Below are 144,179 nucleotides of genomic sequence, written 5' to 3'. Positions count from 1 at the left end.
CAATATTTTACTAAGTGGATGGTCTCTACAGAAGATGTAAACAGTACAGCCAAATGGTTCGTTGCATAGTAGGAATATCATAAATAGGTAGTGTCAATATAAATAACATACGGTACAGTATGTACAAGAACAATATCAGTGATAGACGAGGTAGTTATATGCATACAATCAGGGGTAAAGTGGCTGAGCAGCAGGATAAAAAAAAAAAAAAAAAATGTACGTGAGTGTGTTAGGAGAGAGTCATGTGAATAGAGGCACTGCAGATTGTGCTGATGACTGGTCCGTCCAAACCACGCATGAACAAGGGAATCAATATTCAGAGAGACTGTTTCTGTCCTGCCCTTGACTTTGGTGCAGGGCATGTAATGTCCATAGTCTCTTCATTGCAAAACTCCCTGATCTTCTCCAAAAGATCAGTTTGTCTTGCTGTGTCCAGTCCAGGTGGTGCTTGTACAGGCAGACCATCAACGGGCAGAAGGATGCTAAGCAGCTGAAACCTGGTTCCGAAAGTCCGGACGCTCCTTGGCGACAACACCAGGCTCCAGAGCATCAAAGCTGTAAAACAGGGAATAACAACAACAACAAAAAATCAAAAGACACAACAACCCTGCACACCATTAATTCACCTCCCAAGTTTAGATAAGAATAACCTCATACAATGAAAATTGTTTTACCTGAAGTGCTGGTACTGCTTGATCTGTGGCAGCAGCCTGAAGTACGGAGTCAGGTGTTGTTGCCAGCCATAGCTTTCCACCAGCACCGTACCAGCCTCCAGTCCAACCAGCTCTGGGATGTTGACCTGTCACAGTGCTGTCCTTCACAACACCAGCAATCTCAGACAAAGTGTTCACTCTGTTCTTTCTGAAGCGCTTCTTGATGAGGTCGAAGCACCAGCCATGGGCAAACTTGGTGTGGCCTGTGATCAGGAAGGGAAGGTCCAGATTGTGGTGGAGGTTGTGAATACCATTGTACAAACTTGTTCTTGTTTTGGCCACTGTAGTTATCACAATTCAGGTCCACACGTGTTTTCCCAACTCCGTAGTTGAAGAAATGGTGCCTGTAGTTGATGACAGTGCTGCTGCCTTTGCTTGCTTGGGCCAGCTCTCTTTTTAATGACTGGTGGATTAGAGTCAGGTGGGTTCTACTGATTGATGCTGACAGACAAATTCCAGATACAAATATTTTAGCATTATTTTACAATAAATGCAAAAAAAATGGCATTCTGCTTTATCACTGCACACAGTTCATACAGGGAATGTTAGCTACTGTAGCTAACAGTAAGCTTTAACTAGCATTACAATACAGATTTTCTAGCTATGACAAAATTAACTTCTTTGGGGTAGTGGGCAGTATTTTCACGTCCGGATGAAAAGCGTGCCCAGAGTAAACTGCCTGCTACTCAGGCCCAGATCCTAGGATATGCATAGTATATTTGGATAGAAAACACTCTGAAGTTTCTAAAACTGTTTGAATGATATATGCGAGTATAACAGAACTCATATGACAGGCAACAACCTGAGAAAAAAATTAACCAGGAAGTGGGAAATCTGAGGTTTGTAGGTTAACTCTTTGCTTATCCAAGATACAGTGGAAATGGGGTCATGTTGCACTTCCTAATGCTTCCACCAGATGTCACTTTTCGTTCGTACTTTCCGCTGGATCTCTTTGGATTGATTTGTCGTTTGAGCGCCGTACTCAGATTATTGCATGGTTTGCTTTTTCCGTAAAGTTTTTTTTAAAAATCTGACACAGCGGTTGCATCAAGGAGAAGTTGATCTAAAATTCCATGTATAACGTGTATTTTCATCAACATTTATGATGACTATTTCTGGAAATTGATGTGGCTCTCAGCAAAATCACTGGATGTTTTGGAACTACTGAACATAACGCGTCAATGTAAACTCAGATTTTTCGATAATCTTAATCTTTCATGTGCCTTAATATAAAACTTACACGTTCGAGAAGGCATTTCTGCCAAAAAAAATGCATTTTGATAAAATAAAAATGTATGTTCAAAAGGCTCTCCTGTAAAGTCGTGATTTGCGACAGACGCCTAGTTTCCTGAATCAGGTCACAAAGTAACCCGTTTTTCCCCACGTATAAGTCTCTCACCTGAGCCCTACCACTATTCTGCCTGGTCCATTTCTCCCACCAGTACAGCAGGAGCATGAGAGAAGTTTGAATGTTCTCTCTCCATACTCACTCCACATGCGTGGTCTCAGGACTCATGGCGCACTCCTGCTGCCCATACCCAGTCAGCAATTTTACCAGTGTTTGTGAAAGTCCAAATCTTCCAGTGCCAAAATGAAGCATAGTATTTTAGTTGCTACACGATGAGGATGGGATTCGAACCCATGCATGCAGAGCACAATGGATTAGCAGTCCATCGCCTTAACCACTCAGCCACCTCATCCTGTATATTGGAAGTGGCAAATGACCTTAAAAAACTGTAGTTGCTGTATGTAAACCCTAGATTGAAATCAATGAAAGCAATGGCAGGGCCATGTGTCGATCCCATCGAGATATTTAACAAATGTTTTGTCAGGCCGAGTGGTCTCAAGTGCTTGATTAAGTGTGTTGAGGTGTCGGTTCAAATCCAACCATTGAGGTTGCCCTTGGTGAAGCTATTCTTCAATACCTGAATCTTATTAGTCGCACTAGGATTGTGCAGGGACACTATATTCATGTGGGGCCATGTAAGAGAGGAAATAACAAATGTTTTGTAAACAGGTTGGTGTTATAATCCACACATGCAGTTCATCGCCTTCACCACTCAGATACCAAGTCCTGTGCTCTCGCTGTGGCAGTCAGCAATTTTACCAGTGTTTGTGAAAGTCCAAATCTTCCAGTGCCAAAACAAAGCACATAATTTTAATTGTTACACGATGAGGATGGGATTCAAAGCCATGCATGCAGAGCACAATGGATTAGCAGTCCATCGCCTTAACCACTCGGCCACCTCATCCTGTATTTTGGAAGTGGCAAATGATCTTAAAAACCTGTAGTTGCTGTATGTAAACCCTAGATTGAAATCAATGAAAGTTAGGCAGAGCAATGGCAAGGCCATGTATCGATCTCATCGAGATATTTAACAAACGTTTTGTCAGGCCGAGTGGTCTCAAGTGCTTGATTAAGTGTGTTGAGGTGTCGGTTCAAATCCAACCATTGAGGTTGCCCTTGGTGAAGCTATTCTTCAATACCTGAATCTTATTAGTCGCACTAGGATTGTGCAGGGACACTATATTCATGTGGGGCCATGTAAGAGAGGAAATAACAAATGTTTTGTGAAGAGGTTGGTGTTATAATCCACACATAGAGTTCATCGACTTCACCACTCAGATACCAAGTCCTGTGCTCTCGCTGTGGCAGTCAGCAATTTTACCAGTGTTTGTGAAAGTCAAAATCTTCCAGTGCCAATATTCTGCTATTTGCATGTGGCAAATGACCTTAACTGGTGCCTCTAGAGACAAAACCTCTCTCATCGTCACTCAATGCCTAGGCTTACCTCCACTGTACTCACATCCTACCATACCCTTGTCTGTACATTATGCCTTGAATCTATTCTTCCACGCCCAGAAATCTGCTCCTTTTGTTCTCTGTTCTGAACGCACTAGACGACCAGTTTTTATCGCCTTTACCCGTACCATTATGCTACTCCTCCTCTGTTCCTCTGGTGATGTAAAGGTTAAGCCTGCAGCCCCCAGCACCGCTCTCATTCCCCAGGCGTTCTCATTTGTTGACTCCTCTAACCGTAAAAGCCTTGGTTTCATGCATGTTAAAATCCAAAGCCTCTTCCCTAAGTTTGTTTTATTCACTGCTTTAGCACACTCCACCAACCCTGATGTCCTAGCCGTGTCTGAATCCTTGGCCACCAAAAATCCTGAAATTTCCATCCCCATCTACAAAATTTTCTGACAAGATAGAACTGCCAAAGGGGGCGGAGTTGCAATGTACTGCAGAGATAGCCTGCAGAGTTCTATCATACCATCCAGGTCTCTGCCCAAAACATTCGAGCTTCTACTTTTAAAAATCCACCTTTCCAGAAACAAGTCTCTCACCATTGTTGCTCTCACCCCCCTTAGCCCCCAGCTGTGCACTGGACACCATATTTGAATTGATTGCCCCCCATCTATCTTCAGAGTTCGTACTGTTAGGTGACCTAAACTGGGACATGCTTAACACACCGGCCATCCTCCAATCTAAACTAGATGCACTCAATATCACACAAATTATCAAGGGGACCTACCAGGTACAACCCTAAATCCGTAACCATGGGCAACCTCTTAGATATCATCCTGACTGCTTCCGTAATTGGTCCGTGGTCAAACGACCACACCTCATGACTGTCAAACGCTCCCTAAAACACTTCAGCGAGCAGGCCTTTCTAGTCGACCTGGCCCGGGTATCCTGGAAGGATATTAACCCCATCCCGTCAGTAGAGGATGCCTGGTTGCTATTTAAAAGTGCTTTCCTCGCCATCTTAAAGAGGCATGCCCCATTAAAAAAATGTAGAACTAAGAACAGATATAGGTTATTGGATATTGGTTCACCCCAGACTTGACTGCCCTTGATCAGCATAAAAACATCCTGTGGCGTTCTGCATTAGCATCGAATAGCCCCCGCGATATGCAACTTTTCAGGGAGGTCAGGAACCAATATACAGTCAGTTTGAAAAAAATAGCCCTAGCTTTCCTAACAGAAATGTTCATCCTGTAGCAATAATTCCAAAAAGATTTGGGACACTGTAAAGAATTAGAGCACCTCCTTCCAGCTGCCCACTGCCAAGAGGCTAGCAACCACTGTCACCAGCAATAAATCTACGATAATCGATAATTTCAATAAGCATTTTTCTACGGCTGGCCATACTTTCCACCCGGCCAACAGCTCTGCACGCCCTGCAGTAACTTGCCCAAGCACCCCCCGCTTCTCCTTCAGCCAAATCTAAACAGCTGATGTTCTGAAAGAGCTGCAAAATCTGGATCCCTACAAATCAGCTGGACTAGACAATCTGGACCCTCTCTTTCTAAAATGATCTGCCGAAATTGTTGCAACCCCCAATAGTAGCCTGTTCAACGTCTCTTTCGTATCGTCTGAGATCCCCGAAGATTGGAAAGCTGCTGCGGTCAACCCGCTCTTCAAAGGGGGAGACACTCTAGACCCAAACTGTTATACACCTACAGTTGAAGTCAGAAGTTTACATACACCTAGGTTGGAGTCATTAACTTCTTATGGGCAGGTGGGACAGTAACGAAATACATCAAAATAAAGCTTAACTTCTTGTTAATCCAGCTGCTGTGTCAGATTTCAAAAAGGCTTTACGGCGAAAGCACACCATGTGATTATCTGAGGACAGTACGCCGCATACAAAAGCATGAAAACTTATTTCAACCAGGCAGGTGCAAAAAGTCAAAAATAGCAATATAATAAATGCCTTACCTTTGGTGATCTTCTTCTGTTGGCCCTCCAAAAGGTCCCGGATACATCACAAAGGGTTATTTTTGTTTGATAATGTCCTTCTTTATATCCATAAAAACTCAGTTTAGCTGAGAAGAAGTTAACAGATCACCGACTATTTCAAATCCCACCGTACCTTCTCCACTATGCAATCTGGTTTCCGAGCTGGTCATTGGTGCACCTCAGCCACACTCAAGGTCCAAAACGATATCATAACCGCGATCGATAAAAGACAGTACTGTGAAGCCGTCTTCATTGACCTGGCCAAGTCTTTCGACTCTGTCAATCACCAAAACACACCGCAGGACCTTGGTATGCTTCTTACAAAGCCACTCCTTCGTTGCCCGGGCGGTGTGTTTGGGATCATTGTCATGCTGAAAGACCCAGTCACGTTTCATCTTCTATGCCCTTGCTGATGGAAGGAGGTTTTCACTCAAATACTCACAATACATGGCCCCATTCATTCTTTCCTTTACACAGATCAGTCGTCCTGGACCCTTTGCAGAAAAACAGCCCCAAAGCATGATGTTTCCACCCCCATGCTTCACAGTAGGTATGGTGTTCTTTGGATGCAACTCAGCATTCTTTGTACTCCAAACACGACGAGTTGAGTTTTTACCAAAAAGTTAAATTTTGGTTTCATCTGACCATATGACATTCTCCCAATCTTCTTCTGGATCATCCAAATGCTCTCTAGCAAACTTCAGATGGGCCTGGACATGTACTGGCTTAAGCAGGGGGACACGTCTGGCACTGTAGGATTTGAGTCCCTGGCAGCGTAGTGTGTTACTGATGGTAGGCTTTGTTACTTTGGTCCCAGCTCTCTGCAGGTCATTCACTAGGTCCCCCCGTGTGGTTCTGGGATTTTTGCTCACCGTTCTTGTGATCATTTTGACCCCACGGGGTGAGATCTTGCGTGGAGCCCCAGATCCAGGGAGATTATCAGTGGTTTTGTATGTCTTCCATTTCCTAATAATTGCTCCCACAGTTGATTTCTTCAAACCAAGATGCTTACCTATTGCAGATTCAGTCTTCCCAGCCTGGTGCAGGTCTACAATTTTGTTTCTGGTGTCCTTTGACAGCTCTTTGGTCTTGGCCATAGTGGAGTTTGGAGTGTGACTGTTTGAGGTTGTGGAGAGGTGTCTTTTTTACTGATAACAAGTTCAAACAGGTGCCATTAATACAGGTAACGAGTGGAGGACAGAGGAGCCTCTTAAAGAAGAAGTTACAGGTCTGTGAGAGCCAGAAATCTTGCTTCTTTGTAGGTGACCAAATACTTATTTTCCACCATAATTTTTAAATAAATTCATTAAAAAAATCCTATAATGTGATTTTCTGGATTTTTTTTCTCATTTTGTCTGTCATAGTTGAAGTGTACCTATGATGAAAATTACAGGCCTCTCTCATCTTTAAGTGGGAGAATTTGCACAATTGGTGGCTGACTAAATACTTTTTTGCCCCACTGTATATACCGTTACACATGCACTTATCACATAGTATTCCATACATAAATTAAAGGTCATGCAACCTGAGTTGAAACCTGAGTGAGGTGCACATGTACATAAACAGATACATGCGCAATATATTCATGTGTTGGACACTTGATACGGTCACATGATTTTGTTGTGGTATGGCACAAAATAATGTTACGACCACATATCACAATTAATTGTATATATCAATATTTTACTAAGTGGATGGTCTCTACAGAAGGTGTAAACAGTACAGCCAAATGGTTCGTTGCATAGTAGGAATATCATAAATAGGTAGTGTCAATATAAATAACATACGGTACAGTATGTACAAGAACAATATCAGTGATAGACGAGGTAGTTATATGCATACAATCAGGGGTAAAGTGGCTGAGCAGCAGGATAACAAAAAAAAAAAAAACGTACGTGAGTGTGTTAGGAGAGAGTCATGTGAATAGAGGCACTGCAGATCGTGCTGATGACTGGTCCGTCCAAACCACGCATGAACAAGGGAATCAATATTCAGAGAGACTGTTTCTGTCCTGCCCTTGACTTTGGTGCAGGGCATGTAATGTCCATAGTCTCTTCATTGCAAAACTCCCTGATCTTCTCCAAAAGATCAGTTTGTCTTGCTGTGTCCAGTCCAGGTGGTGCTTGTACAGGCAGACCATCAACGGGCAGAAGGATGCTAAGCAGCTGAAACCTGGTTCCGAAAGTCCGGACGCTCCTTGGCGACAACACCAGGCTCCAGAGCATCAAAGCTGTAAAACAGGGAATAACAACAACAACAAAAAATCAAAAGACACAACAACCCTGCACACCATTAATTCACCTCCCAAGTTTAGATAAGAATAACCTCATACAATGAAAATTGTTTTACCTGAAGTGCTGGTACTGCTTGATCTGTGGCAGCAGCCTGAAGTACGGAGTCAGGTGTTGTTGCCAGCCATAGCTTTCCACCAGCACCGTACCAGCCTCCAGTCCAACCAGCTCTGGGATGTTGACCTGTCACAGTGCTGTCCTTCACAACACCAGCAATCTCAGACAAAGTGTTCACTCTGTTCTTTCTGAAGCGCTTCTTGATGAGGTCGAAGCACCAGCCATGGGCAAACTTGGTGTGGCCTGTGATCAGGAAGGGAAGGTCCAGATTGTGGTGGAGGTTGTGAATACCATTGTACAAACTTGTTCTTGTTTTGGCCACTGTAGTTATCACAATTCAGGTCCACACGTGTTTTCCCAACTCCGTAGTTGAAGAAATGGTGCCTGTAGTTGATGACAGTGCTGCTGCCTTTGCTTGCTTGGGCCAGCTCTCTTTTTAATGACTGGTGGATTAGAGTCAGGTGGGTTCTACTGATTGATGCTGACAGACAAATTCCAGATACAAATATTTTAGCATTATTTTACAATAAATGCAAAAAAAATGGCATTCTGCTTTATCACTGCACACAGTTCATACAGGGAATGTTAGCTACTGTAGCTAACAGTAAGCTTTAACTAGCATTACAATACAGATTTTCTAGCTATGACAAAATTAACTTCTTTGGGGTAGTGGGCAGTATTTTCACGTCCGGATGAAAAGCGTGCCCAGAGTAAACTGCCTGCTACTCAGGCCCAGATCCTAGGATATGCATAGTATATTTGGATAGAAAACACTCTGAAGTTTCTAAAACTGTTTGAATGATATATGCGAGTATAACAGAACTCATATGACAGGCAACAACCTGAGAAAAAAATTAACCAGGAAGTGGGAAATCTGAGGTTTGTAGGTTAACTCTTTGCTTATCCAAGATACAGTGGAAATGGGGTCATGTTGCACTTCCTAATGCTTCCACCAGATGTCACTTTTCGTTCGTACTTTCCGCTGGATCTCTTTGGATTGATTTGTCGTTTGAGCGCCGTACTCAGATTATTGCATGGTTTGCTTTTTCCGTAAAGTTTTTTTTAAAAATCTGACACAGCGGTTGCATCAAGGAGAAGTTGATCTAAAATTCCATGTATAACGTGTATTTTCATCAATATTTATGATGACTATTTCTGGAAATTGATGTGGCTCTCAGCAAAATCACTGGATGTTTTGGAACTACTGAACATAACGCGTCAATGTAAACAGATTTTTCGATAATCTTAATCTTTCATGTGCCTTAATATAAAACTTACACGTTCGAGAAGGCATTTCTGCCAAAAAAAATGCATTTTGATAAAATAAAAATGTATGTTCAAAAGGCTCTCCTGTAAAGTCGTGATTTGCGACAGACGCCTAGTTTCCTGAATCAGGTCACAAAGTAACCCGTTTTTCCCCACGTATAAGTCTCTCACCTGAGCCCTACCACTATTCTGCCTGGTCCATTTCTCCCACCAGTACAGCAGGAGCATGAGAGAAGTTTGAATGTTCTCTCTCCATACTCACTCCACATGCGTGGTCTCAGGACTCATGGCGCACTCCTGCTGCCCATACCCAGTCAGCAATTTTACCAGTGTTTGTGAAAGTCCAAATCTTCCAGTGCCAAAATGAAGCATAGTATTTTAGTTGCTACACGATGAGGATGGGATTCGAACCCATGCATGCAGAGCACAATGGATTAGCAGTCCATCGCCTTAACCACTCAGCCACCTCATCCTGTATATTGGAAGTGGCAAATGACCTTAAAAAACTGTAGTTGCTGTATGTAAACCCTAGATTGAAATCAATGAAAGCAATGGCAGGGCCATGTGTCGATCCCATCGAGATATTTAACAAATGTTTTGTCAGGCCGAGTGGTCTCAAGTGCTTGATTAAGTGTGTTGAGGTGTCGGTTCAAATCCAACCATTGAGGTTGCCCTTGGTGAAGCTATTCTTCAATACCTGAATCTTATTAGTCGCACTAGGATTGTGCAGGGACACTATATTCATGTGGGGCCATGTAAGAGAGGAAATAACAAATGTTTTGTAAACAGGTTGGTGTTATAATCCACACATGCAGTTCATCGCCTTCACCACTCAGATACCAAGTCCTGTGCTCTCGCTGTGGCAGTCAGCAATTTTACCAGTGTTTGTGAAAGTCCAAATCTTCCAGTGCCAAAACAAAGCACATAATTTTAATTGTTACACGATGAGGATGGGATTCAAAGCCATGCATGCAGAGCACAATGGATTAGCAGTCCATCGCCTTAACCACTCGGCCACCTCATCCTGTATTTTGGAAGTGGCAAATGATCTTAAAAACCTGTAGTTGCTGTATGTAAACCCTAGATTGAAATCAATGAAAGTTAGGCAGAGCAATGGCAAGGCCATGTATCGATCTCATCGAGATATTTAACAAACGTTTTGTCAGGCCGAGTGGTCTCAAGTGCTTGATTAAGTGTGTTGAGGTGTCGGTTCAAATCCAACCATTGAGGTTGCCCTTGGTGAAGCTATTCTTCAATACCTGAATCTTATTAGTCGCACTAGGATTGTGCAGGGACACTATATTCATGTGGGGCCATGTAAGAGAGGAAATAACAAATGTTTTGTGAAGAGGTTGGTGTTATAATCCACACATAGAGTTCATCGACTTCACCACTCAGATACCAAGTCCTGTGCTCTCGCTGTGGCAGTCAGCAATTTTACCAGTGTTTGTGAAAGTCAAAATCTTCCAGTGCCAATATTCTGCTATTTGCATGTGGCAAATGACCTTAACTGGTGCCTCTAGAGACAAAACCTCTCTCATCGTCACTCAATGCCTAGGCTTACCTCCACTGTACTCACATCCTACCATACCCTTGTCTGTACATTATGCCTTGAATCTATTCTTCCACGCCCAGAAATCTGCTCCTTTTGTTCTCTGTTCTGAACGCACTAGACGACCAGTTTTTATCGCCTTTACCCGTACCATTATGCTACTCCTCCTCTGTTCCTCTGGTGATGTAAAGGTTAAGCCTGCAGCCCCCAGCACCGCTCTCATTCCCCAGGCGTTCTCATTTGTTGACTCCTCTAACCGTAAAAGCCTTGGTTTCATGCATGTTAAAATCCAAAGCCTCTTCCCTAAGTTTGTTTTATTCACTGCTTTAGCACACTCCACCAACCCTGATGTCCTAGCCGTGTCTGAATCCTTGGCCACCAAAAATCCTGAAATTTCCATCCCCATCTACAAAATTTTCTGACAAGATAGAACTGCCAAAGGGGGCGGAGTTGCAATGTACTGCAGAGATAGCCTGCAGAGTTCTATCATACCATCCAGGTCTCTGCCCAAAACATTCGAGCTTCTACTTTTAAAAATCCACCTTTCCAGAAACAAGTCTCTCACCATTGTTGCTCTCACCCCCCTTAGCCCCCAGCTGTGCACTGGACACCATATTTGAATTGATTGCCCCCCATCTATCTTCAGAGTTCGTACTGTTAGGTGACCTAAACTGGGACATGCTTAACACACCGGCCATCCTCCAATCTAAACTAGATGCACTCAATATCACACAAATTATCAAGGGGACCTACCAGGTACAACCCTAAATCCGTAACCATGGGCAACCTCTTAGATATCATCCTGACTGCTTCCGTAATTGGTCCGTGGTCAAACGACCACACCTCATGACTGTCAAACGCTCCCTAAAACACTTCAGCGAGCAGGCCTTTCTAGTCGACCTGGCCCGGGTATCCTGGAAGGATATTAACCCCATCCCGTCAGTAGAGGATGCCTGGTTGCTATTTAAAAGTGCTTTCCTCGCCATCTTAAAGAGGCATGCCCCATTAAAAAAATGTAGAACTAAGAACAGATATAGGTTATTGGATATTGGTTCACCCCAGACTTGACTGCCCTTGATCAGCATAAAAACATCCTGTGGCGTTCTGCATTAGCATCGAATAGCCCCCGCGATATGCAACTTTTCAGGGAGGTCAGGAACCAATATACAGTCAGTTTGAAAAAAATAGCCCTAGCTTTCCTAACAGAAATGTTCATCCTGTAGCAATAATTCCAAAAAGATTTGGGACACTGTAAAGAATTAGAGCACCTCCTTCCAGCTGCCCACTGCCAAGAGGCTAGCAACCACTGTCACCAGCAATAAATCTACGATAATCGATAATTTCAATAAGCATTTTTCTACGGCTGGCCATACTTTCCACCCGGCCAACAGCTCTGCACGCCCTGCAGTAACTTGCCCAAGCACCCCCCGCTTCTCCTTCAGCCAAATCTAAACAGCTGATGTTCTGAAAGAGCTGCAAAATCTGGATCCCTACAAATCAGCTGGACTAGACAATCTGGACCCTCTCTTTCTAAAATGATCTGCCGAAATTGTTGCAACCCCCAATAGTAGCCTGTTCAACGTCTCTTTCGTATCGTCTGAGATCCCCGAAGATTGGAAAGCTGCTGCGGTCAACCCGCTCTTCAAAGGGGGAGACACTCTAGACCCAAACTGTTATACACCTACAGTTGAAGTCAGAAGTTTACATACACCTAGGTTGGAGTCATTAACTTCTTATGGGCAGGTGGGACAGTAACGAAATACATCAAAATAAAGCTTAACTTCTTGTTAATCCAGCTGCTGTGTCAGATTTCAAAAAGGCTTTACGGCGAAAGCACACCATGTGATTATCTGAGGACAGTACGCCGCATACAAAAGCATGAAAACTTATTTCAACCAGGCAGGTGCAAAAAGTCAAAAATAGCAATATAATAAATGCCTTACCTTTGGTGATCTTCTTCTGTTGGCCCTCCAAAAGGTCCCGGATACATCACAAAGGGTTATTTTTGTTTGATAATGTCCTTCTTTATATCCATAAAAACTCAGTTTAGCTGAGAAGAAGTTAACAGATCACCGACTATTTCAAATCCCACCGTACCTTCTCCACTATGCAATCTGGTTTCCGAGCTGGTCATTGGTGCACCTCAGCCACACTCAAGGTCCAAAACGATATCATAACCGCGATCGATAAAAGACAGTACTGTGAAGCCGTCTTCATTGACCTGGCCAAGTCTTTCGACTCTGTCAATCACCAAAACACACCGCAGGACCTTGGTATGCTTCTTACAAAGCCACTCCTTCGTTGCCCGGGCGGTGTGTTTGGGATCATTGTCATGCTGAAAGACCCAGTCACGTTTCATCTTCTATGCCCTTGCTGATGGAAGGAGGTTTTCACTCAAATACTCACAATACATGGCCCCATTCATTCTTTCCTTTACACAGATCAGTCGTCCTGGACCCTTTGCAGAAAAACAGCCCCAAAGCATGATGTTTCCACCCCCATGCTTCACAGTAGGTATGGTGTTCTTTGGATGCAACTCAGCATTCTTTGTACTCCAAACACGACGAGTTGAGTTTTTACCAAAAAGTTATATTTTGGTTTCATCTGACCATATGACATTCTCCCAATCTTCTTCTGGATCATCCAAATGCTCTCTAGCAAACTTCAGATGGGCCTGGACATGTACTGGCTTAAGCAGGGGGACACGTCTGGCACTGTAGGATTTGAGTCCCTGGCAGCGTAGTGTGTTACTGATGGTAGGCTTTGTTACTTTGGTCCCAGCTCTCTGCAGGTCATTCACTAGGTCCCCCCGTGTGGTTCTGGGATTTTTGCTCACCGTTCTTGTGATCATTTTGACCCCACGGGGTGAGATCTTGCGTGGAGCCCCAGATCCAGGGAGATTATCAGTGGTTTTGTATGTCTTCCATTTCCTAATAATTGCTCCCACAGTTGATTTCTTCAAACCAAGATGCTTACCTATTGCAGATTCAGTCTTCCCAGCCTGGTGCAGGTCTACAATTTTGTTTCTGGTGTCCTTTGACAGCTCTTTGGTCTTGGCCATAGTGGAGTTTGGAGTGTGACTGTTTGAGGTTGTGGAGAGGTGTCTTTTTTACTGATAACAAGTTCAAACAGGTGCCATTAATACAGGTAACGAGTGGAGGACAGAGGAGCCTCTTAAAGAAGAAGTTACAGGTCTGTGAGAGCCAGAAATCTTGCTTCTTTGTAGGTGACCAAATGCTTATTTTCCACCATAATTTTTAAATAAATTCATTAAAAAAATCCTACAATGTGATTTTCTGGATTTTTTTTCTAATTTTGTCTGTCATAGTTGAAGTGTACCTATGATGAAAATTACAGGCCTCTCTCATCTTTAAGTGGGAGAATTTGCACAATTGGTGGCTGACTAAATACTTTTTTGCCCCACTGTATATACCGTTACACATGCACTTATCACATAGTATTCCATACATAAATTAAAGGTCATGCAACCTGAGTTGAAACCTGAGTGAGGTGCACATGTACATAAACAGATACATGCGCAATATATTCATGTGTTGGACACTTGATACGGTCACATGATTTTGTTGTGGTATGGCACAAAATAATGTTACGACCACATATCACAATTAATTGTATATATCAATATTTTACTAAGTGGATGGTCTCTACAGAAGGTGTAAACAGTACAGCCAAATGGTTCGTTGCATAGTAGGAATATCATAAATAGGTAGTGTCAATATAAATAACATACGGTACAGTATGTACAAGAACAATATCAGTGATAGACGAGGTAGTTATATGCATACAATCAGGGGTAAAGTGGCTGAGCAGCAGGATAAAAAATAAAAAAAAACGTACGTGAGTGTGTTAGGAGAGAGTCATGTGAATAGAGGCACTGCAGATCGTGCTGATGACTGGTCCGTCCAAACCACGCATGAACAAGGGAATCAATATTCAGAGAGACTGTTTCTGTCCTGCCCTTGACTTTGGTGCAGGGCATGTAATGTCCATAGTCTCTTCATTGCAAAACTCCCTGATCTTCTCCAAAAGATCAGTTTGTCTTGCTGTGTCCAGTCCAGGTGGTGCTTGTACAGGCAGACCATCAACGGGCAGAAGGATGCTAAGCAGCTGAAACCTGGTTCCGAAAGTCCGGACGCTCCTTGGCGACAACACCAGGCTCCAGAGCATCAAAGCTGTAAAACAGGGAATAACAACAACAACAAAAAATCAAAAGACACAACAACCCTGCACACCATTAATTCACCTCCCAAGTTTAGATAAGAATAACCTCATACAATGAAAATTGTTTTACCTGAAGTGCTGGTACTGCTTGATCTGTGGCAGCAGCCTGAAGTACGGAGTCAGGTGTTGTTGCCAGCCATAGCTTTCCACCAGCACCGTACCAGCCTCCAGTCCAACCAGCTCTGGGATGTTGACCTGTCACAGTGCTGTCCTTCACAACACCAGCAATCTCAGACAAAGTGTTCACTCTGTTCTTTCTGAAGCGCTTCTTGATGAGGTCGAAGCACCAGCCATGGGCAAACTTGGTGTGGCCTGTGATCAGGAAGGGAAGGTCCAGATTGTGGTGGAGGTTGTGAATACCATTGTACAAACTTGTTCTTGTTTTGGTCACTGCAGTTATCACAATTCAGGTCCACACGTGTTTTCCCAACTCCGTAGTTGAAGAAATGGTGCCTGTAGTTGATGACAGTGCTGCTGCCTTTGCTTGCTTGGGCCAGCTCTCTTTTTAATGACTGGTGGATTAGAGTCAGGTGGGTTCTACTGATTGATGCTGACAGACAAATTCCAGATACAAATATTTTAGCATTATTTTACAATAAATGCAAAAAAAATGGCATTCTGCTTTATCACTGCACACAGTTCATACAGGGAATGTTAGCTACTGTAGCTAACAGTAAGCTTTAACTAGCATTACAATACAGATTTTCTAGCTATGACAAAATTAACTTCTTTGGGGTAGTGGGCAGTATTTTCATGTCCGGATGAAAAGCGTGCCCAGAGTAAACTGCCTGCTACTCAGGCCCAGATCCTAGGATATGCATAGTATATTTGGATAGAAAACACTCTGAAGTTTCTAAAACTGTTTGAATGATATATGCGAGTATAACAGAACTCATATGACAGGCAACAACCTGAGAAAAAAATTAACCAGGAAGTGGGAAATCTGAGGTTTGTAGGTTAACTCTTTGCTTATCCAAGATACAGTGGAAATGGGGTCATGTTGCACTTCCTAATGCTTCCACCAGATGTCACTTTTCGTTCGTACTTTCCGCTGGATCTCTTTGGATTGATTTGTCGTTTGAGCGCCGTACTCAGATTATTGCATGGTTTGCTTTTTCCGTAAAGTTTTTTTTAAAAATCTGACACAGCGGTTGCATCAAGGAGAAGTTGATCTAAAATTCCATGTATAACGTGTATTTTCATCAACATTTATGATGACTATTTCTGGAAATTGATGTGGCTCTCAGCAAAATCACTGGATGTTTTGGAACTACTGAACATAACGCGTCAATGTAAACTCAGATTTTTCGATAATCTTAATCTTTCATGTGCCTTAATATAAAATTTACACGTTCGAGAAGGCATTTCTGCCAAAAAAAATGCATTTTGATAAAATAAAAATGTATGTTCAAAAGGCTCTCCTGTAAAGTCGTGATTTGCGACAGACGCCTAGTTTCCTGAATCAGGTCACAAAGTAACCCGTTTTTCCCCACGTATAAGTCTCTCACCTGAGCCCTACCACTATTCTGCCTGGTCCATTTCTCCCACCAGTACAGCAGGAGCATGAGAGAAGTTTGAATGTTCTCTCTCCATACTCACTCCACATGGGTGGTCTCAGGACTCATGGCGCACTCCTGCTGCCCATACCCAGGTTACAGATAGGAGTGTTGAAAGTCACTTTTGCATTGAACGACTTGGTTCTTTCTTCAGCCGGTTAGGGAGGGGTTTAGGTTCACACTGTTCGGTTCAATTATCTCTTTCATTCATTAAGATACCATCTGATGGCCCTCCCGAGTGGCACAGTGGTCTAAGCTGTTCCACTAGAGATTCTAGGTTTGAGTCCAGGCTCTGTCGCAACCGGCCGCGACTGGGAGGCAGCGCACAATTGGCCCAGCATCGTCTGGGTTAGGCCAGCAGGGATATCCTTGTCTCATCATGCACTAGCGACTCTTGGGGTGGGCCAGGCGCAGTGCACACTGACACGTTTGCCAGGTGTACGGTGTTTCTTCCGACACATTGGTGCCGCTGGCTTCCGGGTTGGATGGGCATTGTGTCAAGAAGCAGTGCGGCTTGGTTGGGTTGTGTTTCGGAGGACGCATGGCTCTCGACCTTCGCCTCTCCCGAGTCCGTACGGGAGTTGTAGCGATGAGACAAGACTAACTACTACCAATAGAATACCACGAAATTGGGAAGAAAAAAGGGCTGACAAATACAACAAAAATAGATACCGTGTCACATTTGCCATAACTTGAGTGAGAACAGAGCAAAACAATCAGTTTAAGACACTTTGAATCTGGAAATCCAGACCATCCATTATGATAAATTATATTCTCAATACCAATATCTCTAAGACAAATGTCAGAGTATAACATGCGGTTACTGTTGAAACCATTTTCAAAATTTAATCATACTCCCTTTTTTTTACTGGCCACCTCTCTGAAGAGTTACCAGATCAGGGCGTTAGTACCCCAACCCAAGGGGGAGTCCCAACAATCCAGCAGACCCAATCTGGTGAAATTTGTATCGAAACAAAGACAAAAATTAAGTCAGCAATACACATGTCACAATCCATTTGGAGTGACTGTCATCCCTTAACATATTTTTCCTTCTATATACACAGACAGAACAAAGTACATTTGTATATTTACCCGAAGACCATGCCCCCTGGTACCTGGTAATTTTCCCTTCCAACACATGATTCAAAAACATGTTACATAAAAAATAAACCAGTTCAAATAACCAATCAATTTAGAATTACAACTCTTGATAACCCCATAAGGAAATAATCTCATAAAGTAATGGAAAAATAGAACAGAAACTGGTGTTTCTCATTCATTATATTATTAAATCCCACCTGTTTCGATCATTTCCTGTGAGATTGGTGAGAACTGATCAGAAAGTCAGGATACTGGGCATTCGACACCATTAAATAGTTCCTTTCCTTGTCCTTCAGAAACCATTTAAAAAACATGTCCATTCTTCTGCATACCCAATTTAAAAACAAATTGAAAAGACCCCACAAAATGAATCCCGCGGTATTAACACCAATAACAAATATTCATACCTGGTGAGTTGTGTGTGCATGCTAGTGTGGTAAACCGTAGGTTAAAACACACATGAACAGGCCTTACTTATCTGGGAACTCTGTTTATGGCCTAATCCAGATACATTTATACTTAACTGCTGAAAACCAGTTTCGGGGAACATTCCAACGATAGATAATGAAACCCCCTCCTCTTCCGGAAAAGAAAGTGTACATTGTTAGCATTCACTTTGCTACATCTTAAATCAGCAATCCAAAAGTATTAATTATAAACCAACCATGATAATGGTAAATCCACTGTCCTTACTCTAATCATTAAATGTTTGTTTTAATCCACCCAATCATTTATGTATCCTTTATTTAGCATCTACTATCCTTATCTCGCAACCGAGTCTAATGTTGCAGTGTCTAACTGTTCACTGGTCTCTTTTCCCCATGATTCTCCATAACCACAATGTTCATGAACTAAACAGTTTAAAACTTAATTTTAGATTTTGTAACCCTAATGCTTTTCTCATGATTCCTATCGCCCACTATAAAAATCTATTTCAGAATAAGACATAAAATGTCTGAGATTAAACCCCTCCCCAAAGTGTTTGCAAGGAGTGTTTGGCCAGATCATTTGACTTTTTTTGCCTCTATAGAATCCATCCCCCTGGCCCCCATTTCACCTAGATTCTTCAACCCAAAATACTTTTTCCTGTAGCAAATTCATCCAGTTTCTCATAAGGAATCCACAATATTTGATCCCAGGCATATATCACTTTTCAATACTACGTCTCCCTTCACATAGAAACTGTATCTTCAATGAACCACTATCGATCTATCCGAGGCCATACACCACTGTGTGAAAGTTCCCTGTCCCGTTACTTTCAGGAATGTATGCTGCTGTTTTGACAAAGATGCAAAGGCTTGCATCTCAGCATACCCCCGAATGCAGCGGGTTCAGTGGTCTCCATTACAGGTCGACACTCATTCTTCCATTGACCGATAGCCCCACATCTAAAACAGGGAGCTAACCCCTTGTGCCTTGGAAAGGGTAGCAAACCAGTGCTCTTGCTGTTTCTTTGTCCTACCGTAGCAATTGAGACCCCTTTAAAGAAACTTGTTGAAATCGGACACTGTGGTGGGATTAACAAGGCTTTACGACAAAAGCATACCATGCAATTATGTTAGGTCAGTCAGTACCTAGTCACAAAAAAAACAGTATTTTTTCCAGCCAAAAGAGAAGATTCACAAAAAGCAGAAAAAATGAATCACTAACCTTTGATGATCTTCAGATGGCACTCATATAACTTCATGTTACACAATACATGCATGTTTTGTTCGATAAAGTTCATATTCATATGCAAAAATCTGTTAACATTGGCTCGTTGTTATGTTTTGCCTCCAAAGCATCCAGTGAAAGTGCAGAGAACCACATCCATTTACAGAAATACTCAAATGTTAATGAAAATACAACATATGCATGGAATTAAAGATATACTTCTCCTTATTAATGCAACCGCTGTGTCAGATTTCAAGAAAGCTTTACGGAAAAAGCACAACATGGAATAATCTGAGTACAGCGCTCAGAGACCAAAACAAGCAATACAGATACCCGTTATGGAGTCAAAGTCAGAAATTGCATTGTAAATATTAACTTACCTTTGATGTTCTTCATCAGAATGCACTCACAGAAATCCCAGTTCCACAATAAATGTTATTTTTGTTTGATGAAGTCCATAATTTGTCCAAATACCTCCTTTTTGTTCAGCATTTAGTACAGTAATCCAAATGCGCAGGCACAAGGTCCAGACAAAGCCAAAAAGTTATATTATAGTTCGTAGAAACATGTCAAACAATGTATATAAATCTTCAATAATGTTTCAACCGGAGAATTCCTTTGTCTTTAGAAATGTAAGGGAACGGAGCTAATTCAAGGGCCATGACTCAATCAGCTCTCATTCTCTCCCACTTCACAGTAGAAGCCTCAAGGTTCTAAAGACTGTTAACATCTAGTGGAAGCCTTAGGAAGTGCAATATGACCCCACAGACACTGTATATTGGATAGGCCAAGACTTGAAAACCTCAGATTTCCCACTTCCGGTTTGGATTTTTGCCTGCCATATGAGTTCTGTTATAATCACAGACATCATTCAAACAGTTTTAGAAACTTCAGTGTTTTCTATCCTACACTAATAATATGTGTAGGATAATAAAATATATATAATATCCTATCCAAATCTACTAATATGCATATCCTAGCATCTGGGTAGCAGGCAGTTTACTCTGGGCACGCGTTTCATCCGGATGTGAAAATACTGCCCCCCTACCCCAAAGAAGTTAAACCAAGTTTATTAATTCCAGAGTGTTGAACAGGCAGACACAAAACACAGATGACGCAATCTCAATCGCACACTGCCCTTTCCCACCTGGACAAAAGAAACACCTATGTGAGAATTATGTTCATTGACTTCAGCTCAGCGTTCAACACCATAGTGCCCACGAAGCTCATCACTAAGATAAGGACCCTGTGACTAAACACCTCCCTCTGCAACAGGATCCTGGGATTCCTGACGGGCCACCCCCAGGTTGTAAGGGTAGGCAACAACATGTCTCCCATGCTGATCCTCAAAACTGGGGCCCCTCAGGGTTGTGTACTTACTGCACGGCCAGGCACGACGCCAACACCATCATTATGTTCGCTGATGACAGTGGTAGGCCTGATCACAGACAACAATGAGACAGCCTATAGGGAGGAGGTCAGAGACCTGGCAGTGTGGTGCCAGGACAACATCCTCTCCCTCAAATGTGAGCAAGACAAAAGGAGCTGATTGTGGACTACAGGAAAAAGCCAGCGGAACAGGCATCCATTAACATCAACAGGGATGTAGTGGAGCGGGTCGAGAGCTTAAAGTTCCTTGGTGTCCACATCACCAACGAACTATCATGTTCCAAACACACCAAGACAGTCATGAAGAGGGCATGACAGAACCCACCTCCTAGGAGACTGAAAAGATTTGGCATGGGTCCCCAGATCCTCAAAATGTTCTATAGCTGAACCATCGAGAGCATCCTGACCAGTTGCATCAACACCTGGTATGGCAACTGCTTGGCATCTGACCATAAGGCGCTACAGAGGGTAGTGCATATGGCTCAGTAAATCACTGAGGCCAAGCTTTCTGCCATCCAGGACCTACATAATAGGCAGTGTCAGAGGAAAGCCCATAAAATTTTCAAAGACTCCAGTCACCCAAGTCAGACAGTTCTCTATGCTACCACATGGCAAGCGGTACAGGAGCGCCAAGACTAGGACGAAAAGGCTCTGACAGCTTCTACCCCAAGCGATAAGACTGCTGAACAATTAATCAAATGGCCACCGGACTAGTTACATTGACCCCCCCCACGTCGCACCTACCGATATTTTACAAATTACCTCAACTAACCCGTACCCCCGTACCCCCGCACACTGACTCGCTACCAGTACCAGTACCTGTTACTGTTATTGTCTTACTTTAGTTTATTTGGTAAATATTTTCTTAACTCTTCTTGAACTGCACTGTTGGTTAAGGGCTTGTAAAGTAAGCTTTTCACTGTAAGGTCTACGCTTGTTGTATTTGGCGCATGTGACATTGAGATTCACACAAGCATTGATATTTAACCCTTTCTCCAATGCCGAGTCTCCTCCCACACATCAGAACAGCCACTGCATCTATTGCTAGACAGAACCTTAGTGATATCTGTCTTCCTCAGAACTCTGCACCACAGTGCTCATTCCTCCCCAACTCACGGCTGTCATAGTCTGGTACCAGTCACGATCTCTTCTCCTCCGAGGATCCCTCCCGGCTAACATATCCTGACAATGTAAACGTTATACATTACCCTCTCCCTCTGTGACATGAATAAGTATATTTCATATTCTCAGAACCCAACAATGACACTTTATGCACTTATGACAAACTATTTATTCCCTGTTATGAACGGGATATCAGATAGCTTTCGATATACGACGGTCCATTATGTTGTGTCCAGGGGTAGACATTAGGGTAGGGCCTGATTTTGTAACTAGGCATGACTTTCACTTAAAACCAAGCCCATCACCAGTCCCATCCCCTTTGGGCCAGGACAAAACAGCTTGGCAGCTGTTTTTTTTATTTTATGTACCAAACAGCTTGGTACATCATACTGTACCTTTCCACTCAGATCTCTCCTCACCTGCTCCCTCCACTAATCATGTGTCCTAAACCTCTTCTCTGCCCCCTCCCAGTCTCCCCCTCTCTCCAGTGAGTGATGAAATGGATTTGAAACCTTGCAAGTTATTAAAGATCAGTCCAGTTGAGCTGTGTTGAACTGCAGTTCCTTACTGCTCGTACCGGATTGGTTGTTCAGCTCCCCACAAACAGACCTCAGTCACTCACTGGCTGCACACCAATTCTATTCTATTTTTTTTCTTCTTAAAACTGCATTGTTGGTTAAGGGCATGTAAGTAAGCATTTCACTGTAAGGTTTTCACCTGTTGTACTCTGCACGTGACAAATAAAATGTGATGTTCATGGTAATCTATTGAGTGTTAAAGTGAGAAAGGCTATTCTCCATTCAAATTAACTTTTAAGTGATGTTAGTTTTGAGAAATGCAACTTTGTTATATGTCACGCTCAAAACTGTAGCCTAGTTTATATTGTAAGAGCATTTGAAAAGAGAACACTAAAAGTTTTGCTCCCCCCAACTTGTAATGCATACTCAGGGAGAAAAAGGTGTAGATTCACACACAGAGCATGGCAGATGTTAATTCAGCCTTCGCAGAAGGCAGAAATTGTGGTCACAGGCAGACAAATTGTCAAACATAGGTAGGCAGTAAAAAAAACAAATACCTCACAACCATACTAACAGAAAGAACTGAACTAAATAGGGAGCTGGAGAGACAGCACATTGTTGGCGGAGGTACTTCGCTATTTCGTGGTTCAGGCGTTCCGTCTGCCCGTTGGGTCTGGGGGTGGTATGCAGAGGAGAGGTTGAGGGCGACCCCCAGTCGGTCACAGAAGGCTCGCCACACCCGGGAGACAAACTGGGGCCCAAGGTCAGAGATGGTGTCCTCTGGAATCCCATACAGCCGGAACACCTGCTGGAATATATACTCCGCCACTTCCATGGCGTTAGGTAGATGAGGAACCAGACAACACATTTTACCAGAGGTTACCAGAGGATTCAGGAAGGTCTGTTAACAGCTAATTTGGACCAGGGTCTGTGGGGGATTGGCAAAAGTTGAAGCTTCCCAGAAGGGAGATGAGGGCTTTTGGTTTGGGCGCAGACTGAACAGGAGAGTACGTAATCCCGTACTTCGAATGCCAGTGAGGACCACCAGAAATCCCGGGCTAGAAGTTCAGTGGTTTGTGTAATGCCCGGATGTCCTGACCCCAAGGACGTGTGATACCATTGCATCAGTTGAGGTCCAACAGCTGCTGGTACACAACTTTTCCCAGCTGGTGTCTCAGGAGGAGCCGGGTCGGTGGTTAGGGCTTCTTGTATGGCAGGGTGAACCTCTCACTGTACCGGTTCCCTAATGCAAGAGGAAGAAAGAATGGGTGTAGGGTCTGTGTTGCTGGTCGGAAGGTCAAACTGGCAGGAGAGAGCATCAGCATTTATGTTATTCTCTCCAGGGATGTAAGTAACATGAAAATGGAAGCGTGTGCAGGTGAGCCCAGCGGACTTGTCTGGAGTTTAACCTCTTGGCCCCTCTGATATATTCCAGATTACGATGATCTGTTAGGACGAGAAAGGGATGTTGTGCGCCCTCCAACCAGTGGCGCCACTCCTTGAGGGCCAGCTTGCTGCGAAGGAGTTCTGTTCCCCACATAATTCGTAATTCCTCTCAGCGGGGATAACTTCCAGGAGAAGGCACAGGGATGTGATTTGGGAGGTGTTCCCACCCACAGAGAGTATGTCGCCTACTTAGGAGGCATCCATCTCCAGGGTGAAAGGAATGGTCAGATCAGGTTGGTGAAGGACAGGAGCTGAGGTGAAGAGGCGTTGCGCTAGCGGAACCCCTCGACAACATTCCGCTGAAGAGGCAGCGAGCGAAATTCAAAAATATTTTTGGGAAGTATGTAACTTCACATTAACAGCAAATGAAAGATAAACATCTTGTTAATCTATCCATGGTGTCCGATTTCAAAAATGATTTACAGCGAAAGCACAACATATGATTGATTATGTTATGTCATAGCCAAGTAAAAAACAAAAACAGCAATTTTTCCAGCCAAAGATAGAGTAACAAAATGCAGAAATAGTTCAAATTAAATCACTAACCTTTGATGATCTTCATAGGACATCATGTTACACAATACATGTATGTTTTGTTCGATAATGTGCATATTTATATCCCAAAATCTCAGTTTACATTGGCGCCTTACGTGCAGTAATGTTTTGATTCCAAAACATCTGGTGATTTTGCAGAAATACTCATAAACATTGATAAAAGATACAAGTGTTATTCACAGAATTAAAAGATAGACTTCTCCTTAATGCAACCGCTGTGTCAGATTTTAAAAAAACTTTGCGGAAAAAGCATAATCTGAGAACGGAGCTCAGATCCCAAAACAGCCAGAGGAATATCCACCATTTTGGAATCAACACCTTAAATGTTCACTTACCTTTGATTAACTTCATCAGAATGCACTCCCAGGAATTCCCAGTTTGACAATAAATGACTGATTTGTTCCATAAAGTTCCATCATTTATGTCCAACTAGCCACTTGTTAGCGTGTTCAGCCCAGTAATCCATCTTCATGAGGCGCAGGCACTTCATCCAGACAAAAACTCAAAAAGTTCCGTTACAGTCCTTTAGAAACATGTATGGAACGATGTATGGAATCAATCTTTAGGATGTTTTTAACATAAAACATCAATAATGTTCCAACCGGAGATTTCCTTTGTCTTCAGAAAAGCACTGGAACGAGAGGCAATTCTGTCGGGAGCGCGCGTCATGAGACCAAGGTTCTCTGCCAGACCACTGACTCAGATCTCATGAGCCCCTGCTTTATAGTAGAATCCTCATTCAAGTTTCTAAAGACGGTTGACATCTAGTGGAAGCCGTAGGAAGTGCAACTTTAGCCATATCTCAATGTGTAGTCGGTAGGCCAAGCTTTGAAAAACTACAAACCTCAGATGTCCCCCTTCCTGGTTGGATTTCTCAGGTTAACCTGCCATATGAGTTCTGTTATACTCAGACGTCATTCAAACAGTTTTAGAAACTTCAGAGTGTTTTCTATCCAAAACTAATAATATGCATATATCAGCATCTGGGACAGAGTAGCAGGCAGTTTACTCTGGGCACCTTATTCATCCAAACTACTCAATACTGCCCCCCTGTCACCAAGAAGTTAATGGGGTTGTGCTCAATGTATTTGCTGCATTGCATCAGAAATCCCTGACATTTCCCAGGTGAACAGTCATATTTTCCAGGCGTGGGTATGAACGAAGGAGGGCTATGGGTTATGATACCTGGCATCAGAGGAGTAGGGATAGGCTGGCAGAGAATTTCCTCCATAAGCTCCTCTTGCTGGGTTAGGCGCATTTCCTCCATAAGCTCCTCTTGCTGGGTTAGGCGCATTTCCTCCATAAGCTCCTCTTGCTGGGTTAGGCGCCACTGTAGCTCCACTGAATCCATTCCATTTTTAGGTGAGAGTGTGTAATGGATACTCATGCAGAAAAAAAAGTGTTGATACACACGCAGAGTGTGGCATATGTTTATTAAGCCTTCGCAGAAGGCAGGAATCGTGGTCGCAGGCAATGGTCAAACACAGGTAGGCAGTCAAAATCAACAACCATACAAACAGAAAGAACTGAACTAAATAGGGAGCTGATGAGACCAGGTGAGAAATGATCACAGGTGAAATCAATGAACAAAAATTAAAGACAGGGCTACGTTCCAGAAAACAAAGAAACAGGGCTAAGTTCAAAGAAAAAGAACACAAGGTTGACTAAGAAAAGAAAAGCAGAACCAACCCACAACTTCCGGCGCCGACAGAGATGGCCGCCTCGCTTCGCGTTCCTAGGAAACTATGCAGTTTTTTGTTTGTTTACGTGTTATTTCTTACATTAGTACACCAGGTCATCTTAGGTTTCATTACATACAGTCGAGAAGAACTACTGAATATAAGATCAGCGTCAACTCACCATCAGTACGACCAAGAATATGTTTTTCGCGACGCGGATCCTGTGTTCTGCCTTACAAACAGGACAACGGAGTGGATTCCATGCAGCGACCCAAAAAAACAACTCAGAAAAAGAGGGAAACGAGGCGGTCTTCTGGTCAGACTCCGGAGACGGGCACACCGTGCACCACTCCCTAGCATTCTTCTTGCCAATGTCCAGTCTCTTGACAACAAGGTTGATGAAATCCGAGCAAGGGTAGCATTCCAGAGGGACATCAGAGACTGTAACGTTCTTTGCTTCACGGAAACGTGGCTCACTGGAGAGACGCTATCCGAGGCGGTGCAGCCAACGGGTTTCTCCACGCATCGCGCAGACAGAAACAAACATCTTTCTGGTAAGAAGAGGGGCGGGGGCGTATGCCTTATGACTAACGTGACATGGTGTGATGGAAGAAACATACAGGAACTCAAATCCTTCTGTTCACCTGATTTAGAATTCCTCACAATCAAATGTAGACCGCATTATCTACCAAGAGAATTCTCTTCGATTATAATCACAGCCGTATATATCCCCCCCCAAGCAGACACATCGATGGCTCTGAATGAACTTTATTTGACTCTTTGCAAACTGGAAACCATTTATCCGGAGGCTGCATTCATTGTAGCTGGGGATTTTAACAAGGCTAATCTGAAAACAAGACTCACTAAATTTTATCAGCATATCGATTGCGCAACCAGGGGTGGAAAGACCTTGGATCATTGTTACTCTAACTTCCGCGACGCATATAAGGCCCTGCCCCGCCCCCCTTTCGGAAAAGCTGACCACGACTCCATTTTGTTGATCCCTGCCTACAGACAGAAACTAAAACAAGAGGCTCCCACGCTGAGGTCTGTCCAACGCTGGTCCGACCAAGCTGACTCCACACTCCAAGACTGCTTCCACCACGTGGACTGGGACATGTTTCGTATTGCGTCAGACAACAACATTGACGAATACGCTGATTCGGTGTGCGAGTTCATTAGAACGTGCGTTGAAGATGTCGTTCCCATAGCAACGATTAAAACATTCCCTAACCAGAAACCGTGGATTGATGGCAGCATTCGCGTGAAACTGAAAGCGCGAACCACTGCTTTTAATCAGGGCAAGGTGTCTGGTAACATGACCGAATACAAACAGTGCAGCTATTCCCTCCGCAAGGCTATCAAACAAGCTAAGCGTCAGTACAGAGACAAAGTAGAATCTCAATTCAACGGCTCAGACACAAGAGGCATGTGGCAGGGTCTACAGTCAATCACGGACTACAGGAAGAAATCCAGCCCAGTCACGGACCAGGATGTCCTGCTCCCAGGCAGACTAAATAACTTTTTTGCCCGCTTTGAGGACAATACAGTGCCACTGACACGGCCTGCAACGAAAACATGCGGTCTCTCCTTCACTGCAGCCGAGGTGAGTAAGACATTTAAACGTGTTAACCCTCGCAAGGCTGCAGGCCCAGACGGCATCCCCAGCCGCGCCCTCAGAGCATGCGCAGACCAGCTGGCCGGTGTGTTTACGGACATATTCAATCAATCCCTATACCAGTCTGCTGTTCCCACATGCTTCAAGAGGGCCACCATTGTTCCTGTTCCCAAGAAAGCTAAGGTAACTGAGCTAAACGACTACCGCCCCGTAGCACTCACTTCCGTCATCATGAAGTGCTTTGAGAGACTAGTCAAGGACCATATCACCTCCACCCTACCTGACACTCTAGACCCACTCCAATTTGCTTACCGCCCAAATAGGTCCACAGACGATGCAATCTCAACCACACTGCACACTGCCCTAACCCATCTGGACAAGAGGAATACCTATGTGAGAATGCTGTTCATTGACTACAGCTCGGCATTCAACACCATAGTACCCTCCAAGCTCGTCATCAAGCTCGAGACCCTGGGTCTCGACCCCGCCCTGTGCAACTGGGTACTGGACTTCCTGACGGGCCGCCCCCAGGTGGTGAGGGTAGGCAACAACATCTCCTCCCCGCTGATCCTCAACACTGGGGCCCCACAAGGGTGCGTTCTGAGCCCTCTCCTGTACTCCCTGTTCACCCACGACTGCGTGGCCACGCACGCCTCCAACTCAATCATCAAGTTTGCGGACGACACAACAGTGGTAGGCTTGATTACCAACAACGACGAGACGGCCTACAGGGAGGAGGTGAGGGCCCTCGGAGTGTGGTGTCAGGAAAATAACCTCACACTCAACGTCAACAAAACTAAGGAGATGATTGTGGACTTCAGGAAACAGCAGAGGGAACACCCCCCTATCCACATCGATGGAACAGTAGTGGAGAGGGTAGCAAGTTTTAAGTTCCTCGGCATACACATCACAGACAAACTGAATTGGTCCACTCACACAGACAGCATTGTGAAGAAGGCGCAGGAGCGCCTCTTCAACCTCAGGAGGCTGAAGAAATTCGGCTTGTCACCAAAAGCACTCACAAACTTCTACAGATGCACAATCGAGAGCATCCTGGCGGGCTGTATCACCGCCTGGTACGGCAACTGCTCCGTCCTCAACCGTAAGGCTCTCCAGAGGGTAGTGCCCTCCAGGACACCTACACCACCCGATGTCACAGGAAGGCCATAAAGATCATCAAGGACATCAACCACCCGAGCCACTGCCTGTTCACCCCGCTATCATCCAGAAGGTTCTATCTCAAGGCCATCAGACTGTTAAACAGCCACCACTAACATTGAGTGGCTGCTGCCAACACACTGACACTGACTCAACTCCAGCCACTTTAATAATGGGAATTGATGGGAAATGATGTAAATATATCACTAGCCACTTTAAACAATGCTACCTTATATAATGTTGCTTACCCTACATTATTCATCTCATATGCATACGTATATACTATACTGTACTCTATATCATCGACTGTATCCTTATGTAATACATGTATCACTAGCCACTTTAACTTTGCCACTTTGTTTACATACTCATCTCATATGTATATACTGTACTCGATACCATCTACTGTATCTTGCCTATGCTGCTCTGTACCATCACTCATTCATATATCCTTATGTACATATTCTTTATCCCCTTACACTGTGTACAAGACAGTAGTTTTGGAATTGTTAGTTAGATTACTTGTTGGTTATTACTGCATTGTCGGAACTAGAAGCACAAGCATTTCGCTACACTCACATTAACATCTGCTAACCATGTGTATGTGACAAATAAAATTTGATTTGATTTGATTTGAAGCTCTCGAAGAAAAGTTATTGTGCTGACGTTGCTTCCAGAAGCAGTTTGGGTACTGAGTGTTTCAACCGAGGACAGATGTTTTTACACGCTACGCACTACAGCACTCGGCGGTCCCGTTCTGTGAGCTTGTGTGACCAACCACTTCGCGGTTGAGCCGTTGTTGCTCCGAGACATTTCCACTTCAACTCTAGCAGGGCAGACATTTGACGAACTGACTTGTTAGAAAAGTGGCATCCTATGACGTTGCCACGTTGAAAGTCACTGAGCTATTCAATAAGGCCATTCTAACGCCAATGTTTGTCTATGGAGATTGCATGGATGTGTGCTCGATTTTATATTCTTCTCAGCAACGGGTGTGGCTAAAATAGCCGAATCCACTAATTTGAACGGGCGTCCACATAGTTTTGTAGTATTTATAGTGTGTGTAGCCTTCAGACAGTGTATGTCTGTTTCATTAGATCCTTACACAACTAAAAGCCACACCCTGTGGTTACTGACAGTGTACTGCCGGTCAGTTCACAACTCTGTTTAATGTAATCCTTACTGTGTGTATTTACAGCAGCATCCTGGTTCTTATCCTGAGTGGCTCAGTGGAATAAGACCAAGCCCTCATTGGTCAAAGGCCAGTTTGGAGGGTCAGGGTGATGATGTCATCAAATCAGTGGTAGTGAATGGTATCATCATCATACTCCATTACATTTCCAGGTGTGGGGAATTTGGGTAGAGAGGTGAGGTGACCAGAGTGAGCGAGCAATTCGAGGGCAGAGACAGACAATTATGTTTCCATGATAACACTGTTGACAGTGATAAGAAGGCCATGCATCCCAGAGTCAGTTGGCCTTGTTAGGGCCGTCATGGTGATTCATTATACAATTATAAGTGGGTCTCCTACTCATTCAAGGGTTTTTCTTTATTTGTACTATTTTCTACATTGTAGAATAATAGTGAAGACATCAAAACTATGAAATAACACATATGGATTCATGTAGTAACCAAAAAAAGTGTTAAACATATCAAAATATATTTTATATTTCAGATTCTTCGAAGTAGTTACCCTTTGACTTGATGACACTCCTGGCATTCTCTCAACCAGATTCACCTGGAATGCTTTTCTTGAAGGAGTCTTGAAGGAGTTCCCACATATGCTGAGCACTTGTTGGCTGCTTTTCCTTCACTCTGTGGTCCGACTCATCCCAAACCATCTCAATTTGGTTGAGGTCAGGGGATTGTGGAGGCCAGGTCATCTGATACAGCACTCCATCACTCTCCTTGGTAAAATAGCCCTTACAAAGTTTGGAGGTGTGTTGGGTCATGGTCCTGTTGAAAAACAAATGATAGTCCCACTAAACCCAAACTAGATGGGATGGCGTATAGCTGCAGAATGCTGTGGTAGCCATGCTGGTTAAGTGTGCCTTGAATTCTAAATAAATCACAGACAGTGTCACCAGCAAAGTACCCCCACACCATAACACCATCTCCTCCATGCTTTACAGTAGGAAATACACATGCGGAGATCATCCGTTCACCCACACCGCGTCTCACAAAGACATGGCAGTTGGATCCAAAAAATCTCCAATTTGGACAGATTTCCACCGGTCTAATGTCCATTGCTCATGTTTCTTGGCCCAAGCAAGTTTCTTCTTCTTTTGGTTGTCCTTTAGTAGTTGTTTCTTTGCGGCAATTCAACCACGAAGGCCTGATTCACGTAGTCTCCTCTGAACAGTTGATGTTGAGATGTATCTGTTACTTGAACCCTGTGAAGCATTTATTTGGGCTGTAATTTCTGAGGCTGGTAACTCTAATGAACTTATCCTCTGCAGCAGAGGTAACTCTGGGTCTTACATTCCTGTGGCAGTCCTCATGAGATCCAGTTTAATCCTAGCGCATGATGGTTTTTGCTACTGCACTTGAAGAATCTTTCAAAGTTCTTGAAATTTTCCATATTGACTGACCTTTGTTTCTTAAAGTAATGATGGACTGTCAATTCTCTATGCTTATTTGAGCTGTTCTTGCCATAATATGGACTTGGTCTTTTACCAGATAGGGCTATCTTCTGTATACCACCCCTACCTTGTCACAACACAACCGATTGGCTCAAACGCATTAAGGGAAGAAATTCCACAAATTTACTTTTAACAAGGCACACCTGTTAATTGAAATGCATTCCAGGTGACTACCTCATCCTTCAGGGCCTGAGCTACAGGCAGTTAGGTTAAGGTATGTAATTTTAGGCGAAAATTGAAAAAAGGGGCTAATCCTTAAGAGATTTTTGAATGACTACCTCATCTCTGTACCCCACGCATACAATTATCTGTAAGGTCCCTCAGTCGAGCAGTGATTTTCAAACACAGATTCAACCACAAAGACCAGGGAGAAAAACAGACATTGAATTTCCCTTTGAGCATGGTGAAGTTATTCATTACACTTTGGATGGTGTATCAATACACACAGTCACTACAAAGATAGGAAACCGCTCAGGGATTAACCATGAGGCCAATGGTGACTATAAAACAGTTACAGAGTTTAATGTCTGTGACAGTAGAAAACTGAGGATGGAGCAACCGCATCGTAATTACTCCACAATACTAACCTAATTGACAGAGTGAAAAGAAGGAAGCCTGTACAGAATACATATATTCCAAAACATGCATCCTGTTTGATACAAGGCACTAAAGTAATAACAATAAAAATGTGGCAAAGAAATTCACTTTTTGTGCTGAATTAATACAAAGTATTATGTTTGGCGCAAATCCAGTACAACACATTACTGAGAATCCGAGAGGAAAACGTGGTTCAGTCTGCTTTCCACCAGACACTGGGAGATTAATTCACCTTTTAGCAGGGCCAAATCTACACCGGAGTTGCTTACCAAGAAGTCAGTGAATGTTCCTGAGTGGCCAAGTTACAGTATAATTGTCACGCCCTGACCTTAGAGAGCCTTTTTATGTCTCTAGTTGGTTTGGTCAGGGTGTGATTTGGGTGGGCATTCTATTCTATGTGTTGTATTTCTTTGTGTTTGGCCGAGTGTTGTTCCCAATCAGAGGCAGCTGTCTATCGTTGTCTCTGATTGGGAATCATACTTAGGTAGCCTTTTTCCTCACCTATGTTGTGGGATCTTGTCCTTGTATTGTTGCTGTTGAGCCCTACAAGGCTGCACGTGGCGGTGGTTCTCTTTTTCTTGTTATTAGTAAAGAATATGATTAACCTACCCCACGCTGCATCTTGGTCTAATTCCACCAACGCCGATCGTTACAATGATAGAACAATAGGCAAATATTGTACAATCCAGGTGTGGAAAGGTCTCACTTACCCAGAAAGACTCACAGCCGCAATTGCTGCCAAAGGTGATTCTAACATGTGTTGACTCAGACTTATGTAAATGAGATATTTCTGTATTTCATTTTCAATAAATTTGCGTGGATCTGTTTCTACATCTGGATTGCTTGCTGTCTTGGGTTTTAGGCTGGGTTTCTGTTCAGCACTTTTTTTACATCGGCTGATGTATAAGGGGCTTTCATAAATCAATTTGATTGATTGATAGTGAACCACATCCAGTTCCACTCTCTCTCTCTCGCTCTCTAGTGAACCATGGGAAGTTTCCTAAGCAGGAGGACTCGTATGCGTTCGAGGAGGACAGCAGCAGTGGCAGTCTGTCTCCAGAGCAACACCACAGTGATGAGTCACAGGGGTCCGTATGCCTAAGTGCAGCACCAGCCCTCAATAGCCCTAAACAGGTAATAGTCCTTCTCCTCCTCTTACCTCTTTCCTTACCAGACCCAAATAGGCCTATCGTCCTCTCATTTCCCCTCCATCACTGTTTCCCTCTTCTTCTTGCCGCTTCTTCTCTTCATTATCCTCCTCCCTCTTGATAATGTATCATAACATAAAATATCCTCCATGAGTGCACACACTATGAACAAAAGGTGCACCAAAGCCTCCCCTATTCCTTTACAAACATACCCAAGTTAGTTATATGGTATATGTTAGTTATAGTGGTATATATGGTATACATTTTGAGCTTAACAAACATGAACCCTCTACCTGGATATACAGTCCCAAATGGCACCCTATTCCCTTTATAGTGCACTACTTTTGACCAGGGCTCATTGGGCACTATATGGGGAATAGGGTGCCATTTGAGATGTGTGCGCAGTCATCAGTCAAATGATTTGTTAAGGACATTGAATTGTTGTGATCTTATTGTCTGGATAAGAAACTGTTAAAAATGACAACCATATAGATCCATGCAACACAAAATCATGTAGCCTAATGTGTGATGATGCTACTGCATATTACATATTGTATCTGGTTCAAAAAATAACCACAATAACAAGTTCAAAGTACAAGTAGAATTGTATTAATTTAATTGAAATGTATTCACAGTGCCGATACCATGCCCTCTGCTTAGCTATAAGAATATATGTTGAGGATCAAAAACTTTTTTACATTTATTTAACCTTTATTTTACTACACTGTAAAAAAAGTTTTTGTGTTTAAGTTAAAATAACTTTATTTAATCTATTCAAGTCAATTAAATGTGAAAAATGTGTTGATTTGACAAATCATGCTAAGTTGACTTCAACTCAACAAAAGCTGTAAAAATAAAAATAAATTTGTTCAGTTAGCAAAGAACAATTTGCTCAGTCAACTTTCAAATCAGAACTAATAAGTCAAACTAAAACAAAGATCCTAGTTGTGCTGACGAAAAATGGCAAGTTATAACAACTACAAGTCATTACATTGTCTTAACTTGGGGCGGCAGGGTAGCCTAGTGTTTAAAGCGTTGGACTAGTAACCAAAAGGTTGCAAGTTTGTATCCCTGAGCTAACAAAGTACAAATCTGTTGTTCTGCCCCTGAACAAGGCAGTTAACACACTGTTCCTAGGCCATCATTGAAAAGAAGAATTTGTTCTTAACTGACTTGCCTAGTTAAAGAAAGCTAAAATAAATAAATAAAACTTACAAAATCAATTTGAATCAGCTATTAACTATGTGTTCACTCAACTTTCAAATTAGATCCAATAAGTCAAATGAACTAAATAAAGACACCAGTTGTTTTGACTTTAAATGTCAAGTTGGGATAATTACAATTCTTGACATGAACTTTACTTACAAAATTAAGTTAAATCAGCTAAGACCTGTGTGTTTAACTTTCAAGTCAGAACCAATAAGTCAAATCAACAACACCAACATAACAATTGTGTTTACTAAATATTTCAAGTTATGATAACTACAATGAATTACACTGTCTTAACTTACAAAATCAATTTGAAACCCCTAAGAACAATTTGTTCAGTCAATAAAAAATAAAAAATAAAGTTAAAATAAACTAAAATAAGATCCCAGTTGTGTTGACAAAAAAAGGACATGTTATATTAACTACAAGTCATTACATTGTCTTTGCTGATTCAACTTTTAAAAAATAAATAAATTATGAACTACCGTAATTCCGGACTATAAACCGCTACTTTATTCCCACACTTTGAACCTCGCGGTTTATACAATGACGCGGCTAATTTATGGATTTTTCCCGCTTTCACAAGATTCATGCCGCCAAAAAACTGAGCACCGTTACATAATGTGACGTAAATCGAGCGCGCTCAAACTTCCCATCATTCTGATTACGGTAGTAATTTTGTCACCCTCATCATGGCAAAGACACGGAGAAATGCATATGATGCAGCTTTCAAATTGAAGGCAATAAATCTGGCTGTTGGAAAAGGAAATAGAGCTGCTGCACGGGAGCTTGGCCTTAATGAGTCGATGATAAGACGTTGGAAACAGCAGCGTGAGGAACTGACTCAGTGCAAAAAGACAACAAAAGCTTTCAGAGGGAAGAAAAGCAGATGGCCCAAAGTATTTGCAGCCACTCGACATCAGTGTAAATCGTGCATTTAAGGTGGCGCTCCTTGTTCAGTGGGAGGCTTGGATGACAAGTGGGGAGAAATCCTTCACTAAAACGGGCCGCATGCGAAGAGCAACTTATGGTCAAGTCTGCCAGTGGGGGTCCTGACAGTGTGGAGCATTGTCAAAAAATCCACTATCATCAACGGGTTTCGAAAGGCTGGACTGCAGCGTGTTGAAGCTCAGCGGGGTATTTGCCTCCGGATGAAAGTGAAGAGAGCGACAATGAAAACGATCCAACATCGGATGAAGCAATTCGGAGGCTATTCAACTCCGACACCGAAGGAGATTACTTCAGTGGTTTCAGTGCACAGGAGGAGGAAGATAGTGACCAATGACTTTCTTGGTAGGCTACTGTTTTAATTTTTGTTACAAGCCGTGTTTCGTTAAAGCCTATTTATTTTTGTTACAAGCCGTGTTTCGTTAAAGCCTATTTATTTTTGTTACAAGCCGTGTTTCATTTAAAGGCTGTGTAAAGTTCATTTGTTTCAATGTACCGGTAGGCAAATCTGTACATTAACTAACTTAAAATTAATCTGTGCTTATTTAACTTTTAAGTCAACCAAGAATCAAGAAGTAAAATCAGTGGTCTGTGCAACTGCATCCGGTGCACATGTACTGTTGTGTGGGTTGAACTTCTTAAATTATAGCCCAAATAGTGTACCCATTTTAGTGGAAACCATTTTTTTTGTGTGTGTTTTTGCCTATCCACATTGTGATTGATGAAAAATGCCTTATTTTTAAATCCCAGTTAAAGGGAGCCATGGAAGGCCACAATACAGTTCCTTTTTTCATACGTAAGAATCCCTATTGGGTGCCAACAATTGTTCCAGTTGTCATTTTGTGGATGGTTTGTTTTTAAATCAAATTTGATTGGTGCAACTTTGCTGGAGTGACTTCCCCCATATTCCTTGCAGCCAATAATTTTTTTTTTTTGTCTCCGAGGGCAAAAGTCACATGTAATATCTAATTTTCTAATTTCTGACACCACTGCAGCAAATGTTAAAGAATATGGAGCCACATAGCCACACACTGTGCCAATTGTATAGGTTATGGGTTCATATTGTGTTAGCTGAGAGTTACAGGTTTTTACTGGATGAAGGTCTACACGTGTAAGGCCAAGCTGCTTGCTTAGTAAGTAGGCCTATTGCTTATTCCTGTCAGACTAACAGTTAGTTGCTCTGGATAAGTGTGTTGATTGATAGGGGATATTGATCAAACTTCATTTTCAGTGGTAATTTATAGGCAGCAGCGCATTTCAGGAAGCGGATTGATCAAGACCACGCTTTGGCAACTCTTATACTGCATTCAACATCTTTCCAAGCAGGAGTGAGTAGCTTGGCAAAATGTGTTTAGAAAAATAATGACAACTTTTCAGCACAAGAATAGCAAGGACATTAGCCACTGTGTTACATGCTAGCTAGCTGGTTAGCACCACACACACACCATGTTAAAATGGTAATTTGGTTAAATTAAGAAAGAAAATCTGATGTTTGGCAAATAGTATTTTACTATATCAGTTAAAATCAGATTACTTGTGCAATTCTGCTATGTGTACTGTAGTATAATTGCAGCTAAGCTTGCTGTTATTGTGCTGTTAAATAGCACCTCTCTAGCTAGCAGCACACATGGCGCCAACTGACTAACTAACTAACTTGTCATTTGTTTGATAACCTGCATAACAGTAGCTAGCTACAAAAGCCAACTGTTGCAACTGTAGCTATGCTTATAGTTATAATTACTATTAGATTGGGTGGTAATGCCCTGTTATCAGTTTATTTTACTATTGTGGTTATATTCGGTGACTTGCTCGTCAAAAATCAAAAAGTCAAGCTAGTCAAAAATCAGATATCAAACATCAAACAATAGCATGGTTGTGCTGCCATCCTGTTAGAAGGTGACAGATTATTTTATTACAATGGTTAAGGTGGATTTTCATTGTGTTCCATGGTGTTATTTGCCCCCTAGTGGAGCTTTCTGATACTTAGAAAGACTGTACGCAAATAAGAAGTAGAGAATTAGTTCTGCACGCATAGAAGCAGCTAAAAACAACGCTACGGTTCAGGTCTTTTAGTGTAGTTATTTCTTGTCACTCTTCAGCCTCGGAAAATATTTGTTTGTAAGTTCGATTCAAGCATTTAGCTAGTGATGATAATCTTGTTATTGATAGAGTTGCTTACATATCTATGCTGGTTGGTTGCATTTACTCACACAAATTGCAATGCCTTTCATGTATGCCGTTAGCTGTATTACTCATTACTCATTGATCATGCGTCATGCAAACTAATTGTAAAATATACAATACTGTAGTTTTGTTACTGCTTTCTAGTGTAACATGCTTTGTTATTCTACAGAGATGGATGTACATTATTAGAGTAATGAAAGGAGTTAGCCAATTACCATATAAGTAACAATTAGCTATATGGTTTGGCATCATGCCAGATGCATGGTACCTTAGCACGTGCTTTGTATTTATGCAACTTCAAATGTATAATGTACAGCTATAGTATGTCGGTGTGAATTGAATACTAAAGTATATTCTTTTCTGTATTTTGCAGTTTCACAACAAACTTTTTGAACATATTCATTCAAGAAAAGTCGCGCCTTGAGAGTTTTATTGTAGACTTAGTTTTTAGCTATCTGTCTAGTTTTGCATGGGAAAGCAATTCAAGGGCAGAATAATGGCATTAGTTCACTCTAATAGCTACTATAAATTGGACAGTGCAGTAAGATTTTAAGATTTTAAGCTTTCTGCCAGTATCAGATATGTCTATGTCCTGGAAAATGTTCTTGTTACTTACAACCTCATGCTAATCGCAATAGCCTACATTAGTTAAATCGTTCCATGGAAGGGACACCGATCCCAAAGAAGATTTATAGTTTTTTTTAACAAGTGTTTGAGTTTATTGGCTATTGGCTATTGGCTAATTGGCTATTTTGCTTGATGGCCTTTAGTGCCCAGGCTAATTGTTTTGGTGCACTGGCAGATTAGTCACCCCCTTAAGACATAGTGGCCTTGTCCCTAAAATTAATTTCCTGGTATGTTATGCTCTTCAAACAGGTTGCTCTGGAATTCATGAGACTGGTATCTGTGGACCTCCAGAAGATATTTTATGAAGGCCTGGACAGTCATCTTTCCAAGCTCCTTGAATTCTACCGGGCCAAGAGCGATGGAGGGATGGAGCTAAAACACCTTATGAAAAGTATTGACAAAGACATAGGTTCCATTATATTCACATGAAAGTATTTTGTACATTTATTACCTACGTTTTGCTGTATTGATAATTGCTACTTTTTTAAATACACATCGATATTGGGGGTGAGACCTTAATATTGACAACTACATTAACAATGTTGTAAAACAGTCAATTAGGCTTTTGATGTTAGAGTTCCAATCAAAGGAAGAGAGAGGCTGTGCTCCGAGGATTGCCATACTTCCTGTGAGAAGACCCTACCAATTTTTTTAAAGATGTGAGGCATACAACCCTACAACATAACCTTAAGCTTTCTCCCAGGAGTGAAATTTCCTATGAATCATGATGCACTGTAACGTTCAATGGGGTCAAGTATAATGTCTTTCACCATCTGAAGTGATTGTAGCACACAGGCCAAATCAAATGTGAACCAACTACAGTATATAAGGGCATCTCTTTTAGCAATGTTTTAGATGTTTTACTTTTACTCCCTTGCTAGACATTCAATTGAGAATAGTGATTTAGCATGCTTTTTGTCCAGAAGAAACTAAGTCTTTATCTTGGACAACTTCATCTTGGACTGCAAAGCAAAAATCAGGACCATACATTAAACACAATACTAGGTTTGGGCGATAATACCTAACTACCATGTAAACTACTATTGATAGCTGTTGTCGACGGCTGTGAAATGCGCAGGTTTTTGGATATTTTAATGTATCACACATCCCTGGTGTATGGCAGCACACAATACTGCTGTGCCCTTAGTGATATGTCAAATTACCCCTTAGACAATTAACAGAATTAAAGTGGCACTGTGAGGAATTCCAAATTCTATACCAAAGCTGTAGAAATATTTATTATTGATGGGACAATTAATCCCTACACCATGCAGTGCTGATTTTGCCATTTGAATAGGAATTGCAATCAGTTTTGCTTCAACATTGTTTGTCAGTGGGCTCGCTCCGGTCCGTCTTCAATATAAACTTAGCATTTTAGGCTATACTTTTGTGTAACAAACTAATTGCTTATTGTAGGGAATCATTGTCCTATTTTTAACATTTCTAGAGATATAGTTTTTGCAGCTTTTGTAAGCTGGTCATTTAAAAAGAAAGTAGAGGTAGAATTCTACACAGTGCACCTTTAATATAATGAATGTTGCAGATTGCCAAAACAGCACTGAATGATAGATGATGCTTCACATGGTTTTCCCCCTTAGGATAGCCTAGTGGTTAGAGTGTTGGAATAGTAGCCGGAAGGTTGCAAGTTCAAACCCCTGAGCTGACAAGGTACAAACCTGTCATTTTGCCCCTGAACAGGCAGTTAACCCACTGTTCCTAGGCCGTCATTAAAAATAAGAATTTGTTCTTAACTGATTTGCCTAGTTAAATAAAGGTTACATTTTTAAAAAGTCAGTGTTGGATGAACATAGGCCTTTGCGGCGCTATAGCAGACAATCAATAATTTTTAGCAAATAGGAAAATAACAGACATGTTTTACCTCAACTAAGAACACATTATTTCTAGACCTGGGAGCAATCATGGTTAACTGACGTGCTTGAGGACCATGCTTGTTTACTGGCGCAACGCTCTTGACCACTAGGCTACCTGCCACCCCACTTGCCTGCATCAATATGCAACAGTACATTTGCAGACATTTTCACAGAAAAAAAATTTATTGTAGGATGTTTTGTAGGGCAATGCCTTTATTCTTGGCCTCTTTTTGTTCTGTTTTTCAGAAGACAACTGATTCTGAGGAAGTCACCCATGTAGTGAAAATATACTTGTCGTTGTGGTTGGAGCTGCAGCAGATGACCCAATGCCAGCTGACAATGTGGACGTTGCCCTTGTGATAGAAGAGCAGGTGATCATACATGAGCTTCACAATGTCCCAAATGCCTTTGCCACTTTGATTGGACTTCTTTATTTTCTGAACATGGGTTACCCAAAAATGTTTGAGGTAGTTCAGAAAATATTCTTGAAGATTTTGGTGCAGAAAACTACAGCAGAAGTGCATGGGCTGAAGAACCGTCTTCGTTAATTCAACTAATTGGTGTGTTTTTGTTTTGCTCGCAGTAGTTGAGTTAATTCTGAGGACAATGATGCAGTTATTTGCCTAAATCTTCCAAATCTCAATTTTGGGAAGACTTAAGTTACCCTATTTTTACGTGTGAACTTCAGTCTACAAACTACAACTGTCTTTTGTTAGAGACCATTGAATTTGCTATCATCTCTTCCCATTGACTACAGTGCATTCTGAAAATGTTTACAGCATGTTAGAATTTCTTTTCACACTCAACATCCACTTGTCTTAGAAACCATTGTGAAGGCTGTCTTTGCTCAGTGTTTGAATTTTTAATTACCGTGCCATAAAACCATTTTTTAATGGTGCCATTTACAAATGTGTATGGGTTTATTGGACAGTGGAATAAATACAACTTTGACAAAACATTTTATCTTAATAAAATTAAATAAAAATCTTCCCTGATATTGTTTAAAATACCAATTAGTGACAGCAGAATTTGGCTGCCCGTTTAAATGCACCCAAAGACATTAATCTAAAAATATGCATTGTTAGATTTTTTTTTAATGACAATAAAAATGCATTCTAGGGAACGATACATTGTTGAAAATGTATTTGTTAATACATAGTGTAATAAATGTTCTGAAATACACAAAATGACTATTTTGTCATTACAAGCTAGATATAATTAATTGATTTCAATGTAAGTTGTTGAATCGATCAATGTCCTCTTGATAGTAAAACAGTCATTGTAAATATAAAGTCATTTTAAAATGGAGATAAGCTTTACTAAATCTGAACTTTGATCAACTGTACATACGGGGTTATATTAAGTTTACAATTTGTATTAGTCAGTCATTTTGTTGAGTTAAAACAGTGGTTCTCAACCTGCAGCCTATGGCAATCTTGTCTGTTATGTCATTAATAGTATAGTTATTTATTTGTGTGTGGCCTGCTTGACTTGCTCGTAGCCACAGTCTAGCGCCACCAGCCAAACAGGTTGAGAACTATGTGTTACAATAACTCAATATGACGTAGGCTTGACTCTTTTTTTAAATGTGACATTAAATCAGATAACTCACACTTTAATGTTGTTTCAACTTGTTATTTCCAGTCATCTAGTTGCGTGGCCTTTTTCAAGCTCAGAGCACTTAACATGTCACATTGTCCTTGCATAGACCATTTGGTTATGTAAACTTTAAATGTAGTTTCGATAACTATTACTAGTTACAGTAACTTAATTGAAAGTTTACTCAACAAAAAACAGTTGGTTATACTGACATGATGATGTGGACTTAGGTGTTTTTAATTTGTCAACAAATGTTGCTTTATGTTGCTATGATAACACAACATTTATTGTTGACGTAATAAATGTTTAAATTGACTCGAATTAGAATAGTAAGTTACACTGAAATGAAGCAGTGTACTTAGCTGTCTTATTTGGCAACAATAATGTAGCTTTAGTTATTAGAATTACACATTTATTGTTAACATAAAAGGTTTAAGTTGATTCAAATAATAATATTAAATTAACAATTTACAAACATCAAATTAACAGTCTATTGTTAGTCAAAATAAATGTAATCAAAGCTAGGATACCGTGAAATGTGAAGTACTCTGAGCTTGAAAAAGGCCACTGGAAATAATAAGTTGAAACAAAAAATATTTTTTTTACAGTTAGGTAAGTCAGTTAAGAACAAATGATTATTTACAATGACAGCCTACCCCAGGCCAAACCCTCCACTAACCCAGACGAAGCTGGGCCAATTGTGCGCCTCCATATGGGACTCCCGATCACAGCCGGTTGTGACAAAGCCCGGGATTGAACCACTGCGACCCTCGGTCCCCATTCCTACTTATATGCTATATTTCAAGATATGTATACATACACATTCCTGCACAATGCTTGCTTTGAAGATGTAGTCTCGTTTTAAGGATATCCTTGTCTGGAACTGGGACAGACTCGATTCAAAGGAGTGCACTACTGTGTTGAAGCACCATTCAACCCTATTCCGCTTCACCAGATTTACAATTACATGTAATGAACACTAGGGGGCAATGGAACTGTATTGTAATGTATGGCCCAGTCCAGGAACCACCAAGACCCTAGTTCGCTAGCCCCTTGCCCTGACAACCTAGGCACTTTTAACAGCAGACTTAGCCTATCAGAGGGCAAGGTAGAGCTGCAACCATATTGTACATGGTATCTTATTTCTAAACTGTCCTAAATTAAGGAGAAAATACTGTAGCTGGTGTACTTGTTCATTGTCAATTCAACATTATGTGTGTGTGCTTAATCTCCCTTTCCCATTCGCTTTGTCTCTCTCTGTCTATGTCTGACTTTCTGTTTGCCTGTCAGTCCACATTTACAGTACCAGTCAAAAGTTTGGACACACCTACTCCTTCAAGGGTTTTTCTTATTTTTTTACTATTTTCTACATTGTAGAATAATAGTGAAGAAATCAAAACTATGAAATAACATCTATGGAATCAAGCAGTATGCTGTGGTAGACATGTTGGTTAAGTGTACCTTGAATTAAGTATCACCAGCAAAGTACCCGCACAGCATCACACCTCCTCTTCCATGCTTTATGGTGGGAACCACACATGAGATCATCCATTCACCTACTCTGCGTTTCACAAAGACATGGCGGTTGGAACCAAAAATGACAAATTTGGACTCATCAGACCAAAGGACAGATTTCTACCCGTCTAATGTCCATTGCTCGTGTTTCTTGAACCAAGCAAGTCTCTTCTTATTGGTGTCCTTTAGTAGTGGTTTCTTTGCAGCAATTTGACCATGAAGGCCTGATTCACAAAGTCTCCTCTGAACAGTTGATGTTGAGATGTATCTGTTACTTGAACTCTGTGAAGCATTTATTTGGGCTGCATTTTCTTAGGCTGGTAACTGTAATGAACTGTAGCAAAGGTAACTCTGGGTCTTCCTTTCCTGTGGCGGTCCTCATGATAGCCAGATTCATCATAGTGCTTGATGGTTTTTGCGACTCCGCTTTAAGAAACTTTCAAAGTTCTTGAAGTGTTCCACATTGACTGACCTTCATGTCTTAAAGTAATGATGGACTGTCATTTTACTTTGCTTATTTGAGCTGTTCTTGCCACAATATGGACTTGGTCTTTCACCAAATAGGGTTATCTTCTGTAGCCCCCACTACCTTGTCACAACACAACTGATTGGCTTAAAAGCATTAAGCAGGAAAGAAATTCCACAAAATAACTTTTAACAAGGCACACCTGTTAATTGAAGTGCATTCCAGGTGACTACCTCATGAAGCTGGTTGAGAGAATGCCAAAGCAAATGAGAATACCAAGGCAACTGGTGGCTACTTTGAAAAATCTCATATTAAATATATTTTTATTTGTTTAACACTTTTTTGGTTACTACATGATTCCATTCACATTTTTGATGTCTTCACTATTATTCTACAATGCAGAAAATAGTAAAATGAAGAAAAACCCTTGAATGAGTAGGTGTGTCCAAACTTTTGACTGGTAATGACTCTCTCTCTCTCTCTCTCTCTCTCTCTCTCTCTCTCTCTCTCTCTCTCTCTTTGGTGCTCATATCAAAATCCTCCCTCCATCCTCCTCCTTCCTCCAGCCTCTCTCTCTTCCCCCCTCTCTCTCTCTCTCTCTCTCTCTCTCTCTCTCTCTTTGGTGCTCATATCAAAATCCTCCCTCCATCCTCCTCCTTCCTCCAGCCTCTCTCTCTCTTCCCCCCTCTCAGGGCTTGGTCCCATGTGTGATGTTGGCCCAGTCAGGGAAAGTGCTGAGCTGGAACATTGCGTCTCCCCAGGTGTTGATGCCCATGTTGATGGTCATGATCCCGATCATGTTCAGCATGAAGCCTGCCTTCACCTGGACAACACAACAACACAAATTCAGGGTATACAGTAAACAAGGTTGTATCTGAATGTGTAATAACAAAATATATGCCTTTTAGCTGACACTTTACTCCAAAGCGATTTACAGTAGTCTGTGCATACATTTCAGTGTATGTGACCCCAGTGGGAATTGAACCTACTATTTTGGTGTTGCAACACTATGTTACCATCTGAGCAGCACAAGACTACTACTGTGGTTGTGTGTCTGTGTCTATCCATTCGTGTGTGTGCACTTATTCACCTGTGTGTGTGCATGTGTTGGGTCTCACCATGTCCATGACTTTGAGATTTCCATAGGAGAAGACGATGGCATTGGGAGGTGTTGCCACAGGCAACATGAATGCCAACGAGGCACAGATGGTGCAGGGCAGCATCACGTACAGAGGATGCAGCCTAATAGCTGTGGCCTGTTGGGAAGTAGAAAGGAACACACCAAGTCAGTCAACACACTTGGACATATGTATGAGAGAGACAGACAGAGAGAGGGAGTGTGTGTGTGTATGCAAATGTGCACGCATGCATACGTGCGTTATTGCGTGTGTGCGTTCGTTCGTGCATGAGTGTGCATGTGTCTGTTTGTGTGTGTGGTTACCATAGAGGCCAGTATGGGCAGGAACAGTGTGGTAGTAGCTGTGTTGCTGGAGCACTCAGTGAAGGTCCCCACCAACAGACAGAGTAGCAGAGAGATACCGAAGGGAGGAATGGACTGTAGAGGAGCTAGACTCTCACCCAGCCATTGAGACAGACCAGATGCCTAGAGAAACAGATGGGGTGGGCGAGATGAGGGGGGTGAGTGGAGGTGAGAGCGAGAGAGACAAGATACAGGGCATTATGAACTAGATGCCTGCACACAAACCTCGCTACCGCTGGCCAAAGCAAAACCTCCTCCCAGCAATAGGATGATATTCCAGGGCATGCGTTCGTGGACCACATGCCAGTTCAACAGAGCAGCTGGGGCCTTTTGCTTCTTCTTACCTGGAGAGTGGGAGGGGAGTAAGAGAAGGAATAAGTGAAATGAACATTAACAATGCACATTAAAGGCCTATCTCTTCATTAGAGAGTGAAACTGAACTTTGTCTCATTGAGTCTTCTTAACTGAACAGAATCTGCAGACAAAGATACAGTTGAAGTCGTTTACATACACCTTAGCCAAATACATTTACATTTAAACTCAGTTTTTCACAATTCCTGACATTTAATCCGAGTAAAAATTCCATGTCTTACGTCAGTTAGGATTACCACTTTTTTTTAAGGATGTGAAAAGTCAGAAAAATAGTGTAGATTGATTTATTTCAGCTTTTATTTATTTGATCACATTCCCAGTGGGGCAGAGGTTTACCAACACTCAATTAGTATTTGGTAGCATTGCCTTTAAATTGTTTAACTTGGCTCAAACGTTTCGGGTAGCCTTCCACAAGCCTCCCACAATAAATTGGGTGAATTTTGGCCCATTCCTCCTGACAGAGCTGGTGTAACTGAGTCAGGTTTGTAGGCCTCCTTGCTCGCACACGCTTTTTAAGTTCTGCCCACATACAGTGCCTTGCGAAAGTATTCGGCCCCCTTGAACTTTGCGACCTTTTGCCACATTTCAGGCTTCAAACATAAAGATATAAAACTGTATTTTTTTTGTGAAGAATCAACAACAAGTGGGACACAATCATGAAGTGGAGCGACATTTATTGGATATTTAAAACTTTTTTAACAAACCAAAAACTGAAAAATCCCAAGGAGCACTGTGCAAGCGATAATATTGAAATGGAAGGAGTATCAGACCACTGCAAATCTACCAAGACCTGGCCGTCCCTCTAAACTTTCAGCTCATACAAGGACAAGACTGATCAGAGATGCAGCCAAGAGGCCCATGATCACTCTGGATGAACTGCAGAGATCTACAGCTGAGGTGGGAGACTGTCCATAGGACAACAATCAGTCGTATATTGCACAAATCTGGCCTTTATGGAAGAGTGGCAAGAAGAAATCCATTTCTTAAAGATATCCATAAAAAGTGTTGTTTAAAGTTTGCCACAAGCCACCTGGGAGACACATCAAACATGTGGAAGAAGGTGCTCTGGTCAGATGAAACCAAAATTGAACTTTTTGGCAACAATGCAAAATGTTATGTTTGGCGTAAAAGCAACACAGCTCATCAACCTGAACACACCATCCCCACTGTCAAACATGGTGGTGGCAGCATCATGGTTTGGGCCTGCCTTTCTTCAGCAGGGACAGGGAAGATGGTTAAAATTGATGGGAAGATGGATGGAGCCAAATACAGGACCATTCTGGAAGAAAACCTGATGGAGTCTGCAAAAGACCTGAGACTGGGACGGAGATTTGTCTTCCAACAAGACAATGATCCAAAACATAAAGCAAAATCTACGATGGAATGGTTCAAAAATAAACATATCCAGGTGTTAGAATGGCCAAGTCAAAGTCCAGACCTGAATCCAATCGAGAATCTGTGGAAAGAACTGAAAACTGCTGTTCACAAATGAACCAGACTTGTGGGGGTTCATCCAGGTCTTGGCTCATAATTGCCCATGATGTCAAGCAAAGAGGCACTGAGTTTGAAGGTAGGCCTTGGAATACATCCACAGGTTCACCTCCAATTGACTGAAATTAGCCTCGGAAGCTTCTAAAGCCATGACATCATTTTCTGGAATTTCCCAATGGCAGTCAACTTAGTGTATGTAAACTGCTGACCCACTGGAATTGTTTTCAGTGAATTATAATTTAAATAATCTGTCTGTAAACAATTGTTGGAAAAACTACTTGTGTCATGCACAAAGTAGATGTCCTAACCAACTTGCCAAAACTATAGTTTGTTAACAAGAAATTTGTGTGGTTGAAAAACGAGTTTAAATGACTCCAACCTAAGTGTATGTAATATTCAGACTTCAACTGTATTTGTTATTGTGTCTCTTTCATTGAACCCCCCCCCCCCCCCCCCCTCACCTTCCTCCCCAGCCTCTCCCTCCTCTTCCTCAGCACTCCCACAGCAGAACGGTCGTGAGGGGATAATGAAGAAGAGCGTGGACATGAAGATGGCAACAGTCCCGTCTGTCACAAACCTGAAGGATACACACAGCGAAAGAGTTTAGAATTCAGTTAGAAGAACAGACATTCACATTTTATTGGTGTGTGTTTGTGTGTGTGTGCATGCATCTGACTGTGTGCCTGCCTGTGCCAGCCTGTGTGCATGAATGTATCTGTATGTGTGCTACTCACGCTCCATCCTTGTTAAACAGTACAGTGGCCCAGCCTGGCATGAAGCCTGGTTCTCTAGTGAACCACATCACCACCAGCAGGACAAAGATGGTCAGCACAGCCCCCTCGGCGAAGGTCATGCTCCCCAGCTTCCTGTACTCCTCCTTCATCACTGCGAACGCCTCCTTGTCTCCCTCGTTCTTCTTCCCGCAGCCAAATGACTTCTTCATGCTGTCAGCGACACACACGGACAAGGAGTGAGACCTCAAAGAATCAACTAATATCAAACTTAATTGAATTAGGAGCTATTAGTTAGAAGTAATGTAGCATGTTCAGCGGCTTCTGTTAAAGTGATGTTTCACTTCTCTTTCGATGTATATGTCCATTAATTTGTTATTTAAAAAAAGTAGAGAATTGCCTCACTACACAGAAATACCAGTGTTTCTGCATCTCGCCGGAAGGGAAGGGCCATCTACATTTCCTGGTTGTAAGCAAACCATAATATGTGGAATTCATGGCGATTTCGGGATGTAGTACCGCACCTGTCGAAGTTGATCCAGTTGAGAATTGGTGTCAACAGATAGCTAACGTTAATTACGGGACCAGCCACTCATTCATAGAACATCAGAGGGTGTCTCAGGGGAGTCGGGATATGCAAACAAACACATTTCCATTTACACCTCACACTTGTGTTTACACACCTCACACTTACAGGACAAATATAAGCACTCACTATTTGACCTTTTGAGATTGCGAAGAACTTTTTATTTTTGTGTCAACAACAACTGTAAAGTTTAGTCATGTTGTGGTGCTCAATACCTGGATGTGCAAACTTCAAGCAAGTGCAGGCTGCTGGGGTAACATTTCATTGGTTACCTGACGGAAATATTCCTTTGAGCCGATAGTGGCTGGCGGCAGTGCTTAATTTAAGCTAAAGCCTGCCGGAACAGGATCCGGCACTTCTCCGTTTTGGATTGTTTCGTTCCGGGAACCCATTTGGCCGGCAGGTACCTCTCATGGCATGAAAAATAATTGTCAAAAATGTGAATAAACGCGGTGAAAGTTCATTCGAGTTGCCTCTGTTAATTGTCCTCATTATTAGGACTATGATTTACTCCTCATATTGTAGCATACAATATGTGTCTCCACACATCTAGGCTATTGATGGATTCAAGACAACGTTGTTTTCATTGATTTCAGATAATCAGTTTGTCAGTGTCAAAGTAGCCTGACTTTTTGATCATTTGTGCTTTCAAGACAACTGGGAACTCTGGAAAAAAATGAGGTCGAATCATGACGTCAGTGATCTTCAGGTCGGAACTTTGGGCATTTAGAAAGAGGCCAGGGTTCCCCACTTGAAATTCTGGAAAACATATTTTCCCAGTCGGAGATAGTTTTTTCCCAATTTCCCAGTTGTTGAACGCACTGAAGTTGGAAGTCGAAGATTTCCCAGCTCTGAGTTCCCAGTTTTGAACGTGACATTAAAAAGATTATGCCTATGTCTCCAATCATGTAAAATGACATAGAATTGCATAAAATACATCTATAAAAGGCAACAAAAAAATCCCATGTGTGCAACTTCTGTAAGTGCCTCTACTCTACTGCTCTATACCACTTCGCAAATGTGATGATATGCATGCAATGCTTTACTATCAAGGTAAAAAATAATTCTCATGTTTTCCGGTCCCCAGGTCACCCCCCCTCTCACGCTCACTTTTTGTTCCATCACCTCCCGATTTACAAATTAAGCACTGGCTGGCGGCAGTGGAGAAATATCCAAGTGTGTATGTTGGTTGCCAGCACTTTCAGCCAGAGGATTTCGAAACAGACCTGAAGTCTTAACTGATGGGGTTGCCAGGTCGTAGAACATTGAAATGTGAAGCTATTCCATCGATTTGCACCTTCACTTCAAAGAGGAAGCATGCCGATCAGCCAACATCAGCGCAGCAGAAAATAAGTCAAGCAGCAGTGATGTAGTTAACTAGCTAGCCAGTGGCGACCCGTCATTCAGAGCAGATGTTCACCTGTTTTGAGCCCCACCTGTAAAACATTCGTTTTTTGCAGTAATTTGTGTCATATCAATTTGCAAGCAATGTAAAAACAAATGTATTGAGTGAATAAAGCCACATGGTCTTTTTCTTGCATTCTTGAGTAAGGCAGCTCCAAAATGCAGGTGTTTCAGCCTAGACCAGTGCTTTCTATGGTGGAGGGGCAGCCAGTGGAAAATACAGAGCGTAGGTGTTGGTAATCTTCTCTAGTTGCGCTGTGATAGGCTCAGTGTTCTGTCATTCATGGGGACACTACGTCACTGCGTAATCTACAGGGAGAGCTAGGCAGTTGAAGCCCCCTTGGGTGCTGCCATAGATTTACATTAGAAGTGCTCATCCAAGAAGGCTCAAGGTCATAGGCCACAGATAAAATGACTTTAAATCACGTTACATGTGCTGTAGTTTTGATTGGACTGATCGTGTCAACATCATACTTTCAAAATCTTAACTAGACAAGCAGTCATCATCATAAATCACCTCAACAATCTACTCGCAAATCCTTTCTAATCCTTATCATATGAAGAGAAATTATAGATAAAAGGCATTGGTGCTCATCGGCCATTGGACCGAAAATTACAAATTCAACAATGAGTGGTTTGGAAGGAATAAGTGGCTAACTGCAAGAGTTGCAAAGCACTCACTATGTTGCTTACCCTGCCTGCTATACGTTTGAATACATTGGCCATGCTGTGACTCCAGCATGACTTCTGCCAATTTCAAAACAACTGGAAATTCAGAACTGGGAAATCTCATACTTCAGTAAGTTCAAGACAACTGGGAACTCTGGGAAAAAAATGAGCTCCGACTGGTGAAAATACATCTTAAATGGTCATCCAAGTCAGAATTCCAAGTCGAGAAAGTCTCTTTCTAGAGCTCTGACCTGAAGATCACTGAAGTCATGTTTCGACCATGTCATGATTCGAGTTCCCAGTTGTCTTGAAAGCATCATAAATCCAGAGAATGTCAGACTTTTATGACAAAGTTTGATGATAAAGGCGCAGCGGTCCTTCCTACCTTCCTGTTCAAGAGGGCACAGCACAACGAAGGTAGTCAAAAAATGTATTGTATGCTGCTGCATCAATTATGTAATATGCCAGGGAGATATGTATACTGTAGATAAGAAAGTAATACTAAGTGTATGTTGTGTAGTAAGCTGTTACTATACCATGTGCTTCACCCTAATAATTTTGTCCCTTTTTCCTCTTCAGCACTTGGTGGTGCACATGTAGCCTATAGCCTGTTTTAGAGAAATGTCATCATCAAACATTGTAAGAGCTTTCTTTGTCTGCTTATATGCCCCCTTTATTTATCCTATGTTTCTGACTTGGTGTACATGGAGAACACTGTAAAAATGGCCCATGTTCTGAATTCTGTCTCTGTACATTTCAAAAGTGCTGAACAAATAGTTATATTGACTAAGTCCATATTGGCTTGGTCATTAATGTCTTAATCAAAATTACGGATAGCCTCTTGTCTACTAATCATTCGCCTTTGCCATAGTTTGTACATCTCAACAGTCTCTTCCCGTTCAATTATTTGTTTCAACAAACAGTTCAGTAATAGACCCATGTAATTCAGTTGACATTGCGAGGGTTGTTTTGTTTGCGCAATGTGCTGTCTGTGAGTCTGTGTATTGTCTATAAAATAGATCTTCATGATTTGTATTTTAGTGTGGGTGACTGACGGGTGTCTGTTGGGGGTAGGTATTGTGAGGGAAGGTCAGTGTGCATGATCTATTGATACGAGGGAGATGGATGCTTATAGTACAGTGCCTTCAGAATTTATTTTCACCCCTTTACTTTTTCCACATTTTGTTGTCTTACGCCCTGAATTTAAAATAGTTTAAATGGAGATTGTGTGTCACTGATTTACACAAAATACCCCATAATGTCAGTGGAATTGTGTTTTAAGAAATGTTTAACAAATTAATAAAAAAATTAAAAGCTGTCTTGAGTCAACCGGTTTGTAATGGCCAACCTGCATGAATGTTGCATGTGTTTTAATAATAGTGTTTAACATGATTTTTACATAACTACCCCCCAGCTCTGTACCCCACACATATAATTATCTGTAAGGTCCCACATTAGAGCAGTGAATTTCAAGCACAGATTCAACCACAAAGAATAGGGAGGCATTCCAATGGTTCTCAAAGAAGGGCACCAATTGGTAGATTGATAAAATAAAAAAAATCAGAAATTGAATATCCCTTTGCGCATGGTGCAGTTATTAATTATACTTTGGATGCTGTCTCAATACACCCGGTCACTACAAAGATACAAGCGGCTTTCCTAACTCAGTTGCCGGAGAGGAAGGAATCCATTCAATTGATTTTAACTTAAAAAAAATAAACATGGAGGTCTTCGCCTTAGCAATCTCACTGCAAAGACCTCCTCCGTTCCTGTCATTATTGTAAGAGATTGTGATATCTCACAACTCAAAATAGAGCTAGTCACTTCCAAGGCAGTCAGTCAGTTAACTAATAACTGATCATAACATTGATGTGATTGGCCTGACTGAAAAATGGTTCAGTGGGGTTCAGTGGGGTTTGTCCAGCATGTCTAAGGACCTACACATTGCCACAGTCATACCCTGGATCTAGGTTTGTCTCGTGGAATACAATTTGTGGATCTAAATGTTTTTCCTGATAATTCCTGGACTATCGGACCTCCATTTTATTACAATTGAAATCTCAAAAAAAATCTGCTAAAACCCCAACAAACTGTTATTAAAATCTGCGAATAAATTATCGGACAACCCAAAGACTCCCTCCACCTACCCAATGACACCGGAGTACAACAATCAGCTAACCACCTACATTTAGGCTTGCATAATACCCTAGATGCAGTCACACTTCAAAAACATTTTTCAAAATAAATGAGCTCTCTGAAATACAGAAAATACCCGACCCTTGAGGCAAGCTTCCAGAAAATTGGAACGGAAATTACGCTCCACTAAACGAAGTCTTCCGACTAGCTTGGAAAGACAGTAAAGTGCAAGATTGAAGAGCCCTCACTGCTGCTCAATCAGTCTACTTATCCAACCTGAGTAAGGAGAATAAAACAATCCAAAACATATTGTTGATACTGTTGCAAAGCTAAATAAGTGAGGATGGCCTTCACTTCAGCAATGATGAATTCATGAACTTCTTAGATTAAAAGATTATGATTATTAGAAAGCAAATTACGGACTCCTATTTAAATCAAGTCAGGTAAGGCAGGTCCTCACCAGACACCAACGGCAACAATGTCGCCTATGGGCACAAATCCACCATCGCTGGACCAGACAGGACTGGCAAAAAGTGCTCTTCACTTCTTCGTTACACCGAGGCTTGTACTCTGGAGCGGGATCGATTTTGAGGTGGAGGATCCGTCACAGCATCATCAGACTGAGCTTGTTGTCATTGCAGGCAATCTCACCTCTATGCGTTACAGGGAAGACATCCTCCTCCCTCATGTGCTGCCCATCCTGCAGGCTCATCCTGACATGACCCTCCAGCATTCCGCCAGCCATACAGCTCGTTCTGTGCGTGATTTCCTGCAAGACATGAATGTCAGTGTTCCGCCATGGCCAGCGAAGAGCCCGGATCTCAATCCCATTGAGCACGTCTGGGACCTGTGAGGGTGAGGGCTACGGCCATTCCCTCCAGAAATGTTCTGGAACTTGCAAGAGCCTTGGTGGAAGAGTTGGGTAACATCTCACAGTAAGAACTGGCTTATCGGGTGCAGTCCATGAGGAGGGGATGCACTCTAGGACTTTATGCAGCTGGTGGCCACACCAGATACTGACTGTTACTTTTGATTTTGATCCCCCCTTTTGTTCAGAGACACATTATTTCATTTATGTTAGCCACATGTCTGTGGAACTGGTTCAGTTCATGTTTCAGTTGTTGAATCTTGTTATGCTCATTCAAATATTTACACGTTCAATTTGCTGAAAATAAACGCAGTTGACAGTGAGAGGACATTTATTTTTTTGCTGAGTTTATATCGGCCTATATTGAATCTTCCTTTCCTGTCAATTTTTTTGGAAAAAGTTGTTTAGCAGCTACTCACTGCCTTCCTGAGGACAAATAATGAATATGAAACACTCAAGGCTGGTTTTAGACCCCATCATAGAGACTGCACAGTCCCCTCTATACAGGTTTCCTGTTAAGGGTAAGGCTGATTTCAAGGTTTTACTGCTAACCTACACAGCAATAAATGAACTGGCTCCTACCTATCTCTCCAATTTGGCCCTGCCTTACATATTTACATGTACTCTCTATGTCACACTAAAGACTCATCTCTTCAGTAGGTCCTGTGATTGAGTGTAGTCTGGCCCAGTGGTGCGAAGGTGAACGGCAAGGCACTGGAGTGACAAACCGTCCTTGCTGTCTCTGCCTGGCAGGCTCCCCTCTCTTCATTGGGATTCTCTGCCTCTGACGCTATTATGGGGGCTGAGCCACTGGTTTACTAGTGCTTTTCTATTCCATCCCTAGGAAGGGCGATGGACTAGAGTGGGTTGAGTCATTGACGTGATCTTCCTGTCCGGTTTTGTGCCCCCTTGGGCTCACACGGTGGAGGAGATATTCATGGGCTACACTCAGCCTTGTCTCCTTGTAGTAAGTTAGTGGTCTATTGATTTCGCTTTAGTGTTGAAGAACAATCTGGCCTTAATGGCCATGTACTCTTATAATCTCCACCCGGCACAGCCAGAAGAGAACTGGCCACCCCTCAGAGCCTTCTTCCTCTCTAGATTTCTTCCTAGGTTCCTTTCTTTTCTAGAGGGGTTTTCCAAGCCACCATGCTTCTACATCTGCATTGCTTTCTGTTTGGGGTTTTAGGCTGTGTTTCTGTATAAGCGCTTTGTGACATTTGCTTATGTAAAAAGGTCTTTATAACTACATTTGATTTGATTTGACATTGAATGTTCCTGAGTGGTCTAGTTACCGTTTTGACTTAAATTGGCTTGAAGATCAATGGCAAAACTTGACCATTGCTGTCTAGCAATGATCAACAACCAACTTGACAGAGCTTGAAGAATTTGTAAAATAATAATGGGCAAATATTTTACAATCCAGGTGTGCAAAGCTCTTAGAGACTTACCCAGAAAGATTCACCGCTGTAATCGCTGACAAAGTGTCACGCCCTGACCTTAGACTCTCTAGGGTAGGGGGCAGCATTCGGAATTTTGGATGAAAAGCATGCCAGAATTAAACGGCCTGCTACTCGGGCCCAGAAGATATGATATGCATATAACTGGTAGATTTGGATAGAAAACACCATCACTAGTTTCCAAAACTGTTATAATAGTGTCTGTGAGTATAACAGAACTGATTTGTCAGGCAAAAACCTGAGAAAAATCTATTCAGGAAGTACTTTTTTTTTGGTTTTGTAGTTTTCTATTCAATGCCATTACATACCTTAAGGGAACATTTTGACATTTGCCAGATGGTTAGTGAGAAAGTCCACAATGCAAATGTACAGTCCCTTACTAGACGTCCGAGAACGTTTCTAAAATTCGCGGACAGCGTCAGGCCGTGCGGCAGGGCCGGATCTTCCAGGAAGTCATTAAACGAACTCTCTCGGACATTCGGTTTCCGTTTTATAAAATAATCAAATTTTGGTCGTTTTTCATCTGTCCCGGTAAATCCCACAAGAGGGTGAATGGAATCATATTGCAAATGTACAAAACATCACCAATCACGACGTGGCCTTATCTCCTAAACGGAAAATATTTCGAAGCCAAAACTTGGTGAGCATAGGTTTGGCATGATGGGTAGTTGGCTCCGAACAAGAGGGCGTCTAGGCCTCAACGTTTTTTGAGTTATGGCCATTTTTCAGGGATAAAAGGTCCAACATGAAAATAGAGCAATAATTTTTCCGCTTCACGTCAAAGTAAAGGAACCTACGGTGTCAATAAAAAAAGAACCAGCCATTTATCTATAGTCATTTAAGAGAAATCGTACAATGTAAAATTGGTGATGTTCAAAAATAGATATATATTTTTTTAAACAGTTACAGATCCAGTTGCAGCGTGTTCATTCAAATCTTTTTAAAGTGTGCTTCGGAGCTCTGCGAGATTTCTGTTATTTTCTGTGATTTTCTGAAATAATAAACACTCACTAAACCCTTCGCAAATAAGTCAGTTCTTAACGTAAAGACTTAAAACTCAATATTCTATAATTGCCTACCCCAAGGAGGATATGTGTTCACTTTCAGCTTCCTGTGTAAACTGGAAGTGCCTTAAAATTGTGTCATAGGTGTTCTTTCGAAGGGTTTCAAAACTTCATATGTGTGATTAGGCAACCCTCATGAACTGTATGTCAGTCATTTCTCCCAACAGATATCAAAGGGCGGCAGGGTAGTCTAGTGGTTAAAGCGTTGGACTAGTAACCGTAAGGTTGCAAGTGCAAACCACCAAGCTGACAAGGTACAAAGCTGTCATTCTGCCCCTGAACATGCAGTTAACCCACTGTTCCTAGGCCTTCATTAAAAATAAGATTATTTTCTTAACTGACTTGCCTAGTAAAATAAAGGTACAAAAAACAAAAATAACTCTTTCACACACACACACACACACATTAAGGATGGAGTGACAAAGTGCAGTGCTTAAAGACACACAGAGCCTGCAATGGCATTTCCATATTCTCAAGGCTGTGCCGAGTTCAACGAGATGCCCCGCTTGACCGTAGCACGCTCTGAGTGCAGCGACCGTGAAAAAAGTAGGCCCAAAATGAAGCCTGGCCATAAATGTAATTTGCTTTTGGGTGACAGTGAGAGAAGGGTTAGGGTGAGAAGCACAATTCGACCTCAGGTACATTCCTGAGGTCCTCCCGATCTGTGCAAACCTAACCTTGATCGTGGCATTAACCCTTAACAGTTAATCAGGGTTTTTTGATCTCACACATTACAATGACATCTCTCCCCATAGGAATACATTGCCTGCTCCTCTAAAGTCAACCTGAAGCCTATGTGGGTTATGAATGCCTTATGAACCTGTCTTCAATGACAATCCATCAAGCCACTATGAGGTCTACCTGTGTTGATTCTAAGCTTCCTGGAGCAACCGGAAGTGGTTAAAATCACCCTAAAAAAATGTTTCCATACCCAAGCAGCAGTTTGTGATAAATAGTGCATTCAACCCTGTGTAAATTGGTCAGTTCTTAACGTAAACACCCCAATCAGGATATGTGTTTACTTATAGCTTCCTGTGCCAATCGGAAGTGCCTTAAATGGTGTCATAGGGGCTGATTCAAAGGGTTAAAAAAGTCAGATATTTTCAAAACATCATATGTGTGATTAGGCAACCCCCATGAACTGTAAAGCAGTCATGTCTCCCATAAAATTTCCAAGAAAAAAATCACACACACAGCTAGGAAAGAAGGACACAGTGTGGTGCGTAGAGACAGATAGTTACCTTTGTTCGAGCTATAAAATAACCATCAGACTTAGAGTTCTGAAACTTTAGAAACATGTTCTAGACCTCAGGTTGATAGTGCGTGGTGAGTTACTTGGCTCTAGAAGGTTCTTGGACTGAGAAAAATCCTCGTACATTTGCAATGACTTCAATTCATTTTGACCATTACGAAAATGACGACATTTACAAAAGTCTCAGAGACGCAAGACTAGGTGCATTGAAACCGGCTCGGCCCATAGAGACGGACCCCAACGTTTCTGTCCGATAGCTCATTCAAGGACCCCGTAGCAAGGCATGGACAAAAGTGGATTTTCAGCACCAATTAAGGTCTTGCTCGGGCACCGAAGGACCTATTGAGCCGAAACTCGGGATTCGGGGTCGCCTCATATAGGCCTACACATAATGTCAGAACTGGACCCGCAGCTAGAACGTAACTATGTGTTTTACGTTTTTATTATGTTTTAAACTGAAGCCGCTGTGAATTATGGGCCTGCTCTGATATATGTAATAGTTGGCTTCTAAATGAGTTGGAAAAAGTGGGTTTGGTGTCAGATGGTATCAGTTTGGTGTCAGAATGACATCTAATTGACTGACGGACACTGACTTGCAAGTTATCCTTGTACATTTGCAATATGTTGAAACGGAGAGGGACCATCACCAAAATGGCATTTTGAAATCAACACTAAAAATGGCATCACCATAGTCTCCAGACTGTGCCGGGTTCAACGAAACACCCGATGGACCATAGCTCGCTCTGAGTGCAGCAACAGTGGAAAAAAAAGCAGGCTCAAAATGAGGCCTGGCCCTAAATTTCAGGGGCTTTTGGGGGACAGCGGTGGAACTGTTAGGTTTAGAAGGGCAATTCAACCACAGAAATGTTTCTAAGGTCCTCCCGATCTGTGCAAGCCTAACCTTGACCATGTGGCATTAACCCTTAACCTGTAGTGACACCCCATCCCGTGAACGGGACCGTTGTCATCATCTGACTCTAATTAGCATAACGCAACGGACATAAATCTTCCTAGAAAATATTCCTATTCATGAAAATCACAAGTGAAATATATTGGAACACAGCTTAGCCTTTTGTTAATCACCCTGTCATCTCAGATTTTCAAAATATGCTTTACAGCCAAAGCTAGACAACCATTTGTGTAAGTTTATCGATAGCCTAGCATAGCATTTTTGGCTGAGAAATCGCCCGGAAATTGCAGTCACGAAAACGGCGAAAAATATTCCAAATTAGCTCTATAATATCAACAGAAACATGGCAAACGTTGTTTATAATCAATCCTCAAGGTGTTTTTCAAATATCTATTCGATAATATATCCATCGGGACAATACATTTTCAGTAGGACCGATTGGAGTAATGGCTACCTCTGTATTTTACGCAAGAATCTCTCTGGGATCTCTCTGGGAGCATCAGGTGACCAATGTAGCCGCCTACGGGTATTCTTCAACATAAATGCGTAAAACTACGGCACAATGCTATAGACACCTTCGGGAATACGGAGAAAGAGTAATCTGGTGGTAGCCCATTCACTGCTCAATAGGGATGTGTTGGAACGCAGCGCTTTCAAAACATGAGGCACTTCCGGATGGGATTTTTCTCAGGCTTTCACCTGCAACATCAGTTCTGTTATACTCACAGACAACATTTTTACAGTTTTGGAAACTGTAGAGTGTTTTCTATCCTAAGCTGTCAAATATATGCATATTCTAGCATCTTGTCCTGACAAAATATCCTATTTACTACGGGAACTTTTTTTTCCAAAAATAAAAGTACTGCCCCCTAGTCACAAAAGGTTTTAAGAGTAGTAATTCTAATTTGATTTTCAATGTTATTTTTTACACATGAATCACGTTGTGAGTCATGTGTCAAAATGGGGGAATTACCAGTCCTTTAAGGTTTTGCATTGAAGTTTACACACCTAAAAGAGACCACTGCAAAATGATCAGTTTCTCTGGTTTTACTATTTATCGGTATGTGTTTGGGTAAAATTAACATTTTTGTTTTATTCTATAAACTACTGACAACATTTCTCTCAAATTCCAAATGAAAATATTGTCATTTAACCTCCTGTCTGGCGCAGGCGTTCTGCTGGCGACCCACCTCGACAACAAACTGTGAAATTGCAGAGCGCCAAATTCAAATTAACATTCATGAAAACACAAGAATCATTCATCAACATAAAGCTTAACTTCTTGATAATCCAGCCGCTGTGTCAGATTTCAAAAAGGCTTTACGGCAAAAGCACACCATGTGACTATCTGAGGACAGCGCCTCGCATACAAAAGCATGAAAACATATTTGAACCAGTCAGGTGCGCAATGAAAGTCAGAAAAAGTGATATAATAAATGCCTTACCTTTGAAGATTTTCTTTTGTTGGCACTCCAAAAGGTACCAACTACATCACAAATGGTCCTTTTGTTCGATAATGTCCTTCTTTATATCCCAAAAACTCAGTTTAGCTGGCGTGCTTCAGTCAATAATCCACCGGTTTCCCTCCTTCAAAATGCATTCAAAATGAATCCCGAACGTTACCAATAAACTTCTCCAAACAAGTCAAACAACGTTTATAATCGAACCTCAGGTACCATAATACGTAAATAAACGATACAATTTAAGACAGAGAATCGTTATTGTCTTTACTGGAGATAAACAACAAAGAACGCATTCTCATCCATGCGCATGAAAACACTACAGCCAAAATGGGAGCCACTTAGAAAAACTACAAATTCTATCAAATTTTTCCAAAAACAAGCCTGAAACTCTTTCTAAAAACTGCTGACAGCTAGTGGAAGCCCTAAGAACTGCAATCTGGGAGGACTTGCCTCATAATAAAGATGACAGCCAATTTAAATTTTTTGGGATGGTTTTTCCTTGGGGTTTCGCTTGCCATGTCAGTTCTGTTATACTCACAGACATTAATAATTTTAGTGAAGTGGGCAACATAGCCAAAACCTTTGTGATTTACAGCACCCTACTAGCGTGGAGGGACTGTAAGAAATACCTGGGCATTTCCTCCCAAATATGTTCTCACTCGCCTATAGTGGGCAACCCAGACTTGCCAAAAGCCCTGAGGGAGGTCAACTTTAATCTTTGGCATACTCTAGGAATCAGGACCTTTTCAGACCTATTTCATCAGAAAACCACTACACTGAAATCCTTTCAAGAGCTCTGCAGTGAATTCAATGTGCCAAGATCCCATTTTTTCAAATATCTTCAAATTAGACATGTAATTTCCTCATTTACCTCTAAGAGGAGGTTTAGAACTCAGTTAAATGAAGTTGAAACCCTTCTTGTCACAGCACAATCCATTAAAGGCAAAATATCTTACATCTATAGACTCCTTTCTGAGAAAGGAAGCTCCTCCTTTACTCCTTTGAAAATACTCTGGGAAAAGGACCTTGGTCTGACTATCAGTGATGAGTTATGGGCGGAGGTTTGCGACAGGGTATACTGCTCCTCTACCAGTGTAAAAATGAAAAAATCCAAATTTTATTATACTCCTTTGAGACTCCATAGAATGAAAACAGATATGCCTCCTAACTGTAAAAGATGTACCTCTGAAAGTGGAACCTATATGCATGTATTTTGGAGCTGTAGGGAGATTGCCAGATTCTGGCAATCTGTACATACTGCTGCACAGAAAATACTAGAGGTACAGTTTGATATGTATTCTTCTATTGTGGGCCTCAAATACCCCTCCTACATTTAAAATGTGGGTTGACCAGATTGTTGACTTTCTTCCTCTTCTTCAAACTGGACAGAGTGAACGGGGTGACTAGGGAAATGCGCAGATACATGTTGTGTAAGGTACTGTAAAACCTAAAAATGAATTATTGGCCCGTCGTCTCAGCGAATGCTTGAAATAGCTGATAAGAACCTTGATAGTGCTGCTGCAAGTGTTATATGTTTTTTTTGTGTGTTTTTATTTTAATTTCGTTTTTGAGTATGTGTGCGTATGTGTGTGTGTATATATGTATGTATATGTGTGTATGTATATATATATATATATATGCACCAAGGAAAATAAATGCTTTTATTTGACTTTATCATTCATTTTAATTGTATTTTTATTTTAACTTAGGAAGAGTTCAGAAACAACAGACATTTTAACCGTTTTAGAAACTTTAGAGTGTGTTCTATCCAAATCTACCAATTATATGCATATCCTAGCTTCTGGGCCTGAGTAACAGTTTACTTTGGGCACGCTTTTCATCTGGACGTCAAAATACTGCCCCCTAGCCCAAAGAGGTTTTAAAGCATTTACTTGCAGACAACTGGTCAAAATAACAAAAACAATGCAGTGTTGTCAGACCTTGAATAATGCAAAGAAAAACGTTTAATATTCATTTTTAAACAACACAATACTAATATTTTAACTTAGGAAGAGTTCAGAAATCAATATTTGGTGGAATAACCCTGATTTACAATCACAGCTTTCATGCATCTTGGCATGCTCTCCACCAGTCTTTCACATTGTTGTTGGGTGCCTTTATGCCACTCCTGGTGCAAAAATTAAAAAGTTCAAGCAACTCTGCTTTGTTTGAAGGCTTGTGACCATCCATCTTCCCCTTGATCACATTCCAGAGGTTTTCAATAGGGTTCAGGTCTAGAGATTGGGCTCGCCATGACAGGGTCTTGATCTGGTGGTCCTCCATCCACACCTTGATTGACCTGGCTGTGTGGTGTGGAGCATTGTCCTGCTGGAAAAAACAATCCTCAGAGTTGGGGAACATTGTCAGAGAAGAAGGAAGCAAGTTTTCTTCCAGGACATCCTTGTACATGGCTTGATTCATGCGTCCTTCACAAAGACAAATTTGCCCCAATTCCAGCCTTGCTGAAGCACCCCCAGACCCCCAAATTTCACAGTGGGTGTGAGACCTGGAGAGGCCTACAAGCCACAGTGTCTCGCACCTACTGTAACATTTGGTGGAGGATAGAGATAGCCTGGAGGAGTAAAACAAAACCCTTATTATTCCTGGCATCTGGGATACAGCACCACGTGCCGTTAACCAGCCGATGAACATGAGGTGGCTTATGATGCCCTCCGATCTGCATTAAAGGGGTGGAACCAGCCATGACTAAAACATTTTTTAACTTGTTATGGCTGAAATCCCGCTACCGGGATCGATATGACAACAGCCAGTGAAAGTGCAGGGCGCCAAATTCAAACAACAGAAATCTCATAATTAAAATTCCTCAAACATACAAATATTTTACACCATTTTAAAGATCAACTTGTTGTTAAACCCACGACAGTGTCCGATTTCAAAAAGGCTTTACACCGAAAGCACACCAAACGATTATGTTAGGTGAGTGCCTAGTTACAAAAAAACACAGCCATTTTCCAGCCAAAGAGAGGAGTTACAAAAAGCACAAATAGAGATAAAATGAATCACTAACCTTTGATGATCTTCATCAGGTGACACTCATAGGACTCCATGTTACACAATACATGTTTTTTTTTCGATAAAGTTCATATTTATATCATATTTATATCCAAAAATCGCAGTTTATATTGGTGCGTTATGTTCAGTAGTTCCAAAACATCCAGTGATTTTGCAGAGAGCCACATCAATTTACAGAAATACTCATAATAAACATTGATAAAAGATACAAGTGTTATACATGGAATTTTAGATCCACTTCTCCTTAATGCAACCGCTGTGTCAGATTTCAAAAACACTTTACGGAAAAAGCACACCATGCAATGCTCTGAGTACAGCGCTCAGACACAAAAACAAGCCATACAGATACCCGCCATGTTGTGGAGTCAACAGAAGTCAGAAATAGCATTATAAATATTCGCTTACCTTTGATGATCTTCATCAGAATGCACTCCCAGGAATCCCAGTTCCACAATAAATGTTTGTGTTGTTCGATAAAGTCCATAATTTTAGTCCAAATACCTTCTTGTTGTTGGCGCATTTAGTTCAGAAATCCAAATTCATGAGGCGCAATCACTAGGTCCCGACGAAAAGTCAAAAAGTTCCGTTACTGTCCATAGAAACATGTCAAACAATGTATAGAATCAATCTTTAGGATGTTTTTAACATAAATCTTCAATAATGTTCGAACAGGAGAATTCCTTTGTCTTTAGAAATGCAATGGAACGCAGCAACCTCTCAGGCGAGCCCGCGTGATCAGCTCATGGCAGACACCTGATTGAAAGAGCTCTCTTTCTCTCCCCCTTCACAGCAGAAGCCTGAAACATAATACTGACATCTAGTCGAAGCCTTAGGAAGTGCAATATTACCCCATAGAGACTGTATATTCGATATGCAATGACTTGCAAAACTACAAACCTTAGACTTCCCACTTCCTGGTTGGATATTTTCTCAGGTTCTTGCCTGCCATATGAGTTCAGACATCATTCAAACAGTTTTAGAAACTTCCGAGTGTCTTTCCAAATCTACTAATAATATGCATATCCTAGCTTTTGGGCCTGAGTAGCAGGCAGTTTACTCTGGGCACCTAATTCATCCAAGCTACTCAATACTGCCCCCCAGCCATAAGAAGTTTTAACTCTGCAATGTCTGTAAGGTTAAGCTCTCGGCAACACACACTTCAGAGTGAGCAGTCGGCCAGATTCATTATTTCAATAATTAATCGAGCTTAAATAAAGATTAATTGTTTGAATAGATGTCCAAGTTTCTCTCAGTACACATGATTTTCCATATTATAGTATACTATTCTTTTCCATATTTTTCAGGAGTTGAAAGCTCTCCCCCCGGAATCAGCAAGGAGGGAGGGGAAGCTACAGCCACATACTGGACGTCGTATGTGGTGATGGATGAAGTGCTGCAGGTGCTGCCACTCCATCACCACACCGGTCATCATCTCCTTCTCTCCCTCCCAGAGTGGTCCAGATGAGGATGTGGGAGAAGGAGGTGATTTCTGTTTTCTCATCAAAGTGTTCAGTAACAATTTATTTTAAGGGGTCCTTATTACAGTGTAAGTATTGTAGTTAATTGTAATAACTCATAGTTAGTTACACTCTAATAACGACATGGTGGTAATTGCAGTTTGTAATTACAGCGGCAAAACAACAAATGCTTGTTAAATGCAAGCATTTTAAAATGGGCAAGTTTACACTAAATTCACCAATTTAGTGTTTAGTTTCTTCTCAGCTGCATCCATTTGTACATTTGAGTCATTTAGCAGACTCTCTTATCCAGAGTGACTTATAGTAGTGAGGTCATACATTTTCTCATACTGGTCCCCCGTGGGACTCAAACCCACAACCCTGCCATTGCAAGCACTGTGCTCAACCAACTAAGCCACACAGGAGCATCCAGTTCATTAATAACTCACAGATCGCTGGGGGTCCAAAAAATCCTAAGGTTGAAGGCACTATAGACTCTGATTACCTACCCGTGAATGTGCACTCTTCAAAATCTCCACTCAATGTTGCTAGCTCTTGCCCCCAAAACGTGTACCATCTGGGTCAACTTTCTTGAGTTTACCAAAACAGATCAGACATAAATCATCCTCACTGGCTGGTGTCAACGATACGGGTGTCATCCCAGATTATAATAAACAATTATTTGTAATATTTAGAAAAAAGGTACAAAATTATTAATATGTTTGTTCCCCATTTCAACAACCTGAACCTCCTTTCTGTACAAGTGAGAGGATAAACCCACAAGTACATATCTTCATAAGGACAATATAATTACTAGGTGTTACACAGGATATAGCTAGTTAAAATGAAGTGTATCTTCAGGGGTACTTACTTGTAACTAGTGTGTACTTATATAGTACATTACCCATCCTGACAGCAAATGTATTTGGAATTAACTAGAAGTAACTAGTTACAATGTTACTGTCACATCTATTCTCCCTCCCTGGCGCTCGAGGGCGACAGTCTGCCCTTCATTAAGCACACCTGTTGTAACGTCTGCTTCCAACTCACACCCTCAAACACGTAGATCCCTTAATTAAACGCAGCTCACTTTCCAGCCCACTTTCCAGCTCACACTCTCAAACACCTAGGTCCCTTGAACGCAGCTCACGCTCCAGATCCCAATCACCTAAATTCTAATCACCTGTTCACACACCTGTATGTCATTATCACACAATATTTAGTTCAGTTCTTTGCACCCCAACACTGTGAGATATTGTTTGTTTTGTGACACATGTCTTTCGGTACTCTGGTTTTCCCTGTGATTTATTCCTCCCATGTATGATCGTTTTTGCCTGCCTCACTAACGATGCCTTTGGCATATTCCCAGTCTTTAGCCTATCGGATTTCCTGTTATCTACCTATTGCCTGATCTCCCGGACTACGTTACTAGACTTTTCCCTGCCTGTACTTTAGCCTGTCGGATTTCCTGTTATCTACCTATTAACTGATCACCCGGACGACGTTACTAGCCTTTTCCCTGCCTATACTGTTGCCCTTTTGGACCCCCTGTGTATAACCTCCTGGACCCAGCTACCTGCCTCCTCCTGTGGTACATTGTGATAAACACCTGCTGCGCCCTGCTCTTGAAACCAGCTCTCTGTCTCCCCCCGTGTTCATTATACCTGTCACCATCATTACGCACAGCAGCGCTCATTGGACTCACCTGGACTCCTACCCTTTGTTGATTACCCCGTCTATAACTGTCTGCTCCCCCGTTTGTTCCCTGTGTCTGCATTAATGTCGTTATGTGTTCATGTCCAGACGCTGTCCTGTCCTGTTTCATGTGTGTTGCCATTAAATGTTCACTCCCTGTACCTTCTTCTCGTCTCTAGCAGCGTTGATTCTTACACTTACTGCTATAGAAAATGGTGAAGGGACATTCAACATTCATTCATTTGCAAGTAAACATGTTTCAATAAAACTAGATTGGTCTGTCAATATAGGAAATAGGTTAAACATGGCTTGTATGCAAGACAACATTTATTTGTGAGTTTACACAGCAGTATGCAGGGACAGTTAGGACCACCTGCTCTTTCCATGACAGACTGACCAGGTGAATCCAGGTGAACGATATGATCCCTTATTGATGTCACTTGTTAAATCCACTTCAATCATTGTAGATGACGGGTTAAAGAAGGATTTGTTAGCCTTAAGACAATTGAGACCTGTATCGTGTATGTGTGCCATTCAGAAGATGAATGGGCAAGACAAAAGATTTAAAGTGACTTTGAACGGGGTATGGTGGTAGGTGCCTGGCGCACGCACTGGTTTGTGTCAACTCCAATGCTGCTGAGTTTTTACGCTCAACAGTTTCCTGTGTGTATCAAGAATGGGCCACCACCCAAAGGACATCCAGCAAACTTGACACAACTGTGGGAAGCGTTGGAGTCAACAATGGGCCAGAATCCTTGTGGAACTGTAACGGATTTCCTCCTCTTCGTCTGAACAGGTGTAGCAAGGATCGGACCAATACGCAGCGTGGTAAGTGTCCATGTTCTAATAGAAAAGACTGAACATGACACAAATACAAAATAACAAAGTGAAACGGAAACGAAACTGTCCAGTGTGGGACAAACACTGACACAGGAAACAATCACCCACAAAATACCCAAAGAATATGGCTGCCTAAATGTGGTTCCCAATCAGAGACAACGATAAACACCTGCCTCTAATTGAGAACCAATCTAGGCTACCATAGACCTACATAAACACCTAGATGGAAACAACCCCATAAATCTACAAAAAACCCTAAAATAGTACCAACACCCTAGATGAGACAAAAACACACGTATCACCATGTCACACCCTGACCTAACCAAAATAATAAAGAAAAGAAAGAATACTAAGGTCAGGGCGTGACAGGAACGCTGTCAACATCTTGGCTGTTCTGAGGGCAAAAGGGGGTGAAACGAAATATTAGGAAAGTAGGCAGCAGTGTGGGGAATCCAGGGCAGAGTAGCAGGATGAGGAGACGACGTGGGACTGGAGATGGGAACCAGAGTCAGAGTATTTGTAGAGGTCTTGATTATGGAACAGGTTGCAGCTGGTGGGGATCTGCTCTGACTCCAGCACACCTGTCTCCACCCACACAATCACACACAGAGACAGAGACAGAGAGAGAGAGAGAGAGAGAGAGAGAGAGAGAGAGAGAGAGAGAGAGAGAGAGAGAGAGAGAGAGAGAGAGAGAGAGAGAGAGCGAGAGAGCACTGGGGGAGTGGCGGCAGGTCAAGGAGCGCCCCTTTACACCACTCCAGCTGACGCTTGGAATTGTGCATGGTGATCCAGACATAAGGAAGTGGATGGCTGCAAACTTTCTACTTTTAAACTCGGACAAAACAGAGATGCTTATTCTAGGTCCCAAGAAACAAAGAGATCTTCTGTTGAATCTGACAATTAATCTTAATGGTTGTACAGTCGTCTCAAATAAAACTGTGAAGGACCTCGGCGTTACTCTGGACCCTGATCTCTCTTTTGAAGAACATATCAAGACCATTTCAAGGACAGCTTTTCTCCATCTACGTAACATTGCCAAAATCAGAAACTTTCTGTCCAAAAATGATGCAGAAAAATTAATCCATGCTTTTGTCACTTCTAGGTTAGACTACTGCAATGCTCTACTTTCCGGCTACCCGGATAAAGCACTAAATAAACTTCAGTTAGTGCTAAATACGGCTGCTAAAATCCTGACTAGAACCAAAAAATGTGATCATATTACTCCAGTGCTAGCCTCCCTACACTGGCTTCCTGTCAAAGCAAGGGCTGATTTCAAGGTTTTACTGCTAACCTACAAAGCATTACATGGGCTTGCTCCTACCTATCTCTCTGATTTGGTCCTGCCGAACATACCTACACGTACGCTACGGTCACAAGACGCAGGCCTCCTAATTGTCCCTAGAATTCCTAAGCAAACAGCTGGAGGCAGGGCTTTCTCCTATAGAGCTCCATTTTTATGGAACGGTCTGCCTACCCATGTCAGAGACGCAGACTCGGTCTCAACCTTTAAGTCTTTACTGAAGACTCATCTCTTCAGTGGGTCATATGATTGAGTGTAGTCTGGCCCAGGAGTGGGAAGGTGAACGGAAAGGCTCTGGAGCAACGAACCGCCCTTGCTGTCTCTGCCTGGCCGGTTCCCCTCTTTCCACTGGGATTCTCTGCCTCTAACCCTATTACAGGGGCTGAGTCACTGGCTTATTGGGGCTCTCTCATACCGTCCCTGGGAGGGGTGCGTGACCTGAGTGGGTTGGGTCACTGATGTGATCATCCTGTCTGGGTTGCCCCCCCCCCCCCCCCCCCCCCTTGGGTTGTGCCGTGGCGGAGATCTTTGTGGGCTATACTCAGCCTTGTCTCAGGATGGTAAGTTGGTGGTTGAAGATATCCCTCTAGTGGTGTGGGGGCTGTGCTTTGGCAAAGTGGGTGGGGTTATATCCTTCCTGTTTGGCCTTGTCCGGGGGTGTCCTCGGATGGGGCCACAGTGTCTCCTGTACCCTCCTGTCTCAGCCTCCAGTATTAATGCCCTAGTAGTTTATGTGTCGGGGGGCTGGGGTCAGTTTGTTACAGTGCCTTGCGAAAGTATTCGGCCCTCTTGAACTTTGCGACCTTTTACCACATTTCAGGCTTCAAACATAAAGATATAAAACTGTATTTTTTTTGTGAAGAATCAACAGCAAGTGGGACACAATCATGAAGTGGAACGACATTTATTGGATGTTTCAAACTTTTTTAACAAATCAAAAACTGAAAAATTGGGCGTGCAAAATTATTCAGCCCCTTTACTTTCAGTGCAGCAAACTCTCTCCAGAAGTTCAGTGAGGATCTCTGAATGATCCAATGTTGACCTAAATGACTAATGATGATAAATACAATCCACCTGTGTGTAATCAAGTCTCCGTATAAATGCACCTGCACTGTGATAGTCTCAGAGGTCCGTTAAAAGCGCAGAGAGCATCATGAAGAACAAGGAACACACCAGGCAGGTCCGAGATACTGTTGTGAAGAAGTTTAAAGCCGGATTTGGATACAAAAAGATTTCCCAAGCTTTAAACATCCCAAGGAGCACTGTGCAAGCGATAATATTGAAATGGAAGGAGTATCAGACCACTGCAAATCTACCAAGACCTGGCCGTCCCTCTAAACTTTCAGCTCATACAAGGAGAAGACTGATCAGAGATGCAGCCAAGAGGCCCATGATCACTCTGGATGAACTGCAGAGATCTACAGCTGAGGTGGGAGACTCTGTCCATAGGACAACAATCAGTCGTATATTGCACAAATCTGGCCTTTATGGAAGAGTGGCAAGAAGAAAGCAATTTCTTAAAGATATCCATAAAAAGTGTTGTTTTAAAGTTTGCCACAAGCCACCTGGGAGACACACCAAACATGTGGAAGAAGGTGCTCTGGTCAGATGAAACCAAAATGGAACTTTTTGGCAACAATGCAAAACGTTATGTTTGGCGTAAAAGCAACACAGCTGAACACACCATCCCCACTGTCAAACATGGTGGTGGCAGCATCATGGTTTGGGCCTGCTTTTCTTCAGCAGGGACAGGGAAGATGGTTAAAATTGATGGGAAGATGGATGGAGCCAAATACAGGACCATTCTGGAAGAAAACCTGATGGAGTCTGCAAAAGACCTGAGACTGGGACGGAGATTTGTCTTCCAACAAGACAATGATCCAAAACATAAAGCAAAATCTACAATGGAATGGTTCAAAAATAAACATATCCAGGTGTTAGAATGGCCAAGTCAAAGTCCAGACCTGAATCCAATCGAGAATCTGTGGAAAGAACTGAAAACTGCTGTTCACAAATGCTCTCCATCCAACCTCACTGAGCTCGAGCTGTTTTGCAAGGAGGAATGGGAAAAAAATTCAGTCTCTCGATGTGCAAAACTGATAGAGACATACCCCAAGCGACTTACAGCTGTAATCGCAGCAAAAGGTGGCGCTACAAAGTATTAACTTAAGGGGGTTGAATAATTTTGCATGCCCAATTTTTCAGTTTTTGATATGTTAAAAAAGTTTGAAATATCCAATAAATGTCGTTCCTCTTCATGATTGTGTCCCACTTGTTGTTGATTCTTCACAAAAAAATACAGTTTTATATCTTTATGTTTGAAGCCTGAAATGTGGCAAAAGGTCGCAAAGTTCAAGGGGGCCGAATACTTTCGCAAGGCACTGTATATCTGGAGTACTTCTCCTGTCCTATTCGGTGTCCTGTGTGAATTTAAGTGTGCTCTCTCTAATTCTCTCTTTCTCTCATTCTCTCTCTCTCTCTCTCTCTAAGGACCTGAGCCCTAGGACCATGCCTCAGGACTACCTGACAAGATGACTCCTTGCAGTCCACAGTCCACCTGGCCGTACTGCTGCTCCAGTTTCAACTGTTCTGCCTTATTATTATTGGACCATGCTGGTCATTTATGAACATTTGAACATCTTGGCCATGTTCTGTTATAATCTCCACCCGGCACAGCCAGAAGAGGACTGGCCACCCCACATAGCCTGGTTCCTCTCTAGGTTTCTTCCTAGGTTTTGGCCTTTCTAGGGAGTTTTTCCTAGCCACCGTGCTTCTACACCTGCATTGCTTGCTGTTTGGGGTTTTAGGCTGGGTTTCTGTACAGCACTTTGAGATATCAGCTGAATACGAAGGGCTATATAAATACATTTGATTTGATTTGATCCTAGGTTTGTGCGACTGCTCGGTCTTTGAAACCCATTTCATGAATTCCCGACGAACAGGGTTTGTGCTGATGTTGTTTCCAGAGGCAGTTTGGAACTCCAGAGGCAGTTGAGATTTTTACACATTACACGTTTCAGCACTCACCGGTCCCATTCCGTGAACTTGTGTGGTCCACCACTTCGCGGCTGAGCCGTTGTTGCTCCTAGACGTTTCCACTTCACAATAACTGTACTTACAGTTGACCGGGGCAGCTCTAGCAGGGCAGACATTTGACAAACTTACTTGTTGGAAAGAAGGCATTCTACAGTATGACGGTTCCACGTTGAAAGTCACTGAGCTCTTCAGTAAGGCAATTCTACTGCCAATGTTGGTCTATGGCGATTGCATGGCTGTGTGCTCGATTTTATACACCCGTCAGCAACGGGTGTGTTTGAAATAGCCAAATCCACAAATTTAAAAGGGTGTCCACATACTTTTGTGTATACAGTGGCTTCGGAAAGTTTTCAGAACCCTTGACTTTTTCAAAATTTTGTTACGCTACGCTACGCTAAAATGGATTAAATAAAAAAAATCCTCATCAATCTACACACAATACTCCATAATGACAAAGCAAAAACAGGCTTTTAGAATTTTTGGCAAATTTATTAAAAAGAAAAACAGAAATACCTTATTTACATTAGTATTCAGACCCTTTGCTATGAGACTCACAATTGAGTTCAGGTGCATCCTGTCTCCAGTGACGCAGCGGTATAAGGCATTGCATCTCAGATTGGGAGTCCCATAGGGCGGCGAACAATTGGCCCAGCGTCGGTCGGGTTTGGCCGGGGTAGGCCGTCATTGCCAATAAAATTTGATCTTAACTGGCTTGCCTGGGAAAAGACATGTTAAATAAAAAATCATCCTTGAGATGTTTCTGCAACTTGATTGGAGTCCACCTGTGGTAAATTAAATTGATTGGACATGATTTGGAAAGGCACACTCCTGTCTATATAAGGTCCCACAGTTGACAGTGCATGTCAGAGAAAAAACCAAGCCATGAGGTCGGAGAAACTATCCAAAGAGCTCCGAGACAGGATTATGTCGAGGCACAGATCTTGGGAAGGGTACCAAAACATTTATTTAGCATTGAAGGTCCTCAAAGACACAGTGGCAGCATGTGGTGGCAGCATCATGCTGTGGGGATGTTTTTCAGCTGCATGGACTGGGAGACGAGTCAGGATCGAGGCAAAGATGAACAGAGCAAAGTACAGAGAGATTCTTGATGAAAACCAGCTCCAGAGCGTTCAGGACCTCAGCCTGGGGCAAAGGTTCACCTTCCAACAGGACAACAGCCCTAAGCACACAGCCAAGACAACACAGGATTGGCTTCTGGACAAGTCTCTCAATGTCCTTGAGTAGCCCACCCAGAGCCTGGACTTGAACCTGATTGAACATCTCTGGATGAAAATAGCTGTGCAGCAACGCTCCCCATCCAACCTGACAGAACTTGAGAGGATTTGTAGAGAAGAATGGGTGAAACTCCCCATATACAGATGTGCCAACCCAATTAAATTTGAGACAGTAATCACTGCCAACGGTGCTTCAACAAAGTACTGAGTAAAGGGTCTGAATGCTTATGTACATGTCATATTTCAGTGTTGATTTTTTATAAATTCACAAAAAGTTCTAATAAATCAGTGTTCGCTTTGTCATTATGATGTAGAGTATGGTGAGCAGATTGATGAGGAAAAAAAATATTTAATCCATTTAAAAATAATTCTGTAACGTAACAAAATGTGGAAAAAGGGTTGTGAATACTTTCCAAATGCATTGTATAGTGTACGTTAGATTCTTCAAGAATCAGTGGACTTAATTTATGTCCACACATTGATGTAGCAACTGCTGATTGGACTTTTAATGTCTACATTTGTTTTTGACATGTTTATTATATTACAGATACCTTCATGCAGGGCTGCCCAACCCTCTTCCTCGAGATCTACTGTCCTGTTGGTTTTCAGTCCAACCCTAATTTAGCATATCTGATTCAGCTAGTTAAGGTCTTGTTGAGCAGCTAATTAGCAGAATCAGGTGTGTTAAATTAGGGTTGAACTGAAAACCCACAGGAAAGTAAATCTTCAGGAAGAGGGTTGGGCAGCCCTGCCTTAATGCATACTTTTAAATGCTATTATGTGAGCTAAACATAACAAAAAAAGGAATACAATTGATAAAACATTTTCCTTCAAGTATTTTTTTTTAAAGTTCTAATGTTTACTGCCCCAACTACAACAAGAAAAACACTTAAATACAGTACAAAACTGTAGAATTCCATTAGTTTTTCTGGGGAGTGCCAATATGGCCAACCGATGGCTTCAAAGCCTCTTATTGGCCAATACATAGCATCAGCATTCCAAGGTTGATACAGTCAGGTCTATAAATATTTGGACATTGACCAAGTTATTATTATTTTAGCTGTCTACCACAGCATATTGGAATAATGAATATGAGCTGAAAGTGCATACTTCAGTTTAGGGATAGGGGGCAGCATTTTCACTTTGGATGAATTGCGAGCCCATAGTGAACTGCCTCCTACTCTGTCCCAGATGCTAATATATGCATATTATTATAACTATTGGAGAGAAAACACCCTGAAGTTTATAAAACTGTTTGAATTATGTCTGTGAGTATAACAGAACTCATAGGGCAGGCAAACTTCCAAACAGGAAGTGGAAATTCTGGGGCTGGTTGATTTTCAACTCATCGCCTATTCACATCCAAATAAGATATGGATCTGTTCGCACTTCCTACGCCTTCCACTAGTTGTCAACAGTCCGTAGAACGTGGAATGAAGCCTCTAGTGTGATGTGTGACCGGATGGCAGCTATTTGAGTCACTGGTCTGGCAGAATGCCAGTTCCTGGTTACGCACAGTACTTATTATATCGCCTTGCGTTCCATTACTCTGTAAACAAAAACGAATGCTCCGGTTGGAACGTTATAGGATATATATGATAATAACATCCTGAAGATTGATTCACTACTTAGTTTGACCAGTTTATTCGACCTGGAATGAAGTTTTCGTCCGAGTTCGCCTGGACCAGCGCCAGCTTTTGGACATGTGAACTAAACGTGCTAGCAAAAGTAGCTAATTGGACACAAGTAATGGACATTATGGAACAAAACAACGATTTATTGCGGAACTAGGATTCCTTGCACTGCATTCTGATGAAATATCATAAAAGGTAGGGGAATATTTATGATGTAATTTCGTATTTCTGTTGACTCTAACATGGCGGAGAAATATATTTACGTCTGAGCGCCGTCTCAGATTATTGCATTGTATGCTTTTTTAAAATGCTCATTTAAAAAATATCTGACACAGCGGTTGCATTAAGAACCAGTGTATCTTTAATTATATGTAAAACATGTATCTTTCGTCAAAGTTTATGATGAGTATTTCTGTTATTTGACGTAGCTGTGTGGCTGTGTGTTTTTGGGGATTTGGTGGTGATCTAACATAAATATATGTTGTGTTTTCGTTGTAAAACACTTTAAAAATCGGACACGATGGGTAGATTAACAAGATGTTTGTCTTTCATTTGCTGTATTGGACTTGTTATTGTGTGAAAGTTAAATATTTCTAAAAAATATTTTTGAATTTCCCGCGCTGCCTTTTCAGCGGAATGTTGGGGGGACCTGTGTCCTAGTGTCCTAATTTGAGGGTATTTACATCCAAATCGGGTGAACGTTGTAGGAATTACAGCACTTTTTATATGTGATCTCCCCCTTTTTAAGGGACCAAAAGTAATTGGACAATTGGCTGCTTAGCTGTTCCATGGCCAGGTTTGTGTTATTCCCTCATTAGTTAATTTACAAGTAAGCAGATGAAAGGTCTAGAGTTGATTTCAAGTGTGACATTTGCATTTGGAATCTGTTGCTGTTAACCCTCAATATGAAGTCCGAAGAGCTGTCACTGCCAGTGAAGCAAGCCATCATTAGGCTGAAAAATCTAAACAAACCCAACAGAGAGATGGCAAAAACATTAGGTTTGGCCAAATCAACTATTTGCTCCATTCTTAAAATGAAAGAACTCACTGATGAGCTCAGGAACACCAAAAAGCCAGGAAGACCACAGAAAACAGCTGTGGTGAAAGACAGGAGAATTCTTTCCCAGATGAAGAAAAAACCTTCACAACAGTTGGCCAGATCAATAACACCCTCCAGGAGGTAGGTATATCTGTGTCAAAGTCAACAATCAAGAGAAGACGTCACCAGAGTAAATGCAGAGGGTTTGCCAGAAGATGTAAACCATTGGTAAGCCTAAAAAAAGGAAGACCAGATTATCATTTGCCAAAAAACATCTAAAAAAGCCTGTACAGTTCTGGAACAGCATCCTATGGACAGATGAGACAAAGATCAACTTGTACCAGAATGATGGGAAGAGAAGAATATGGAGAAGGGAAGGAACTGCTCATGATCCAAAGCACACCACCTCATCTGTGAAGCATGGTGGAGGTAGTGTTATGGCGTGGACATGTATGGCTGCCAATGGAACTGGTTCCCTTGTATTTATTGATGATGTGACTGCTGACAAAAGCAGCAGGATTTATTCTGAGGCGTTTAGGGCTATATTATCTGCTCAGATTCAGCTAAATGCTTCAAAACCTATTGGATAGCGCTTCAGAGTGCAGATGGACAATTACCCAAAGCATACTGCGAAAGCAACCCAATACTTTTTTAAGGCAAAGAAGTGTAATGTTCTACAATGGCCAAGTCAATCACCTGACCTGAATCCAATTGAGCATGCATTTCACTTGCTGAAGGCAAAACGGAAGGCATAGCATCCACCAGGGGAGAAACCAAGCATCTGGTGATGTCTATGGATTCCAGACTTCAGGCAGTCATTGACTGCAAAGGATTTGCAACCAAGTATTCAAACTCACAATTTAATTTATGATTATGTTTATCCAATTACTTTTGAGCCCCTAAAATTGGGCGGCTGTGTTTAAAAATAGTTTTAATTCCTACACGGTTCATATAATAAGTTTGACAAAACCCTTATATTAAAGACGAAAGTCTACACTTCAAGCGCATCTTGATTGTTTCCTTTCAAATCCATTGTAGTGGCGTACAAAGCAGAAATTATGCAAATTGTGTCACTGTCCAAATACTAATGGACCTACCTGTCTACATCATTGGTTTCGCACAGTGATTACGCATGTCAGCCTTGAAGGAAAAAGACGCCACTGCAGTGGATAGTAGACATGTTTTTCTTACTTACTGATCTGAAGTTTTTTTGTACATAATATCACCACCATCATATCCTGTGACCGAAAACAGCTTCATGACATCAGAACAGCAGTCACTAATCTCACTAGTTGACAGCTCTGGATGTTCTGCTTACACAGGACCAGGCCATAATTCCCGGGAATCGAAAGAGGATGCGTCGGCGAAAGAAGCAGGCGAGGCAGCATCCTGCTGATACTATGCCGGTGAGCAAATAGACCATTGTCCTCTGTTCTATTACCGAACGTGCATCAACTGATGGATGAGCTCCGTTCGAGACTATCCTATCAACAGGTCCTGAAAACTGTAAAATTCTATGTTTCTGAGTCGTGGTCGAATGAGGACATCAATAATGTACTGTACATCTTTCTGATTTTTCTATGCATGGTCAAGACTGGACGGCAGACTCGGTTAAGACAAAGTGAGGCAGGGTGTTTCTCTATTTTAACAACAGCTGGTTTTTGCTGGCATAAGTTAGAATACTGAGTTAGAGTACCTCATGATAAGCTGCAGACCACACTATTTACCAAGAGATTTTTTATCTATATTTTTTTGTAGCTGTCTATTTACCACCACAAACCGATGCTTGCACTAAGACAACACTCAACGAGCTGTATAGGACTATAAGCAAAAAATGTACATTCAGAGGCAGTGTTTTGTAATGGCCAGTGATTTTAATGCAGGGTAACTGAGATCCGTTTTATACCAGCATGTCACCTGTGCAACTCGAGATGACAAAACTCTAGATACATTTTACTCTACACACACACAAACACATGCAAGGCCCTCCCTTTGGCAAATCAGACCACACATCTATCCTCCTGGTTACAAGCAAAAACTCAAAAAGGAAGTACTAGTGATGTGCACAATATGGAAGTGGTCTGATGAAGCAGATGCTAAGCTACAGGATTGTTTCGCTAGCACAGAATGGAATATGTTCTGGGATTAATCCGATAACATTCAGGAGTTTACCACATCAGTCATCGGCTTCATTATTAACTGCATCGACGACAGTGACCATACTTATCCTAACCAGAAGCCATTAATTACAGGCAACATCCACATTGAGCTAAAGGCTAGAGCTACCGCCCGCTTTCAAGGAGCAGGACACCAATCCAGATGCTTATAAGAAATCTCGCTACGACCTCCGACAAGCCATCAAACAGGCAAAGCGTCAATACAGGACAAAGATCGAATACTATGGCTCTGATGCTCGACAGATGTGGCAGGGCTTGCAAACTATCACGGAATACAAAGGGAAACACAGTTGTGAGCTGCCCAGCGACACGAGCCTACCTGACCAGCTAAATGCTTTCTATGCTCACTTTGAGGCAAGCAGCACTGAACCATGCATGATAACTGTTCCAGGCGACTGTGTGATCTCGCTCTCTGTATCCGATGTGAGTATCTTTAAACAGGTAAACATTTTCAAGGACGCAGGGCCAGATGGAATACCAGGACGCTTACTCAGAGCGTCTTCACTGACATTACAACCTATCCCTGACCTGGTCTATAATAGTAACTTGTTTCAAGCAGTCCACCATAGTACCTATGCCCAAGAACGCCAAAGTAACCTGCATAAATTACTATCGCCCTGTAGCACTCACATCTATAGCCATGAAATGCTTTGAAAGGCTGGACCCATTCCAATTCGCATACCGCCCTAACAGATCCACAGATAATTCAATCTCTATCGCACTTCACACTACCCTCACCCAACTGGACAAAAATAATACCTGTTTAACTTCTTGGATATAGGGGGAGCTATTTTAATTTTTGGATGAAAAACGTTCCCGTTTTAAACAAAATATTTTGTCACGAAAAGATGCTCGACTATGCATATAATTGACAGCTTTGGAAAGAAAACCCGCTGACGTTTCCAAAACTGCAACGATATTGTCTGTGAGTGCCACAGAACTGAACTGAAAAAACCCAGATAAAAATCCAATCAGGAAGTGCCACATTTTTTGAAACCGCCTCATGGCAATGACTCCTTATATGGCTGTGGAGGAGCTAGGAGTCAGCTTACGTTTTCCACGTTTTCCCCAAGGTGTCTGCAGAATTGTGCCGTATTTGTAGGCATATCATTGGAAGATTGACCATAAGAGACTACATCTACCAGGTGGTCGCTTGGTGTCCTCCGTCGCAATTATTGTGTAATCTCCAGCTGCAGTATTTTTCTGTTTGCTTCTGATGAGAAACCAACTGCCACAAATTATTTATCATCGAATAGATATGTGAAAAACACCTTGAGGATTGATTCTAAACCACGTTTGCCATGTTTCTGTCGATATTATGGAGCTAAATTTGGAAAAAGGTTTGGCGTTGTAGCGACTGCATTTTTTATTTTTTTCTTAGCCAACAAAACGGAGCTATTTCTCCTACACAAATAATATTTTTGGAAAAAATGAACATTTGCTATCTAACTGAGAGTCTCGTTATTGAAAACATCCGAAGTTCTTCAAAGGTAAATTATTTTATTTGAATGCTTTTCTTGTTTTTGTGAAAATGTTGCCTGCTGAATCCTCGGCTTAATGCAATGCTAGGCTATCAATACTCTTACACAAATGCTTGTGTAGCTTTGGTTGAAAAGCATATTTTGAAAATCTGAGATGACAGTGTTGTTAACAAAAGGCTAAGCTTGTGTTTCAATATATTTATTTCATTTCATTTGCGATTTTCATGAATAGGAAACGTTGCGTTGTGGTAATGAGCTTGAGGCTATGATTACGCTCCCGGATACGGGATTGCTCGACGCTAGAGGTTAAGAATGCTGTTCATTGACTAAAGCTCAGCATTCAACACCCTTGTCCCCTCCAAGCCCTTCACCAAACAAAGGGCCCTGGGACTGTAAACCTCTCTCTGCCACTAGATCCTGCACTTCCTGACGGCTGCCCCCAGGCAGTGAGCGTAGGCAACAACATATCTGCCACACTGACCATCAACATGTGGGCCACTCAAGGGTGTGTCCTTAATCCCCTCCTGTACTCCACAACTGCATGGCCGCGCATGACTCCATCCCCATAATCAAGTTTCTGACAACATGTCGGTTTTTAGGAGTGACCAGCGATGATGAGGAGGCAGCCTATAGGGAGGAGGTCAACCTCTCCCTCAAGGTAAGCAAGTTAGAGCGTGGCTGCTCTAACTGTGGTGAGTTTATTATAAAATCTGAAAAAGAGTAATTGTTCTCTACCCAGTGTTTTTCTACATAGAGAGTCATCCATCCACCATCTAAAGAACCCTCAAACGACAGGAGCTGCAGTCCCAGGAAATTAGACACTGGAGACAGAGCACTGAGAGGCTACACCAAAAACTAACACTCAGACGGGCTGGTGCATAGCAAGGAACAGCCGGCGACCTGCCACTAACAACCAACCCAGACATCACCCACCCCTCTGCGCTTCTCTCTCCCTCTTCACATTCAACGAGAGGCATACATTAACACAGTTGTGCGGGGGCTGGTGTGGGCATCTGCGGCCACGGAGGGAGCATCTAAGTCCATAGCGGAGCCAGGAAATGTTTGTTCCCTTGGACTGTTGGCGTGCAGCAGTGAAAACTAATTTGAATATGCTGGGTACTCGCGTTCTATCAAATGTATCATCTGCAACATGTTCGTTGTTGTCACAAGGAAAGGTCCGATGGATACCTTCATTTGTGAAAAATGTATAGAACTTAATGAAGCTAAAGAAAGGACTATTACTCTTCATGAAGAAAAATACAATTAGACCAGGCGCCTTGAACTGAATAAGGATGCTTTGAGACTATCGGTATCTTTAAATGATTCCTATCAAAACACCCAAGAGGATCATAATGGGACCTTCCTGGACTGTGATCTATTTCCACCACTGCAGCCCTCTACTAGCTTGGACCAGAAAATGGTTGCTCATTATTTGACTCCAGGTGAGTGAAAAACAAATGCGTGTCTAAACCAGAAAGAAGGAGAATAATCGTTCTCGACATGCCTGCCTTCTTCCCCCGCATCCGGACTTAAAACTTTCAAATCGCTTTGAGCCCTTGTACCAGCTGTCTTCTGCCGGGGGCTTGGGTGTTCCCTCCATGGCTGTGGATGCCCCTCCAGCTACCTCTTCCTGTCCTAGTCAATCAACAGCCTGGGCACAGCCTGGACCAAGGTGGCCCCCTTTGGCCCCGCAATAAGCCTGTTACCAACCCTTAGTAAACTTTTAGTAAACTGTTATAACACACAAAAATGTGTGTTATAACAGGATCCAAAACTATTTTACAGTAATCAAATTGACAACAGACTTTCAGCAAGCTTATAGGGAAGGACATTCAACAAGCACAGCACTTACACAAATGACTGATGATTGGCTGAGAGAAATTGGTGATATAAGATTGTGGGGGCTGTTTTGTTTGACTTCAGTGCGGCTTTTGACATTATATATCATAGTCCGTTGCCATAAAAATGTATGTGTTATGGCTTTACACCCCCTGCTATATTGTGGATAAAGAGTTACCTGTCTGACACAACACAGAAGGTGTTCTTTAATGGAAGCCTTTCCAACAAAATCCAGGTAGAATCAGGAATTCCCCAGGGCAGCTGTCTAGGCCATTTGATTTTTTCAATCTTTACTAACAACATGCCACTGGCTTTGTGTAAAGCCAGTGTGTCCATGCATGCACATGACTCAACACTATACACGTCAGCTACCACAGTGACTGAAATGACAGCAACTCTTAACCTGTTAGATCTCTAAGGGCGCTATTTCATTTTTGGATAAAAAACGTTCCCGTTTTAAGCGCGATATTTTGTCACGAAAAGATGCTCGACTATGCATATTCTTCGACTATTCTCGACTATTCTCGACTATTCATATTCTTCCAGTTTTGGAAAGAAAACACTCTGAAGTTTCAGAATCTGCAAAGATTTTGTCTGTAAGTGCCCCAGAACTCATTCTACAGGCGAAACCAAGATGATGCATCAACCAGGAAATTAGCAGAATTTCTGAAGCTCTGTTTTCCATTGTCTCCTTATATGGCTGTGATTGCGCAAGGAATGAGCCTACACTTTCTGTCGTTCGCCCAAGGTCTTAGCAGCATTGTGACGTATTTGTAGGCATATCATTGGAAGATTGACCATAAGAGACTACATTTTCCAAGTGTCCGCCTGGTGTCCTGCGTGGAATTCGGTGCGCAATTGCCAGCTGCTTGTACTTTTCCATTTGATATAGGGGAGAAACCATGTGTCCAAGAACGATATATCAATGAAGAGATATGTGAAAAACACCTTGATGATTGATTCTAAACAACGTTTGCCATGTTTTCAGTCGATATTATGGAGTTAATTTGGAAAAAAGTTCGCGTTTTGAGGACTGAATTTTCTGTTTTTTTTGGTAGGCAAATGTGATGTATAAAACGGAGCTATTTCTAATACACAAAGAATCTTTTTGGAAAAACTGAGCATCTGCCATCTAACTGAGAGTATCCTCATTGAAAACATCAGAAGTTCTTCAAAGGTAAATTATTTCATTTGAAGGCTTTTATGTTTTTGTTGAAATGTTGCGTGCTGGATGCTAACGCTAATGCTAACGCTAAATGCTACGCTAGCTAGCTACTTTTACACAAATTATTGTTTTCCTATGGTTGAGAAGCATATTTTGAAAATCTGAGATGACAGTGTTGTTTACAAAAGGCTAAGCTTGCGAGATGGCATATTTATTTCATTTCATTTGCGATTTTCATGAATAGTTAACGTTGCGTTATGGTAATGAGCTTGAGGCTGTAGTCACGATACCGGATCCGGGTTTGGGAGATCAGAGAGGTTAACAAAGAGCTGCAGTTAGTTTCAGAATGGGTGGAAAGGAATAAATGAATCCTAAATACCTCAACTAAATCTTGAAATTAATAATGTTGAAATTGAACAAGTTGAGGAGACTAAACTGCTTGCAGTAACCCTGGAATGTAAACCGTCTTGGTCAAAACAATCTATCTATAATAAAGCGCTTCTCTACATTCTTAAGAGCACTATCAGCAAGGCAGGTCCTACAGGCCCTAGTTTTGTCGCACTTGGACTACTGTTCAGTCTTGTGGTAAGGTGCCATAAAGAGGGACTTTGCAATTGGCTCAGAACAGGGCAGCACGGCTGGCCCTTGGACGTACACAGAGAGCTAACATTAATGATATGCATGTCAATCTCTCCTGGCTCAAAATGTACTTCATCACTACTTGTATTTGTGAGAGGTATTGCCATGTTGAATGCACCGAGCTGTCTGTTTGAACTACTGGCACACAGCTCAGATAACCATGCATACCCACAAGACATGCCACCAGAGGTCTCTTTACAGTCCCCAAGTCCAGAACAGACTATGGGAGGTGCACAGTACTACATAGCCATGACTACATGGAACTCTATTCCACATCAAGTAACTCATGCCAGCAGTAAAATTAGATAAAAAACCAATATAAAGATTCGCCTTATGGAACAACACAAGCATAGAGACATGCACACTATAACATACGCACTATACACACATTTACACATGGATTTTGTCTTATAGATACGTGGTAGTAGAGTAGAGGACTGAGGGCACACACTTAATATGTTGTGAAATCGGTTATGAATGTATTGTAACATTTTTAAAATGTATAACTGCCTTAATTTTGCTGGACCCCCGGAAGAGTAGCTGCTGCCTTTGTAGCAACTAATGGGGATCCATAATACATTCAAATACAAATTACAAAAGGAGCTGATCATGGACTACAGGAACCGTATGAGCGAGCACGGCCACGTGAATGATGCTGTAGTGGAGTATGTCGAGATGTTCAATTTCCTTGATGTCCACAACACTAAGGAATTAACATTTTCCACACACACCCACACAGTTGTGAAGAGGGCACAACAGCACATCTTCCCCCTCAGGAGGCTTAAATATTTGCCATGGGCCCTCAGATCCTCAAAAAGTTACACAGCTGTACCATTGAGAGCATCTTGACTGGCTGCATAACCGATTGGTACGGCAACTGCAAGGCATCCGACCGTAAGGCACTACAGAGGGTTGTGGGTACGGCCCAGTACATCACTGGGGCCGAGCTCCCTGCCATCCAGGACCTCCATACCATGCGGTGTCAGAGGAAGGCCCATATTTTTTTTGGGGGGGGGGGACTTTTTTCAAAGACTCCAGCCATAGATGGCAAGCGGTACCACTGCACAAAGTCTGTAACCAACAGGACCTTGAACAGCTTCTACCCCCAAGCCATAAGACTGCTAAACAAGACTGATAAATAGCTAATCGAAATGGCTAACTGGACTATCTGCATTGACCATTTTTTGCAATAACTCTTTCACTGACTCTGTACACACACACTGGACTCTACCCATTCACTAACACATACTTACACTGACACCCCAACACACACACATACACACACACACACACACACACACACACACACACACACACACACACACACACACACACACACCTTTACACTCCCCGCACGCACTGCTGCTACTGTCTATTTCCATCGAGTTGTCTAGTCACTTTACCCCCTACCTGTATGTACATACATGTAGCTACCTAAATTACCTCGTAATTGCACATCGATCAGTACTGGTACTCTCTGTATATAGCCATGTTATTTTTACTTATTATTAATCTGGTCTGAATATTGTACAGGGATGACATGTGAAGTGAGCCTTGTGAATATCCCCCAGTGAGGACACATGATGTGAGCATTGTGAATGTCACGCGTTCAAAACAACTGGGAACTCGGAACTGGGAAAATGGAAATCTCCAACTTCTGACTTTTTAACATTTTTATTAAACCTTTTTTTTAACTAGGCAAGTCAGTAAATAACAAATTCGGCGTGTTTAAACTACTGGGAACTTGGAAAAAAATGAGTTCTGACTGGGAAAAATCGATTTGAACGGTTCTGAGCTGAAGATCACTGATTTGATCTCCCATTTCTCAGTTGTTCCCAGTTGTTTTGAATGCAGCATTACTTACTTGAAGCCCATGTACATGAACTGCAGCCAGAGCCAGGACAGGATAAGCATGATGATCATGTTGGGAAAGGCAAAGCCAAACCATGACGCAAAGTTGATCACATCGCCATTACCTGGGAAGATCCTATAGGGAGGAGGAGAGGGGGAGAAGGAGGAGAAAGCAGAGGGGAGAAGGGGGAGAAAGGAGAGAGAGGGGAGAGGGGAGAAGGGGGAGTAAGGAGAGAGAGAGGAGAGGGGAGAAGGGGGAGAAAGGAGAGAGAGAGGAGAGAGGAGAGGGGAGAAGGGGGAGAAAGGAGAGAGAGAGGAGAGGGGAGAAGGGGGAGAAAGGAGAGAGAGAGGATAGGGGAGAAGGGGGAGAAAGGAGAGAGAGAGGAGAGGGGAGAAGGGGGAGAAAGGAGAGAGAGGAGAGGGGAGAAGGATAGGGAGGAGATTTAGATATGGCCCGATTTTATCTTCATCAAGACTGTATGAAAATGATGGTCATGTACTCAATGTCATATTTATGGAGTGTGCGAGCATGAATGCATGCACGAACACATGTGGGTATCTGTGTCTGCTATGTTACACCCTTATTCTAAAATGGATTCAATAGCCTTTTTTTTCTCATCAATCTACACACAATAACCACAATGATCACACATTTGCAAAAGTATTCAGAACCTTTACTCAGTACTTTGTTGAAGTCCATTTGGCAGCGATTACAAGCTTGAGACTTCTTGGGTATGACACTACAAGCTTGATACAACTGTATTTGGGGAGTCTCTTCTCTGCAGATCCTCTCAAGCTCTGTCAGGTTGGATGGGGAGTGTCGCTGGACAGCTACTTTTAGATAGATATACGATAGGGTTCAAGTCTGGGCTCTGACTGGGCCTCTCAAGGACATTCAGAGACTTGTCCTGAAGCCACTCCTGCATTGTCTTGGCTGTGTGCTTAGGGTTGTTGACCTGTTGTAAGCCCCAGTCTGAGGTCCTGAGCGCTCTGGAGCAGGATTTCATTAAATGCTGAGCTGTAGTCGATGAACACCATTCTTACGTAGGCATTCCTCTTGTCCAGATGGGTTAGGGCAGTGTGCAGTGTGATTGCGATTACGTCGTCTGTGGACCTGTGGTAAACTGTGGTAAATTCCATTGATTCGAGAGGATTTGGAATGGTACAAACCTGTCTATATTTATGGTCCCACAGCTGACAGTGCATTTCAGAGCAAAAACCAAGTATTGAGGTCAAAGGAATTGTCCGTAGAGCTGAGACAGGACTATGTCTGTCACGCCCTGGTCTTAGTATTTTGTGTTTTCTTTATTAATTTGGTCAGGCCAGAGTGTGACATGGGTTTTGTATGTGGTGTGTTTTGTCTTGGGGTTTTTGTTAGGTATTGGGTTTGTGGCTTAGTATGGGTATCTAGCATAGTCTATGGCTGTCTGGAGTGGTTCTCAATCAGAGGCAGGTGTTTATCGTTGTCTCTGATTGGGAACCATATTTAGGCAGCCATATTCTTTGAGTGTTTCATGGGTGATTGTTCCTGTCTTTGTGTTTGTTGTCACCAGATAGGCTGTTTAGGTTTTCTCACATTTATTGTTTTTGTTAGTTTATTCATGTATAGTTTGCTTCATTAAAAAACATGAATAACCACCATGCTGCGTTTTGGTCCGATCCCTGCTTACACGTCCTCGTCAGAGGAGGAGATAGAAGAAAACCGTTACAGAATCACCCACCACAAAAGGACCAAGCAACGTGGTGAAAGGCTGGAGCAGCGAAAAGAGGAATGGACGTGGGAGGACGTTTTGGACGGCAAGAATATAGACTATACTACTTGGAAGGAAATAGACAGGTGGGCGGTCGACCAAGGGAGAGTGCCGGAGCCCGCCTGGGATTCGCTGGAGCAGCGCGAAGAAGGTTATAGGAGAATGGAGTTGGAGAGACGAGCACGGCGACGCGGACGGAAGGCCGAGAGTCAGTCCCAAAAATGTCTTGGGGGGGTGGCTCACAGGGAGTATGGCTACGCCAGGTAGGAGACCTGCGCAAACTTCCTGTGCTTACCGGGGGGCTAGAGAGACCCATCGAGCCAAGTGCCATGAAGCCGGCTCTACGCATCTGGTCCCCAGTGCGTCTCCTTGGGCCGGCTTACATGGCACCAGCCTTGCGCTCGGTGTCTCCGGTTCGCCTGCATAGCCCAGTGCGGGCTATTCCACCTCGCTGCACTGGCAGGGCGACCGGGAGCATTCAACCAGGTAAGGTTGGGCAGGCTCGGTGCTCAAGAGCTCCAGTGCGCCTGCACGGTCCGGTCTATCCAGTACCACCTCCACGCATCAGCCCTCCGGTGACAGCTCCCCGCACCAGGCTTCCTGTGCGTGTTCTCGGCCCAGTATCACCAGTGCCAGCACCACGCATCAGGCCTACAGTGCGCCGGGCCTGTCCAGCGCTACCAGAGACTTCCTCCTCTCCAGCGCTGCCGGAGTCTCCCGCCTATCTAGCGCTGCCAGAGCCTTCCTCCTCTACAGCGCTGCCGGAGTCTCCCGCCTGTTCAGTGCAGTCAGAGCCTTCCTCCTCTACAGCGCTGCCAGAGTCTCCCCCCTGTTTAGCGCTGCCAGAGCCTTCCGCCTCTACAGCGCTGCCGGAGTCTCCCGCCTATCTAGCGCTGCCAGAGCCTTCCTCCTCTACAGCGCTGCCGGAGTCTCCCGCCTGTTCAGCGCAGTCAGAGCCTTCCTCCTCTACAGCGCTGCCGGAGTCTCCCGCCTGTTCAGCGCTGCCAGTCTGCCAGGAGCAGCCAGAGCTGCCAGTCTGCAAGGAGCTGCCAGTCTGCAAGGAGCTGCCAGTCTGCAAGGAGCTGCCAGTCTGCAAGGAGCCGCCAGAGCTGCCAGTCTGCAGGATGCCGCCAGAGCTGCCAGTCTGCAGGATGCCACCAGAGCTGCCAGTCTGCAAGGAGCCGCCAGAGCTGCCAGTCTGCAAGAAACCGCCAGAGCTGCCTGTCTGGATGGAGCAGCCAGAGCTGCCAGTCAGCATGGAGCAGCCAGAGCCGCCAGTCAGCATGGAGCAGCCAGAGCCGCCAGTCAGCATGGAGCAGTCAGAGCCGCCAGTCAGCGTGGAGCAGCCAGAGCCGCCAGTCAGCGTGGAGCAGCCAGAGCCGCCAGTCAGCGTGGAGCAGCCAGAGCCGCCAGTCAGCGTGGAGCAACCAGAGCCACCAGTCAGCGTGGAGCAGCCAGAGCCGCCAGTCAGCGTGGAGCAGCCAGAGCCGCCAGTCAGCGTGGAGCAGCCAGAGCCGCCAGTCAGCGTGGAGCAGCCAGAGCCGCCAGTCAGCATGGAGCAGCCAGAGCTGCCAGTCAGCCAGGATCTTCCAGATCCGCCAGTCAGCCAGGATCCGCTATTCAGCCAGGATCCGCCATTCAGCCAGGATCTGCCAGAACTGCCAGTCAGCCAGGATCTGCAAGAACTGCCAGCCAGCCAGGATCTGCCAGAGCCAACTACCTGCCTGAGCTTCCTCTCAGTGCTGAGCTTCCTCTCAGTGCTGAGCTTCCTCTCAGTGCTGAGCTTCCTCTCAGTCCCGAGCTAACCCTCAGTCCCGAGCTACCCCTCAGTCCAGTGGGGCCCTTGGTGAGGACTACTAGGCCAAGGTCGGCGGCGAGGGTCGCCTATCTAAGGACGCGAGGAAAATGGACTAAGACTTTGTTAGAGTGGGGTCCACGTCCCGCGCCGGAGCCGCCACCGTGAACAGACGCCCACCCGGACCCTCCCATATGGGTTTAGTTGTGCGGTCGGGAGTCCGCACCTTGGGGGGGGGGGGGGGGGGGGGGGGTTCTGTCAAGCCCTGGTCTTAATATTTTGTAGCCATTTTGTAGCTAGTTTTCTTCATTAAAAAACATGAATAACCACCACGCTGCGTTTTGGTCCGATCCCTGCTACAGAAGAAAACCGTTAGTGTCGAGGCACTGATCTCGGGAAGGGTACCAAAAAATATCTGTAGCATTGAAGGTCCCCAAGAACACAGTGGCCTCCATCATTCTTTTATTTAAAAAATGTACCCAGTACACCCCCACCCCTCTTCGGAGGACACATACCTTGTATGTTTTTTACAGCTTTTCTGCTACATATACACTACCATTAGAAGTTTGGGGTCACTTAGAAATGTCCTTGTTTTTGAAAGAAAAGCTTTATTTTTTGTCCTTTAAAATAACATCAAATTGATCAGAAATACAGTGTAGAAATTGTTAATGTTGTAAATCACTATTGTAGCTGGAAATATTATGGAATATCTACATAGGCGTACAGAGGCCCATTATCAGCAACCATCACTCCTGTGTTCCAATGGCACGTTGTGCTAACTAATCCAAGTTTATAATTTTAAAAGGCTAATTGATCATTAGAAAACCCTTTTGCAATGATGTTAGCACAGCTGAAAACTGTTGTCCTGATTAAAGAAACAATAAAACTGGCCTTCCTTAGACCAGTTGAGTATGTGAGGCATCAGCATTTGTGTGTTTGATTACAAGCTCAAAGCGGCCAGAAACAAGAACTTTCTTCTGAAACTTGTCAGTCTATTCTTGTTCTGAGAAATGAAGGCTATTCCATGCGAGAAATTGCCAAGAAAGTGAAGATCTTGTACAACTCTGTGTACTACTCCCTTCACAGAACAGCGCAAAATGGCTCTAACTAGAATAGAAAGAGGTGTGGGAGGCCCTGGTGCACAACTGAGCAAGAGGACAAGTACATTAGTCTAGTTTGAGAAACAGATGCCTCACAAGTCCTCAACTGGCAGCTTGATATGGGCAGATATGCATTCTCATTAATCTAACTGCACTGTCCAGTATACAGTAGCTATTACAGTGAAATAATACCATGGTTTTGTTTGAGGAAAGTGCACAGTTATGAACTTGAAAATGTATTAATTAACCAATTAGGCACGTTTGGGCATTCTTGATACCACATTTTGAACAGAAATGCAATGGTTCATTGAACAGTCTAAAACTTCGCACCTTTCTCTTCCATTTCAAAGATGATGGGACAAAAAAATGAAATAAATGCATGTTTTTTCTTTGTATTATCTTTTACCATATCTAATGTGTTATATTCTCCTACATTAATTTAATTTAACTTTTCCACAAACTTTAAAGTGTTTCCTTTCAAATGGTATCAATAATATGCATATCCTTGCTTCAGATCCTGAGCTACAGGCAGTTAGATTTGGGAATGTCATTTTTGGCAAAAATTGAAAACAAGAGCATGATACTTAAGAGGTTTTAATTAACACCATAGTACCCTCAAAACTCGTCACCAAGCTCGAGTCCCTGGGTCCTGACCCCGCCATGTGCAACTGGGTCCTGGACTTCCTGACGGGCCGCCCCCAGGTGGTCAGGGTAGGTAACAACATCACCACCCCGCTGATCCTCAACACTGGGACCCCACAAGGGTGCGTTCTCAGCCCTCTCCTGTACTCCCTGTTCACCCATGACGGCGTGGCCATGCATCTCCAGAGGGTAGTGAGGTCTGCACAACACATCACCGGGGGCAAACTACCTACCCTCCAGGACACCTACACCACCCGATGTCACAGGAAGGCCAAAAAGTTCATCAAGGACAACAACCACCCGAACCACTGCCACCCGAGCCACTATCTCAAGGCCATCAGACTGTTAAACTGCCATCACTAACATTGAGTGTCCACTGCGAACATACTGACTCATCTCTAGCCACTTTAATAATGAAAAATGTATGCAACAAATGTATCACTAGCCACTTTAAACAATACCACTTTACGTGTATATAATGTTTACATACCCTACGTTACTCATCTCATATTTATATACTGTACGCTATACCATCTACTGCATCTTGCCTATGCCGTTTGGCCATCGCTCATTCATATATCTTTAGGTACAGATTCTTATTAATTTCTTTACAGTTGTGTGTAAAAGGTAGTTGTTGTGAAATTGTTAGATTACTTGTTAGATATTACTGCATGGTCTAACTAGAAGCACAAACATTTCGCTACACTCACATTAACATCTTCTAGCCATGTGTATGTGACAAATAAAATTGGATTTGATTTGATTTGGGAAGGGTTCTGAATACTTTTTGAATGCACTGTATGTGTGGGCCTGTTTGTGTGTAACTTACTCATCCATCTGTCCCTTGAGGATGAGGTTGGGTGTGGTGCCAGTGAGGGTGGCTGTGCCTCCGATACTGGCAGAGTAGCACACACTCAGACTCATCCCTTTAGTCAAGAGCTGGTACTTCAACTCTCTCTCTTTTCTTCTCCTCTCCAGAGGTGAGTCCGCATCCCTCTCCTCATCCTTGTCTGGAGGGAGGGAAGATGAGGAAGGAGAGGGAGGGAGGGAGAGGAGAGGTGGAGAGAGAATGAGGAATGTGGTTAGCGGGCTAGGGGGGGAAAAGGGCTAGGTTTGAGAGTTAGTCAGGAATAGGGTCACATTAAACGAGACATGTTCCTGTCATTCCCTGTTCTCCATTCATTCACACTCACATAAACTTCTCAGAAGAATCATTAACACTGTATTCAGGGTACTCTTTTCAACTTATTAAAACATACTGAAAACATATTGAAAATGGTTCTAGGAACCATATCAGGCAATAATGGGTTGTTCTTTATAACATCACTTTTAAGTTTTTAAGAAAGAACCATAAAACTCCCCTTAAAAAGATTACATTCAGGAAAGAAAGTACTGTATCTTTACACTTACACATATAATCCTGCTGAATCTTGACGAGGTCCTGTTTAGTGTTGATCTCTTCTTCTTGGGGTGCTTTGGTGTCCAGTTCAAAGGCCTGGTTGTCTTTCCCTTCAACCTGCAGCTCCCGCTCATCCTGCCTGGCCTCTGTGGCACACAGCTGTCCTAGCACAGCCTGGGCGATGGGCACCATCATGGCTGTGGTGGCTGTGTTACTGATCCACATGGAAAGGAAGGCTGTCACACCCATGAACCCCGACATCAACCTGGAGAGAGTGAGATGGGGATGGTGATTGCATTCAAATGTTACTTTTGTATTGCATGTATTATCTATCTGTATTGTTTTTTTTATACCTAAGGTAGGCCTACTTCTAACATTGTTCTTATTGTTTTATGTGATACAGTAGCTAATGTTGCTAACTCTGACTGTATTTTGGAGGACGATAGCTAATGTTGCTAACTCTCACTGCATTTTACAGTACAGTACCTAATATGTCAAAATCTGACTGTATTTTGTAGGACCGTAGTTAATTTTGATAACTCTGACTGTATTTTGCATTACTGTAGCTAATGTTGCCAAATCTGACTGTATTTTGTAGAACTGTAGCTAATATTGCTAACTGACCGTAATTTGTAGAACAGTCGCTAATGTTACTTACTCTGACTGCGTTTTGTATTACCGTAGCCCTTGTTGCTAAATCCGACTGTTTTTTGTAGAATAGTAGCTAATATTGCTAAATCTGACTGTATTTTGTAGAATAGTAGCTAATATTGCTAAATCTGACTGTATTTTGTAGAACAATAGGTAATGTTTCTAACTCTGACTGTACAGTATACTGACTGTAAATGCTACTGTATTACAGTGGCTACTAGCTAACTTAGTATACTTACAGTGCCGGCCATATCCCCACTACCAGTAGTAAGGTAGCTAATGTTTCTAAATCTGACAGTATTTTGCCAGACGGTAGCTAATATTGTTAACTTTGACTGTATTTTGTAGAACAGTCGCTAATGTTGCTAACTCTGACTGTATTTTGTAGCTAATATGGCCAATTCTGATTTACATTTTGTTGTATGTTACCTAATGTGGCTAACTCTGACTGTATTTTTTACGAAGGTAGCTAATATTTCCAACTATGGCTGTATTTTGTAGTACGTAGCTAATGTTGCTGACTCTGACTATTGTTGTATTATGGTAGCTTTTGTTGCTAACTCTTACTGTATTTTGTAGAATGGTAGCTAATATTGCTAACTCTGACTATATTTTGTAACTAATGTTGCTTGCTCTGACAATATTTTGTAGAACGGTAGCTAACTCTGACTGTACAGTATACTGACTGTAAATGCTACTGTATTACAGTGCCTACTAGCTAACTTAGTGTACTTACAGTGCTGGTCGCACCCCCACCACTAGTAGTACTCGGAGGGCGATGCGTTTGTGAAGATTCCAGTTCTCAACAGCGATGGCCACCAACAGACCACCGATGAACAGCATGTTAGAGTCCTTTAGGTACTGGACACACACCTGGAAAAGGTAACATGCACGCACACACAGGCACGCACGCACACACACACACACACACACACACACACACACACACACACACACACACACACACACACACACACATCAGCCCACTGACTAAAGCGTAGACATCAGGTTTCAGTCACTTGTATTGATTTGTTTGTGTAATGTTTGCGTACTGCTCCAGACTCCATGATGCCCATCATAGGGAAGAGGACAACAGGCAGTAGGGCTGTCACAGCCAGGGGCATACACTCTGTACACCAGTACAGTGCCATCAGGATGATAGCATAGCCACACTTAGCCTCCTGTACACAGACACAAATGGAGAAAAAGAGAGAGAGAGTGAGAGGAATAGGGGGGGGGGGGGGGGGGGGGGGGGGTTAGAATACAAACTTGAAACAGAATATGGCCAGTTTCATTACACGTTAAACAACAATAGCAACTGCCTAGCTCTCCATTAGACCAGAAAGGGATAGATTTTCACTTGTGGGTTCTGGAATTGCTAAACTGACTGAATTAGAAAATGTATAGCACTACTACTGTTTCTCTGTATTAAGTCTCTCTCTTAAACATACATGCACATAATCTTAAACACACACACACACACACACACACACACACACACACACAACAGAGAAATAGTAAATAGCTGTAACCTTTGATCATAAAAACGAACATTCATCCATGCGCTTGTCTTTTATGACACACCGGAGGGAAAAATACAAACTCATTATTTAACCTCCCTGGCTGAAAACTTTCCATTGGTTTAGAACACATTGGTTTAGAACAGATAATCTTTTACAACAAACCAGGAGAGAGTTACAGTAGAAAGGAAACCGTGTGAAAGGTAATCATAGTAGTAGCTAGCTAGTTGACCTAAGGTCAGGAATTCAGCTTTGAACAGAGCTTTCCTTTATCCCTTGGTCTACCATGTAGCCTTGGGTTTGGGTTCTCTCTCACACATACACACACACACACACACACACACACACACACACACACACACACACACACACACACACACACACACACACACACGTTACCTTAGTACCATGGTCACCTCAGAGAGTCCAATGACCCAACACATCCATTACAATTTCATCATGTTATTGCTGTCAGCTGTACTCTTGTACAATTCCATTGACTGTGCTATTCAGTTTCAGGTTGTGTCAGTGTGCCACCGACAAAATGTGTATGGGCAGAATGCAATATACTGTATGTATTATGTATGTGGTGGTACAAGATGTGTATGACATGGGCAATGTCCACTGTATGTATTGTGTATTTGTTGAGTGTGAACAGTGCAGATCTGGGTTAAAATACTATTTAGGGTATTTCAATTACTTTCAAATACATTTTGACATAATTTTTCTTGAAAATACAAGTAGTTGAATATGATTGATTGATATGATTTATTTAAGTCTCTGAAAATCTACCGGTGCCCAGCCACATGGGCTTACAAGACACTACGAAACACAATACCATTTTCCTTGTACTGAAAGCCAAATAACATTTGACAAATTATATGCATATACAATAATTATGTACAGCTACCATCTAGCCACATTACACAAATAGTACATTTCTCCTCCTCCTCCTCCTTCTCCAGGCATTGTGAACAAACTGAGCAAACTAAACATAATGCAAGCCTCCTACTGAAGAGTTGATCTAGCTACAGCTATTCATTTGGTCTCGCAATCCAGGGTTTTATCAAGCCCTGCCCTGCTTAACTCTGATATTTGTCACTGACTACTACCAATGTGCTATCCTGAGAATGATTATTGAGAGATCTCTTAATAACTAAATATATTCACTGTTGTTTTTGAAGTCAATCCAACATTTAGGTTTAAAAGAACAAATTAAATGTAACCATACTTCATTAGTCACACAGTGATTTCGGAAAGTATTCAGACCCCTTGACCTTTTTCACAACTTGCGTTACAGACAATTCTAAAATGAATTAAATAAATAAAAAATAATCAGCAATCTACAAACAATACCCCATAATGACAAAGCGAAAACGTGTTTTTTAAAACAGAAATACCTTATTTACATAAGTATTCAGACCCTTTGCTGTGAGACTCGAAATTGAGCACAGGTGCATCCTGTTTCCATTGATCATCCTTGAGATGTTTATACAACTTGATTTGAGTCCACTTGATTGGACAGGATTAGCAAAGGCACACTCCTGTTCATATAAGGTCCCACAGTTGATAGTGCATGTCAGAGCAAACATCAACACATGAGGCCAAAGGAATTGTCTGTAGAGCTCCGAGACAGGATTGTGTCTAGGCACGGATCTGGGGAAGGGTACCAAAAAATATCTGCAGCATAGAAGGTCCCCAAGAACACAGTGGCCTCCAACATTCTTAAATGGAAAACGTTTGGAACCACCAAGACTCTTTCTAGAGCTGGCCACCTGGCCAAACTGAGCAATCATGGGGAGAAGGGCCTTGGTCAGGCAGGTGATCAGGAACCCGATGGTCACTCTGAAAGAGCTCCTGAGTTCCTCTGAGGAGATGAACCTTCCAGAAGGACAACCATCTCTGCAGCACTCCACCAATCAGGCCTTTATGGTAAAGTGGACAGACGGAAGCCAGTCCTCAGTAAAACTACACATGGCAACCCGCTTGGAGTTTGCCAAAAGGCACCTAAAGATTCTCAGATGAAACCAAGATTGCACTCTTTAGCCTGACTGCCAACCTTCACGTCTGGAGGAAACGTGGCACTATCCCTACGGTGAAGCATGGTGGTGACAGCATCATGCTGTGGGGATGTTTTTCACTGGGCAGGGACTGAGAGTCTAGTCAGGATTGAGACTGGGGCGAAGGTTCAGCTTCCAACAGGACTTGAATCCGATCGAACAGCTCTGAATATAGCTGTGCAGCAATGCTCCCCATCCAACCAGATAGAGCTTGAGAGAATCTGCACTGAGGAATGTAAGAAACTCTCCAAATACAGGTGTGCCAAGCCTGTAGCGTCATACCCAAGAAGACTCGATGGTCTAATCGCTGCTAAAGGGTCTGAGTAAAGGGTCTGAATACTTATGCATGAATACTTTCCGAAGGCACTGCATATCATCAATTATATTATTTAAGCCTATATACAGTTCCTTGCGAAAGTATTCGGCCCCCTTGAACCTTGCGACCTTTTGCCACATTTCAGGCTTCAAACATAAAGATATAAAACTGTATTTTTTGTGAAGAATCAACAACAAGTGGGACACAATCATGAAGTGGAACGACATTTATTGGATATTTCAAACTTTTTTAACAAATCAAAAACTGAAAAATTGGGCGTGCAAAATTATTCAGCCCCCTTAAGTTAATACTTTGTAGCGCCACCTTTTGCTGCGATTACAGCTGTAAGTCGCTTGGGGTATGTCTCTATCAGTTTTGCACATCGAGAGACTGACATTTTTTCCCATTCCTCCTTGCAAAACAGCTCGAGCTCAGTGAGGTTGGATGGAGAGCATTTGTGAACAGCAGTTTTCAGTTCTTTCCACAGATTCTCGATTGGATTCAGGTCTGGACTTTGACTTGGCCATTCTAACACCTGGATATGTTTATTTTTGAACCATTCCATTGTAGATTTTGCTTTATGTTTTGGATCATTGTCTTGTTGGAAGACAAATCTCCGTCCCAGTCTCAGGTCTTTTGCAGACTCCATCAGATTTTCTTCCAGAATGGTCCTGTATTTGGCTCCATCCATCTTCCCATCAATTTTAACCATCTTCCCTGTCCCTGCTGAAGAAAAGCAGGCCCAAACCATGATGCTGCCACCACCATGTTTGACAGTGGGGATGGTGTGTTCAGCTGTGTTGCTTTTACGCCAAACATAACGTTTTGCATTGTTGCCAAAAAGTTCAATTTTGGTCTCATCTGACTAGAGCACCTTCTTCCACATGTTTGGTGTGTCTCCCAGGTGGCTTGTGGCAAACTTTAAACCGCACTTTTTATGGATATCTTTAAGAAATGGCTTTCTTCTTGCCACTCTTCCATAAAGGCCAGATTTGTGCAATATACGACTGATTGTTGTCCTATGGACAGAGTCTCCCACCTCAGCTGTAGATCACTGCAGTTCATCCAGAGTGATCATGGGCCTCTTGGCTGCATCTCTGATCAGTCTTGTCCTTGTATGAGCTGAAAGTTTAGAGGGACGGCCAGGTCTTGGTAGATTTGCAGTGGTCTGATACTCCTTCCATTTCAATATTATCGCTTGCACAGTGCTCCTTGGGATGTTTAAAGCTTGGGAAATATTTTTGTATCCAAATCCGGGTTTAAACTTCTTCACAACAGTATCTCGGACCTGCCTGGTGTGTTCCTTGTTCTTCATGATGCTCTCTTTTAACGGACCTCTGAAACTATCACAGTGCAGGTGCATTTATACAGAGACTTGATTACACACAGGTGGATTGTATTTATCATCATTAGTCATTTAGGTCAACATTGGATCATTCAGAGATCCTCACTGAACTTCTGGAGAGAGTTTGCTGCACTGAAAGTAAAGGGGCTGAATAATTTTGCACGCCCAATTTTTCAGTTTTTGATTTGTTAAAAAAGTTTGAAATATCCAATAAATGTCATTCCACTTCATGATTGTGTCCCACTTGTTGTTGATTCTTCACAAAAAAATACAGTTTTATATCTTTATGTTTGAAGCCTGAAATGTGTCAAAAGGTTGCAAAGTTCAAGGGGGCCGAATACTTTCGCAAGGCACCGTATCATTTGAAAAGTCACCAGCTGCTTTTGCTTCAATTCAACCCAGGGTTTAACAAAAAATGCACAATCAACTCAGCAGAAAAAGAAAAATACCTTTTTCAGGACTGTCTTTCAAAGATAATTAGTAAAAATCCAAATAACTTCACAGACCTTCATTGTAAAGGGTTTTTAACACTGTTTCCCATGCTTGTTCAATGAAACATAAACAATTAATGAACATGCACCTGTGGAATGGTTGTTAACAGCTTACAGACGGTAGGCAACTAAGGTCACAGTTATGAAAACTTAGGACACTAACGAGGCCTTTCTACTGACTCTGAAAAACACCAAAAGAAAGATGCCCAGGATCCCTGCTCATCTACGTGAACGTGCCTTGGGCATGCTGCAAGGAGGCATGAGGACAGCAGATGTGGCCATGGCAATAAATTGCAATGTCCGTATTGTGAGATGTCTAAGGCAGCGCTACACGGAGACAGGACAGACAGCTGATCAACCTCGCAGTGGCAGACCATGTATAACAACACCTGCACAGGATCGGTACATCCGAACATCACACCTGCAGGACAGACACAGGATGGCAACAATAACTGCCCGAGTTACACCAGGAACAATCCCTCCATCAGCGCTCAGACTGTCCGCAATAGGCTGAGAGAGGCTGGACTGAAGGCTTGTAGGCCTGTTGTAAGCAGGTCCTCACCAGACATGACCGGCAACAACGTTTCCTATGTGCACAAACCCACCGTCGTTGGACCAGACACGACTGGCAAAAAGTGCACTTCACTGACGAGTCACGGTTTTGTCTCACCAGGGGTGATGGTCGGATTTGTGTTTATCGTCGAAAGAATGAGCTTTACACCGAGGCCTGTACTTTGGAGTGGGATCGATTTGGAGGTGGAGGGTCCGTCATGGTCTGGGGTGTGTCACAGCATCATCGGACTGAGCTGTTGTCATTGCAGGCAATCTCAACACTGTGCGTTACGGGGAAGATATCCTCCTCCCTCATGTGGTACCCTTCCTGTAGGCTCATCCTGACATGACCCTGCAGCATGACAATGCCAACAGTCATACTGCTCGTTCTGTGCATGATTTCAGTGTTCTGTCATGGCCAGCGAAGAGCTCGGATCCCATTGAGCACCTCTGGGACCTGTTGGATCGGAGCGTGAGTGCTAGGGCCATTCCCACCAGAAATGTCCGGGAACTTGCAGGTGCCTTGGTGGAAGAGGGGTAACATCTCACAGCAAGAACTGGAAAATCTGGTGCAGTCCATGAGGAGGAGATGCACTGCAGTTCTTAGTGCATTTGGTGACCACACCAGATACTGACTGTTACTTTTGATTTTGACCCCCCTTTGTTCAGGGACACATTATTCAATTTCTGCTAGTCACATGTCTGTGGAACCTGTTCAGTTTCTGTCTCACTTGTTGAATCTTGTTATGTTTATACAAATATTTACACATGTTTCGTTTGCTGAAAATTAACACAGTTGACCTTTTTTTTTAGATTACATATAGGCCTAGGGTTTCAAGTTTTGGTTGATTTCAAATATATTCTTCAAGTTCATCATTAATATGTTGGACTCTTGTCTCCATCTCAACCAAAAATCTAAGTAAAAAAATAGGACTAAATTAAATCAAACCTTAAATGCACTTTACATGAAGTTTGATGTGATTATTGGTTGAGATGGAGTCGTAAATCCAACATATCAATTCTTAATTTGTAGACAAACTGAAATTGAAGCCAGACTAATGGTATGTGTGGTATGTGTGGTATGTGTGCCCATTGGGAGTGTACATTCTAAGTTGAAGTTTAAACCTAATATCAGCTTCCCATTTTTCCTTGTGGATTAGAAAAAAATTAATCCTTGATTTGGGTTACACCACATGATAACTTGTTCCTGAATATTTATACTGAAAATCAGTTTCACAAAAAATAGATAACAATTCTCTAGTCCACGGATTGTTGTTATGAGTAAGGTCCCAGTCTAACACTTTTTTTGTGATTCTGTGTTCTGGCATATTTATCCGTCTGCGCCATAGACATACCATGTCACCTTTTTGCCTAACCACACATGGTTCCCAACCCATATCTCCACAGATGGCCAGGTTTGGAGTCAGTTCGCGCCCTACAAGAAAGCAGCGGATTTCTCTGTTTTGAACATTGTTACAATTAGTACGCACGTTGGATCCCTATACCCCAGCAGCATAGTCCATCACTGGAAAAACAAAGGGTTTATGCATCTGAGAATAAGCACACAGTAAAAACACAATTTTGTGTATTTAGAAATACACAAGCAAATTATTGGCAAATTATTGCCATGTATTTGCCAATATTAATGTTTAAATACTCCCATGCATTTGAACCCGTGTCTGTTTGGTATTTCAAATATTGTATTTGGAAATAAGTATTTGAAAATAGTTCAAAAGAGTATAGTAAATTATTTTAAAATACTTAAAAATACTTCCAACAGAAGTAGTTCAGGGATTCTTGAAAGTCTGGAAAAAGTATTTTTTATAGGTGAAAAAAGTGTTTTGTTATTTGAGCTTACCTTTAGGGGGAATTTTTTGAAGGTGAAAGATTTGCTTTTGGTATTTTCTACATATTTTCAATATTATTCATATCCATGTCGGCTCCATGCCCAGAAATGCCCATGTCCGGAGTAAAGGATCCCAATTTCAAGCGCTCCCCCAAAAAGTTTTTACTGTTTTAAAAACTGTGATTCCTGAAAAATGTGTCCAGAGATTTGGTCAACTCAGTCAAATTTGTCTACAATCCTAAATTAATCAGGAATGTGGAGGGAGCTACATTATTCATGAGCAGGACCCCTTATTCATGTCCTCATTACATGTAGTGCAACACAACCTCATGGTCTGTAAAGTTATCTTTTTTTTGATTGATTTAAACAAACAATATTGAAATTACCATAAATGGTCAACTCCATCTCCCTGATAGATTAAGATAGGATGTACACTTTTTTGTTTATTTTAATTAGGTTTTAGAGTCATAAAGGCAACGAAGGGAGAGTGTGAGAGAGAGAGAGAGAGAGAGAGAGAGAGAGAGAGAGAGAGAGAGACACACACAGCTGCATGTGAGCTCTCACATTTTTTTATAAGAAGATAGATTTAGAGTTAGGTAAACTTGCATTTTTCGGGTAGGGACATATACAGGATGCTACCCTCCACAGCTTAACCTTTAGTCCCCTTTCAAAACCCCAAACCTAAAACCACATTTTTGGACAAAATTACCTTTATGTAACGATTCTCGTTGGTGGAAGAAGGAGTAGACCAAAGCGCAGTGTAGTACGTGTTCATGATGCCTTTAATAAACTGAACACTAAATACAAAACATAGAATACCCACCGCAACTCACGCCCTGACCAAACCAAAATAGAGACATAAAAAAGGAACTAAGGTCAGCACGTGACACTTTAAGGATTACTACTATCAAGGATTCTTTCTTCCAAGCTAACAAACAGCAGAAACCTGAGGACACCACCCAACCTGTGACAGACGAGATACAACTTCTATTAGCACTGAGGTGTGAAAAGAGAGAGGTGTCGAAGCCTTTGAGCCCAACAAATGGCAGGAGTCTCTCACAGCCTTCCACACCCAAATCCGAAGGCCTTTGAAGCAACCTCCCACTGTTAAAAGACCATTCAGTGGCATTTTCTTCAAGAAATCTGCCTCCAGATATAAAAGCTTCTCCCAAGTGGGTGTGACACCTACTCCCATTACCTGCTGCACTGCTGCTTGGATTCCGCCTGGTGATCTGTTCTCCGTCTGCACTGTTGACTCTGGACTTACAATGGCTAGCCCCAAGTCGTTATTTTTTTTCTTGTGCATTTTCCTATTTTGCTATTTGCCTCATGACTCCTGCATGCTTTGTTGACTATGAACGTGCTTGTTTACCCAACCGTGGGATAGACTATGTTTGTTCCCACACTCGGGACTCTGACTCTATTGGTTACACAGACTTTTGGCCTCCCATCCTATTCTAACCACCTCTCGCCAGCTTGATATTCATGTTACCTGATGAAATTTCTGTACAATATGATCTTGTTGCCATCTAGTGCACATTCAAATGTCATACATCAGCACTGCAGAGCTCTCCCTGTCCTTGATTGTATTACTGCTGATGATATCTAGAAATGTACATGTATACCCTGGCCCATTTACTGTTGCTAGCCCCAATTCTGACCCCAATTGTGCTCTGATATCTGCTTCACTGATTTCTGCTCTCGTAAAAGCCTGGGTTTTCTGCACATTAACACGAGAAGCTTATTACCTAAAATGGATCAATTGAAAGCGTGGGTTCACAGTTACAATCCAGATGTGTTGGTCATTACTGAGACGTGGTTGAGGAACTGTTTTGAATACTGATGTTAACCTTTCTGGTTGTAACCTTTTTTAGCAAGACAGACCTTTCAAAGGTGGTGGAGTGGCAATCTTTATCAAGGATCACCTTCAGTGCTCGGTTGTCTCCACCAACTCTGTCCCCAAACAATTTGATGTGCTGGTTTTAAGCATTACACATTCAAATAGCTCTTTGTTGACTGTTGCTTGTCCTCCATCAGCAACCAGCCTGTACCCTACCTGCCCTAAGCTATCTCCTGGCCCCTTACACTAAGTCTGAATTTGTCCTCCTAAGTGACCTAAACTGGGACATGCTTAAAACACCTGACCAAGTCCTAAAGCAATGGGACTCCCTAAATCTTACTACCAATCCCACAAGGTATGACTCCAAACACCTAGAAACGCTACTCTCCTCAATATTATCCTCACAAATAAACCTGATAGGTATCAGTCTGGTGTTTTCTGTAATGACCTTAGTGATCACTGTGTTACAGCCTGTGTTCGTAATTGCTGCTCAGTGAAACGACCTGTCCTGATTTGTCATACACGCTTGCAAAACAACTTTAATGGGCAAGCGTTCCTTCGTGACCTGGCCTCTGAAAATTGGTATAGAATCAGCTTGATCCCTTGTGTTGAAGACACTTGGACCTTCTTTTTTTATATTTTCAGTGGTACTGTTAACAAACACACCCCCATAAATAAAATGAGAAATAGAAACAGAAACACGCCCAATTTTTCAGTTTTTGATTTGTTAAAAAAGTTTGAAATATCCAATAAATGTCGTTCCACTTCATGATTGTGTCCCACTTGTTGTTGATTCTTCACAAAAAAATACAGTTTTATATCTTTATGTTTGAATCCTGAAATGTGGCAAAAGGTCGCAAAGTTCAAGGGGCCGAATACTTTCGCAAGGCACTGTATATAAAAGCCCCTTGGATATTCTCACAGATATATTATTTACCCTGTTATTAGCAGGACAATACATATCCACATCGATGGGGCAGTAGCGCAGAAGGTGGAAAGTTTTAAGTTCCTCGGCATACACAACACGGACAAACTGAAATGGCCCACCCACACAGACAGCGTGGTGAAGAAGGCGCAGCAGCGCCTCTTCAACCTCAGGAGACTGGAGAAATTTGGCTTGTCACCAAAAGCACACACAAACATTTCAGATGCACAATCGAGAGCACCCTGTCGGGCTATATTACAGCCTGGTATGGCACCTGCTCCGCCCACAACCGTAAGGCTCTCCAGAAGGTAGTGATGTCTGCACAACGCATCAAGGGGACAAACTACCTGCCCTCTAGGACACCTACACCACCCGATGTCACAGAAAGGCCATAAAGATCATCAAGGACAACAACCACCTGAGCCACTGCCTGTTCACCCCGCTATCATCCAGAAGGCGAGGTCAGTACAGGTGCATCAAAGCTGGGACTGAGAGACTGAAAAACAGCTTCTATCTCAAGGCCATCAGACTGTTAAACAGCCACCACTAACATTGAGTTTGTCTGTTATTATAAACTGGCTACCAACATAATTAGAACAATAAACAAGTACTGTTGCATCATACCCATGGTATATTGTCTGATAAAACTGGCTTTCAGCCAATGAGCATCCAGGATAATTTCTTTATACAGCAGTACTGACAATTTCCATGAACAATAAAGCATATCCCATCTTATTGCCTTATTATCCCCCTATCTATTCACATGTAACCGCCTAAGGACATGCTTTGTGTTCAGTAGGCATGAAGTAAGAGAAAACAGTTTGAAACAGATGAGATATGTTACTAAATGGCCTGAACCTGACCAATAATAACACTAATTTGATTTAATTGTTCTGTTTCAAAATCTTTCAACATGTTTTTCAATCTTGTGCATACTGAACATGAGCCTGCGATCACAGTTTTATTTGTTTATGTTTGATTCTCTTCCAGGCAAACTAGCATGGTGAGGAATATTTGGTAGACCCTAGATGTCACACCTTGACCATAGAGAGACTTTTTATTCTCTATTTTGGTTAGGTCGGGGTGTGACTACGGTGAGAAATCTAGGTTGTTTTAATTCTATGTTGGCCTGGTATGGTTCCCAATCAGAGGCAGCTGTTTATCTTTGTCTCTGATTGGGGATCATATTTAGGCAGCCATTTCCCCTCTGTGTTTGTGGGATCTTGTTTCTGTGTAGTTGCCTGTGAGAACTCCATAGCTTCACGTATCGTTTGCTTTTTTTCTATTGTTTTGCGCGTTTCAAGAATAAAAAGATGTGGAACCCATTTCACACTACGCCTCGGTCCAAATGTTATTTTGACGATATATATTTTTATATTTAATGTATATCTACTAGTATCTGCTGTTATCTAATAATGAACCTTGGTATTTTGGAGCCTCGCTCCTCACAGTGTTTTGCACTTGATGACATCAACATGTTCCCTCCTCAGAACTGCTGGCTCATTCTGATTTAGGACCTCTTTCTCTTCATTATGGATACCAATCAACATCCCTCTAACCAGGCAAGCTCCTCTGTGTTTACATCACTAAGGATTTAACATGGTCCACACACAAATGCACCATTGAGAGCATTTAAAACTTCTTATGGCTGGGGGTGCTATTTCACGTTCGGATGAAAAGCGTGCCCAGAGTAAACTGCTTGCTACTCAGGCCCAGAAGCTAAGATATGCATATTAGTAGTAGATTTGGATGGAAAACACTCTGAAGTTTCTAACAGTGCTTGAATGATGTCTGTGAGTATAACAGAACTAATATGGCAGGTGAAAACCTGAGAAAAATCCAACCCGGAAGTAGGAAATCTGTGGCTTGTACTTTTTCAAGTCATTGCCTATCAATATACAGTGTAAAATTTGGTCCAATTGCACTTCCTAAGGCTTCCACTAGATGTCAACAGTCTTTAGAATTGTGTTTCATGCTTCGACTGTGAAGGGGGAGCGAATAAGAGCTGTTTGTATCAGGGGTCTGGCTGAAAGCCATTAGTTTAGTCACATGCGCGAGCTCTGTTTGCACGAGCTCTGTTCCTTCTCATTTCTAAAGACAAAGGAATTGTCCGGTTGAAACATTATTGAAGATTTATGATAAAAACATCCTAAAGATTGAATCTATACGTCGTTTGACATGTTTCTACGAACTGTAATATAACTTTTTTGACTTTTCGTCTGGACTTAGTGCTCGCGCCTTGTGCATTTGATTTACTGGACTAAAAGGAGGTATTTGGACATACATTATGGAGTTTATCGAACAAAACAAACATTTATTGTGGAACTGGGATTCCTGGGAGTGCATTCCGATGAAGATCTTCAAAGGTAAGTGAATATTTATAATGCTGTTTCTGACTTTTGTTGACTCCACAACATGGCGAGTATCTGTTTGATGGCTGAGCGCTGTACTCAGATTATCACATGGTGTGCTTTTGCCATAAAGCTTTTTTGAAGTATATCTTTAATTCTCTGCATAACACTTGTATCTTTCATCAATGTTTATGATGAGTATTTCTGTAAATTGATGTGGCTCTCTGCAAAATCACCATATGTTTTGGAGGCAAAACATTACTGAACATAACACGCCAATGTAAACTGAGATTTTTGGATATAAATATGAACTTTATCGAACAAAACATACATGTATTGTGTAACATGAAGTCCTAGGAGTGATCATCAAAGGTTAGTGATTAATGTTATCTCTATTTCTGCTTTTTGTGACTCCTCTCTTTGGCTGGAAAATGGCTGTGTTTATCTGTGACTAGGCGCTGACCTAACATAATCGCATGGTATGCTTTCGTCGTAAACCCTTTTTTAAATCAGACACTGTGGTGGGATTAACAACAAGTTTATCTTTAAAATGGTGTATAATACTTGTATGTTTGAGAAATGTTAATAATGAGATTTCTGTTGTTTGCCCTGCACTTTCACAATCCCGTTAACGGGATTACATCCGTAAGAAGTTAACCTCTTGAACCTATAGGGGCGCTGTGTCATTATTGGATAAAAAGACGTGCCCGTTTTAAGCGCAATATTTTGTCACGAAAAGATGCTTGACTATGCATGGAATTGACAGCCTTGGAAAGACACAACTCTGACGTCTCCAAAACTGCAAAGATATTATCTGTGCGTGCCCCAGAACTAATGCAACAGGCGAAACCAAGATGATGTTTCATACAGGAAATGCCGCGGATTCTGAAGGCGCTGTGTTCCAATGTCTCCTTATATGGCTGTGAATGCGCCAGGAATGAGCCTGCGCATTCTGTATATTCCCTGAGGTGTCTGCAGCATTGTGACGTGTTTGTAGGCATATCATTGGAAGATTGACCATAAGAGACTACATTTACCTGGTGTCCCGCCCGGTGTCCTGTGTGCGTAATCAGTAAGTCCATGCGCGTTCCATTTCTTCAGAATTGAAAGTAAACTGCCACCTTGAGGATTGATTCTAAACATTGTTTGCCATGTTTCTGTCGATATTATGGAGTTAATTTGGAAAAAAGTTTGCGTTTTAATGATTTTTTTTTTTTTTTTTTTTTTCCTTACCCAAACGTGATGAACAAAACGGAGTGATTAGTGTTATGGGTGTAAGATGGCACAGTGATGCCATCTGTTGGTAAATGTTCATTACTGCAACTCTTGTGTTTTACCGGGGTGCTTGAGATACCCGGATGTGTTGTGATGTACTGAACAAGACTGGTTACTCGCATCAATGCCTCTGTCTCGTCATTTAGCATTCAAACATGGTGTCAGAGTCGGATAACTAACCATGCTTTCCGCAAATTAGAGTCACCTGCTCTGGTTTACAAACAAATGCTTATTTGTGTAAAATTTCACCCGGAATTGGCCTTAAGCTAGAGTGAGTTTGCTAGTTAGCTTCAGTGTTGTTAGCACCGGTTAGACATGGCAGCGAACATTCCCCCTCCCGCCGTTATGAAGCTCAGCGGGGATTGGAGCATGAACTGGGATACGTTTAGAGGTGAATGGGAGGACTACGCGCTAGCAACGGGACTTCTGGAAAAGGAAGATGAGGTAGTGGCTGCCACTTTGAGGACTATAATGGGAACTGAATGCCGACACGTATACAAACACAACCTGAACCTAACAGCAGCACAGCAAGGCAACGCTATAGCTATTCTTGATGCTCTTGAACATTACTTTACGCCAGCAAAGAACGTCATCTACGAGCGTTATGTTTTCGGTCGTTGCAAACAGGAGGACGGGGAGTCCATTGACAGCTTTGTCACTAGGTTAAGGGAAAAGGCAGCTACATGTGACTATGGTGCTTTAAGAGATGAACTGATCAGAGATACGATTGTGCTTGGCATAACGGATGAGGGCACCCGCAGACGTTTGCTGAGAGAACGTGACCTGACGCTGGCCTTGGCAGTGGAGACATGACGTGCAGCAGAGCTTACTGATATACGGATGAGGTCCATGGAGCTAGAAAGGCAACATACGGACAATGTAAATGCTACATTCAGGCAGCCAGTAAAGAAATTCCCCTTTGCCACAGCTAATGCTAATACTACAGCCAACTCTGCAGTAGACAACCTCAATACATGCCGATATTGTGGCATTTCTCATGGACGAGGAAAAGAACACTGCCCAGCCTATGGAAAAATATGCAAATGGTACAGCTAATCACTTCGCAAGGGTCTGCATGAAAAGCAAGAGAAAGGAGGGTAAAGTGCACTCCATGGAAACAAACACAGATGAATGGAACGACAGCACAGAGGATGTACATGCTAGCGAGTGCATAGGGGCAGTGAGGGCAAAAGGACAAAAGTGGTTTGTCACTCTGCTACTTAATAATAAACCACAGCAATGCCAGCTAGATTCAGGGGCCACATGCAACGTTATGAGCCTTAAAGACAAAAGGAGGCTCGCGCCCAGAGACAAACTCACACAGAGTAGCACCAAGCTGAAACTGTATTCAGGCCAGTTCATGACCTCTTTAGGCCTGTTTGTGACAGAGTGTGTTTTACGTGGCCAGAAATACACCCTTGAGTTTGAAATAGTTGAGGCTAGTCAACAGCCATTACTGTCAGGTTCTACATGTGAGCGCCTTGGACTTATTAACTTCACCATCCCAGCTGATCTTAACATTATAGACAAAGTCCAGGCTGGGCCCCTGAGCAAGGAGACACTCCTAAGCAAGTACCATGATGTCTTCAACGCACCGGTCGAGTCAGTTCCTGGGGAAGTCCACTTTGAGTTGGACGCAGAAATCCAGCCTGTCCAGTGTGCACCCCGCAATGTACCAGTGGCCATGAAAGCAGCTACGAAGGCTCAGCTTGACAAATACGAAGCAGATGGCCACATCATATCCTTCACCGAGCCTACGGACTGGATAAGTAATATGGTTATCGTCAAGAAACCAGACAAGCTACGGATATGCATTGATCCTAAACACCTCAACCGGGCTCTGCGACGTTCACATTACATTATACCCACGTTGGAGGATGTTCTTTACAAGCTCCCAAAGGCCAGAGTCTTCACGCTCGTGGATGCCAGAGATGCCTTTCTGCAGTGCAAGCTCGACGAGCCCAGCAGCTACATTACCACCTTTTGGACACCCTGGGGCAGGAAGAGGTGGTTGAAGCTTCCGTTTGGTGTCTCCGTGGCTCCAGAGGTGTATCAGCGGAAACAGCATGAGCTGTTGATGGGACTTAGTGGCGTGGAACCCATAGCAGATGACATTCTCGTAGTGGGCTGTGGGGACAGTGATGAGGAGGCAGAATGTGACCATGACGCCAAGCTGCTGGCCCTGATGGTCAGATGCAGACAGGTCAAGCTAAGGCTAAGCATAAAAAAGCTTCAGTTCAAAGTGCCAGAGGTCCGCTTTCATGGGCACATCTTGTCCTCCACCGGATTGAAGTCGGATCCTGAAAAAGTGAAGGCTGTCTTGGAAATGCCCCACCCATCTGACGTGAAGGGAGTGCAGCGCTTCGTCGGATTCGTCACCTACCTGGCCAAATTCCTACCGCGGCTCTCTGAAGTGTGTGAGCCACTGAGGAGGCTCATGGACAAGGACACCATCTGGCATTGGCTCCCAAAACATGACGCAGCGGTGAGGGAAATAAAACAACTGGTCACCCAGACACCTGTACTGCGATACTACAATGTGTCAAAACCTGTCACGATTCAGAGTGACTCAAGCCAGTATGGACTTGGCTGTTGCCTCATGCAGGAGGGCCAGCCTGTGGCATTCACCTCTAGGACACTCACCCCAACAGAGCAGAACTATGCCCAGATAGAGAAGGAGTGCCTCAGCATTGTGTTTGCATGCCAACGCTTCCACCACTACCTGTACGGGCGCGACAATATTACCGCAGAGACCGATCACAAGCCCCTTATTGCTATATTCAGCAAGCCTTTCCTGAATGCCCCAAAACGACTGCAGAGCATGCTACTGGCCCTACAAAACTACAACCTCAAGGTGGTGTATAAGCCAGGGCCAGAGATGTATGTGAGTGACACGCTCAGCAGGGCTACTGCATCAGGCACTCACACACGCTCCATGCATGAACAACACGCAGTGTGCAGCTTGCAAACAGAGCAAGTGGATGTTGAACACATCAACCAGGCTGACTACCTTAATGTTACGGACCAGCGCTTTATACAAATCAGACAGCACACAGACAGGGACGGGCAACTCCAGGCATTGAGGTCTGTGATTCTGATGGGCTGGCCCGACTGCAGGGAAGAAACTGCTTTAGCCGTCAGAGAATATTGGCCAATCAAAGAGGAGCTCAGTGTTCAAAACGGAGTGATAGTCAAGAGTCAGAGAGTCGTTATTCCCCGGTCTCTGCGCCCTGAGATGTTGGCACGCGTGCACTCAAGTCACATAGGAGGTGAGGCCTGTTACAGACAAGCACGTGACACACTGTATTGGCCAGGAATGCAGAGTGAAATTAAAGACTATGTCAGTAAATGCACAATCTGCAATGAATATGCCATTGAGCAAAAGAGAGAGACGATGATGTCCCACGAGCTACCGATGCGCCCCTGGCAGATAGTAAGTCTAGATCTCTTCCAGCACAGTGGCAAAGACTTTCTGCTGGTAGTCGATCATTACTCAGACTTTTGGGAGATTGACCTCCTCCCCGACCTCTCAGCAGAGACAACGATCAAACGCTGCAAGGCTCAGTTTGCCCGCTATGGCCAGCCAGATAGGGTAATTTCAGACAATGGACCCCAATTCTCCGGAGTTGAGTTCCGAAAATTTGCTGCAGGATGGGAATTCGAGCACGTCACTTCATCACCACGACACCCAAAAGCTAATGGGAAGGCAGAGTCCGCAGTAAAAATCGCAAAGAACCTCTGCAAAAAGGCTCTGCGAGAGGGCAAAGATGCTTGGAAAGCAATCCTGCAGTGGCGCAATACCCCGACAGAAGGCATGGACAGCAGCCCGGCACAGCGCCTCATGGCACGGCGCTTAAAAGCAGCTCTGCCAGTAGCCAGCACTCTCCTGGAGCCATGTGTGGTGACAGACGTGCTGGTGAAGCTACGTCACAGAAGACAGGTCTCCAAGTTCATCTAAGACAAATCAGCAAAAGACTTACCTGAGCTCAGGGTGGGTGAAACGGTGCGAATGAAGCCACTACCAGGGGACCGGACAGGCCTCTGGAGACTCGGATCCTGTGTACAGAAAGTGGCACCACGCTCCTACTTGGTCGAAGTGAATGGATCACTGTACCGTCGTAACAGGGTTGACCTTCGGATTGCTGAGCCAGCACCTACTCAGAACCCTGATGGTCAAAGGGGTCGCATGACAAAAGACAGAACCCCAGCAAGTCACATGGGGCCTGAAGCACTGGGCGAAAAGCCAGGGGATCACAGGTCGGCCGCTCCCTCACCCATCAATTCTCCCCTTAGACATTCAGGTGACACGCCTGTGCGGGAACCCGCAGTCCTCGCAGACAAGCCCCCTGTCTTTTCACGATGCGGGCGTCTGTCCCAGCCACCAAAAATACTTAATCTGTAGGTTTCCCATCAGGGATTGTTGACAGAGATAAAAGTGAAGAGAATATCAAAATGTGTTGTTGTTCTGGAAAAAAAAATAAAAAATACTAAACTGTTCATGTTGGAAATTGTTACTAGGTTTGTTTTGTTAGTGAATTGACACCTCCTGTCCTATTTTATTAAAGGGAAGATGTTATGGGTGTAAGATGGCACAGTGATGCCATCTGTTGGTAAATGTTCATTACTGCAACTCTTGTGTTTTACCGGGGTGCTTGAGATACCCGGATGTGTTGTGATGTACTGAACAAGACTGGTTACTCGCATCAATGCCTCTGTCTCGTCATTTAGCATTCAAACAATTAGTCGACACAAATAATATTTTTTGTAAAAACGGAACATTTGCTATCTAACAGATTCTCCTCATTGAAAACATCTGAAGTTCTTCAAAGGTAAATTATTTTATTTGAATGCTTTTATGTTTTTTTGTGGAAAATGTTGCATGCTGAATGCTAGGCTTAATGCAATGCTAGGCTATCAATACTCTTACACAAATGCTTGTTTAGCTATGGTTCAAAAGCATATTTTGAAAATCTGAGATGACAGTGTTGTTAAGAAAAGGCTAAGCTTGAGAGCAAATAGATTAATTTCATTTCATTAGCCATTTTCATGAATAGTTAACGTTGTGTTATGCTAATGAGCTTGCTGATAGATTTACACAATCCTGGATACAGTGGTTTTTTCGTAGCTAAACGTGACGCAGAAAACGGAGCGATTTGTCCTAAACAAATAATCTTTCAGGAAAAACTAAACATTTACTATCTGAGAGTCTCCTCATTGAAAACATCTGAAGTTCTTCAAAGGTAAATTATTTTATTTGAATGCTTTTCTGTTTTTTTGTGTAAATGTTGCCAGCTGAATGCTAAGGCTAAATGCTACGCTAAATGCTACGTTAGCCATCAATACTGTTACACAAATGTTTGTTTTGCAATGGTTGAGAAGCATATTTTGAAAATCTGAGATGACAGTGTTGTTAACAAAAGGCTAAGCTTGAGAGCTAGCATATTTATTTCATTTCCTTTGCGATTTTCATGAATAGTTAACATTGCGTTATGGTAATGAGCTTGAGTCTGTATTCACGATCCCGGATCCGGGATGGCGAGATCAGAAAGGTTAACTGGCCGCATCACCGCTTGGTACAGCAACTGTTTGGCTTCTGACCACAAGCCGCTACAGAGGGAAGGGCCACTGCCATCCAGGAACTCTATACCAGGCGGTGTCAGAGGAATGCCTAAAAATGGTCAAAGTCTCGAGCCACAAAGTCATACTGCTCTCTCTGCTACCCCATGGCAAGCGGTACTGACGCACCAAGTCTGGAACCAACAGGACCCTGAACAGCTTCTACCCCCAAGCCATAAGACTGATAAATAGTTAACCAAATAGCTTCCTGGACTATCTGCATTGACCCCTTCTGCACTCTTCTGACTCATTACATACCCTACTGCTACCGCTTATTGTCGATCCTGTTGCATAGTCACTTTTCCTCTACCTACAGTGCCCTGCTAAAGTATTCGGCCCCCTTGAACTTTGCGACCTTTTGCCACATTTCAGGCTTCAAACATGAATATATAAAACTGTATTTTTTTGTGAAGAATCAACAACAAGTGGGACACAATCATGAAGTGGAACGACATTTATTGGATATTTCAAACTTTTTTAACAAATCAAAAACTGAAAAATTGGGCGTGCACAATTATTCAGCCCCCTTAAGTTAATACTTTGTAGCGCCACCTTTTGCTGCGATTACAGCTGTAAGTCGCTTGGGGTATGTCTCTATCAGTTTTGCACATCGAGAGACTGAATTTTTTTCCCATTCCTCCTTGCAAAACAGCTCAAGCTCAGTGAGGTTGGATGGAGGGCATTTGTGAACAGCAGTTTTCAGTTCTTTCCACAGATTCTCGATTGGATTCAGGTCTGGACTTTGACTTGGCCATTCTAACACCTGGATATGTTTATTTTTGAACCATTCCATTGTAGATTTTGCTTTATGTTTTGGATCATTGTCTTGTTGGAAGACAAATCTCTGTCCCAGTCTCAGGTCTTTTGCAGACTCCATCAGATTTTCTTCCGAATGGTCCTGTATTTGGCTCCATCCATCTTCCCATCAATTTTAACCATCTTCCCTGTCCCTGCTGAAGAAAAGCAGGCCCAAACCATGATGCTGCCACCACCATGTTCGACAGTGGGGATGGTGTGTTCAGGGTGATGGGCTGTGTTGCTTTTACGCCAAACATAACGTTTTGCATTGTTGCCAAAAAGTTCAATTTTGGTTTCATCTGACCAGAGCACCTTCTTCCACATGTTTGGTGTGTCTCCCAGGTGGCTTGTGGCAAACTTTAAACGACACTTTTTATGGATATCTTTAAGAAATGGCTTTCTTCTTGCCACTCTTCCATAAAGGCCAGATTTGTGCAATATACAACTGATTGTTGTCCTATGGACAGAGTCTCCCACCTCAGCTGTAGATCTCTGCAGTTCATCCAGAGTGATCATGGGCTTCTTGGCTGCATCTCTGATCAGTCTTCTCCTTGTATGAGCTGAAAGTTTAGAGGGACGGCCAGGTCTTGGTAGATTTGTAGTGGTCTGATACTCCTTCCATTTCAATATTATCGCTTGCACAGTGCTCCTTGGGATGTTTAAAGCTTGGGAAATCTTTTTGTATCCAAATCCGGCTTTAAACTTCTTCACAACAGTATCTCGGACCTGCCTGGTGTGTTCCTGGTTCTTCATGATGCTCTCTGCGCTTTTGACGGACCTCTGAGACTATCACAGTGCAGGTGCATTTATACGGAGACTTGATTACACACAGGTAGATTGTATTTTTCATCATTAGTCATTTAGGTCAACATTGGATCATTCAGAGATCCTCACTGAACTTCTGGAGAGAGTTTGCTGCACTGAAAGTAAAGGGGCTGAATAATTTTGCACGCCCAATTTTTCAGTTTTTGATTTGTTAAAAAAGTTTGAAATATCCAATAAATGTCGTTCCACTTCATGATTGTGTCCCACTTGTTGTTGATTCTTCACAAAAAAATACAGTTTTATATCTTTATGTTTGAAGCCTGAAATGTGGCAAAAGGTCGCAAAGTTCAAGGGGGCCGAAAACTTTCGCAAGGCACTGTATATGTACATATCTACCTCGTACCCCTGCACATCAACTCAGTAGTGATAGACTGTGTATATAGCCAAATTATTGTTACTCATTGTGAATTTTCTATTGTTTTTCTGTTTTCTCTCTGCATTGTTGGGAAGGGCCCGTAAGTAAGCATTTCACTGTTAGTCCACACCTGTTGATTACGAGGCATGTGACAAATAACACTTGATTTGAAAATACTTTTTAACAAGGATGTAAATGCTAGCAACACACACACACACACACACACACACACACACACACACACACACACACACACACACACACACACACACACACACACACACACACACACACACACACACACACACACACACTTACTGGTGTGGGGATGAGCAGAGGCAGAGGCAGGAGGAGAAGTGGGGTGAGGAGGATAATGAGGTAGTTCCTATGGCTCCACATCCAGCTACACCCAACCATGGCTCTCCAACAGACAGGTAACCCAGAGACAGAAACACACCTGGACCACAGGTAACCTAGCGTTAACTTACTACTAACCTACAGGTAATACGAAAAACTGTTTGGTCAGGTATACACCTGGGCACCAGATAGCTCAACCTTCAGGGAACCAAAATGTAACCCGGAAAGCAGTGAACAGAAAGGTACATCTGCACTCCTGGCTGAGCTACAGGTCAAATACAGGTAAGCCTCAGGTTAGCTACTGGTAAGGTAGTGGGAAAGGTGTGCTCCAGGCTGACAGCGTAGCAGGAAATGTGCCTATTAAGAGTGTCATTTACTGTTTATATCACAGAGAAAGTATTAAACATTAACTCAACCACAAGGGAGGGTGATCATAGAGAGTGAGGGAGAGAGATAGGAAAAGGAGAAAGAGGGAGGGAAGGGTAAAGGATAGGAGAAGTGAGGGAGGGAGGGAGAAAGAGAGAGTGATCACCAAACTATAGAGGATTGATTTACCAGATAATAAAGTTATTTCAACTTTATCTAAATGTCCAATTCCAATGATTTATCACACACACTAGTATTGGAAGTTACTTGAAACCCCTTTTCATCTCTTGACGTGGTGATAAGCAAGTGGGTTTACTCTGGCGCACACACACACACACACACACACACACACACACACACACACAAACACAAACACAAACACACACACACACACACACACAGTGCCTTTGGAAAGTATTCAGACCCCTTGACTTTTTGCACAATTTGTTAGGTTACAGCCTTATTCTAAAATGGATTAAATATTTTTTATCTTCGGCAATCTACACGCAATAACCTATAATGTCAAAGCAAAAACAGGTTTTTAGACATTTTTGCTGATTTATTAAAAGTAAAAAAAGAAATATCACATTTACAGAAATATTCAGACCTTTTACTCAGTACTTCGTTAAAGCACCTTTGGCAGCGATTACAGCCTCGAGTCTTCTTGGGTGTGACGCTACAAACTTGGTACACCTGTATTTGTGGAGTTTCTCCCAATCTTCTCTACATATCCTCTCAAGCTCTCAATTGCTGACCCTTATTTAAAGCCCTTGGTGAATACCTTTTTCCCTATTCTACTCGAATGCGTGTTTTGGATTGTAGTACTTAAAAAAAAAAAGAGAACAAACAAATGAATGATTTTTAAGCTATTGTCACAGTTAATTAATAATAATAATAAAAAATATATACAATTATTTAACCTTTTTTTTCTTATTTACAATGGCGGCCTACCGTCATGATCCAAATACACACAATGATCCAATTATACATTTCTTGTCTCTGTAGTTGTGTTTGCTGTGGGATCTTAGAACTCTGCTTTTGACATATACAGCACAATATTGTAATACGATCCAATGATGTCAACAGAGTGGTATTCCAACCATTTTATCAGTATTCTGTGGAATGTCCCCCAAACTGGTCTCTTTCACGTAATCAGTTGATTTAATATGTTATAACTGTTTTGTAATACAAAGGCAGACAAATTGGCAGACATATTAGATATTATGACATTTATTTGACCATTATGGTTTGGAAATAATTAAATTGTTACCATTTGAATTTGACCAAAGAAACAACCTTACGATTTGACTTTGGACGATGCAGTGAAAACACAGTGTAAACAGTGTAAATCTATTTGTCTGAGAACACACAGACACTGTGAATTCGTAAGAACTGTAAGAACAGTACGTGCTAATCCACTTATTAAGAAACCAATACTAATGTTCCTGCTTTAAGATCATAAATCCTTACATACTGTAAGAACACTGTGTCCCTTTCTTCTCTCAACAACTTCAATGAAGTTGTAAACTACAGCGCCAAAGCTGTAAAAATATTAAATGCTTACACTCCCACAATTACAGAACGCTTGACCAATTGTGAAAACATAATGAGGAATAATTCTAGCCCCTTTGGCACTAAATACCATATCGTGTAATATTACACTATATATACACAAAAGTATGTGGACAACCCTTCAAATTAGTGGATTTGGCTATTTTAGCCGAATTTTATATACCTTTGATGACAGGTATATAAAATCGAGCACACAGCCATGACATCTCCATAGACAAACACCTGCACTAGAATGGTCTTAAGAAGAGCTCAGTGACTTTCAATGTGGTATCGTCATAGGATGCCACCTTTCCAACAAGTCAGTTTGTCAAATTTCTGCCGTTATTGTGAAATGGAAACATCTATGAGGAACAACGTCTCAGTCGTGAAGATAAAAGATAGAACAGCACACTCCGGGCGGTCTGTGGATATTTGTAAACAACAGCTAGTGCACGAAATCTAAGGAAGTCTATAGTATCTTGTGATAAAATACAGACCACACAATTTACCAAGATAATTTTCAGCTATACTTTTCATGGCTGTTTATTTACCACCACAGATGGATGCTGGCACTAAGACCGCACTCAGTCAGCTGTATAAGCAAATAAGCAATCAGGAAACCGCTCACCTAGGTGCGGCGTTCCTAGTGGCTGGAGACTTTAATGCAGGGAAACTTAAATCAGTTCTAGCTAATTTCTATCAACAGGTTAAATGTGCAACCTGAGGGGAAAGAAATCTAGATCACCTGTATTCCACACACAGAGACACGTAAAAAGCTCTCCCTCGCCCTCCATCTGGTAAATCCAACCACAATTCTATCCTCCTGATTCCTGCTTACAAGCAAAAATTAAAGCAGGACGCACCAGTGACTCGGTCTATAAAAAATTGGTCAGGTATGCATATGCTAAACTATATGACTGTTTTACTATCACAGACTGGAACATGTTCCGGGATTCTTCCGATGGCATTGAGGAGCACACCACATCAGTCACTGGCTTTATCAATAAGTGCCTCGAAGACGTCGTCCCCACAGTGACTGTAAGTACATACCCCAACCGGAAGCCATGGATTTCAGGCAACATTCGCACTGAGCTAAAGGGTAGTGCTGCTGCTTTCAAGTTGCGGGACTCTACCCCAGAAGCTTATAAGAAATCCTGCTATGCCCTTCGACGAACCACCAAACAGACAAAGCGTCAATACAGGGCTAAGATTGAATCGTAATACACCGGCTCCGACGCTCGTCTTATGTGGCAGGGCTTGAAAACTTTTATAGACTCGAAAGGGAAGCACAGCCACGTGCTACCCAGTGACACAAGCCTATCAGACAAACTAAATCACTTCTAAGCTCGGTTCGAAGCAAGCAACACTGAGGCATGCATGAGAGTATCAGCTGTTCCAGGCGACTGTGTGATCACGCTCACCGTAGCTGACATGAGTAAGACCTTTCAACAGGTCAACATTCACAGGGCTGCGGGGCCAGACGGATAAACCAGGACGTGTGCTCTGGGCATGTGCTGATCAACTGGCAGGTGTCTTCACTGACATTTTCAACATGCCCCTGGTTGAGTCTGTAATACCAACATGTTTCAAGCAGACCACCATAGGCTCTGTGCCCAATAACAAGGCAATCTGTCTAAATGACTACAGACCCGTAGCACGGCCATGAAGTTCTTTGAAAGGCTGGTAATGGCTCACATCAACACCATTATCCCAGAAACCCTAGACCCACTACAATTTGCATACCGCCCAAACAGATCCACAGATGATGCAATCTCTATTGCACTCCACACTGCCCTTTCCAACCTGGACAAAAGCAACACCTACATGAGAATACTATTCATTGACTACAGCTCAGTGCTCAACACCATAGTGCCCTTAAAGCCCATCACTAAACTAAGGATCCTGGGACTAAACACCTCCCTCTGCAAATGGATCCTGAACTTCCTCCCCAGGTGGTGAGGGGAGGTAGCAACACATCTGCAATGCTGATCCTCAACACTGGAGCCCCTCAGGGGTGCGTGCTCAGTCCCCTCCTGTACTCCCTGTTCACCCATGACTGCATGGCTATGCATGACTCCAACACCATCATTAAGTTTGCAGACGACACAACAGTGATCACCGACAATGACCAGACAGCCTATAGGGAGGAGGTCAGAGACCTGGCCATGTGGTGCCATGACAACAACCTATCCCTCAACGTAACCAAGACTAAGGAGATGATTGTGGACTACAGTAAAAGGAGGACCAAGCATGCCCCCATTCTCATTGCGGGGCTGTAGGGGAGCAGGTTGAGAGCTTCAAGTTCCTTGGTGTCCACATCACCAACAAACTAGAATGGTCCAAACACACCAAGACAATCGTGAAGAGGGCACGACAAAGTCTATTCCCCCTCAGGAAACTAAAAAGATTTGTCATGGGTTCTCAGATCCTCTAAAGGTTCTACAGCAACAGCACTGGTTGCATCCCTGCATGGTACGGCAATTGCTCGGCCTCCGACCGCAAGGCACTGCAGAGGGTAGTGCGTACGGCCCAGTACATCACTGGGGCTAAGCTGCCTGCCCTCCAGGACCTCTACACCAGGCGGTGTCAGAGGAAGGCCCTAAAAATTGTCAAAGACCCCAGCCACCCCAGTCATAGACTGTACTCTCTCTACTACCGCATGGCAAGCGTTACCGGAGTGCCAAGTCTAGGACTAAAAAGGCTTCTCAGCAGTTTTAACCCCCAAGACATAAGACTCCTGAACAGGTAATCAAATTGCTACCCGGACTATTTCCATTGTGTGCCCCCCAACCCCCCTTTTACGCTGATGATATTCTCTGCTTATCATACAGTGCCTTGCGAAAGTATTCGGCCCCCTTGAACTTTGCGACCTTTTGCCACATTTCAGGCTTCAAACATAAATATATAAAACTGTATTTTTTTGTGAAGAATCAACAACAAGTGGGACACAATCATGAAGTGGAATGACATTTATTGGATATTTCAAACTTTTTTAACAAATCAAAAACTGAAAAATTGGGCGTGCAAAATTATTCAGCCCCCTTAAGTTAATACTTTGTAGCGTCACCTTTTGCTGCGATTACAGCTGTAAGTCGCTTGGGGTATGTCTCTATCAGTTTTGCACATCGAGAGACTGACATTTTTTCCCATTCCTCCTTGCAAAACAGCTCGAGCTCAGTGAGGTTGGATGGAGAGCATTTGTGAACAGCAGTTTTCAGTTCTTTCCACAGATTCTCGATTGGATTCAGGTCTGGACTTTGACTTGGCCATTCTAACACCTGGATATGTTTATTTTTGAACCATTCCATTGTAGATTTTGCTTTATGTTTTGGATCATTGTCTTGTTGGAAGACAAATCTCCGTCCCAGTCTCAGGTCTTTTGCAGACTCCATCAGATTTTCTTCTAGAATGGTCCTGTATTTGGCTCCATCCATCTTCCCATCAATTGTAACCATCTTCCCTGTCCCTGCTGAAGAAAAGCAGGCCCAAACCATGATGCTGCCACCACCATGTTCGACAGTGGGGATGGTGTGTTCAGCTGTGTTGCTTTTACGCCAAACATAACGTTTTGCATTGTTGCCAAAAAGTTCAATTTTGGTTTCATCTGACCAGAGCACCTTCTTCCACATGTTTGGTGTGTCTCCCAGGTGGCTTGTGGCAAACTTTAAACAACACTTTTTATGGATATCTTTAAGAAATGGCTTTCTTCTTGCCACTCTTCCATAAAGGCCAGATTTGTGCAATATACGACTGATTGTTGTCCTATGGACAGAGTCTCCCACCTCAGCTGTAGATCTCTGCAGTTCATCCAGAGTGATCATGGGCCTCTTGGCTGCATCTCTGATCAGTCTTGTCCTTGTATGAGCTGAAAGTTTAGAGGGACGGCCAGGTCTTGGTAGATTTGCAGTGGTCTGATACTCCTTCCATTTCAATATTATCGCTTGCACAGTGCTCCTTGGGATTTTTAATGCTTGGGAAATCTTTTTGTATCCAAATCCGGCTTTAAACTTATTCACAACAGTATCTCGGACCTGCCTGGTGTGTTCCTTGTTCTTCATGATGCTCTGTGTGCTTTTAACGGACCTCTGAGACTATCACAGTGCAGGTGCATTTATACGGAGACTTGATTACACACAGGTGGATTGTATTTTTCATCATTAGTCATTTAGGTCAACATTGGATCATTCAGAGATCCTCACTGAACTTCTGGAGAGAGTTTGCTGCACTGAAAGTAAAGGGGCTGAATAATTTTGCACGCCCAATTTTTCGGTTTTGATTTGTTAAAAAAGTTTGAAATATCCAATAAATGTCGTTCCACTTCATGATTGTGTCCCACTTGTTGTTGATTCTTCACAAAAAAATGCAGTTTTATATCTTTATGTTTGAAGCCTGAAATGTGGCAAAAGGTCGCAAAATTCAAGGGGGCTGAATACTTTCGCAAGGCACTGTATATGCATAGTCACTTTAACTATACATTCATGTACATACTACCTCAAATGGCCCAACCAACCAGTGCCCACACACATTGGCTAACCGGGCTATCTGAATTGTGTCCCGCCACCCGCCACCTGCCACCCGCCAACCCCTATTTTACCCTACTGCTACTCTTTGTTTATCATATATGCATAGTCATTTTAACCATTTATACATGTGCATACTACCTCAATCAGCCCTACTAACCAGTGCCTGTATATAGCCTCGCTACTGTTATAGCCTCGCTACTGTATATAGACTCGCTACTGTTTGAGCCCCATCTGTTTTGCAAAAAAATAAATATATATACAGTATATACAGTACCAGTCAAAAGTTTGGACAGACCTACTTATTGAAGGGTTTTTCTTTATTTTGACTATTTTCTACATTATAAATAATAGTGAAGATATCAACACTATGAAATAACACATATGGAATCATGTAGTAACCAAAAAGTGTTAAATCAAAGGATATTTGACCAAAAGGAGAATGATGGAGTGCTGCATTAGATGACCAGGCCTACACAATCACCCAACCTCAACCCAATTGAGATGGTTTGGGATGAGTTGGACCACAGAGTGAATGAAAAGCAGCCAACAAGTGCTCAGCATATGTGGGAACTCCTTCAAGACTGTTGGAAAAGCATTCCTCATGAAGCTGGTTGAGAGAATACCAAGAGAGAATACCAAGAGTGTGCAAAGCTGTCATCAAGACAAAGGATCGCTACTTCAAAGAATCTCAAATATAAAACTGTGTGTCAATCACTTTTTTTGTTGCTACATGATTCCATATGTGTTATTTCATAGCTTTGATGTGTTCACATTTATTAGAAATAAGTAAAAAAATAAAGAAAACACTTTGAATGAGTAGGTGTGTCCAAACTTTTGACTGGTACTGTGTGTCGGGACTATATCTCATGGAAGGATGAAATAATATGAAAAAAGAAATCCAAATAAAGTTCATGAAAAAATGTCAATCATTATTTGAATTGGTTGGTAACCCATTGTATGAAAATGATAATGCCCTCAAAGACTTTGTCTCGGTGCTAATGGTCCTAACAACACCCATGCCGATATATCCTCCAAACACAGGTTGCGAGTGCATTATCACCTAATTAGAGAGCTTGCTTAAAGCTACTAATAACACATCATTATGCACCATTCTGTCAAAACTCATTACACTTTCATTACACTCATTACACTGATAGACCATGAGTACCATTAATTTTTTCAATTTCCTTTCTTTCTACTCAGAACTCACTTTCTCTATGTTACTTTCACTCGTCTGCATTGTTTCCTTCAACTCAGACTCTTCCACCCTTACCAACACAAAAGCCTTCTAAATCCCCATTAACGACAAAATTTCTTGTCCCCTCTAAAATCTCTATCTTTCTCTTTCCCTCTAACACTAATTTACCAGGTGAACCTTATTGGAAGTCTTACCCTACATTTTAACTGCATATATTTATTACCAATCTCTGTGGGGTATTCATTATTTGCTTCACACTCAACATCTAGAGATTAACATGTAAAGCGCACAAATTTTAAAATGCATCAGCCATAATCTAATGTTCACTCAATTAAAATGAACTGGATGGATTAAACTACTCCTTACTGCTTCACACAACCAATCACTCATAATGCAATTTGTCAGATGACTTAAAGAGCTTCACATTAAAATCAGACAAGAGCATTGTGCTATGTCAGAAAATGTTCACATAAACATGGCTACTGCCTTCCCAGCCTTATCAAACTTATTTAAAAGAGCTTATTATTTTGCTTGAATTCTATCTTCAAATCTGCAGCATGTGCGTAACTGGCTGCAGGGAAGTCAGGCCAGGAGAGCAGAATTGGGTAGCAAACGGAGCAGTTTATTTCGGTGAACAAAACACACAACACTAAACAGCTAAGGGTAGACATACCCCAGCGCAAAGCAGTCAGACGTGCCCATACGAAACAACAAACAATTCCACACACAGACATGGTGGGGGGGAACAGAGGGTTATATACACAAATAATGGGGATTGAAACCAGGTGTGTAGGAAAACAAGATGAAACAAATGGAAAATGAAAGGTAGATCGGCGATGGCTAGACGACCGGTGACGTCGACAGCCGAACGTCGCCCGAACAAGGAGAGGAACCAACTTCGGCGGAAGCAACCCCCATTGACGCTCGGCTCCAGCAGTGCACCGACACCGGCCTCGGGGACAACCCCGAGAGGCGCAGGGCGATCCGGACGGTGAAGGTGGAACTCCCGCAGCATTGAAGGATCCAACACATCCTCCACCGGAAGCCAGCATCTCTCCTCCGGACCGTACCCCTCCCAATCCACGAAGGCCCCTCGCCCGCCGCCTCGAATCCAGTAGGGAGCGATCGGCGTATGCCGGGGTCGCCTCGATGTCCAGAGGAACCTCCCGCACCTCAGACTCCTGGAGCGGACCAGCCATCACTGGCCGGAGGAGAGACACATGGAACGAGGGGTTAATACGGTAATCGGGGGGAGCTGTAACCTGTAACACACCTCATTCAGTCTCCAAAGGACTTTGAACGACCCAGCTTCCAGGAGGGCAGGTGGAGGGGCAGGTTTCGGGTCGAGAGCCAGACCCGGTCCCCTAGTGCTAACACTGGGGCCTCACTGCGGTGACGGTCTGCACTGGCACCTTCAGCACGACGCGCTGAAGGTGAACATGGCCGGCGACCCATGTCTCCGCACGCCGGAACCAGTCATCCACCGCAGGAGCATCGTTCTGATTCGGATGCCAAGGAGCCATAATTCCAGTGTTTAGTTGCTATATTGTAATTACTTTGCCACAATGCCCTATTTATTGCCTTACCTGTCTTATCCTACCTAATTTGTACATGCTGTATATACATTTTTTCTACTGTATTATTGACTGTATGTTTGTTTATTCCATGTGTAACTCTGTGTTGTTGTATGTTTCGAACTGCTTTGCTTTACCTTGGCCAGGTAGCAGTTGTAAACGAGAACTTCTTCTCAACTAGCCTACCTCGTTAAATAAAGGTAAAATAAAATAAAATAAAAAATGATGGTGGCAGCATCGTGCTGTGGGGATCTTTTTCGGCTGCAGGGACTGGTAGACTAGTCAGAATTGAAGGAAAGATGAACAGGGCAAAGTACAGAGAGATCCTTGATGAAAACTTGCTCCAGAGAGTTCAGGACCGCAACGTGGGGCGAATGTTCATCTTCCAACAGGACAACAACACTAAGCACACAGCCAAGACAATGCAGGAGTGGCTTCGGGACAAGTCTCTGAATGTCCTTGAGTGGCCCAGCCAGAGCCTGGACTTGAACCTGATCAAACATCTCTGGAGAGACCTGAAAATAACTGGGCAGTGACGCACCCCATCCAACCTGACAGAGGATGAGGATCTGCAGAGAATAATGGGAGAGTCTCCCCAAATACAGGTGTGCCAAGCTTGTAGCGTCATACCCAAGAAGACTCGGTCCTGTAATCGCTGCCAAAGGTGCTTCAACAAAGTACTGAGTAAATTTGACCCGATTCAGGAAACTAGGCGTATGTTGCAAGTCACGACTTCACAGGAGAGCAGTTTGGCTGACATGTGAAGTTTCATGTGGCTTAATATCAATCCTGTATGCCATTTGTAAATACGAATACAATTGCCAAATTACGAGCCTAGTTGGTTTAGCCAACCGTGCTAGCCGTGATAAGAGATAATAGTGAGATAACACTGAGATAATGAGTGGGATGGACATGCTGAGAGATGAGTTTGGATTGGTCTGCGATATAGCACGTCTGTCTATTGGAGCTGGTCAGTATGTCTAGGTATTTGTGTCGAACACAGATTGTTTTTAAATGTTAGTTAGAGAGGCCAGAGTTATAATAAAGTACATTTTCAAGGTCAAGCTTCTGGCATTTACATGTATCAGCCCAAAGTCGCCGCTGCAGGATTTCACATCAGATGGACTCTCTAATACAGGCATACTATGCTCAATTGGTAACCCCTTTTTTGAAAATATCATAGGTGTCACACCATGATCTGTTTCACATGTCTTTGTGCTTGTCTTCACCCCCCTCCAGGTGTCGCCCATCTTCCTCATTATCCCCAGGGTATTTATACCTGTGTTCTCTGTTTGTTTGTTGCCAGTTAGTCTTGTCTTGTCAGGTCTTACCACCGTGTTTCCCATCTCCCTGCGTTCTCAAGTTCTGTTTCCTAGTTTTCCCAGTTCTGACCATTCTGCCTGTCCTGACCCCGAGCCTGCCTGCCTGTTCTGTACTTTTTTTTGACTCTGCCCTGGATTACGGACCTCTGCCTGCCTTTGACCTGTCTTTTGCCTGCTCCCTGTTTCGGTCAATAAACATCTGTGACTCTAGCTGTCTGCATCTGGGTCTTATCCTAAGTTATGATACTAGGACTAGCTTGAATTTGTATATACAATATTCTCTCAAAATTTACCATTGGGCCTATGCCTCGAGCGAGGACGTGGGTTAAAACAAGCGTCAATGATGGTTACCTGTTGCGGGCCTGCAGTATGATGATAATGCTGATACTTTTTGGTTGGGATTACCTGAGCAGGACTTGGGGTGTTGATAAGTCAAGGTCAGGGTCCAGGCTCTAAAATGAATTCGATGGACCCCATCCTCTCTGCAGAACATCTTCTGTTTCAAAAAGATCAACGTTATCCACAAAAGTAACTCCAACAGAGCTATAGTGCCAGCAACCTACTGATTTTTCGCTACCATGACTCAGTGATTTCACTGGGGCTGAAATAATTGGATGTTTATTGGTGTCATTCAGAGTTCCAATCAGTTCTATAAAATCCCATTTCAGCTGATCCGAGCTAGCCATCCTAATGTCATTAGATCCTACATGGACTACGACAGCGACAGCCCCTGTGTTCTGGAGTAGAACGGTAGGAATCAGCCTATTGATATTCTGTACCCGAGCCTCAGGATAGCACAAGGTTTTTGCCTCAGGAACCAAGATGTTTCTCACCATAGAGCTGCCAATGATAACGGCTAGTGGGATGGCAGAGGAGAAATGTTCGTTTTTGTGCCTGGAGCCGGCCGCAAAACCAAATGTGGCTGATGGAGGACCCGGTGTGTCAGACATCCTCGAGGTCCGGGATTCGTGTCCAAGTCCCCCCCGGAATTTTGAGGATCCAAGTCTGAGGAAGAATCTGAGACAGAATCCCCTGGGAAGGAGTCTAGATAGGGGCCGAGCTTTCCAACGCCAAAAAAGCTCCACTCGCCACATGCAGCTTCCTTCCATTTTGCCTACGGTGGGTGACACACTCCCATGGCCGGGCAGCAGGATTGGTGACAGTATCATCCGCTTATCCACCAGAAGCTACGGAACTCGCTTCTGGTCAGAACTCCGGAACTCCGAGAGCATAGTAAATACACCTCCTGCAGCGCATGGAGCTTGCTTTTTTCTCTGAACGAGAAGGCTTCCATGAGAAGAGACATAGCAACTCAATCTGTGTTGCAGAGATAGCGATTTACAGACACAGTAAAACACATATGTATTTATCCGGACCTATGCAGTCCGTTGGTTAATACACCCGATACAAACCTTTAAATGAAACGAAATACACTCTAGCCTGTTACACTTAACTTTTTGGAGGAGAAAATGCAACAAACAGCACAGTGACATTGCGGAAGTCTGTGACCACAACACCATAATACATTAAGACATCATTCATTCATCTCTAAAACATTGTAAACAATAGACAATTAGCAAGGCCATAGTGAATCATTGAGGAGACATCTCTATCACTTTAAAGTGACAATAGCTGAATTACAGCCATCGGCCTTAGCCCCAGGAATGTCATTTTAGGGCATTAAATGCTGTTTAAGTGCTGTTATATGGCGCCTATCCTCAGAGGGATCAACCTCTGGTTTAATAGGCAGCTAGAATATACAGCCTATCACAGGTATAACTCTTTTGGGATTCATGTAGAACCCTCTGTGGACAGGGTTACGAATGGAACTTTGAAGGGTTCTACCTGGAACCAAAAGGGTTCTTCAAGGGGTTCTCCTATGGGGACAGCCGATCAACCTTTTTATCTAAGAGTGCCGATGGGCAGGGTTTACAGTTTTGGGACTATGTTATTTGTTCCATTTGCCTGCCAAACTCAATCAAGCACAGATTAAGTATTTTAAATTATTTCGAATAGTGTTTGAACCCAGGTCCGTTAGACATTGGTTAATTTTATGTTTTGTTATCATAGGATAAGCTGGCCAGTGTCTGGTAGAATGTAAATGAACTCTGGACTTTAGTGCCTGCCAGATATCGTATATGTGATTTAAGTTTTATATTATAATAATAAATAATACCTGGGATTTATATAGCACATTTCAATGACTGTGTGTGATTTGTCCTGCTCTCTTTTTAAAACACAGGCTTTAGTACAAAAGAGGAAAGAGGACATGTGAACTGTCGTCTATGGAGACACTCACTGTTATATAACACGCATGGGTGGCGCTTGGAGCGCTGGACAGGGCTGGGATAGGGAGAGATTATAAAGATTTATAATATCCACCAGACTAGACTAGACTAGAAAGAGAGAGAGAGAGCAAGAGAGACAGAGGCCATATCGGATGGAGGTGAGAGGTGGATAGAGGTACACAAAGAAAGCTGAATGAATGACTCAGTAGACTAGAGTAACGTATGTGTCTCTCAAAGCTTGTCAATATTATGTCTGATTGTGACTTGTTTATTGCTTTGCAGAGTATTACAACCAGCTGTCGGAGCTAGAAAAGATGGAAAACAACCAAGCAATTTGTTTATTTCATCTGTTTTGGTTATATATGATTTGGCTTTGGTCCTTCTCCTGCATCAGAACCAAGAAATATAATTATAAGATTAGAATTAAGTGACATTTCCATTCAAAGCAAAGATTACAACAAAAGTGTACAACTCATCGAATCAGAATTAGAAGAACAGACAAGTGACCGGCTTATTGTGTGTACCATTTGGAATGTTCAATTCATTTATGCTTATCCTACTGTTACAAAACCAATAACCAGCCTGTAGATATTGTTGCACTTGCTTGTCTACTGGTCATAGGAAACCTTACCTTGGTCTAGGGCCAGCTCTGTCTCTATTGACCTCTTGGTCGTCCAGCCCAAGCACATTATAATTGGTTCAGATAGGGATGAAACATAAATATATACAAAAAGGAAAAATATCATAGGCATGCCCAAAATAAAAGACTCAAAAACAACCAAAAGGCATCATTGCCACCAAACCAACCCTATGTGTAGACTACGGTTACTACATTCCGCGCCCACTGCCAATGAGGCTGCTAGCACTGTCTCTGGCCCACACCAGTACAGAAGGTGGAGGTAATGCACCAACATTGGATGTCCACTACCAAAAAGCCCCAACGAAGAAGGAGGCTGCTAGCTAGCTTGGGGACACCGGAATACATTGTCCTTTGCCCCAGCCTGCCGAGCACTGCTTTCCCATCAGTTCTGTTAATTTACAGAGATGGAAGTAGCTAGCTAGTGAAGCCAACCCAACTCTGGCTTGGAAGTGATTACCCTCACCATAACGTTAAAATAACTGCAGGAAAGCAGAGCTCGGCAGGCGGGGGACGAAAGACACTGTGTGACTGTGTCCTAGCTAGCTTGCAGCCTCAATGGCAGTGGCGGTGTGCAGATAGACCCTTCTCAACCAACCAACAACCTCACGACTCTCCAAGCTGGCACTCTGACTGACAACCACCTTAATTGGCAGCATCTGATGTGCTTATCAAGCCTTGGCTCAGCACCTATACCCAGTGGCTGCCACGTGGGGAATGGAGTGTGGAAGTGTATCCTGGAAAGTGTGTGTATGATCTCACACTAACCATTCCCTTATATCATAACAATACCATAGATAAGCATGTGACCTGACCAGGAAAACCTCTTAAGCCTTTAACTAGGGTGAGGAAAAAGTCCCTGTCCTTTGGAAAACAACTATAACCATGATATGTCTCAGACAGTCACCAAGCACCAGAGTATCTGCTGGCCCACGTCCCCACCTCTCCCTCTACAAGCAGCTCAGATAAGTTGACAAGACTATGACCCTACCTGGTCTGTGAGCTGCCAATCATAGGGCAATGTGGGATGGACCTGATTGGTAGAACATGAAGTCACACTGAAAGAAATCTGATTGTAACAAGAATATACTCTATTCCACATTTTCTCTATGCACTCTATTTCTACCTGCTATATTATTAAAGAGTGCTAAGCAGTCCAGCCAGCAGACAACTCAAGTTTCTTCCCTTTGTCATATACCTGTTCAAGTTGTCCCACACAGAGCACAGAACATCTACAACCTACTACCAGGCACCACACTACCTATATTAAACTCTGGCATTGTTAGCGTATAGGTTCTTAGCATATCTCAATGGATGCCAGAGACGGCATGAACTGGCAGGGACAGTGTAGATTGCGTAATATGTGAGTAATAACAGGCGCAAATCCCTGCTCCTTCACTGAGTGTACTGTACTGTACCAAACGTATAGGTAATGTCCCAAATGGAACCCTATTCCCAACACAGTGGGAATGGGCCCAGGTCAAAAGTAGTGAACTATGTAGGGAATAGCGTGTCATTTGGGACGCATCTACCATTTTATCACTCTGCAACCCAAGGCCGTCGCACCTAACAAAATATGTTCAAATTATTAATAGAACATTATTACAGATATGTGGTTGCCATCCAGAACTCACATAACATCATAAACCCACAGGAACGTCCCTCAGAGAGACAAAGTACACACACGGTGAAAATGTAACAATGGCCTACATTTTTCCTGGTGAGGTAAGTGTTCACGGAAAACTTCAGGCCCTTACATTGATTGAAGTTACTTCCTCATTGACTAATATAAATTGTTCCCAGTAGTCCTGAAGGCCTTGGGTACTGCAATGTTCTGTAATGTCTGAATGGAATGTTTCTCTGGCTCAGAGGGACTCATCTATAGCTAATAGGAGATCTGACGTTTTGCAACTAAAAACTAGAGTTTCTGTTGGACAAACTCTGGTAGGTCCCTCCCGGCTTCGTTCCGTTTGCTTCTGTTTAAGAACCATTTTGCAACGGAATCGGCGTAATGAATACCCCTCCATGTGATCAGAGACCGAGCCATTGACCAGGAAGTCCTTTGTGAAACACACACACACACACCCAGACACACACACATACACAGATGTGTAAGGCTCTAATTGTTAAAAACATTATTGGTAGCACTGGCACTCCCAACTTAAAAACTTAGGAGCACCACTTAAAATGTATTATTGATTGAGTGTCACGTCTGCTCCCGCTCCTCCGGCGTACGACGTTGCCAGAGTACCGGTCCCGGGATTCATCATTACGCACACCTGGCACTTATCATTACGTGCACCTACCTGGACTCCATTACCTTCATCATTTCCTCCCCTTTATATGTCACTCTCCCAGGTTCACTCACCAGTTGATATTGTTCTTGTGTTTCTGCGTTCTGCCTTGTGTCGTGTTCCTCGTTTTGTTTTATTAAAACGTTTCTCCTGCACCTGCTTCCGACTCATCATTACATTGAGATGCAGCCTTTATTGGGCCTATATGAATTCTAGCTACTTTTGAAGCAGATGTTGTGCTCTAGAAACTAACATGTAAAGGCATTTGTTCATTATAAGATAAAATGTTGAAACAAATACCTGTCATTGAAATTACAAAGAATGTTAGGTTTCTACATTGTGTGAAAGCACTGTTTTCTACTGAGATGCATTACATTGAACATTTAACACTGTCTCTAAGAATGTCACATTTGTTTTGTGACAACACGCAAATCCATCATTCATCATTGATCTCCTGGGGCCTCACATATAAACGTGTGTTGCCCCAAAACATGCGTGCACCACTTTTCACACAAAATTTGGCATTTATAAAAACTGGACATGAGTTGTGCTTATCTTTTCTAGTTTGTTGAAGCATTGCACGAAGGCAAAAGAAGCAATTGTGCAATTGGAATATATGACAATCTTATAACAAAAAAACAAGTAGTCTAGCTAAATATAATATAACAAGATGCAAACATTTTCGCATTCAAAAACAATTTGAAATAGGCATATACTTCCTATTTAATTTCCATGATCATTGCAGAATAAGTTCTTCACCTTTTCTGACTTTGATGGTTTCATATGCTACTCATGTTGTGAAATAGCCTGTAGCAGTGGTGGAAAAAGTACCCAAATGTCATACTTGAGTAAAAGTAATGATACCTTTAAAAGAAAATGACGTAACTAAAAGTCACCCACTAAAATTCTACTTAAGTAAAAGTCTAAAAGTATTTGGCTTAAAATATACTTAAGTATATTTTAGCAATTACATTTACTTTTGATACTTAAAACTTCTCTAGGATAGGGGGCAGCATTTGGAATTTTGGATGAAAAGCATGCCCAAATTTAACTGCCTGCTACTCATCCCCAAAAGATAAGATATGCATATTATTAGTAGATATGGATAGAAAACACTCTGAAGTTTCTAAAACTGTTTGAATCATGTCTGTGAGTATAGCAGAACTTATGTAGCAGGTGAAACCCCGAGGACAAACCATTCAGACTTTTTTGTTGTTGAGGTCACTCTATTTTAAATGACTTTTCATTGGGAATCCAGATTTCTAAGGAACATGCTTGCAGTTCCTACGGCTTCCAATGGATGTTACAAGTCTTTAGAAATTGGTTGAGGTTATTCCTTTGTGTAATGAAGAAGTACGGCCATCTTGAACGAGGGTCACTTCGCGTGTACTGTTTGATAGAGGCGCATGCTTCAGTTTGTTTTCTTCCTCTATTGAACACAGATCATCCCGTCTTCGATTATTTACGTTAAAAAATACCTAAAGTTGTATTACAAAATATGTTTGAAATGTTTTGGCAAAGTTTACAGGTAACTTTTGAGATATTTTGTAGTCACGTTGCGCAAGTTGGAACCGGTGTTTTTCTGGATCAATTGCGCCAAATAAATTGACATTTTGGATATATAGCGACGGAATTAATCGAACAGAAGGACCATTTGTGATGTTTATGGGACATTTGGAGTTTTGGAGTGCCAACAGAAGAAGCTCGTCAAAGGTAAGGCATGATTTATATTTTTATTTCTGCGTTTTGTGTCGCACTTGCAGGGTTGAAATATGTTTTCTCTCTTTTGTTTATGGAGGTGCTATCCTCAGATAATAGCATTGTTTGCTCTCGCCGATAAGCCTTTTTGAAATCTGACATGTTGGCTGGATTCTCAACACGTGAAGCTTTATTTTGGTATCTTACATGTGTGATTTCATGACAGTTTGATTTTTATTGGAATTTATTTGAATTTGGCGCTCTGCATTTTCTCTGGCTTTTGGCCAAGTGGGACGCTACTGTCCCACATATCCCAAAGAGGTTTAACCTCTTGAAGCTAGGTGGCACTATTTTATGTTTGGAAAAATGACGTTCCCAAAGTAAACGGCCTATTTCTCAGGACCAGATGCTAGAATATACATATAATTGACATATTAGGATAGAAAACACTCTAAAGTTTCCAAAACTGTCAAAATATTGTCTGTGAGTACAACATAACTGATATTGCAGGCGAAACCCTGAGAAAAATTTTACCAGGAAGTGGCTTCTATTTTGAAAACTCCATGCTCCATAGCCTCCCATTGCTCCATTTAAAGGGATATCAACCAGATTCCTTTTCCTATCACTTCCTCAACGTGTCAACAGTCTTCAGACATAGTTTCAGGCTTTTATTTTGAAAAATTAGCCAGAAAGATATCGTGTCAGGTGGTCACATGAGTTTTGCTTGCGCAACAGAGTTCGGACAGCCATTGCCTTTCCCTCTCCTACTGAACAAGACCGTTGCGGTTGATATATTATCGATTATATATTTTAAAAACAACCTGAGGATTTATTCTAAAAAACTTTGACATGTTTCTGTGGACATTACGGATATTATTTGGAATTTGTCTGCGTTGTCGTGACCGCTCTTTCCTTTGGATTTCTGAACATAATGCGCCAAACAAACGGAGGTATTTTGGATATAAAAATAATCTTTATGGAACAAAAGGAACATTTGTTGTTTAACTGGGAGTCTCGTGAGTGAAAACGTCCGAAGATCATCAAAGGTAAACGATTAACTTGATTGCTTTTCTGATTTTCGTGACCAAGCTTCCTGATGCTAAGTGTACTTAATGTTTTGTCATGCGATCGATAAACTTACACAAACGCTTGGATTGCTTTCGTTGTAAAGCATAATTTCAAAATCTGAGATGACAGGTGGATTAACAAAAGGCTAAACTGTGTTTTGCAATATTGCACTTGTGATTTCATGAATATGAATATTTGTAGTAATATTTTTTGACTATTCAGCGGTTGCTGATGACAATTATCCTGCTTAAGGGAAGGGTAGCGTCAAGAAGTTAAAGTAGTATAAGTATAAATCAAAATTCCTTTCATATTAAATTAAGCAAACCAGATGGCCCCATTTTCTTTTTTTCACTTACGGAAGCCAGGGGCCCACTCCAACATTCAGACATCATTTACAAACAAAGCAGGTGTGTTTTGAGAGTCTACCAGATCAGAGGCAGTAGGGTTGATAAGTACGTGAATTGGACTCTTCCTGTCCTGCGAAGCATTCAGAATATAATGACTGCTTTTGGTTGTCTAGGAAAATGTAAAAAGTACAATATTTTCTTAAGGAATGTAGTGAAGTTAAAGTAGTCAAACATGTAAATAGTCAAGTACAGATACCCAAAGAAACTACTTAAGTAGTACTTTCAAGTATTTTTACTTAAATAGTTTAGACCACTGCCAAAAGGCCTACAACAAGTTAGTATAGGATACCATTCCTCCCATCTCTTATTTAATTGTACTCACACATAAATAGATAAGGTATTTTCTTATATGAGATCCAATCTGAAGCTCTGTTTAACAGTAGAACAGACATTTCACCTTCTCTATTGAAGTTTGTAGGCTATGGCTAAATACTGTATGGTCAAATTTCTCATGTAGACAATAATTCATTTATATACAAAATACATACTGTACATCATAACCATTGCAGAATATATTCCTCAAATGTTCTGGCCATGTTGAGACAGTTAAGTTCATACTCTTGAAGTAGCCATACAAAATAAAATACCATGTGCATCTCTCATTCAAGTGGGCCTGTTATATTTAATTTCAAGATTAGGCTCTATGCATCTGACAGGGAGCACGGTTTATGACATATAGCAGAAATGTATTAGGTGAACAGACAGTTGATATTGTACATTGAAGTGGGCAGGCTAACACTGTAAGTAGGCCTACTGTACTTTTCATTGAAAGGTGAACAAACAGTTGATCTTTACATTGAAGTTTGTAAGCTACCACTGAAAGTAGGTGTACTGTAGTTTCCATTAACAGGTGAACAGAGAGTTGATATTACAGTGAAGTGTGTAGGCTACCAATGTAAGTACGTGTCACATCTGCTCCTGCTACGCCCTCGTGTGTTCATCCAGTGTATTCTTGACCTGCAGTTACTCCCCCTGTACACTCTCTCTCTCTCTCTCCCTCTCTGTGTGATTGTGTGGTTGGAGACAGGTGTGCTGGAGTCAGAGCAGATCCCTACCAGCTGCAACTCGCTCCATATCAAGACCTCTACAAAAACTCAGTTCTGCCACTTCCACTCTGCCAGATCATCATCTCTGCTCAGCCAGTTCATGATTCTGGCCATTTATGATTATGCAAGATCCTGTTACTCTGCTGTGCCTGTTTTCCTGCCTGACACTGTTTATCCTCTCGTTGCAGTTTACTGATCTGTATCTGTCTCCTGTCTCCTGTTCCACATCTCACCACCCAACTACCTTCTCTGGATTTTACTCACCACCACTACCTTGGATTCCCCTCAGGACCTAATTACCCTGTTCCACTCAGCTAACTCAGTCACCACATCTGTGTTTTTTCTGCAATTCATCTGAGCTTTCCCAGATCTGTGCTCCATATCTCCTTGTTTTAACAATACATATTTTGATTCATTCATTCCCGTTTCCTCATCTGAGTCTGCTCTTGGGTTCCCCTCTGTCATTCCGCTTAACAGTAGGAGCTGGCCAAGAGATGAAACAAGCAGACTCCACTACTCTTCAAACTCTTGTTGGACAAGGCGCCCTTCTTGAGCAACATGACAAAGCCCTGCTGGAGAACATCAAGGAGTTTTCACAGAGCCTGTCTGACCTACAGGTCCGAACCTCCGACCGGAGTTCACAACCAGTCTCAAGTCCCTCTTCTCTGCCCCGAGAGCCTTTCGTTCCGACTCCTGAGTGCTGTGATGGTAATCTTGGCACTTGCAGAGCCTTTCTTGTGCTATGTTCACTAGTATTTGTGCAACAGCCCTACTCTTATGTTAGTGACCGAGCCAACATAAATTTTTTCATTGGCTACCTTTGTGGAGCAGTGCTTTCTTGGGCCATTAAAGTGTGAGAGAGTCACCTATCTGCTTCTCCTACGGTAGATTCACAGATGAGGAAGGTCTTCGACCACCCGGTCTTTGGAAAAGATGCCGCTATACGACTTCTGTCCCGTCGTCAAGGCTCTGAGTGTGGCTGAAATGGCATGTGAGTTCTGCACCCTCACTGCAGAGAGTGGCTGGAATGACGAAGCCCTTCAGGGAGCATTCCGGAACGCACTCACTGAAACCCTCAAAGACGAGTTGGTGTCCAGAGAGGAGCCTGATGTACTTGACAAACTAATTTCTCTCACTATCCGCATTGACAACCATCTCTGAGTGTCAGAGGGAGAGGCGAGGTAGGGTTGCATGTCCCATAACATCTGCTTCAGTGCCTTGCTCTCCTTCTCCAACTGCATCTTCTAATCCTGAACCCATGCAGCTCGACCGGACCCGTCTATCTCCAGAGGAAAGGCAGCTGCGTATCAGTACTAGGAGCTGTCTTTTTTGTGGCCAGTTTGGTCACCTGGTCTCCACTTGTTCACTGTGTCCAGAAAAGGCGGGGGCTCAGCAGTAGTGGGGGATATACTGTTGAGCCAAATCTCCTGCCCATCATCTCCCAGACCCCTTGAGGCCAACCTTGTGTGGCAGGGCCAGGCTTTTCCTCTGCCTACTCTCATTGATTCAGGCGTGGACGAGAGATTTCTGGCCCGAGTGGTCATTAATCAGTTGGGTCTGGACACTGTTTCACTCGATTCACCTCTGGATGCCAACGCTATCAATGGAAAGCTACTCTTCTGTGTTTTGGAGAGAACTGTTCCTGTTATCCTGCGTCTCTCTGGAAATCACCAGGAAAAGATCAGTTTCCACATAATCGACTATTCTCCCTCACCTCTAGGTCATCGATGGTTAAAGCTACACAATCTACAGACTGACTGGTCCACCGGATGGATAACTACTTGGAGTATATTTTGTCATTCCAATTGTCTACATTCTGCCCTTCCGCCTGCCTTGCCTGCACCCCAGTCCATTCCAGAACCCTCAGACCTGTCTTCTGTTCCTCCAGAATATCACGGTCTACCTCCTGTATTCAGTAAGCACCACACGCCATCTCTGCCACCTCATCGGCCGTACGACTGTGCTATCGAGCTTCAGCCTCCACTCCCTAGTAGCATGTTGCCTAACCTCTCTCGCCCCGAGCAAGAGGCCATGGAAGAATACATCCAGGACTCCCTGGCTGTCGGACATATCAGGCCTCCTTCCTCTCCAATGGGAGCTGGTTTTTCTTTGTCAAGAAAAAGGATGGGTCACTGAGGCCATGCATAGACTTCCGTGGGTTAAATAGTATCACTGCCAGGAACATATATCCCTTGCCACTCATGCTGCTTTTGCCCCCCTCCATGGTGCCACAGTGTTTACTTAACTTGAATTTCGGAATGCCTACCACCTTGTCTGTATCAGAGAAGTGCGACGAGTGGAAAACAGTTCAACACACCACTTGGACATTTCAAGTATTTGGTCATGCCTTTTGGTCTCACTAACGTCCCTGCTGTTTTTCAGAGACTGGTTAATGATGTCCTGAGGGATGTCATTGTGCTTTTTGTTTTTGTCTATGTGGATGACATTCATAATTTTTTTTCAAAGGACCTTGAGAATCACAAGCAACACATTCTCCAAAGGCTGTTGGAGAATAAGCTATTTGTTAAGGCTGAGAAATGTGAGTTTCATGATTCCTCTGTCCTTCTTGGGTTACATTATTGCTCAAGGACAGCTACGAATGGATTAGGGCAGTCACAGTGTTGCCTGTGCCCGCGACTCTGAAGCAGTTACAGCGTTTTCTGGAGTTTGCCAATTTTTATAGATGCTTCATCAGTGACTACAGTCGTTTGGTAGCTCCTCTCACCTCCAGTCAATTCCCCTGAGGCAGGGGCAGGGTTCCGGGAACTCATGCACCGCTTCACTCCAATCCTTACCCAGCCAGACCCAGAACTCCAGTTCGTCCTCCAGGTGGACGCTTCCGACACCAGGATAGGTGCAATCCTGTCTCAACGTGCCGCCTTTTCCTGCAAGCTCTCACCTGCAGAGAGAAATTGACGTATAGGTAACCGGGATCTCCTGGCCGTTAAGCTTGCTCTTGAGGAGTGTTGACACTGGTTAGAGGGTTTGGTCCTGCCCTTCATTGTGTGGATGGATCACAAAAATCTAGCCTACATCTGAACTCTCGGCAGGCCAGGTGGGCATTTTTGTATTTTTTGGGAAGAAACACCTTCACATTCACTTATCGCCTTGGATCTAAGAATACCAAGCCTGACGCCCTCTCCCATCAGTTCACCGCAGACAACACAAGTTCCGAGATAGAAAACATTTTGCCATCCTCCTGCATCGTTGCTGCTGTCTCCTGGGAGATTGCGTCACTTGTTCGTCAGGCTCTGCCTAAACCAGCCTGATCCTTGAAACGGTCCTTGTAAGGCTCTGCTTGTTCCAGATTCAGTTCATTCTGATGTTCTTCAATAGAACCATTCTACTCACCTGTCAGCCTGGCATGAACCGGACTGTCACCTTCCTGCGTCAGTGATTTTGGTGGCCCACCATGGAGAAATACGCTCGGGAATTCATCTCCGCCTGCTCAGTCTGTGCTCGGAACAAAACCTCCACCAAACCTACATCTGGTCTGCTTCGTCCTCTTCCCATACAAATCAAATCAAATAAAATTTTATTTGTCACATACACATGGTTAGCAGATGTTAATGCGAGTGTAGCGAAATGCTTGTGCTTCTAGTTCCGACAATGAGGTAATAACCAACAAGTAATCTAACTAACAATTCCAAAACTACTGTCTTATACACAGTGTAAGGGGATAAAGAATATGTACATAAGGATATATGAATGAGTGATGGTACAGAGCAGCATAGGCAGGATACAGTAGATGGTATCGAGTACAGTATATACATGAGGTGAGTATGTAAACAAAGTGGCATAGTTAAAGTGGCTAGTGATACATGTATTACATAAGGATGCAGTCGATGATATAGAGTACAGTATATACGTATGCATATGAGATGAATAATGTAGGGTAAGTAACATATAAGGTAGCATTGTTTAAAGTGGCTAGTGATATATTTACATCATTTCCCATCAATTCCCATTATTAAAGTGGCTGGAGTTGAGTCAGTGTGTTGGCAGCAGCCACTCAATGTTAGTGGTGGCTGTTTAACAGTCTGATGGCCTTGAGATATAAGCTGTTTTTCAGTCTCTCGGTCCCAGCTTTGATGCACCTGTACTGACCTCGCCTTTTGGATGATAGCGGGGTGAACAGGCAGTGGCTTGGGTGGTTGTTGTCCTTGATGATATTTATGGCCTTCCTGTGACATCGGGTGGTGTAGGTGTCCTGGAGGGCAGGTAGTTTGCCCCCGGTGATGCGTTGTGCAGACCTCACTACCCTCTGGAGAGCCTTACGGTTGTGGGCGGAGCAGTTGCCGTACCAGGCAGTGATACAGCCCGCCAGGATGCTCTTGATTGTGCATCTGTAGAAGTTTGTGTGCTTTTGGTGACAAACCAAATTTCTTCAGCCTCCTGAGGTTGAAGAGGCGCTGCTGCGCCTTCTTCACGATGCTGTCTGTGTGAGTGGACCAATTCAGTTTGTCTGTGATGTGTATGCCGAGGAACTTAAAACTTGCTACCCTCTCCACTACTGTTCCATCGATGTGGATAGGGGGGTGTTCCCTCTGCTGTTTCCTGAAGTCCACAATCATCTCCTTAGTTTTGTTGACGTTGAGTGTGAGGTTATTTTCCTGACACCACACTCCGAGGGCCCTCACCTCCTCCCTGTAGGCCGTCTCGTCGTTGTTGGTAATCAAGCCTACCACTGTTGTGTCGTCCGCAAACTTGATGATTGAGTTGGAGGCGTGCGTGGCCACGCAGTCGTGGGTGAACAGGGAGTACAGGAGAGGGCTCAGGACGCACCCTTGTGGGGCCCCAGTTTTGAGGATCAGCGGGGTGGAGATGTTGTTGCCTACCCTCACCACCTGGGGGCGGCCCGACAGGAAGTCCAGTACCCAGTTGCACAGGGCTGGGTCGAGACCCAGGGTCTCGAGCTTGATGACGAGCTTGGAGGGTACTATGGTGTTGAATGCTGAGCTGTAGTCAATGAACAGCATTCTCACATAGGTATTCCTCTTGTCCAGATGGGTTAGGGCAGTGTGCAGTGTGGTTGAGATGGCATCGTCTGTGGACCTATTTGGGCGGTAAGCAAATTGGAGTGGGTCTAGGGTGTCGGGTAGGGTGGAGGTGATATGGTCCTTGACTAGTCTCTCAAAGCACTTCATGATGACGGAAGTGAGTGCTACGGGGCGGTAGTCGCTTAGCTCAGTTTCCTTAGCTTTCTTGGGAACAGGAACAATGGTGGCCCTCTTGAAGCATGTGGGAACAGCAGACTGGTATAGGGATTGATTGAATATGTCCGTAAACACACCGGCCAGCTGGTCTGCGCATGCTCTGAGGGCGCGGCTGGGGATGCCGTCTGGGCCTGCAGCCTTGCGAGGGTTAACACGTTTAAATGTCTTACTCACCTCGGCTGCAGTGAAGGAGAGTCTGCATGTTTTCTTTGCAGGCCGTGTCAGTGGCACTGTATTGTCCTCAAAGCGGGCAAAAAAGTTATTTAGTCTGCCTGGGAGCAGGACATCCTGGTCCGTGACTGGGCTGGATTTCTTCTTGTAGTCCGTGATTGACTGTAGACCCTGCCACATGCCTTTTATGTCTGAGCCGTTGAATTGAGATTCTACTTTGTCTCTGTACTGACGCTTAGCTTGTTTGATAGCCCTGCGGAGGGAATAGCTGCACTGTTTGTATTCGGTCATGTTACCAGTCACCTTGCCCTGATTTAAAAGCAGTGGTTCGCGCTTTCAGTTTCACGCGAATGCTGTCATCAATCCACGGTTTCTGGTTAGGGAATGTTTTAATCGTTGCTATGGGAACGACATCTTCAATGCACGTTCTAATGAACTCGCACACCGAATCAGCGTATTCGTCAATATTGTTATCTGACGCAATACGAAACATGTCCCAGTCCACGTGATGGAAGCAGTCTTGGAGTGTGGAGTCAGCTTGGTCGGACCAGCGTTGGACAGACCTCAGCGTGGAAGCCTCTTGTTTTAGGTTCTGTCTGTAGGCAGGGATCAACAAAATGGAGTCGTGGTCAGCTTTTCCGAAAGGAGGGCGGGGCAGGGCCTTATATGCGTCGCGGAAGTTAGAGTAACAATGATCCAAGGTTTTTCCACCCCTGGTTGCGCAATCGATATGCTGATAAAATTTAGGGAGTCTTGTTTTCAGATTAGCCTTGTTAAAATCCCCAGCTACAATGAATGCAGCTTCCGGATAAATAGATTCCAGTTTGCAAAGAGTCAAATAAAGTTTGTTCAGAGCCATTGAAGTGTCTGCTTGGGGGGGGATATATACGGCTGTGATTATAATCGAAGAGAATTCTCTTGGTAGATAATGCGGTCTACATTTGATTGTGAGGAATTCTAAATCAGGTGAAAAGAAGGATTTGAGTTCCTGTATGTTTCTTTCATCACACCATGTCTCGTTAGCCATAAGGCATACGCCCCCGCCCCTCTTCTTACCAGAAAGACGTTTGTTTCTGTCGGCGCGATGCGTGGAGAAACCCGCTGGCTGCACCGCCTCCGATCGCGTCTCTCCAGTGAGCCATGTTTCCGTGAAGCAAAGAACGTTACAGTCTCTGATGTCCCTCTGGAATGCTACCCTTGCTCGGATTTCATCAACCTTGTTGTCAAGAGACTGGACATTGGCGAGAAGAATGCTAGGGAGTGGTGCACGATGTGCCCGTCTCCGGAGTCTGACCAGAAGACCGCCTCGTTTCCCTCTTTTTCGGAGTCGTTTTTTTGGGTCGCTGCATGGGATCCATTCCGTTGTCCTGGGTGAAAGGCAGAACACAGGATCCGCGTCGCGAAAAACATATTCTTGGTCGTACTGATGGTGAGTTGACGCTGATCTTATATTCAGTAGTTCTTCTCGACTGTATGTAATGAAACCTAAGATGACCTGTGGTACTAATGTAAGAAATAACACCATACCCAGTCGCCCCTGGTCATACAGCTTTGGATTTCGTCACTGGCCTTCCCCCATCAAATGGTAACCTTGTCATCCTCACTATTGACCTTTTCAAATGTTTTTTATTTCACCCCCCCCCCCCCCCCCCCCCCCAAAGTGGCTCACTTCATTCGGCTCACTTCATTCCCCTCTCCAAGCTTCCTTCCTCCCGGGAGACTGCTGACCTGGTATCCCATGTTTTGAAGCTGTATGGCATCCCTAGTGACATTGTTTCTGACAGAGGACCCCCAGTTTACATCCCAGGTATGGAGAGCCTTCTGCACAGCTCTGGGTATTAATGTTAGCCTTTCGTCTGGATATCACCCCCAGACCAACGGCCAGACCGAGCGGGCCAACCATGAGTTGGAAACTGCAATATGCTGTGTTACTTCTGCTAACCCTTCCTCCTGGAGTGCCCAGCTACCCTGGGTGGAATATGCCCACAACACCCTCATCAATGCCTCATCGGGTATGCCTCCCTTTTGAGTGTGCTCTGGGTTACCAACCTCAATTGTTCCCTGCCCAAGAGGTCAAAGTAGCTGTGCCCTCAGTCCTGGACCACATAGGCCGTAGCTGCTCTTTGTGCCTCCTCCAGGACCCAATTCCAAGCTAACCTGTCGCTGTACTTCAGCCCCAGTCTACACTACAGGCCAAAAGGTATGGCTTTCATCTAAGGACTTGCCCCTGAAAGTGATTTCCAAAAAACTCTCCCTCACTCATTGTCCCATTTGAGATTGATCGTGTCATAAACCCCTCTGCTGTTCATCTGAAACTCCCAGACTCTCTCAAAATTCACCCCACCTTCCATGTATCCTTAATTAAACCAGTCTGCTCCAGTCCCATCCTACAGCTGCTCCTCCACCCCCCTCGGCTCATCGACCATCCTGCCTATACCAACCGCCGTCGCGGTTGGCAGTATCTGGACTGGGAGGGATATGTGCCTGAGGAGCGCTGCTGGGTGCGCCGTCGTCACATTCTGGATCTCTCCCTCTACAGGATGTTCATACCTCACACCCAGACAAGCCGGGTCGTGCGCTGTCATGCGTTCTACTCAGCTAACTCCAAACTCAGTCTCCACATCTGTTTTTTTGGCAAATCATCTGAGCTTCCACGAAACTGCACTCCATATCTTTTTTAATTAACAATACATGTTTTGGTTCATTCATCCCTGTTTCCTTATGTGAGTCTGCTAATGGGTTCACCTGTGATGCTCCACTGAACAGTACACCTATTGTAGTTTCCTTTAACAGGAGAACAGACAGGTGATCTTTACATTGAAGTATGTATTCTACAAATGTAAGTAGGCCGACTGTAGTTTCCATTAACAGGTGAAATAAACCGTTGCTCTTTACAGTGACGTGGGTATTATACCAATGTAGTTAAGCCTGCTTACTTTGTAGGCTACCTCTTCCGTAAACTTACAGTATATTTACTTTGACTTGTGTAGGCTAATTCTGTAAGTCGGCCGACTGTAGTTAACATTAAAGTGGAACAGTTAGCCTACACACTTCAATGTAAAGATCAACTAACTGTTCACCTGTTAATGGAAACTACAGTCGGTCGACTGGAACAGTTAGCCTACACAAGTCAAAGTAAATATACTGTATGTTTACGGAAGAGGTAGCCTACACAGTTCAATGTAAACACCAACTTACTGTTCAACGTTAATGGAAAGTACAGTAGGTCTACTTGAAATTGGCAGCCTTAACAATTCAATGTACAGATCGACTGTCTGTTCACCTCTTAATGGACACTATAGTGGTCCTACTTACTGTGGTAGGCTACACACTTCAATGTAAAGATCAACTAACGCCTACACATCACATTTATTCATAAAGCCCTTCTTATATCAGCTAATGTCACAAAGCGCTGTACAGAAACCCAGCCTAAAACCCCAAACCGCAAGCAATGCAGGTGTAGAAGCACGGTGGCTAGGAAAAACTCCCTAGAAAGGCCAAAACCTAGAGAGGAACCAGGCTATGAGGGGTGGCCAGTCCTCTTCTGGACGTGCTGGGTGGAGATTATAACAGAACATGGCCAAGATGTTCATAAATGACCAGCATGGTCAAATAATAATCACAGTAGTTGTCGAGGGTGCAACAGGTCCGCACCTCAGGAATAAATGTCAGTTGGCTTTTCATAGCCAATTACTGAGAGTATCTCTACCTCTCCTGCTGTCTCTAGAGTGTGTAAAAGAGCAGGTCTGGGACAGGTAGCACGTCCGGTGAACAGGTCAGGTTTCCATAGCCACAGGCAGAACAGTTGAAACTGGAGCAGCAGCACGGCCAGGTGGACTGGGGACAGCAAGGAGTCATCATGCCAGGTAGTCCTGAGGCATGGTCCTAGGGCTCAGGTCCTCCGAAAGAAAGAGAGAATTAGAAAGAGCATACTTAAATTCACACAGGACACCGGATAAGACAGGAGAAATACTCCAGATAAAACAGACTGACCCTAGCCCCCGACACATAAACTACTGCAGCATAAATACTGGAGGTCGAGACCGGAGGGATCAGGAGACACTGTGGCCCCATCCGATGATACCCCCAGACAGGGCCAAACAGACAGGATATAACCCCACCCACTTTGCCAAAGCAAAGCCCCCACACGACTAGAGGGATATCTTCAACCACCAACTTACCATCCTGAGACAAGGCCGAGTATAGCCCACAAAGATCTCCGCCACGGCACAACCCAAGGGGGGAGCAAACCCAGACAGGAAGACCATGTCAGTGACTCAACCAACTCAAGTGATGCACCCCTCCTAAGGGCGGCATGGAAGAGCACCAGTAAGCCAGTGACTCAGCCCCTGTAATAGGGTTAGAGGCAGAGAATCCCAGTGGAGAGAGGGGAACTGGCCAGGCAGAGACAGAAAGGGAGGTTCGTTGCTCCAGTGCCTTTCCGTTCACCTTCACACTCCTGGGCCAGACTACACTCAATCATAGGGCCTACTGAAGATATGAGTCTTCAATAAAGACTTAAAGGTTGAGACCGAGTCTACGTCTCCCACATGGGTAGGCAGACCATTCCATAAAATTTGAGCTCTATAGGAGAAAGCCCTGCCTCCAGCTGTTTGCTTAGGAATTCTTGGGACAATTAGGATGCCTGTGTTTTGTGACCGCAGCGTATGTGTAGGTATGTACGGCAGGACCAAATCGGAAAGATAGTTAGGAGCAAGCCCATGTAATGCATTGTAGGTTAGCAGTAAAACCTTGAAATCAGCCCATGCCTTAACAGGAAGCCATTGTAGGGATGCTAGCACTGGAGTAATATGATCAATTATTTGGGTTCTAGTCAGGATTCTAGCAGCCGTATTTAGCACTAACTAAAGTTTATTTATTGCTTTATCCAGGTAGCTGGAAGTAGACCATTGCAGTAGTCTAACCTAGAAGTGTCAAATGCATGGATGAATTTTTCTGCATTATGTTTGGACAGAAAATGTCTGATTTTTGCAATGTTTCGTAGATGGAAAAAAGCTGTCCTTGAAACAGTCTTGATATGTTCGTCAAAAGAGAGACCAGGGTCCAGAGCAACGCCGAGGTCCTTCACAGTTTCATTTGAGACGACTGTACAACCATCAAAATTAATTGTCAGATTCAACAGAAGATCTCTTTGTTTGTGGGACCTAGAAGAAGCATCTCTGTTTTGTGTGAGTTTAAAAGTAGAAAGCTTGCAGCCATCCACTTCCTTATGTCTG

General features: G+C 42.9%; 1 protein-coding gene and 4 non-coding genes across 6 annotated transcripts; all 5 read right to left on the bottom strand.

Annotated features, from left to right (window-relative positions):
* Window positions 1-2,331: 2,331 nt before the first annotated feature.
* Window positions 2,332-2,413, bottom strand: trnas-gcu. The gene has a single exon. It is a non-coding gene; the product is annotated as a tRNA-Ser (tRNA).
* Window positions 2,414-2,883: 470 nt separating this feature from the next.
* trnas-gcu lies at window positions 2,884-2,965 on the bottom strand. Its single transcript has one exon. It is a non-coding gene; the product is annotated as a tRNA-Ser (tRNA).
* A 6,496-nt stretch (window positions 2,966-9,461) lies between these two features.
* trnas-gcu lies at window positions 9,462-9,543 on the bottom strand. The gene has a single exon. It is a non-coding gene; the product is annotated as a tRNA-Ser (tRNA).
* Window positions 9,544-10,013: 470 nt separating this feature from the next.
* On the bottom strand, window positions 10,014-10,095 carry trnas-gcu. The gene has a single exon. It is a non-coding gene; the product is annotated as a tRNA-Ser (tRNA).
* A 34,020-nt stretch (window positions 10,096-44,115) lies between these two features.
* Window positions 44,116-113,929, bottom strand: slc13a2 (solute carrier family 13 member 2). 2 transcript variants are annotated; one of them, XM_036944399.1, is made up of 12 exons: window positions 100,440-100,579; window positions 92,164-92,292; window positions 91,848-91,984; window positions 90,472-90,725; window positions 89,891-90,071; window positions 83,787-83,909; window positions 47,544-47,753; window positions 47,271-47,386; window positions 45,172-45,290; window positions 44,908-45,069; window positions 44,585-44,722; window positions 44,116-44,289 (listed from the first exon to the last, which is right to left on the bottom strand). In XM_036944399.1, exons 1-12 carry the CDS (start codon window positions 100,545-100,547, stop codon window positions 44,155-44,157), a joined length of 1,812 nt encoding a protein of 603 aa, XP_036800294.1. In that variant the 5' UTR covers window positions 100,548-100,579; the 3' UTR covers window positions 44,116-44,154. The 2 variants fall into 2 exon arrangements, with proteins under 2 accessions (XP_036800294.1, XP_036800295.1); XM_036944400.1 differs by lacking the exon at window positions 100,440-100,579 and adding an exon at window positions 113,545-113,929 and having other exon boundaries at window positions 44,117-44,289.
* Window positions 113,930-144,179: the final 30,250 nt, after the last annotated feature.

The sequence above is a fragment of the Oncorhynchus mykiss genome, chromosome 15, assembly GCF_013265735.2.
Source record: "Oncorhynchus mykiss isolate Arlee chromosome 15, USDA_OmykA_1.1, whole genome shotgun sequence".
Lineage (NCBI taxonomy): Eukaryota > Metazoa > Chordata > Actinopteri > Salmoniformes > Salmonidae > Oncorhynchus > Oncorhynchus mykiss.
The sequence above is the reverse complement of the archived record's forward strand: the minus strand, read 5'-3'. Positions and strand labels throughout refer to the sequence as shown.

Bases quoted from the DNA above. Each gene is read 5' to 3' on its own strand.
- slc13a2 (XM_036944399.1), bottom strand. From the start codon at position 100,547: ATGCACAAGAAAAAAAATAACGACTTGGGGCTAGCCATTGTAAGTCCA. The intron at 47,754-83,786 runs GTAAGTAATGCT...TGTCGCTGACAG, and splicing joins TTCATGTACATGGGCTTCAA to CATGAAGAAGTCATTTGGCT. The intron at 44,290-44,584 runs GTGAGACCCAAC...TGTGTTGTCCAG, and splicing joins ATCTCAAAGTCATGGACATG to GTGAAGGCAGGCTTCATGCT.